At 40.7% G+C, this 116,977-nt stretch overlaps 1 protein-coding gene and 1 long non-coding RNA gene across 7 annotated transcripts; both read right to left on the bottom strand.

Moving 5' to 3' along the window:
• Positions 1-4,272: 4,272 nt before the first annotated feature.
• RC3H1 (ring finger and CCCH-type domains 1) lies at positions 4,273-84,911 on the bottom strand. 6 transcript variants are annotated; one of them, XM_061452097.1, is made up of 25 exons: positions 84,747-84,879; positions 56,120-56,486; positions 47,650-47,770; positions 46,090-46,329; positions 45,500-45,675; positions 44,458-44,658; positions 43,224-43,356; positions 40,879-40,997; positions 38,736-38,848; positions 35,170-35,451; positions 34,608-34,825; positions 32,847-33,223; positions 31,634-31,765; positions 30,901-31,071; positions 29,803-30,013; positions 29,014-29,104; positions 28,761-28,896; positions 26,605-26,775; positions 25,904-26,019; positions 8,834-9,212; positions 6,390-6,605; positions 5,925-6,062; positions 5,447-5,840; positions 5,031-5,095; positions 4,273-4,807 (listed from the first exon to the last, which is right to left on the bottom strand). In XM_061452097.1, the coding sequence occupies exons 2-25, from the start codon at positions 56,348-56,350 to the stop codon at positions 4,634-4,636; spliced, it is 4,605 nt and encodes a 1,534-aa protein (XP_061308081.1). In that variant the 5' UTR covers positions 56,351-56,486; positions 84,747-84,879; the 3' UTR covers positions 4,273-4,633. The 6 variants fall into 6 exon arrangements, with proteins under 6 accessions (XP_061308081.1, XP_061308080.1, XP_061308075.1 ...); XM_061452091.1 differs by lacking the exons at positions 4,273-4,807; positions 5,031-5,095; positions 5,447-5,840; ... (1 more) ...; positions 6,390-6,605; positions 8,834-9,212 and adding an exon at positions 22,302-24,694 and having other exon boundaries at positions 30,901-31,053; positions 84,747-84,911; XM_061452093.1 differs by lacking the exons at positions 4,273-4,807; positions 5,031-5,095; positions 5,447-5,840; ... (1 more) ...; positions 6,390-6,605; positions 8,834-9,212 and adding an exon at positions 22,302-24,694 and having other exon boundaries at positions 26,605-26,748; positions 30,901-31,053; positions 84,747-84,911.
• A 13,427-nt stretch (positions 84,912-98,338) lies between these two features.
• LOC133268648 (uncharacterized) lies at positions 98,339-99,110 on the bottom strand. The gene is made up of 2 exons (XR_009743125.1): positions 98,743-99,110; positions 98,339-98,537 (listed from the first exon to the last, which is right to left on the bottom strand). It is a non-coding gene; the product is annotated as an uncharacterized LOC133268648 (long non-coding RNA).
• Positions 99,111-116,977: the final 17,867 nt, after the last annotated feature.

The following is a 116,977-nucleotide window of genomic DNA, read 5'->3' as shown; positions in this document are numbered from 1 at the left end:
TGAAGGGAACTGATGCAGTTTTCCCCTAAGTCTCTGGTATCTTAAACACTAGATGAAGCTCCCATGAGCTAAGCCCCAGTTGTCTCCAAAGCTGCCCTCGTCCCCCCCTTTCCCCAGTGTCACCCCCCTCTTCCCTGTACAACACTGTGAATATGACACCAGTAGCTCTTTTTAACGTTTCCATTTGAACTGCTCAGAGCATGAAATGCTGTCCTACGCTGTCACACAGTGACGCTGTAGCAGATGAGCTGTGATAAAGAGCCCTGTTCAGCTGAACAATAACCCCCAGACAGGGCGCTGATGGTTGAGCACTTCCTTGCAGAGCAATGGAGGAGCATTATAACAAGAATTAACAATGTTAGGTGGCTTTGCATAGCAATTTGCTAATCAAATTTGTTTTCGTAACAAAGTAAACTGACAATCAATTTCTAAAATATAAAAGCCTCGTAGAGGGAATAGTCAAGTATGTCTTCAACAGAAAGATTTAACTGGGATAACTTTTAATGAAGAGCACAGCATTTGTTTCCTTTTTGTTTTTCTTTTTGAGCAATCACTCTGGAAATGGAGTCACATCCAGCAGCAGAAGATTCACAGGACAGTAACTACCTCTCTCTCGCAGAGTGCTGAGGTTACCACACTACACACTCTATCAGCAAAGCTTTCACTTAAAAGAGATTTGTTTTCCTTACCTCTGTGTTTCAGAAATGCAGGTCTGCTCTGTAAAGTGACTCTGAAAATGGCATCTGGCAGGAGCAGGAGGAAGCCTTTCAGGGTCCATTGTCCCTCTTTGCCACCAGTTCTTTGCTCTGGGGCTGCGACAGTTCAGGGTGGATTCACTACTTCACGTATCCTGTGTAATAGCGAACTGTCCCGCAGGCCAAAGGCTGCTGCCAGAGCTGTGAGACTGCAGGCTCCACTTCCTGCACTGGGGAATTAGGTAATGGTATGGAAGGTAAAGGGAGAATCTGCCTCCCTCCTGCCTCCAGGGGAGCAGGCAGCAGTAAAAAAAGCAATAAAATATAAAACACTTTTATACGTTATTCATTAGTCAGCAGATCTGACTCTGCAAATTTATATATATATATACAAACACATTCAGAGAGCAGATCTCTCATGTGAAAAGGTGCCATTTTTTTTCCTAAACAGAGTCCCTTTCCAAACTAGAACAGCACTTTAAGTAGGTTCCTCTTAAAAAAATAAAAAAAAAATAAAAAAAAAAAAAAAAAAAACAAAAAAAAAACCACCACAAAAAACCCTTTACTGAAGAGATGCACTTTAAATCATAAGATGAGTATGGCTGTTGCTGGCCTTGAGACACAGCTGTACAGGTAGGTGGCTTCTTGTCAGCCAGAGCCTGGGAGGGAGCAATGTTGCCAGACCCCTGGCTGCCACTGGCAGCCCAAAAACTACCGCAGCTCTACCTCCCGCTCCTGCAGCCCTCCCAGCCTGGCACTGCCCCTGCTGACACTACAGACAGAGGAGTTCCCACCGCAGCCACAGGCCTGGTTGCAGCTCAGCCATGCTGTAGCACTAACAGGACCGGCATGCAGCCGCCTGTTAGAACACTTTTGTAATCGGTCAAGAAAAACCCACCCTTGTCTGTAAAAAGTAAACCCCATTTATAACAGGTCAGAAGTTACACCCAGTTACAACACAGCAGAGGGCCCATGCGCCTGCGCTGGGCTGAGCTAAGCTGAATGAGCAAAGCCAGGACAAAGTTGTTACTGGGGTTGTGGGTTCAGTGTTTTGGGTTTTTTTTCCCCCATAACATGGATATGGAGCCCTAGTCAGTTCAGTTTTGCTTGTTTGTCTTTTTAAATCCAAGTTCATGTGCCCCACATCAATTCTGCTCTGAACTGGGTTGCAGAGCAACCATCTGTAAGAAGAATTGTGCCATCACCTTCAACTGTTGACCTATATATCAAGCTTTTTAGGACAAGTGTCCTAACGTTCAAGACTTACTTTCCCAGTTAAGAAATTTCCTGCTGTACTAATTCTCTTATTTTATTTTTTTGGTTGCAATCCTTATTTCAAGAAAAAAAGAAAAGTCAGTGTTCACACTAGTCTGCAGTAGGTTGAAGTGTGAGCCTGCTGTGTGCAACTTGTGGATAGCAGACTGTTCTCCAATGATTTTTACAAGCTGTTCCCAAGCTGGTTATCCACCATTGCTTTCCTTCTCCTCTTCCAGTGGGAGCTGGCAGGCAGAAGCTCTTTGGAGTGGCTGCTGGCTCTATGGCCAGTGGTATCCAGGGATGGCCAGTGCTGCTGGAGGAGGGGCAGGCAAGGGTGGTAAGAGAACCAGAGCTGGGGAAGGGGGGGAAATAAAACAAAGGTAGAGGCGACTGTACAATTGCATTGAAAGCAGTTTAGCAAAAGCGCTCTCGTTGGACAGCTTTAAGAACAATGTGAATGAAAACTTAGCAACTTGGGTAGGAATCTGAAAATTCTATAAATGTATACTTGAAATTCTGTTTGTATTAAAAAAAATTTGCATTTTCTTCTTTCTTTTAACACTGTGTAAAAGAACATTATGCATGTGAGTGGTTTGAGAATTAAATGGTTTAATACTCATATCCTTGTCTGTGTCTTGTAGCTGACTGGTCTGATCTGACACTGATTTTCTCTTTGCTGCCCGCTTCAGATCAGCAGCAGTGGGAGAGCCTGGTCCTTGCTTTAGCCAGTTCTGCACTGCCCTAAGCTTAGCAACCTGGTGGAGGCAGGGCAGTGCCAGGTGACCTCTGTCCTTTATATTTTGAGGTTTATCTCATCACTTCTGCAGGCTCAGCCCTTTTTGGTCTCACCAGGTAAAGGAAGCACTATGCTCTCACTGCAGGCCAAGCGCCTGATTCCTGTTGCAACAAGAAGGCTTTCCCAGCTGCTGGTGGCAGGTGAGGCATTCTGTCATAGGGAGACCCAGCATTGCCTTAGCCCCCTCTCTCACTAGCCTCCACCTCCATGGCCTGGCACACAATGACAGAGGCACAGGAGATTGTACGTCTCTGGACATACACATGAAGTAAGCACAATGAAATAAGCAAGCAGATGGTGGGCTCCAGCAAGAAATACCACAGCGGTGGCCACCAGAATAGGTCAGGGAGAAAAGCAGCTGCTTTCTGAACTCTGTTATTTCCAAACTGCGCCCCCTTTTCTTCCAGGGCCCCAGCATTATATACACAGTTTTCCAAGATCCTACTTCAGACAAGCTTGTCAGCACAAAAAGGGTAAGTGCTTTACAGGTCTCTTTCAAGTGTGGTATAGCCCTGTGATACAACAGAGCAGTTGACTCTTCATGGCCAAACCACACACCACTTGCAGCACAAATATAGATGCTCAGACCTTCCTACTGGGGAACAAGAGGGAGTCCTGCAAAACCCCTTACTGCTTCCAAAACTAGGGACAGAGTGACCAAGCATCTTTTCACACCAGCTCCATCAGACTGGTACGTCTGAGTTAACTCCCTCATTGCTTGGCTTGCTGTGGCGATTGCGGCAGAGAAAAAGCCTTCCTTAAGGCAGATGCTTCACTGGTCCTACAAAATCCGGAGTAAACTGCACGCTGGGGAGTGCCATCTACTGGCGTTTTTACAGCTGTCTGCACGCGCTTCTCTAACGTACTTAAGACAGGACTGTGCTTTCACTGCCCTTTCTGGTTCAAACACTTGTCCTAAATGCTGAAATCTTAGAGGAGAGCTCACCATTCTTCTACATTTTGAAGACAACCCTGTCAGAGGTCCTGCACCTTTCACGGAGCAGAGGTCAGATCACACATGTGGCATGGCAGCAGATCAGGTCACCTCAGCTCTAGGAATAAACTTGCAGGTGAAATAACAGATTTTTCACAGAATTACAGACCTTGGTTACCTTGCCTGGGCTTAGTCAGGGTTCAGACACCCCTACTACAGGTTAGCTTTTACTGTGGAGCTAGTTTAAATCTTCATACTCAAAAAACAGATTCAAAGCTTTGACTACGCAAGGCTTTCACTAGTGACTACGCAGTACTCGGACACGTTGGACATGCCAGAGCTGTTGGCAAGTAGGGCTTTGGTGTTTGGCAGCTCTTCCACCTACCAGCTGCTCCATGCAGAGCTGTGGAAACACCACTGCTGATGTTTCTGGCTCAGCCAGCACATGCCATTCGGCTGCTGCTTTTCCACTGACCTCTGCAGTGTGGGGTTGCTCTGCTGGGTCTGCGGAGAGCAGGAAAAGGGCCCATTTGTTGAAAGAGTTTAAATAAGTCTAGGAAGCGACTTAGTGAAAACTGTCCATTCAGAGATCAGTTTGTTATGTACAGATCTATAGGTTTTTAATGAACCAGGGGATCAGTTACAGTTTGAGGCCTGAAAGGGAGTAGGGTTGGATATAAGAATGACAGCAATGCTGGACTCAGGCTTGGGTGCCACTAAAATACTGGTGTGGGAAAAAAATGCTGTTTCCCTTTGAATGAAGGATGGAGCAGGTGAGCACCCTCCCCTGACACAGCAAGGAGCAGTAACAGCTCACCTGGGTGCAGTCCCTGCAGCTTGCACCAAACAAGTAAGACCAACCACCCTAGGAGCAGCCCTGGATTTTTGGCAGTACCCTACTGCCCCTTTTCCAGAGGCAGAGGAGGGAAAAGCAAGGCCCTGTAAGATCCTTTAGGAGCAAGGATCAGATATTCTGCCCATGAAGATAATAGTGTTGAGGGCAGCTTCCCGGATGAAAAGGAGGAAGGGCCTGTTGGCATTGAAGATTATTCTGTTCATGGGGAAGGAACGGCCAGAGACGGTGACAGCTGTGGCAGCTGATGCCTCACTGCCTTCTTCATTCACCTACCAACCCAAAGAGAAAATGGGATTAAAATACAGGCATTATGCAGTATGTAGAGAGCTCCCCCTCCTTCCCACAGAAGGTGAGTGCCCAGCTTCCACCTCTCCCCACAGCCCCAGATCACTGAAGAATTGAACAGCTTGGGTTCAGAGCTATTTTTCATTTTAACGCTTCGTGTTTTTAAAAACAAGGAGAAAGACACCCACAGGACCAAATGAGGCTTACCTCGAGGAAGGCTTTGTGGAAAGCCTCAGATACATACAAGTCTGTACGGCCCTCTGCAATGATACCTGAAATACAAAATGGAGAAAGTTAAAACTATGTTTTTAGACAGCAGCTCAAGAGAGAACACAATTCCATCCTTCATAGCCTGTGTTCAAGCAGAAGGTATGTCTGCCCTAAACCAAAAACACTCTCCATCATCAACTGCAGTTGACTGCTTAGCTCCCACGTCCTTAGTGCAGAGCAGGGCTGTATGTCCATGATGGGTCTTGACCATAGAGTCCATCACTGAACGCAGCAACACCTAAATGCTTTCCTGTTCTTGTTCCTCACGTGCTGCTGCACTTACTGCCCTGCCACCTGTGGAGGAACAGTTATCCCCCACCTCCACCCTGCACCACCCCATCTCCACATCTGACCTGGGAGTCTGGCATTTTCTGGACTGAAGAGATCTTCCAGCCCCATTTTTCTCAGCTTCTCCTTGACACTGAAGCTGTCCTCAACACGGAAACGAGGGAGGTAGACAGAGAGAGACACCTCTGTCATGGAGTCTATCCAGTCCTGCAGCTTCTCCGATGTCAGGTCTCGCTCCACCTCCACCAATGGTGTCCCAGCATTGGGCAGGACCAGCACCATCGTGATATCATCCCCTTTGTAAGGCAGCTCCAGCACCTGGACTTTGTCCTGGTGGATGGATGCATAGTGGAATTTGAACTCTTGGTACATAATTGGGACTTTGCAGGTCTCACCATTGGCTTTATGAAATAAATCCAGTTTTGTGTTTGGAGCTGGGAACTGTGATTTCCAGTGCCCCTAAAAGGGAGATGGAAGGGTAAAACATCAGCATCACTTTTCCCCCCGGGAAACAGGCTGTTCCCCCAGTTTTGTTAGCCATACCTTAAAATAAATGGTGTTGACCAGGACCAACACGGTGAGATCATCAATACCTCTTTCTGGGATCACTTCTGTAATGCGCTTCTCTGTCTTATTAGCCACCCACTCATTAATGATCTTCCTGGAAAGTTCTGGCTTCTCCTGCAGGAAAAGACCAAGAAAGGTTAAGTAAGTCAAGGGTTTTAAACACCTCTTTGGATCTCTTCTGCAGGAGACAGATTAACCGGGTATGTGTTCAGGGAGGACATTGCTCCCAGTGTAGTGCTGCAGTGTTTAGGAGTGAGGAGTGGGTAAGTGACTGTGGTTAGTCTGTGGGAAGTGACTGGGACAGGAGAAGCTGCATCCCATACTTCCTCCTGCCTTCACACCTAGAGCAGGGCACTTCCTGTAGGCAAAAGATAGGGATGCAGCAAAAGCAGGATGGTGGGAAGGAAACAAACAAGAAAATCCCAAGTGGTTCAAACTCACTTTGAAGTTCAAGGGCCAAAGTTTTGCTCCATAAACTATTTCACTGATGTTCTGGTAAGTCTCATTAAAGACCAAAGATTTCTCCCCAAAGAGGCGGTTGGCTGATACCAGCTCCGAGGATTTGTTGGCTTTCTTGTAAAGCCGGCAGTTCAGCTTGGCAAAGAAGAAGTGGATCTGATCAGATGTCTTTTCTGAAATGGTGTCAAACCGGAAGACCTGGAGGAGCCAAACAGCAACAAGGAATCCGTGAGCAGGCTCTCACATTCACGTAGCTCCTGGGCCCCACAGCAAGTGGCGATGCAACCTTTGCCTGCTGCTCAATAGCCTAAATCATGGAGCCAAGAAATTTGCAGGTCCTCAGAGCTTCACCCTCCCATGATTAACTGGGAACCCAAATCTACGTAAGACCAACGCATCACCAGCCCAAGCCCTAGTTTTGGAGAGTCCAAAATGAAGAATTAAACACTGCTCAGCATGCAGAGGTCCTACTGCTCCTTTTTCTAACTCTGGCTCCCTTGCTCCCCACCCATACTCTGCTTCTGACTGGTCCCAGCTTCTGACTGTCTTTGATCTAGCATCTTTCCCAAGAGAAGACTCTGGCTCTTGCTCAATGAGCTATTGGCAGGGCACCTGCCTGGATCTGCCTCTCTCTCTAGCTCTGTTCCCCATCCACTTTCATTAACCCAGCTGTCCGGGGAAAATGCATCATTTTGTGTGTGCCTATTAAAATGCGGGCATGATTTACCTAGATCCTTCAGGTGGTTGTGCGGAACACACACTAAAGTGTTGGTGATGTTTTGATCTGTGCATTCTGACCCCTGTCAAGGAACAGATCCTAGCTTCACATATGAACCCCCAGGCTTCCCCTGCTGCTGTTAGAATTAACATAGTTTACACACAGTGTTCACAAATCCCGTACCACACCCCAGAGAGCCTCACATGAGATGAGGATTGTGCTCTTGGGGCCTGGAAGCAGCTCTTCAGATCAGTGAAGGTCATAGGGTTTCGCTAAACCCTCCTGTGACAATGCCAAAGGCTGCTTCTTCCCAGGAGGAGCAATTCTCATGGCCTGTTGAGCAACTCTGGTACCTCTTACCTATTTTTGCTGGGAATGGGAATACGCAGAAATTGTTCTGAGGGAAGGTTTCTGCAGCACAATGCATTCTTTCTTATCTGCGCCTAGCTGCCAGCTGGAAGGAGAGTTACGATTTGTCTACTACTATCCAACTCAGGGCTTTAAGGCACAGAAAATCCCACAACATGTTGCTCCACACAAACATCCAGGATCTCTGGCACCATTTCCTATGAGGCAAAGGTAGTATTACTGGCCCTTGTGTAGGGAAAAAGGGGTATCTGCATCCTGGGTGGCTCAGTGAGAGAAGGGTCCCCTTTCAGTGAGAAGGGCTGCCCAGAGGAGAAGGGATAAGTGACGATTTTGGAGATGTGGCTCACTGCTCTGCTCTGCCCAGACCGTGTGGATAACAGCAGGAGACTCCAGCGTTACTTACTCCAGAGGCAGAGAGCAGCAGTGGGAGCAGTTTGATTCTCACCTCCTGTTGCAGGGAGAACAGCGCCTCTGGGCTGTATTCTCCTGTCTGTGGGGAAGGTACGGGCAGTACCAAGCCCCACATGGCAGAAGAATGCACCTGCAAATATCAGGTGAGCAGGTCTGATAGTGAGAAGGGTGCTTGGACAGGCAAGGAGTTAACTGGTCCCACAGAAGAGCCAGAACTTAAATTACCTCATTCCAGAGTTCCCCTCTATGAGTTTAGGAGCCCCTGCCTGGGGAGCTCAGGCCCTTACTGTGCTGCTCTAATACTGCCCCACACAAGGGAACCGAAGCTGTTTAGTCCTGGGCGAGTGCTCAGACTGCTCTTACGCTTACTACAAGGAGGCTTTCAAGAAGTAATTGATGCTGCTGTGCTCCCACAGGGTGGCAGAGCCCTGGAAGCCAGGTGGAATGCAAGTGTCCCATGTGTGTTATTTTTGTCCCAGGGGAGAAAGGAAATGTGAAAAAGAGCCTTTCCCAATGGGACTTGGTATTACAGCTTTTCCCGCTTTTTGAAGAACAGGCCTAGCTACCTGCTCAGCTACATTCTTGCCTGATCTGCAAGAAACAAACTATTCTCATTCCCTTCCCTCATCTCCCAAACGGGCTTCCTTTCCTCCAGACGAAATTAATCTCTCAAACCCAGGCAAGCTATCCTGAATGTGGGATCCACTTACGGAATCCGAGAAAAGAGCTGGGATCTAAGACAATCCAGAGACAAGCAGCCTGTGTACGCGTCCTTCCCAGAGGCTTGTTTAAATAAAGGTCTCCCTTCCCAAGCCAGGAGGCCATGATGACCCAGAGAGCCCTTTGGCAGCAGTCAGCTGCTATCACATTTGCTGTCTTTCAGTCCCTGGTGACAGCTACAGAAAAGAACTGAAGTAATGCCACTGACCTCCATGAGCTGCTGGAGGGTGCTACCACAAGCTCCGAGCTTGGTCATGGCAAAGGCTGTAGAAATGCTGAGGGGTGACATGAAGATGTTTTCCCCATTGTCCTTGGAGTCAGCCAGGTACTTGTAGAAGACAATAGCAAAGCGTGAGTTGGCCTTCGACAGCTCCCAGACCCTGGGGTTAGTAGACTCTGGGAGCTTGCCCTTCCCTGGCTCTTGCCCCTCACCCTCCTGGGGCTTCTTCTCAGGGTTGCGATAGATGCAGATGGGGTTCACTGGGATGTCGCGAGGCTTTGCAGTGCAGATGTCTTCCACAACGTAGTGTTCAGGGGCAGCCAGACCCCAGACACTGAAGAGACACACCACAAAAAGATGCATTGTCCTGGAACCAGAAAGAGAGCACTTATACACGCTTGCCTGCTCAGAAAACCCATCCTGCTGCCACAGGCTGTGGGCCCTGTTTTAACCAACATCAGAGTGACATGAGCCCCACGGTCCTCTTCAATCACCCTTTTGTCCTGCAGCTGCAGGATAAACTGAAGGACAGACAGACACCACCAGCAGGACAAGCGTGCCTCTGAGCACGCGCTGCTTTTAGAATCAATACACTGGAAGTGGTGCTGTCCCAGAGCCCTGGGTGCCCTCTGGTTTAAGCAGCAGGCTCAGCCCTAATAAATTTGCACAAAACTGATTTGAACCCCTCAGTCCTTCCCACCAGCCAGCCAAGGTGGCTACAGTGAAAGGACTCTGTCTGTGCAGCCCTTCCCCAAGCCTGCCCGTGACAGGACCCAGCACATAGCCCCCAGAGCCACCCAGCTACCCTGACCAGATGTGATTATACTTCTGTACAGATCCTACCCATCTTCCATATGGGCAGAGCCCCCAGGTACCCCTGGTCTGCTCCACAGACCAGCCAGCCATAGATAAAATGGTTTTGACTGTTCCCTTCCCCTTTTCCTGGTCTCTTGTTCCCCTTTCACCTGAGGTCCTCTGTTCCCTTCAATTACTCTCTGTGCTTTCAGGCTCACCTCAACTTTACACTGTTTAAGTTACTGACACACGAAATATTACAGCAGAGGAGAGAGGTGATAAGGAAGAGGTCTCTGGAGAAGTTGGCCCCTCCAAGCACCAAGCATCTTTAATCCCTAAAAAGTGTATTTTATAAGCGTGTATGGTGTAGCTGGTGCATCACAGCTGTTCCTGTCCGAAGTTCACAACACCTCAGTGCAAACTGACTGTCCCTGACCTGAGGAGGGTAGGGTAATGTTAATAACCATGTTCCAGAAAAAACAGGCCTCCGAAAAACCTTCCAGAAGGACAGATGGTTTACATTTTCCACCTCTGCTAAAGCAGGGCTCTGCACATCCCATCAGCTTAGCACAAGGCCTCATCAGCTATCGTAGGGCCAATTAAGTGGCACACAAGGTTTCCGGTGCACTGTGGTTTTGAGATGCCCTTCAGATGACACGGCGTTGGGTTTGTTCACATACCCAGTGGAAGGAAGCTCCTGGACCACAGCCACAACAGCTTGGGAAACAACTACTGGAAAGGGCTGGCAGCCAGCCCGGGACTTCTGTGTCATGGAAGACTTTTTCAAAGACATATCTAGCTCGGGTAGGTCTCTGCCTGCTCCCACGTACTCACTGCCACAGCCACTGGGTACTATTTTGTAGTGGTGACCTCCACGTCTGTGGTCTTGCCAGTGCTGGTGGGCCAGCCCCCGGGGGAGGAAAACAGGGGCAGCTCAAGAGCCAATCTGGGATGCAGAAGACCTCTTGGTTCTTTCGCAACCCCCTCCCCTTGGGCTCTTGGGCAATGACTTCATCTCAGCTGAAGTTCCTCCGGAAAAGCAGAAATTACCTCATTTGGCACCAAGACCATATCAAGCCCTGAGGGGCCCTCTCTGGCATACGCTAATGGCATAGCAACAAGTACTGCAGGAAAACATGCAAAACAAGACGTACTTGCTCAGGCCACAACCACTGCTCTTGCTGGTAACAACAGATTATCTTTCAAAAGGTTTACGATAGCTGCAACACCACAAAGGAGGTTGGGGGGAATCCAAAAGGGGAGGGAAATCCACCAAATGCAGAAACAAAAAACAAGACCCAGGGCAGCAGGGCAAGAGAAAGGAAAACTATTCAGACAATTAAAAGTACTCCAGGAAGCTCTGCTCTTCCGAACCTTTCATTCCTACAGGAAAAATCAGCCAGCAACAAGCCAGGCACACTTCTGTGCTCCACAGGCCTAAGGCCAGGACCTCAGCAGCCCTTGCTGCTTCCCAGCAGTCCTCCCTCACCAACATTTAACTCTCCCCGGCCCCCACAGCACTGACATGCCTGCAGCTGGTCCTACCGCAGAAAGGACAACCTCGCTGCAGTCCTGTCCTGTCACTCTGCTAACCTCCAGGGAAAGGCATGTCCGCAAGCATGTGCTGACCTGCCTGTACAAACACAACTGCCTGCTCCTGTTAAGATAGAGGCAGTTCATGGTGTTCACCGGCACACAAAGTGCTGCTAATCTCACATTTAAAACCAAAAGCACAAGGAGTGGAGAGAGCACCTCATCTTTATCCTGTCCTGATTAAATAGGAAAGACTGTTTTGCTTGATAGTAAAGTCCTGACTCCATCAACCTAGAAGAAATACAGGACTCCGCACTAATGCGTTAAATTTATCAGCCACTAAGCCTGACTTGGCCTCTGACGTGTTCCATCTTGTCTCTTACAGGCAAAAGCCCTCACTGTTTCTTAGGCCAGCTGTTTGCTGTAGCAATTGGTTGAAAACACTCCTCCTCCCTCCATTGCTCTTCAACACTCCCTTTTCCCCTGAAGCACTGCCACACACTCCATATGTCAACTGCTTTCATCTTGGAAGGATCCCAAAAATATTATTGCAACATCACTGCCTGAAAGGGGTTACTGGAAAGGAAAAATGTACAAATTAGAAAGGGTTCATTTTTCTGCTTTACCCCTATAAGAGGTGTGGAAATCCAAGAAAGAAGTTGCTGATTCAGCTGAGAAGGGAAGAAGAGAGAAACCCCTCCATCCCACGCTTGGTGTGCAACACAGCTGGGCTCCAGCCAGTATAGGCCATTTCCATCCCATGGGTGCTCACTGCTGCATAAAGAGACAACCAACTGGGCTTGCAGACCCACAGTTCGTCCTCCAGCAACCACCCTACTGAACCTACCAGTGCTACCTGAGGTGGCATGAATGTCCCACAGCACCCATGCAGTGTGCTAAAGAACCCAGCTAATGTTAAGTAGCTCAAACCATTCTGAGATTAACTTCAGCTCTTGAGAATAAAAGCCTTTCCCCCACACCCTCACACCCCAAAACCAGAGTGCAAAGCAAATTAGCAGTGCTTTTCTACAGGTGGGCAAGAGATCAATGATTACTCAGGACAACCTGACCTTATGAATTGCTCTCCAAACCGTGAAGCATTGCTACAGGCTGGGGATGGAAGTCAAGCATGACACTTTAGTGAACTGCGCAGAAGTGAGCCTTTGTGATAACTGGGATGCAAACACCCTCTCAAAATGGCTCCTCAGGCCCAAGCTCAGAGTGAAAAAACACAACTAAAATTCATAGGCTCCTACAACAGGAAAGGAACCCTTACAAGGAATGAACTAACTATGAAAGATTAGTGGAACCTGTTTCTTACCTGCCCTTGTACCTCCAGCCTTCTGCTTTTAGAATGCAAATGCAAATCGTTAAGAGGATAAGCAGTCCTGCTTGAGCCCAAACTAGTCCAAAGCAGTTTCCAAACTGGACTTCTGTGCTCAAGCAGAGCTGAGACGAAAGCAGGGGATGGTGGGAGGGGAGTAGGATGCTGAGGCCAAAGGCTGATGACCAGCTACAGAAGGTTAAACAAAGAACAGAAAAAAAAGCAATGTTTAGTTTGAAAGAAGTTTTAAAGTTCAATCTGACAAGAGAAAGTTTGACCACCTACCCCATGCAAACACCAGATGCTTTCAGTTCTTGCCAACAGAAAATTAACTGGTTTTATCATGAAAAAACCCCACAACTTTAAAGACTTCAAACAATAATGTGATGATCTAAGGTATTTACAAATCTCACTTTGGTATCTCATAGCTCAGTAAAATGTTTCCCTCTGCCCCAAGCCCTGTTACGCCCCATTCCCAAGCAGGGACCAGCTGGGAGAAACTGCCCCACTTCACACAGTCTCAAATACATCCCCTCTTAAATACACTCACCTTTTCACTTACACCACTGTAAAGATGAGGATTAACAGCATCTCCCCTCACCTTCAGCCCACACATAGCAGTCGTAGGGCAGGACTGAGCAACGCATTCCAATCTAGGATGCAGTTGCTCTACAAATTCAATGGCACTGCCTCCTGATCATCAAAACCCAGGAGCTGGCTGACTGAGTGCTAAAGCTGCCCTGTTAACTGGCATCCAGGTCTTGATGGAAAATGCAGCTGCGAACTGGTTTGGGGGAAGTAAAAGACTTCACTATACCATTAAGGGATAGAATTAAATGAGACAGAGATTGTGGAAATGAAAGGATGACATGCTCTGAACCCAACTTTGCTTTCACGGGCTCCTCTCCAGAGCCTGAGGTCAAAGTGCCACTCTTAAAAATTGACTCTGCCCAACATATAATTCGTGCTCTTGTCAGTTTTATAACCAGGAATATATTTATCAAAAGCAAGCACAAAAGCTACACAATCCATTCTGGATGCTGCCCACTACCACACAAATACCTGTTCCTCAGAATTTCTTTCTGCCTAACAGCAGATCAGGCCAGACTTGCAATGCAAGTCAGTGAGTAACCTGCTGGTTACATATTTGTCATCTGCTGCAGGGGGTAAAATGTCCTCAGTAAGAAAGAAAGAACTTATGCACCTGACCTTGTTGCTCCAAGGGGCTGCTGGTTTAATTTTCCAAGGTAACACATATGCTTGCAGGTCCCATGGTCTTCAGGATGAATTAGTGATCATCCACATCCAGCAAAGAGCAGCAGGCATTCAAGTGTGGGTTTCCATTCACTCAATGCTCAGAGGCAGTTTAAAGCAATAAACCCAAGAACAAACACCTTTTGTGTTTTGCGTATCCCACATTGTCTAAGCTAGTGTGAATGAACTCTTACCAGTGTGACAAAGTATGCTGGTACTGCAAACTGCAATCTTGTTTCACTGTAAAAAAAAAAAAAGAGGCCAAACACCTACAACTGTGCATGGAAATACTTTCTTTAATGATGGTGGCCCTATTAACAGTGAGGTTAATTCCAGAATTGACACTAGGGCTGAAGGGATCGATAAGCTGCCCAAGCCATACCCTCTAGGGTAGCTGGGTAAATATATTTTGAATGCAGCACATAAATGGCAAGTTACTGCTGCTTCAGCTCAAAGCAACAACAGCACCATGCCTTAGCAGAACTATACTTAAGGAAGCATCCAGTGAGAAGTGCGTTAACACAAATCATGAACTGCTTTGTTTGCTCTAGTGGAGGGACTGTTTTTCTCCCAAAGCTGCTGTTCACAGACCCCAAGCAGGGATCTGCTGCTCAAAACCATTAAGTGCCAAAACTCTAAGCCCAGCAGCCTGGGATCAAGCATCGTGCCTTGGTTTTAGTTTCTCCCACACTCACAGTCCAGGAGATAGGAAGCTGGAATTCACACTTATGGAGAAGGTTACAGAAACAACTCAAGACATCCCAGCCAGGACAGGGGACCCCTTCACTTTAGGGTGCTTCTGCCTCTTCCAGATGCCTGCAGAGCTGTACGGTACAGCACACCGCTGCTTGCCACCTCCGCAGGAAGATCACAAACTGTGCTATCTGCTTTTTAGGCAAAAGAGCCCAGAACCATTTACAGCAGCAGGGAGACAGAGTATCTTCTCAACATACCTGTACTGTTCTCTGAACTGCGCTTTTTTTAAGAAGCTAGAAAGAAATAGCCCTTAAACATACCTCAGTGGTGACCAGGAACACAAATTTGGTCTGTGCTTTGGGTGCTCACTTATGGCGACACACAGGGAGAAAGACTTAGGCACTCACAGAACAAGATGTGATCAAGAAACCCCATGTTCTGGGCAAGGCTTTTCCAGCTCCCTTCTATTCTGGTATCCAAATCCAAAGAGAAAAAAAATCCAGCAGCTGCCATCCCCCTGACCCCAGTCTCCCCTGCTCTCAAATATACAAAAACCTCCAAGTTTCCCCAAAGCTCTCATGATGCAGAGCAGCCACCCCCCTCTTCCAAAGGGATCCAACACTCTGCAGCACTTCAGATCTCCTTTAAAAGCCAGTCACTGCTGAAATAGAGTTGGTTGGTTGGTTGGTTGCTCCCTCCGCCCCCCCCCCCCCCCAAGTACCTGAGCATCCTCCACCATCAGATTAGTAGGAAAAAGGAAAGGAAACCATCACCAACTGAAACACGCAGTTTTCAGCTGGATTGCCCACTGAATACAATTCCCTTCATAGGAGCTGAACGCTTCAAGTCTCCCAACAAGGTAACACAACTGTGTGGAAGTGTGAGGGGGCCCAACAGTTAGTAGTGATGGGCTTTGGGCCAGCAAAGCACACACTTCAGACTGCATCCATGGTGCCTGGGCTCAAAATTTAATAACCATGCCTAAACTCCCAGGGCAGAAGGCTGTGCTTGGCCTGCACTAGGAGAAAGAACAGCTTTTTAGCAAAGCAGCAACTTACTCTGTATCAGACTATGTTCAGCCAGTCTCAGATTTATAGCCAGCTAATGACTTGTTAAAACCCTCAAAAAGAAGTGAAAGGAGATTAAAAACCACAAAACAGACTGTGGAGCCAACCTTATTCTGACTTCAAGGCAAGTTCCAGAACAGGAAACAAGCACAACATTAGAGGCACTCTGCTTGCTCCTTGCTCTGAAGGTGGTTTTGGTTTTTTTTTGTTTTGTTTTTAAATACGTAGTCTTTCTTTAAGCAATCACAAAAACTGGTATTTTGAGTATTCTTTCTTGTTCACCTTGGGTGAACACATGAAGAAGCCACTCTGTCTACAGGTAGAGTCAGAAGAGAACAGGTAAGACCACCAAATAGACACACGTGATTTCTTTGGTATTTGGCATCTCTTATGCTCCAGCCTGGCAGAGAACAAACACACCTTGACCTGGAGTAAGTCTCACAGAGTCTTACACCTCACACATTTAGAACATACATTCATCCCAAACAGAAAAAAAAAAGAGGTATTCCAAAGTGTTCTCCATTAATTTATCATTTAATATAAATGCTGACAGAAAAGCAGGTAAGACCTTGCAGACACTTCCATCTATTTACAAACCAAATAGTGGATCACCACCTTTCCACACTTTGTTGTTGTTGTTGAATCTGCAACTTAAAGGACCCTTACACACTATGTGGAAGCAAACTGAGGTTGAATCAGCTTTGTGAGAGAGAAAAACAAGGTGAAGAGGGAAAAAGAAACAGTATTTCAATATACGGCTTTTTCTATATAACCACCATGCACACATACCACTTCCTTGTTCTTTAATACAGAAGTGGCACTGTTGGCTCTATAGTTCTAAAAAAGAAATAAAGGAGACAAATACTGACTTTCAGATCTCTGGATTCTCTTGTGTTTTGCCTCCTTCAATTCACTCTATCCCACTTCCGCATAGTATCTAGAAAGTTTAAAAAGTATACTGCAGGAGTAAAGACACAGGGAGTTGGATATAGTGAACTCTTTCTTCTATTTGTTTTGTCATGTCAGAGCTGTTCCAAAAGGTAGTAAAGCATCTAACCTTCCCAGGAGAGAGGTATCAATGCCTTGTGCACCTCTGAACGTCTTCCCCATGACCAGCCCTGTATGTACAAGACTCAAAAATTCCCCTGAACTTGCAAATAATTCAGTTGATGGAACTCTTCTCATACATTCTACTTGAACTCTACTCCCATTAAAAATGTTTTGATAGTTACAAACATATTCACAATACCAACCCAGAGTCAGCTATTCCCATAAAGGCTCAAGATTATTATTATTTTTTTTTTTCTTTAATGGGAAAGAGAGGCAGGAAAGGAAGAAAACAGCTAGAGAAGAAAAGCCAGTAAAGAACCAGTTCAAACAGAAAGAAAGCATGCGTGACACTGTTTAGCACTGATTTATGAGAACAGCAGACAGGGAATTTCACTAATCCAGGATCCTAAATAAATTCAAGAAATAGTTCATAACCTGACTCAACAAATCTCATGGTCTCCTTTATTACCTAGACTATCCTTTTTATTTTTTGTTAAATATACCTCTGCAGGGCACAATCACATACAATCAATACGATTGGAAAATTACATGAGCTCTATCCCAAGCATATATGCAATGTTAAAAAGTTATTTAAAAAAAAAAAAAACAAACCAAAAATAAAATAAACTCCACCCAAAAAGGTGATAATGACTGCAGAATGTCTCGGGAGACCTGTATGGAACTAACAAGATCAAAGAAAACTAGGCTTACAAAAAACAGGAAAAACCCATCATCTATAAAGAAATCCCACAACTGGAAGCAGATGATTTCAAAGAGGGGTGGGAGCTGCTGTGTAGAATATCCCACGACTCTTCCACCCTCCTCACATACATCTTGCCTCAACTCCTCCTCCCCATAGCAACAAATACAATGGGGAAAGAGCTCAAAACTATGCTACCAGTTATAGAAAACAGGGAAAAATAACCAAGCAACAGCACAGTTGCTAAGCTGATTTTAAGAAAAGCTCTTCACATAGAGGCTGCTTACACAGCAAGCAGAGGCCAAACGGGTAATGAGAACTCAAATTTAGAGAAAAATGGTAGTAATTTGATGTGCTAGATTTGCCCACGTAAGAGCAGCTTCCCTTAAGAGAGGCTGCAAATTAAAGGTATCAATTGTAAAGTGTGCAGCAGCTGTAACATGAACAGGTTTTTCTCCTGTCTGACTCAAGTGGCTTCATACATATACAAAATGCTGCTACCAAGTTTCTTTTTAAAAAGCTAGAAATAAAGAGGTCAGTGCACACATCCAGTTGTGGGACCCATCCAATACACAATCTGGTTTGGATGCCAAAGACTTGTGAGTACTGTCTGCCACTGAACTATTAATAAATCTTTTTAACATTACAACAAAGCAAGTAATTACTGAAATACCGCACTCCGCAAGATTTTTTTTGCTTACAGATATATTTTCCCCATATACATGTTGTATGTAATTCCATCATCTCTAATACTTTCTACTTTCAGAGACACTGTTGCACCTGTTCCTTCCATCTTTCCCAAAACTGTATCTTTCAGGTTGAAGTTGTTAATTGTGTTTGCCTAAGAATTTCAGAAATTAGAATAAGTCGTTTTCTGGAATATGAAAACATCCAGTGTGTGGATGGCAGACCAAAGGTACCTGCCTTGCTGGACGAAGCTAGGCACCTAAACATTCCCTAAAATCATAATTAACTTGCTGAAATTGCAAAGATTGCCTGGGAAAGATCAGTTAATTGTTTAGGTTACTAAACTATCAGCATTCAATTTTTATTATGGTCACATACTTCAAGCTTTAAATGACTGGGAGGTTCCTGACAGACAAATCCATATTCCTACACGTTTTACTTATTGGGAAATTTCAAAACTGTACCTTCTTTGCTTACCATAGCATTCAAGGAGTTTCCATGGTATGGTATTACACTTGCCATTAGAAAATAAAATACAGAAAAAATCATTTTAGGTTTGTTCTCCTTTCCCTCTAATCAAGGCTCTACCTGCATCGTAAGAAGTGCCTCAAAGACTGTGACAACACTGAACAGTTATGTTCGTCTTCCTACGCAATAAAGACCACATGTTAACTGTATAAAGGATACTGTGCTGGGATGATGTTCCCTGCAGTCACTTACTTGTATAAGTAACTTGAACTAACTTACTCGAGCCTCTTTCACCCCCTGACATTTCCACAGAAAATAGTGAAGTTGGTAACAGTTGAGTATGGAAAAAGAGAACTCTAAATAAAGTTTTTGGCATTTCAGATTATATCTGAGAACAAGCCAATTTGTGCTATATAATCTGTATGCTGGTATACCACAAGTAACCACCCCCCAACTGTTAGCACCAAGGCTATACCTAGAAAGTGGCTCAGAAGAGCTGCTTCACTTTCCTCATAAATTCAGAACTTACATTTAACTCAAGCAAGGCAGATGTTTTTCAGTTTGCATCTAAATTACCTTTCAGACAACTCAAGAATTTGGTTTTTCTTTTTTTTTCCCATCCAGGGGAACTGACTTACTGTGATCCAAAAATTGAACTGCTAACACTAACTTTTTTGGGTGGTTTTGTATCAGTGCTATCAACATTACAAGGCAGCAACAGAAGTGTGTATTTTGGAAAAGTGAATGATAACAAAATTCAAGTATGAAGCTAACATCACGCCCCAGCCTTGGTCTGTGCTCCTTCTATCTATTCTAGAACTATAGAAACTTCTTCATATGCATGCAGACAAACACGGAACTTGTGCGCTGCTTATACGGGTTCTTTTCCCCCATTTTAGAACAGATGATGAGTTGGCACTCCTGCTGTTTAGCCCCCTGACAATAGCACTGAGTTTCTTGGACCATAGCTAGTTAATCAAAGATATTTTATATTGGGGTTCTTCAGACAACTATCTTGTAAGTCTGCTTCATTACAGCCCAAATTTTTAAATGGAAATGGCAATGGACATGAGGGTTTATGCTTCTCTGACTTACAGATTTCTTTCCAAACCTAAACAGTAACAGTCTGCAAGAGTTCAAGTTAGATCAAGAAAGTGACATGCAAGCAGCTTTCTTGTATTATCAATGAAAAGCCTCACTCCTACCACCTTCTAGTATAGAATTTGCCCCACCTAACTCAATTTCTGCTGTCAAGAGACAATATCATCATACAAGTTTGCTTCTTCCACATCTAATTTAATGTAATGCTACAATTTGACAAGTCTTTTTAGTTCCAATGGGCTTAAAAGTCAGTAACATTTGCAACACAGATTTACCTTTTAGTGTAACTGAAGAAATTTTAAATCAGTATTCAATTTAAACACTTAAAGACAAGGCTTCTTTGATTACATAAGATTCATACATTCCTTCTCCCTCTCTAAATGAGCCATTCTGTCAGTTGAGAGAATGCAAGAGAGACTGAAAACATGTCAGAATACCCTATATACATCTCAGTACATCGCAAATTTTATGACTAAACAGAATGATTTTCCACAATTTAATGCATGGATAAGGCTTGACAATCACTATTTGTAAATTGTTATTAGGATAATACAGTCAACTCACAAACCCCTTACAAAGATTTGACAATCAAAATGGCTACACCAGGGGAAAGAAAAAAAAGCGTAAAGCACAAGTCTTTGGCTCTCCTTTAAAGAAAAACAGCAGTTTACCATGTTTATACAGATCCCCCGTTTGCCTACCAGTAGGGGGAATATCACATTTGTGCATCACTGAGTAATAACACCATTAGAAAAGGCAACTTCACAGAAGTTATTGGCTAAGCGAATTCATTTGAATGCTCTGTTTTGAGGCAGCAAGCTGTCACTGTTACACAACCAGGGAGGGTGAATGGACAAGCCACAGAAGGAAAGGAAGGAGTGCATGGACTAAAGGGAGAGAACAAGGCTCAGAAAAAAACAGAGAAGACCTTGAGAACAAAGGGGTAACAGTGCTGCAAGTTTGAAAGGTGGGTGATCAAAATTAAAAAAAAAGTCCTACTCTGAAATGGGACAGGATACCACAGTATACAAGAGGAACAGAATAAAAAGCACAAATTTCTCCTTTTAAGAGAACTAGGTTGTAGGAAATGAACAGATGTTGACAGAAAAAGGAAAATAACACTACAGAATAAACAATTTCTACACCGCCTGAATCACTGACATACTATAGCTTAACCTAACACTTAAAGCTTCCTGTTCTGGGGGGGGGGGGGGGGGGTTTGCCCATGCTGAGGCTGAAACCCAGGTATCAGTGATGGTTCAAAACTGTCTACTTGCCAGGGAAAATTTAACCTACCTACCAAATGATGAAGTAGTGCCCTAATACCATTAATAATACTGTTTCTTCTCACCCAGGTAGAAGGAACTAAACCACTTTCTAAATGAGACCAATTTTACTGAGATGGACAACTAGGAAAATGGCTATAGACATGCATGTAGCAGGATAGTTATTGCAGAAATTCTCATTACCTGCTCATTTACTGTAACCATCAATGTTTCCATTATACATAGAGCTATCTGTCCCCCCAATTCTACTAGCATGCTTTTCCACAAAGGGTACATTTTAGAGAGAGCTTCCTGAAAAGACATAAAAGCATGCACTGCATTTTGCTGTTTGACTTGTTTAGTCAACTAAACTTCTGCAAAAAAGCATAAAATGGCTAAGAGGAGGATGGGAAAAAACAAAGCCAAAAATCAATACTGTTAGGTATTAAACTTTAACAAGCCAAACTATAATACTGGGCAAACAGGGCATTCACCTGGATACACTGATGACAAGGACACTGTGCACAAAGTACAGAATGGAGAGCTGGATAAAGGGGAAAAAAACAACAGTAAGATCTCTCTTCTAATCCACAGGTTTTAGAAGTATTCACCCTATGTAGGCCAGCAATCTGAATAGCTCTTGCTGCATAAATCCTCTCAGGAGCGGAAGTGGAGAAAAAATTAATCCCTAACCTGGCAAGGAAACTAACTGGCACAGGTAATAAATAAAAGGTGAAAAGTTTTTTGCCCCTGCAGATTTTCTTTCTAGTGTTGAAGACGAATTTGTAGATTCAAACATGTAACTGTCTTCAAAAATTCATTTTACATCAAAAATTACTGCAGTCGAAAATGTACATCCTGGGCTTGTCCTCCTAGATTAGAATACTGCACTAATTATCTGAACTAAAATAAGCTCTCTGTGTTAATAAAGACACAGCAGGAAGAACAGACTAATTAAAAATGAAAAGACTAACCTGATGGTGGTGCTCCACACTAAAGGATGGAAGAGAGCATGGGTGCCTGCGTCATCTGACTTGTAAGCAGGCTGCCAGGGGAACATGTTAATCATCACCATGGCCAGAGCAGAGAAAGGAGAAACAGACCTGATAGGCTTAGAACTGCACCATCCTAGTTCTGCTCAAAGTGGAGCAGTTGCAATGCCTGGCCTCAAGCAGGAGACACGGATGGATGGGGACAAGGTGTAGATGGAACTATTCTAGTACAAAGATAATTTGTTGCCAAAAGTTCAGAGGGGTTAGAAGGAAAAAAAAAAAAAATAGAAAAAGCAAGCTTCAAAACTATTTGGCAATCAAGAGGCCAAGGTTCAACTGAGAGTGAAATAAGCCCGTGTGAAGACATATGGAAAGTGTGGGTGTGTGCGCTGGAAAATGCTTTTATTTTCATTCAGTGCTTCTACCTCCCAGACATTTGATCACAACAGCTGCGCTCATGCGAAAAAATTCTTAAAACATACCCAATATATATACAGATATAACTATGTATATATGTATATATATATATTTACATATAAATTTTTATTTAAATAAAAAAGAAAGCTCGAATCCCAAGCCAATATGTGTATCAAATCCTTGACCAGCCAGGTCTGTAGGGCATAATCAAATTCAATGTGAAATAGTATATAAACGCGGTGCCTTGACTGGGCAAATTAAATAATTGCTACTCAAAAGAGTCTTCTGTTTGGACTCTCCTACTGGTAGGCAATAGTGGGACTGTATCCCCTCCCCTCCCCCCCATTTTGTTTTATTTAACAGTATGATGAATGCAAAGCTTAGCCCAAGGTTGCTATGACCTCAGGAGGAGTTAAGGACAAAAACCTAAAAACGAAGAAAATTTATTAACTCTTGCTTTACCCAACCAAAGCAATGCAGTAATTTATTACATAACCAGTGCTTTCTGATTTAGTAGTTTAATCCAGAAAGAAAAACCAAGAACAGGCCAAGATACAGAGGGAGCAGCACTTGAATCATTCTCCATGGGATTCTTTGAGTACAGGGTCCCAATGCAGTGCATGTTGAAAGATTAAAAAAATGTGCAGCAAAACCAAAATCTCTTGATTTCTTTAACTTTTAAAGAAAACATCTACAAAGGCTTACTGTTTCTCCAACTTAAGCTTACAAAGCATCATCTTGGAGGTAGCACACTAGATCTATTACACGAAGTTCACTTTTCACAACTTCTGACAGGATCTGTGCTGCGCCTTAAGTGGTCATTTTGATGCATTTTTTCCCCTGTGAAGGGGTAATCTAGGAAGGATTCAATGCAGCAGTGGCAGACAAGATGCAGATTGATTCACAGGTGTCAAATTCTAATACACACAGGATTTTTAAGTTAAAAAAAAATCCCCCTCCATTCTATTTGAAGATTGATTTGTGCTCATCATTGATGGCAATGATGCTGATCTCCTCCAGTAAAAGGCCCTCACAACAGCATTACAATTAAATAACTGATGTATCACTGAACAAAAGGGAAAAAAATAATCAGGCTATAGAGAAAATATTTTAATAATAAAATAGCAATAAATAAAAACAACCCAAAGACAAGAGTTCCTGAGAAGGAGGCATACATGAAAGATGGGTTTCAAAAGGCAGAGGTCACTAAGTCTTTCTGCATCAGCTTAATAATATGGACTTCGGGTAAGCTTGTTTTAAAGGCATAAGTGAGAAAAGGGGGTATGTGGGATTTGGAATCCAAACCCAAACAGAATGGCAAACACTGGACCAAATAAGTTCACCAGCTCATCAGCAGTTAACATCCTTCCAACAACCATATAACCTTATGTGCTCTCTACTTCCTGTTTCCTGAGATTCTGCCCTGGTCACAGCTGCACAACCTTCATTGTTGTGAAGACTTTAGTTAGAGAGACTTCAGGCAGAGAGGCTTTAGTTAAGTCTGTCTACCACAAACCCCAGCCAGCCAGCTTCAGAAGTAACAATGCTGTAGTAGACTGGTCTGCATTCTGCTGACCTCTTCAGTCCCAACAAAATAGAAGGCAAGCAACCTTCAAATAAAATGTTAAGACACTTATTTCGTTATCCTGTTTTATTACACATGCTGCGCTGGGACACACAGTAAGGACCACACCTGCTGCACCGCAAAGATTCTGTCACTTATAGTTTAAACCTAAGTAATTTAAGTAAAAGTCTTGCATAAGCTTGTGTTCAGCTCCTAACCACAATAGGAGGAACCGTTTTAAGAATGATGCTTGCTGCACATCTTTTGAAACTGCAATTCACAGCTACTCTCCAACCCTTATTCCTTGTTTATCCTTAAACCACACAAGGAAGCAGCCAGGGTGTTTTAGTTGTTGAGAAATTAAAGGTGATAAGGAATTATGCACTGGTTATGTAATAATACCAAAATAAAAGAAAAAAACCTACTTCATTAAGATCATACAATTAATCAAACAGAGTATATATATAATATCTTTTTTTTTAAGCCCTGGGATTCAAGGCGTCCAAAGTTATTAAAATAAAGTTCATTCACAGAACAAAAACAAATTTAATTTGAATTGCTTGCAGATACTGCTAATTTTCATTTTTTTTTAATTAAAAAATGCGTTAATGTGAACTATGTGCAGGATTTGTTTCTAGTAGTTGTGTTTGTGCACATTGCCTCTGGACCTGCTGCTCTGCTACTGCTGTTGCTCCTGGGTTTCTCCAATCACCCCTATAAAAAACGTGACTGAAGCTATGAACACCCCAGCAAAATAAACTCTGGGGTATGCTGGCCTCACTTCATGGAGCAGATGTGGGTGTAACTCCCGCTCTCTGGGAGTCATGGTTGTCTCCTCCTCCCTCTGGGTCCTCCGACAGGCTGAGAGATGCTGTCTTGTTTGACAGGAGGCCAATGTTCTCTTGTGTCAAAGCTGATCCATTTGGAACATCACTGCTGAAAGAAAGTTGAGGAGAAAGGGGGAGGGAAGGAAGCAATTAATAACATTTTTCATTTAAGTAAAAGGACTCAAAATATTTGTTGCTGCAGCATCAATATGAACAGCATTGTGAACGTATGTAAACATGTGAAGACTTGCTCTCTACAGCAAACAGGTTGTCTGGGATGCTGCAGATAGCAGAAAAGGAAGAACTAAGGTAAGACTAATTTAAAAACAAACAAGACTACATATTTTCAGGGTTCTAGATAATTTATATTTTTCAAATATTTCAGTATATGCCAGAAAGTGCACAGTATCAATCCATACAATGCACGCATTCCAGAATATTTAATTTAGCTGGATTTTTTTTAATGAAAAAAAAAAAGTTGTTTCGATTTTATTACTTTCAGAGTTTCATATGGAAAAATTATTTTATGCTCCGGAGGCCTCAATCTAATGGTGAAGCACAGACCACAAGAACTGGTTATAAGAAGAAAGTGCAGACTTCATAAGCAACTGAGAGGTCCAAGTTTTCTAAATACACTTTCTGAGTAACTATCCAGATTCCAAATTGCTCAGGTGAATTTATGTAAACTCAGAGAAACATCTGAGCTTTTCTCTTTGAAGTATTAGTTTGAATACACACAGATGTTTGCAGCCATCTGAAAATGTTTGTTGTATAGATATCCAGCATTAGCAGCCAACATCTTATTTCAGTGGACTACCAAATGTGAACTGAAATCAATCCCAGTACCTACACAGCTAAAGATTACTGCCTGCAAATAAAAGTGAACTCTGTTTCAAAAGTTACATGCCTTCCTAGACAACATCCAATTAACAAATTGTAGAAAAATGGAATAACTTCCCTTTCATTTCCAACATTTATTTGAAACTAAACCAGCAGATAAAGTTTCTTTTATGGCTGTTTACTTCCTGCTCCTCCCTATAAATCATCCAACATTGACTACATGGACTTCTGGTCTTACCAATGCAGCAATACTTCTGCTGAATTAATTGTCATTGTCTTTCCACTCCCCTACTCATCAGCTGAAATAGCCCTCAGTTCATGCTTACACTATAAAAAAATTGGTTTGTGTAATCTTCTCCTAGTAGATGCTTCCACGTCAGAGCTAGTGTGAGGCAGGGGATGTTATTCATGTACCAGACGGTGACCCTGATTAAGTCCTTCTTCTGATACACAAATGAAAGTTGAAGACCCACATTACCTGAATGTCAGTGCAAGGTCCTCAGCCGGAACCTTGCTTTGCGGTTCTAATTGTCCATTTTCTGTCTGTTTAGTGGTGCCCAGTTTGTTTTTTATATCCAGTGAAGACTGGCTCTCCTTTAAAAAAAGGAAAAAAGAAAAATTCCTTAACATTATGTTAAAAGAAGAGACTTCATCCTTTAGGACCTATAATGAAGACCTGTAAATTGAAGTCACACAACATAACTCACAAAAAGCCATGAGGCAAGAAACAGACTCAGTAAGATAATGCTCTTCTTCTCAGGACACAGTATTTTCCAAAAGGAAGGGACAATTCTTGTAAGCAACAAACAAAGACCACAGACTGTAACAGCACACAGACTTCTGAGCACTAGTCTGCACCTGTAGAAGTTTTCTATGTTAAAACAGTCTAACTCATGGCACAGTGACCTTGGAGACAATTCACAGTTTTTAACACATTTATTGCCACACTTATTTTTAAAATATTCTGTTTTGTTGCCATTTGAAGAGGCTAGATTTAAAATTCCTTGTAAAGAATCATCTAATAACTTCTCAGGAGGTTCTGAAGAATGAAGAGGTGAAGAACGAGGTGGATGGCTCCAGCTGTGGTCATCCAGCCAAGAGCCTTTTCGCCACAGTGAAAGGGCTGCAGTCAGCTACATGTGTCTCCACCTCTTTGCTTCCCACCCCCATGGCACTCACCATGCTCAGCTCACGGGTTCTCTTCCCAATTTCCCTTTCCACCTGGTGTAGCTCCAAGCTCAGCTGTTCACTTGAGATCATCCCAGGCCACTTGGAAGGTGGCGGTGGGGGCTGTGGTTGGCCTGCCAGGGTAGTCGTCTCCCTCTGCAACAGCAGCCTGTTACTAACAGCCTAAATGCATAAAGCCAAGCATATACACAACTGAGCACACAACACACCAAGCACAGGAAGAGCTCTAGGCTGTAATTCTAGATTATTGCTTATTTGCAAAACCAAGGCCTTCTCTTGCCATACTTAACAAGGTCCCACTTGAAATAGCTTCTAACACAAATTTAAACATTTTTTACACAAAGACAAATCTTTTCACTTTTAAACAAGCAGCGTTAAACACCTTTTAGTATAATAAATTTCCAGGGATTTTTCCTATACACAGATCCCTTCTCAAAACTAGGATTACGCAAGAATAAAAGGAATACGCTCACGAGCTATTTGTTGAGCAAAATGTAACAGCAAATAAACAAATCTGCTGTTTTAATTTACAATAGCATATCTGAAATTCTACAGTGGAGCCAGAATTATATTACCAAATAATATAAAAAATCTTGAGAGATGTGGATATCAAATACATAGCTCTCTACTGACCCAAATGAGGAAGGACAGGAAGAGAGGGGGACAGGTACAGTCATTCAGAAGTTGCAAGTTACTAGCAGCCAAGTAAAAGCAGTAGTCATGTTTGCCACTCCAAAAACCTGCCAGTCCCTGGAAATCAACTCTAAGTGTGCAGTCTGCATTTAAAGATACTATCTCCTACCCTGCACAACCAAACATCTGGCTGGTCTTAAGTAGAAATGCTCATTCATTTGAGAAGCAAACAAAATAATCTAGTTCTTCATGTTCTGATTGAATGACTGATCGAATCACTCTGAGTGATTGCTACAACTTTGGAACAGGTAAATCAATAAAGGTGGTGAGGCACTGGAACGGGCTGCCCAGGGAAGTTGTGAACGCTCCATCCCTGGCGGTGTCTAAGGCCAGGCTGGACAGAGACTTGGGTGACACAGTTTAGTGTGAGGTGTCTCTGCCCATGGCAAGGGGGTTGGAACTTGATGATCTTAAGGTCCTTTCCAACCCTAACTATTCTACAATTCTATGATTCTAAGTCTCCTGGATTTCAAATATCTGCTTGCAGCTTTGAACAGAAGGGAAACTGAAAGCTGTTGTCACTCAAAATAACTGATTAGTTCTGACAAATTCAAATTATGATAGAATCAAAGCTCAAAACTCAACTGTGTAGGACTTAACACTGACACAATCGCATTAATAATGAGCAGGAGAGGCGTGCCATTTACAAGTTTTGCAGTTTTCCAATACTCTCTATTATGGCAGACATGCAAGATTTAAAACACTTTCTCCTCTTGTTCCCAAATAAGTGCACAAGAACATAAGTTATGTTTGAAGTAACTGCAAATGCAGTACTATTTGTAACTGCTGCTGCGACTTAAAAAAAAAAAAAGTAACTAAAGCTTTCCTAAAAAAAATTCTTTCCTTATGCTTTAACATTTCTACCTTCTGTTTTTCACAAAACACAAAGATTTCAACTCATTCTTTTTTAAATGCAGACTGCCATCTTTTCTCATGTTACTAGTGACTGTATTTTTTTTAAGAGTGGAGATGTAAAACATTATGCTTAATTTCTCAAGCTAAGTATCTGTATTTTTTGATCTTGTGGTTTGTGCTATTTAGGAAGAAACAGGTACAACACAAAGCCAAACATGAAACAGATGAAGGTCACTGCTTTGTGTACATCAAAATCAGACATTATCAAGGGCAGTAAAGCCAAGAAAAATAGGTATCTGCAGCACAGGTTCGCCTCTGAGTATACAGATGAACAGAGAGGGTCAGTAAGCAGAGAGCATGAAAGCAGTAAATGAGTACAGAGAGTTGATTCAAGTATGGTGTTGATTTGCACATGAAGCGCAGGGATATTTCTGTTGCTAAGCAGAGTGCTTTACACTCTTACCCTAGTTTTGATGCGTGGCATCACAGAATTAAGTATTGTTACTGAATATCATTACAGTCCCAGAAAGATCAACTAATGAAAAGCTTCATCTCTCTCCATACTACCCCTCATCACTCTTCCAACCATTGGTACCAACCTCTAGTCCTCGCATTTGTGTCTGCTGGCTAATCTGGTGGTCTACTTGCTGCAGCTCCATGCGCAGCTGCTGCTCTCTTTCAGCTGAGGGCAACTGTTTCCCATGACCAGCCACATCTGACATGGACAGTCTCTCCCTTTGGGATCAGAAAAGCAAAAATAAGGAGATTTCTAAGAAAAAGCTTCATTCAGCGGGCACAGAAAAAATAAAATAACATTACACAAAGGCAAAAAAAAAACCAAAGCAGTCCTACCTGTCATTGAAACGTCCCTGAGAAGGTATATTTTGATGAGGAGAATATGGAGAGCCTCCCCAGCCACCATGAGTTCCATAAGGACTGTAGTCTGGCAACAAACAGAAATAAAAACACGTTGCATTACTACAAAACTATCCTTTAAGTAGTTCAGCCTACACACAGAACTGAACAGACATTAAAGAATAATCAGAAAGGCCAGGCTGCTAAAAGTGAGGAAGCCTAATGTTTCTTCTTCAATTCACCTCAAGAGAGAGATCATCTTCTGGAGCAAGACATACAGCCACATTACATGTGATTAGAAAATAGATGTGTAGAAAATAAACTATTCCGACTTTATTTGCCTTGCCTAACAGTGCACAAAGCAATGCCTGCATTAAGCTTCAGCAGCAACCACCGATAAAGTAGGAATGCAGTAGAGTACTTTGTTATGATGGTTTTGCATTTTATCTTTGGGAAAGCAGTAAGTTTCTGGATTCTACTGCAACAGACTTAAAATAAACCTCATCTCAGCAGGATCAGCAGAACAAAGTAACTTTTTCCAAAAAGCAAGAAGAAATCACCAACACATACACTAGGTGTGCACAAACCTGCCCTTGCAGCAGGAAGTGACAGCCTTTTTCTTCAGGCTTCTCAGTGTAGCCTTACCTAGAGTTGTTTTTAGTGGCATGACATATATCTCACCTATTTTTCTATGAAACAAGCTTACAGGGGCTGTCTTCAACTTGAATTATACTAGTAGCACTAAAGAAAGCAGCGACAGCAAAATCCAAGTGTAGATCATCATACCTGAAATGATAGATTTGGTGTTAGCTCCCTGAACTGCCATGGCCTGGATGGGACCAGAATTCTGATACATGGCTTTGGAAGTACGAGAAATAGCCCCAAATCTCGACACAGTTGGTCGGTCTCCAAATGGAATAAGGTCATCATCACCAGTCTCTGCTGCTCTTCGTTGCATGTCTAATCGCTGGTCACGCATGCCTTTACTATCTACGTTCTAGACAAGATATGGAAGAGGCAGTCAAACTTAATCAGAAATGAGAAAAATCACAGTGCTTGTACAAATCGGTACACCAGTATAGTAAGTCTCAGCTGTATTTTCTATTTCCTTCATCCTTAAACTAGTCTGCCTATTCTACCAGCCTATTTCTAGCTGTAGAGTGATGCTTAAACGCTAGTAAGAAACCAAATAGTGGTGGTATTTCAGAATCCTATTTATTCTCTTCTACATTCATGAGTCCAGTAATGGCTTTTTTTTTTTTTGCAACACTGGCTTAGCAAAACTGCAGCAGTACAGAATAAGATCACAGCCAGACAACCACAGCTTCAGTGAATGACTGAATAAACACAGAACAGAGCTAGAAATTGCCCTCAAAAAGAATCAGCTTAGTATTATGTTACAACTAGGCTTCCCAAATGCTTCATGCAAGTTTGGGTATTCACGTGGTCACAGATCATAGAGTCTTTCAAGTAAAAACTAGTAAGACCAGTAGAAATAATTACCTTAAAAGGATTTAATAGCACAAGTTACAGCACCTCCCTCTGACAGAAAGCAACAGATGAACATGTTTAATTAACAAGCTGCCAGTAGAAAGTAATTTTGGATTTCAAGTAAGCATAAAGAATCACGGCAAAGTATCTCTTGCTATCCATGGCTTTAGAGTTGTAAACCTGCATCTATATCCAGAATTTTAAAACAGCTACAAAGATGTAGGACTATTTGTACCTTTGAAAACAAAGCACTCTGCACACCTGCAAATGTGCAGTGCACTTTTGAGCTTAAAATACAAGCACTCCGGTCATCCTGGAAAGCAAATGAAAAGAGTCCCTCCAAACCCACAACTGTATCAACTTTGCTTCTGTGTTCCCCCAGTCCCTACATACCGCCATCTCCACACTCCTTGCTGCCACAGCATCTTTGGGTTTTGCGTCTTTGGTTCCAATGTAGGAGCCGATGGTGTCACAGGACCAAGGAGAGTATTGGCTGTAGTCATTTCCTTTGTATTTCCCAGCTACCTTCAGATCTTCATCTAAGTACTGCACAAAAACAAAAATCTGGTTCTGTAAGCGAAGGGAAGAAGCAGTTTCACAGCCACCAGTACTTAGGTCAACAGCAATGAGCTTGAAAAACTACCAGGATTATTTTTTAATCAGTACATCACCATTTGGAATTGGGCCACAGCAAGCATGAAATGCATGAAATTCTGATCACCAGGCTACACTCCCTGTGCTGACTGGTCACTTGGCCAGTATGAGAGTGGTATTTTGAGCTTGGTTAAAAAATAAACCTCCATCAAGCTGTTACTTAACTATAAACATGTCAACAGCAAATGAAGAAGTCCAGTAACTGTGAAGACTACTTCAATTAATAAAGGTTCAAAGCTACTTCTTTTGGTTGCACCAAAGGCAGATAGCACAGGATAAGCAGCAGATCAGAGAAATAACAGCTAGCTGAGAAAATAGAGAACACACCATAAGGGCTTCCCACCCAGAATACAAAATCTCCTCCCCCGGCACTGTACTGTTCTAACTTTGTTGTCTTCACCTACCAACACACAAACGCCAAAGTATTTTCCAAATATGCTAGCAAGTTATATTTTTGTCAAAATATGCTTACCTCCTCTGAATGAAAAGGATGAGGCAAGGTTGGTGATGGTGCAAAAGGAGGTGGAGAAATCACCTTCCTCTCTTCTAGCTGGGCCATGATCTCTTTCCTTCGCCGATGAAGTTCATCCAGGCTAGGATGAGGCTGACGTGAAGAGAGAAATAAATTAAAAACTTGAAATACATTACAAAGTTTGAAGCATTAATGCACAAAACTAGTAATTTAAAAAATATTTTTTATCCAAACAAAATAGGGCAACCAGATACTTCTACAATGAACAGACAGTATCACATACATGTTCCTACGCTAGCCATACACCCCAAAAGCAGAGAACGTTATTTTGCCTGGAACTGATTAGATACTCAACTAACCCAGTGATCCAACTTTAATCCTGTCAAACTTTTAACTCACAGGTAGTTCAACATGAATCTGTGTTCCAACTTGGCAAAGTTTCCATTGAAACATGTTCCAGCATGGCAGGTCCCCATTTCAGTTATATGGGGGGAAAGCGATAGAACTCTCCAGATCATAACCTATTCACAGTTAGTTTACATTAATCATTCATTTTGCAACAGAATCAAACATCCCAAAAAATGTGACAAACTCAAACCTGAAATCTATAAACTATGTAAAAATGCTTCCTGGACTCAGCAATGCAATTCAGAGCCTCCAAAATGAATGACAGCTACGTAAATCCAACTGTTCAGGACTCTATTCCAGCTGATGATTTACCAAGATACTTCTTTTTGTTTGTACACTTCTAGGAAGTCTTAAAGTAGAGAGAATTTAGAAGAGCAGAAGCTTCAGCTCCTTTATCACAGGATGCAAGTTTGAATACTTATTTAGGCACAGAGGAGGTCCAGTCACATATGAGCAGTATAAGAATGCACACAAGACCACTTCCACACACTGTATTTAATCTGCACTACAAAGATGACAGCTTTCTCCAGTCTAATCTCTGTTGGGGAAGTCAGGACCATAGCAGACTTCCTAGGTAATTACAATGCTTTTCTACTTTGAAAACTAAGTTTGCTACTTACTTTGAGCACTAAGTAGCAACCTGCCTTCCAGTTTTTAATTAGCTTTGTCAAACCTACCCCTTCTTAAAGATCAAACTTCTAATTCCTTATAAACCCCACCATCTTACTACAAAAATGTTCAAATTCTCAAGTAGTTCATAGTTTCTCTCTTAAACAACTATGAAATTGTGATATAAACCTCATACCCTGTGGCATGAAGGTCTGATCTGACCTAGATGTGGAGTCACTGGGCAATAACCCTCTGTTTGCTGGTATCTGTCTCTTGATTCAGGTATGTAGGAGGGTACAGCTGCTTGTGGAATTTCAATGGGTACAGGGCTTCCTCGGACAACCTCCTCTCGTTGATATGGCTGGACAGGGGGATATACACGACGACTGTCGTAGTGAGGTGGGTATATGGGTTGTCCCATAGGAGGATACTGCTGCGGCTGTGTGTACTGTGGGCTCACCACACGATCCTGAAGGTAGGGTGGGTAATGGTCTAAATAAGGTGGACCAGGTTCAGGAACTGATGGAGGAGGTCGGACAAAGCGAGACATCGACTGAGTGGGATAGTAAACTCCTGAAAGAAGGCAAGAGGAATACAAAAACAAATCCACAAATGAGATAAAGTGATTATCACAGTTGACCACAAAACAGAATTGTTTCAAATACTCCAGTCTACAAGTATCATGAAGATAAGGGTATAAATTAATTCACATTTGTTGTTTGCCCACTGTCTAACTGGTATTTCTACTAAAAAACTAGCCACAGAAAAGCAAAACATGATACAAAGCTCAAGTGACAGGGTTCAATTACCTAAAAAAGATACCAGCAAGGCATAAAGCTTACACCAGCTAGAGAAAAGGTGGTAAAACCGAGTCTATCGCAGTCCTGCTAGCATGCCAAACAAGTAACTCATTAGAATGTACCTGCAGATTGGCATAAATGCTTTTAGCTAGATAAGACTTAAAAAGCAAACTGAAGTTTAGCCTGTACATCCGCATCCATGCAACTGAAATTCAATTTGTCCCAAAATATCAGAGCCATTGCCTGTGTAGAGGAACGTGGATTAATTACAATTTACCTAAAGATTTGTTCTACCTCTTGAACAGCAGAAAGAAATTTCATACTGTGAATCACTTCAAAGAACTAAGAAGAAAGCTTCTAAGAACACACCCCTTAGTTACATGAAGATTTTAGGAAACTGTCTGGGATCTCTTGATAATTAAAAACAAGCACGAACACATGCACATCATCATCAACACAGGCATCAAGTTTCATAGGCAGCTCAGGTCTTAATTTGCACACAAAAATCAAATGTAAGCTCTCCCCCCACCTTCAAAATACTCTGCAACCTTCTGAAAAACTGTGGTGCTCCCCTGCCCCCCTTCTCTTTTAAGGCTTTTTCTTCTTTTTTTCATTTCTTTCAGTCTTTCATTCCTTATTTTTCCTTCACATTGACTTCACTTTATGTAATTTCTCTCTCCAATCTTACATTGTGTAAGGGTGTGCAACACCCTTCTCCAGTATCACTTATCTCTACCCATCACATACATATGCAGACACTTCTGAAATACACACTTTTCATTAAGGACGTAAGTACTTTTACTCCTCAGGCATAACCCCCTCTGCTGGTTAAACTCAATTTCCATTTTCCCCGAGACAAACTGAATTAAAATTTACCATATTAGACTCCTAATCCAGCCTAGTTAGGAAGAACTGAAAGAAAAGAAGGAGTTGCTACACTGGATGGGTATACACCTCTGTTTTCAACTGCATGGACATCCTCAGTCAAGGCATAAAAAGCCTGCTGATTTCCATTTTATTATGTCATCACCACATTAGTGCCTACAATCCGCATAACAGGTAAGACTCAACTTGAAGGCTTAGAAACACGAGAGAGTGGGAAGAAAGAGTAAAATCAGTATGAAGATGAAAGATAGAGAGCTTGGTCTTAAACTTACCTTGTTGGTAGGGTGCTGGCTCAAATGGTGGGGCAGTTCCCCTAGGATCCTGATAAAACATATCTGCTTGCTGAGTATTATACAACTGAGACCCTCGTGGTACCATTTGCAACTGCTTGGTGACTGACACCGAAGGCAGATCTGTTGGTGCCCGAGCAGGCACAGGATGAGGGTTCACTGGTAAGGCAGAAATAGAGCTCTTGGGAACAGATTCCATCCTAAAAAGTACAAAGATGGCACTGCTTATTAAGGCCTGATATAACACACTGTACTATAAGCCAGTCTATCCTCCACCTGCTGAAGGCTTACATCACCTTCTCTAATTAAAATATAAGCAAACAGTGAAGTAAAACAGTTTCATTTTAGCTTTAATTTTCTACTCTACTTTTTAATCACTTAAAAGCAAACAAAAAAACAAACAAAACAAAAACAAACGAAAACAAAAAAATCACCACAAGACTGAAAGAAAAATCTTGTTCTGTTTCTTTTCTAGAAAATGAGTTTGTTTCTACTGCATATTTACACAGATGACACTTCAAACAACAGTTAGAAAGACCCGTACAAGTCAGGAGGGGATCCAGGGGCACTGCTACTCAGATGGTCCATCTTCCCTGGTTTCAGAGCCGTTTCATAACTGGAGTCAGTCCCTCGAGAAATAAGTTGCGTCACTGTGCTGCCTGTTGATACAATTCCATTTGGCAGAGCAGAAGTTTTCCTATTGGGCAATTCCACTCCCCCTTCCTCTGAGAGGATAGCTCCTGAAGGCAGGCCCACCTCATTTAGCTGGCCGAGGGAGGCACTCAGGGGTCTTCTGGGAACCAAACGCTTGTTCATTTTACGGAATCTTCAGAGAAAAGAAGCCATATATCAAAAATTGAAACAAAAGAATAGAGATCCATTTTCAAATTTTTTTTTTGAACAGACATACTACCAAAAGCTTCAAGTTTTAAGTCAAGTTTCCTAAGGCCTTGTGAGAGCATCTGTTAGACTACAACTTCACTGCTATTTGAACTGTTCCTAGCAGTTTCAATCAGAACAAGGATGGATTTTTAATAGCAAGTACACCAAGAGTTCACAGACACTTCACACAGCAAGGTTACAGTCTTACATCCTGTGCATATATGCATTTCAATTGTACAGAAGAAAACCAAACCCAAACATCACATAATACTACCTACAGTAACAGAAGCTTCAGAATAAGGATCACAGACTATTCAAGTTCATTTTATTCAGATACAAAATTAACAGCGGAAAATTCAAGTGACAGAAGATGAAGATTCCCTTTTGCACCATTTGCCCAACAATAAGCCAAGTGTTCATTGCCACATGGTATCTTTTAAAGCATAGTTTTTAAAATTTATGTTACTTTACCAATACACAGCTTATACCGTTTGCTTCATTTGGTAAGCAACTGCAGAGATAAACACTTCTATGAACACGCTGTAACTACAAAAATCTAACTGCTTCTCATGAAAGGCTGAACAAACATTCCACAAAATCAGCAGACTGACAGTACTGGAGCAACAAAGAGAGCAAATTCCAGAGTCGAATGTCCTCCACTAAACATCCTGCCATTAGTTTAGGTATCAGAACATAAGTGGCAGGGCACATTTGTAGGCCTGAGTGCTCCTGCTGCTTGTATTGCACAGTAAGACGCTGTTTCTTCTACAGGGTTGAAGACAGCACTTCCATTTCTAGCAAAGTGAGATGGTAATACAGACTAGGAAGGTACATATTACTGTAGAAAAAGGGGGCCTTTATACTCTATTACTCCATCTTCAGATAATGTTTGTGTTTGCCCACATGTACAGCATTAACAGCAATGCAACAGAGGCAAAAATTTTTTCATTGTTGTGTGTTTCTGTTGTGGTTATTTTGGTTTTTAGATGTGACTGAGTATGGAGTCAAAGTATAATCTTGCTACATACATTTGAGCTGTTTGTCTTATTAGTTCATTGATTATCTTCTAGCCACCTTAATAACTTTCTCTTGGTTGAATTAATCTTTACCCACATAATCAAACTATAAATTCAAGCTACAAAGTGTTGACAGTGGACATAATTCAGAATGTATTTAAAGGGAGTAAACGAGCTATCACCACAGTAAAAGCACTTAAGTATGGACAGACTACAGCTTTCCTAACATATGCTGCTCAGAAGTTGTTCTGGCATCTCATGTCAGCTGTGCAAGTCAGCTGGACACATGGAGGTGAGTGAAAGTGAACTCCTTAGTCTGAGCTCACAGCTCTACTTTGATATCCTGCTCAACATTCAAATCACTCAAGCAAGTGTGCAAGGCAGCAGAAGGACACTGAGAAGCCACTGCCATGTTCTCTACACCATATACTTCTGGACATCCTCATCCCATTAGGTGTCTTAGAGGCACAGTGTCTTACGGCTCCTGACTCCCTGGAAGGCTTGCACACAACTTGCGAGATGAGGACTGGCCACCCCTGCCCATTCATTCAGCTAGAACAAAACAGTATGATCAAGAGATACAGGTGCATGTGTATAGACACCCTTTCAATCAAAGGTGACAGGAAGAGTTTATGTAGCACCCTCCATGATAAATTACTTAAAAATACTTATATATAAATTTAAAGGGCTGCTCTCTCAATTTTTCCAAAGAATTTTTGTTGCTGTCTCTACACATGCAGGACACAAAACCAATCTAAAAATGTAATGCTTGCTTATGCACACTGGGTCTTTTTCCTTTGCCAAGGGGGGAATGAGCTGCTGTTTAAACAGTCAAAATTATAACTTGATATCCAAGACACTACCACATAGCTCTCCATAACCTTCCTGCAAATGTGAAGCTGTATATAATGAGACACACACAGAGGAACTACTACATAGCAACAGCAATTCATATTATTCATACTAAACATTTTTAAAAAGGAAGAACACTAATGCAGTATCTACTCAAAGAAATTAAGCAAAGATAAAAGGTACAAGGAAGAACTGGAACTCAGAGTTACACAACCACATAATACAAGCCAGTCTGGATTAAAAAAAAAAAAAAGCCTCTTACATCCACAAAGCTGACAAACAGTCCTCCTTGATGCACATGGTTAGTTCAGAGGTACTAATACTGACTCACCACCCTTGTTAACCATCCAAACCAGCAGTACCAGTCTCCATTTTTTAAACACCATGACAAAAGGGGAAAAATCCCAACTGTTTCTGCAGAACACAAGTATCAAAGTCCTATTCTCTGTTAATATGAATAACTGCCTTTGTCATTCTAACACCACATGCTCTGCTCTGTTTTTCTTCCTGTTTTGCTTATGCACTGCATGCTGGCTATACAGTGAACTGCCATATTAATGCTTCAAGCTTTAGACTATGGAGTGGAAAAAGCCTGTATACCATTTCCAAACTTTGGAGTTTTCTTCTGATTATTTTCTTTGAAAGATGCAAATTCTTTTAACCCCAAACCATGTAACAAGTAACACATGCTGCATAAAAGAGATAAATACTATATATTTTAAATCTTAAATAATCCATTTTACTTTAAAAAATAATTAAAATTATCTTCAGAACAGCTGTGGCCTGCTCTTGAATGTAGCTTATTCACTGCAGGTTTTGTATGACCACCATTTTTTAACTCTTCAACAACAGATTTAATCACTGAGGTTACTGCATGTGCAATCTGTCAAGAAGTTTCAAAGAAAAGCTGTTGCCAAAAAAAAACTTGTGATGTGCATTTTTAGCTTTTTGGATAGCCCTAGCAGCACAGAAGAACAAGAGAACTCCTACATCTGGAAAACTGCCAGCAACCTGACTGAATATAAAGGCAAGATGAGAAGTACACACAAATAAGTGACCACGATGGATGCAGTCAAACAGCATGTTTAGTCACACTTAGGAAAAACAGTCCACCTCCAAAATCTCAAATAACACCTGCATAACCGTCAAACTTTCAGAGATGCATTAATGTTGAACAAAGCAAAATATTCTATACTTAAGAACAGTTCAAAAACCTGAGAAGACTGTTAGGAGTTTTTAATTTAATTTCCTGCTAATGTAACAGGCAAGTTATGCTTCCTCTCAACATTCCTAGATATGATAAATAACTCTAAAATGAAGCAAAAACTGGATTGATTTCTACTGTGAGAGGTACACTTACTTTTCTAGCTCCTCCTGTGAATGCGCAAAGGTGCAGCTGGCCCCCCGAGGGCATCCTCCTCTCTGTTTCATGTCTCTGCACATGTATGTCTTGTACTTGCTGTGCTGAGGAGGCTGACAAGGTTAAAGAAACCAGGTGAAATATCCAAATATAAGTGTGCTTCACCAAGAGCTGAATGTATCCTCTTATTAAAGGCACAATGTTTAACTATTGATAATTCCTTAAATTTAAATGTTCCAGAAATACCTATGGTGAAGTAAATGACTGGAGCAGTATTTGTGTCTGGGTCTTCAACAGAACTAACAGATTCAAGAGCAGATACTTTGACAACTAAGTCAGTACGAGGTTTTTAAAACATTTTAATTCAAATTCCTTACAGAAGCTTAATTGGAACACAGCTGTATGTTTCAGGACCCACTTAAGTGGACAAAACCAATATAAGCTGAAAAAAAAAAAACCAAAAACCAAAACACCATGCTTAATCAGAAATTACCAAATATTCATGAAGCTCTGTGGCAGTTTATAAAAAATACAATCTGGTCAGTTGCTTTTCCTTTGATTTTTGTTAGCTCAAGACAGCACTTTTCTGAGTATCTTTATCAGAGAGTTACTCTGAGTATCTCAGAGTTACTTTTCGTTGAATTCCCTTTCACCCCTCCCTTTGGACTAAAAAAAAATAAATCCCTTCACTATCTACAATGATTATTTCCATCAACAGCTGAGGATGCAATCTCACTGATACACAGCTCAACAGGGTATAGGCAGTTTTCTGTACCTCTCTTCAGTTAAGTTTTCCAAGAAACAATGACCTACTGCAATCCTGCTCTCTGCATGAATGCTTATTTGCCAGTCTCTATATAAACTCTGACAGAATGCCAGCGGCAGTCTCAAAGACATTTGAGTCCATAAAGTTTTTGTGGCAGAATTAAATCTGAGGCAGAAATTCCCTATCAGAGTTTTCACCAAGGGAAAAGTCAACTATTGCTTTCTGAAAAACTCAGCCAAAAGATGTAAATCTGTAAGAAGCCATTTGAAAAGTGATTCTTTTCTTTCCTCCCATCTACTGCAGTGAGAAGAGGATTTAGGAAGGGAGTACATAAGCTGCACAGACTTATACTGGCCACTACTGCCAGCCAGCAAAACTCCGTGCAATAGTCAACAGATGGCCCCTTTCCCACTTGGGAGGTTCTGGGGTCCCTTCCAAGTGGCACAGCATGTACCAGGTCTCAGCAACGGTCTGAGCAGAACAAAACCCCTCACTGTTTTTCCCACCCTGATTTCCACTTGTGTATTCCTACTGCTTTCCCTTTTGCTGGTTAACAGTGCTTATTGCACATTCCAGTGAATGCAAAAAGGTAAGCTAGCATAAATAATTCACTATAATTTTGCTGCTTTTTTTTTGGCAGATGTAAACTTTCTACTAGTTGGGCTCCCTGAACTAGCTCTCCAAGAGGAACAGTGCCAAAGCAAGGGAGGGAGTGTTAATATGTGCCAGGCAACAGTCTCAGCAGCAGTTAGCATTGAGATCAACTTAGCTATACAATGAAATGAGATCAAAGGAACATGTGGTAAGATAACTCTGATATAGGCTAATATACATATATGGCATCATTGTTTTGTTTCTGAAACAAAAGAAGCTGTTTCAGAAATTTGGACTACACCTTTATATGAAGTCTTCCCAAATCTTTGTTTTACAGACCATTAAGGTATGAGAAAGTTTAAGAATAATTTCCTTAACACACAGCCATCTGGCTGAAATGTGTCATGTCAAAACAAACCCAAGAAAATTCCCACAGATCATAGTTCTAATGCACCCTGGCTTCTCTTCCCCATCCTCTGGTCAGGAGAGTTGTTTATTCATCCCCCTAAGCTTGCAACTGGATCAGACTATTGTCTTTTCATCCTAGTGAGCTGTGCAAATTAATGCAGCATGTACTGGGGGGTACCTTGTCTCGATTTATTTTTGGTTTTGTTTTCTTCCCCACCCCCCTTTGTTTACTTTTTTGATAATATTCAGCAGTAATGTTTCTAATCAGCTCCTTTGTCAAAACAAATCTCTCCAGATGACATTAGGAAACACCTACTATTGAACACAGCCAGTAATGTTCAGGGGAAAACACTTCCTAAACCATTTAGCTTTTACCTGTTGCTGATCTGTTCCTTTCTTGCTGTGATTCTGAATATAATCAACTAAGCCATGAACCACAGTCCTCACAGCAACCAGTCCATTTTCCAGTTGTTCCCATGTTGGAGGTGGAGCATCTATTGCATTGACAGCAAAGAGAGAACATAAAAAGTCAACAGGATTTTCCAAAACCAGGTACAAAGAGATCAAAAAGATTTTATCAAAAACATGTAATGAGATAAAAAGCATTCAGCACTAATTTAGGGATATGTACCACTTAAATGATAAAGCTACCTGTAGACTCAAGATTGAACCACACCAAATACCAAATGAGGCAGCAAAACTATTATTAGCATGTCAAATTATTTCCTTCCACCAGAACTTTCATACCTCACAAGAACTCCAGAGTAAATGCACTGTACAAACTCCACATTATAATGAAAGGCAAAGAACAACCCCCACAGAAAAAAAAACCAAACACCAACCCCCAAAACCACACACACACACAAAAAAGCAATCTCATAACCAACTGATCAACACCAGCCCAACAAAAATCAAAACAAAAAATCCCACAAAACCCAACAAAATAAACCAGGCTGAAAATCCCTCTTCACATTCAGACTCTTGTAGGTAAAGTCATTCTTGTTCAAATACCACCACTGGCCTAGATCTTGCAAGCACAGTCACTGAAGAACAACAGAAATTGATGCCTCTCACATGAAAAAATGTCACAAGCAAATCTATGAAACAGACCACCATCTAACACACAGCAGTGTGAATAAACTGCAGTCTTAAACTACAGGGGCACTTGTTCTTCTAACCAATTTACTTTTCTAATCGTTAAATCTGTTCCAGCAGATGACACTCCCATCGTGTGCCTACACACTGCTGCAAAAACACAGGACCTCAGAGTGCCTTTCAACATCTTTAGTATAATTACATTCTATTCTCTTTAGAAGGACTAAGTTGTTCCAGAGGAACTTCAGTGTATCTATAGAACAGCAAGGAAGAAACAAAACAGCAAGAGAAACATCAAGATCAGACTTGCCTACTGGAACAGAGTGAGGCTATTAGTGATTCTAATTTATGTATCAGTCTCAGCTAACAAATTTACAGTACACACACAGTTTTAACCTTGACTTGTTAAAGATCTGGGTAGAAAGTACTACATCTCTGTTACCTGTGAAGTACAACTGGTCCTTATTTGAAGGGTAAAAATTTTTTTCTTGTTTAAACAAACAGAAACGAAAAACTACAACTGTTATTCTCCCGAAGCCACAGTTTAAGCCTTCATGCTATTCTGACAGAATTTTTAAAATCAATTATTAATAACAGGTATAAACGAAAATTTCTGCCACAGCACTCCCCATTCCGCCCCTTCCTCTCCATCAGGTGATCCATCCTCACAGTGCTGCTGACTTTTTCAAAATTTCAATTTTTCTCTCCTCTATCAACATCTTAAGTTGGAGACAATGTAATGGGGAAATAAAATCTAAGTCCAGACTTTCACACCTTTTCAGAATTACATATTAACAAGAAAAATACTAAAATCCCTGTGATAACACATCTTTTTTTTACTAGATTCAATTTTTTGCCCAGCTTCTGTCTATTCAAACTATCAAAGTTCTACTTTGGAATCCAAAATAATTTACAGAGAAGATGCCTTATGATTTTAGGCTGTTTCTAAGAGAGCCTTCCAAGCACAATGTTTGAAGGCTAGAGACCTTTGATTAAAAACTAACACACAGAATTCCTGAAACAAAGACAAAAATATTAGATAAGTTAATAGAAACCCTTCATCGGGTAGTGGTTTCTTGAAGGCTTTCCCTGATTTGTAAACAAATTATTTGCTCTGGTAAAGAACTGGAGAGATAAAGTTATCTTGGAGTATAGCAGACAGCTAAGGCTCTGCATTAAGAACAGTGGTTCTATCTATCTTCCTGTTTCTTTTCAAACCTTGTTTCAAACAGCAGCATGCGTACCAAAGAAAGGGGAAAAGGAGGAAGGCAAGACAGGGAACCCCGAGTTAGCATTGCCCAATATCAAGTGTAGACCATGCAACCTCACAGGATTACATGTATTTAACATCCTCATCTATGCTCACCCAGCACTATCAAACAAGGAATTTTTTTTCAGGGGAGTAGCAAAATTATTCCTGTCAAACTTTTGAACCTATTTTAGTTTCAGAACAGTTCAGTTCCTCACACAGATTACTGCCATTCTAAGGCTGATTATGAGTACCACTCAAGAATCTTAAGATCATGAATCAGAGGATGCTTCCTTCAACTTACTGAACAGGTTCCAATCTTGTAAGAGAGTTAAGCTCCTCTCGCTAAGAGGTTTTATAAACCATCTAGACTTACCTGGACTGGGATCGATATTTGCTAGGAGCTCTAAGTGGGGTCGAAGGCGATTCAGGTTAGCTGGATCTCCAGTCCTCTGAAGAGCAATAGTTAATTCCTGAACACTCTGTGCAAATGAGGCTGGGGTCTGCAACTTAAAAAAATTATAATAATTAACTTTCTACAGGCAAATTGATCCTTATGGTTTCTGAAGGCTGCTCCACACGCTCACAAGAGCTGTCTTCCAAAACTGGAGTGAAATGTGTTTCACATAAGCCCATTTCAGTCAGCAATTTCTATTAAATTCCTTCTCTGGTATTAAGGACACACAGTTCTTTGACACTGCAGGTTAAAATACAGCTTTAAATAGACAAAATAAAGGCTGGTATTATTTCTTATGATATAACCTCTGTGTTGTGCTGGCACCCAGAAAAAAAATAAATATTAGAAACCATTTAATTAGATTTCTGAAGAGTCTAGTATCTTCAAACTGATGAGTTTACACCCTGCTTTAAACTGAGTAGAGCAGACAATAATGAGTAAGTTGGATGAAGGACAAAGACAACTAGCAATGTTCCATTTACTAGCATCACACAACTTCAGTATTTAAAATCCTTTAATTCTGCCTAAATCCTTCCAGAGATTTCTGGCAGGACACCTGAAAAGGGAGACAAAGGCATAAATATACAGCAGACCAATCTCAACAAGGTTCCATTTTCCTTACCTAATTTAGGCACTTAGATGTCAGTCTTCTATCTTAAAAGCCTATTTATCCTATGCTCCCTCTAAACAAAAAGACACCTGGGCATTTCCAAAGGCCAAGTAATTTCATTTAAGAAATGTGCTTCTACCTCTCTTTCACACTTCAGGTATAGACAGGGGGCTGAATAATCCTTTATTTTTTTCAGTTTATGCACTACCTTTCTGCCTGGAAACATGAACCATTAATCTCTGCTACTAAATTTGCAGTTATTGGCTGTTCAGGAATGCCATAGCTCAGCTGTGTAGCTAACCTTTATGGCTTCCTATGTGCAGAAAGTGGTAACGTTGAAAGAGGTGGCAGGACAGCAGAAGAAATGAGATTACAAATATATATGCTAGTTACTTCAAAACCTGGTATGGCTGAAATAAGAGGGCAAATTATTAATAGGTAAGGCAAGTACACATGTAGCGTGGATTTACAGATTGTGCCCAAGCATTTACATCTACAACAGCTGCAAACAAGTTAGACTGGGCTGATTTTAGGTGGCTTTACCTTGTCAATGATAGACTGCATGTGGGATTTGTGAGACTGGTCTCCGTATAACAGTGAGGACCACTGATCTGGTGCAATGCGTAAACCTGCTTCCATGGCTATTTGAACTATCTGGGAATCATGTTCCCTTCTCAGAGCTTCGTAAGTCCGAAATTCCTCCTTCAGTTGCATCAGGGAGGAATCCTCATCTCGTTTTGTCACCTAGTGGGAAGAAACAAGCCAAATACAAATACGATTAAGCAGGATAATCCAGAGATTATGTATGCAGAGATTATGTAAAGTCCAAAGCATGGGAAATCTTCAGTCAGCAAGTTCTTTCTCCCGCAAACTAAACCGAACTATGACACTATGCAGTGAATGCTAGTTGCTACTAAAATTCCTTCTTCATAAACCAAAACCTCTATGAAATGGATACCAAACATAATTTACTGAAACCCTGACACTGGTTGAAGTGTCACACTTCCTAAATGACTTGACAGTATCCACACTTTACTTCTCCAGTCAAGGTATTTTGTTTGTATTGCAGAATTTTATTTGAGGGTACAATCAGCAGCAACAAAGCATTTTTCTCCTTGTTTAGCGAAAAGTGCACAACATTTAAACTGAGCATTAAGCAGCTTATATTCTCTTTATACAACTCTGATATCCAAGAACCTCTTATTTCTTTGTTTCTAACTACATCACCACTCAACAGAACCAGGGATTTTCCAGCTTTACACCTCTTCTAGAGAGACAGTTATGTTGACTTACATACAGTGTTGGTTATCTATTATGTGCGTCTATTAAACTTGGACAGTCAAGCTTTACAGTCTGAAGCTGCTATTTCAGCTTACATAGCTATTATAGCTGTACAACAAAGAACTGAATGACAAAGAGCAGCTGTATCTCCAAAGAAGTCCCCATCTGGTATTTAATGATTAATACTTTCTGTAACTACGCATATTTTTAGGTACATTTAATGTTACAGGACAATGAAAATTGAGACTGAAAAACAACAGTTTCCACAGCATTATGAAATCTCCAAGCAGAATCATCTTCATACCTTGAAGCATGAGGCTCTGTAAAGAAGCTGGACAACATGCCCAATGCTAGTTTTAGAAGCCTGAGGAAATCGCGGCTCTAGCCTCTGAACCACAAAGAGAACCAAGACCTTCCGTGATAAAGCAGATCCATCTTCCAGAGCCAGGAGAACTAGCTTTAAAGCCTCCTCTTGCATTGCTGGTGGGGAAGGGGAGATGTAAAGAAAAAGACACAAAGGATAAGAGAAGACCAAGAAAGATTTCTGCACAGTTGTCTCCCTACAAGTGGGACACCAGCTATAAATGAAGGAAGCCATGTCCAGTCTTTTCTAGTAACCTTGTTTTTCCAGAAGGGTCTTATTCGTCAAAGAACAATAAGCAAGAAACTGCTTTCCATTTTATCTTATCACTAGAATAATGCTTCATAAAATACTTGCAAAAGAACTAAAAATACAAGAAAGTCTATGACAGCAGCCCAAGAGATACATCATTAATTCTGAAGGCCTACTATTAAAAAAATTAAGCCACTGACTAATCAAATCACTCAGGAATTTGACACCCATTTATCAATCCTCAATTCTAAATCGCTTCTAGCATAGAAGTAGTTACCTACCTGGTCCAAGGAATTGGCACCCTCTGGCTCTCACTGCAGCCCAGAGGTTGGAAGAGAGCTGCTGAGGATTTTGATGCTGAAGAATGAGCTCTGTGACTGTTCTTTCACCAAGTGACCGTGCTGCACGCATAGCTCTGATTCGCCCTTCTTCCTCCACTAGCTGGCAATGAACTAATGTCACAAGTTTCCTTTGCATGGGACGACTTAGCACACTCTGAGTAGTACTGTTAAGACCCACACCTTGAAACAAAGTGAAGCAGAAAAAGGTAATAATTAACTACCTCATATCTCCTCTTATTGCGCCAGTCTTCAACCATTGTACTGTAGATGCACAAACCTAGTTCTCCTTTAATAAAGTCCACTTTATTAAATGGAACATTAGAGAAGCCATTTCAGAAGTTCATTTTTGTCTTTTTTATTTTACTCAACATTAAAAGCAAACAGTTCCTGGGAGTTGGCTTTCCCACAGGTTTAAGGTTCTGTCATTCACTGATTTGGCTTCCTCAGAAAGTGCAGCCTCCAATGAATTCTTTCCCCATTTTTGGCAGTCCGTCTTGCACCCTTCCATACGGATTTCCCAGGTGTCATCTCAGTCCTTCCCTATATTCATGAGCTTCACAGATGACTGCTTTCTTTGACATTTGTCTGTTTTCACAAGACAGTTTGTTGTCTGTATTTGGTACCTCCACTGCTTTGGCCAAGCCAAACTGAGCATGCATGCGAGTTCAAATTGATCTAGGTGATGATTAATTATGTGCAAAACCTGTGCTTCTCAACCATGCTGGAAGCCACTAAACCAGGTTAAAGAACAAGTGACTCACTAGACATATGGCTGTCATACTGAGTTCATTCAATAGCACAGAGCTCGTTTGTTGGACCATTTCTACTCAGAGTGATACTGCGGTCACGCTGTACTGGTTGGAAAAAGCTTGAGACAGTTTTTTGTAAAAATTCATTTTTGAAAACCTGACACCCATGATGCTCATCTCTACTACTTGGGTTGACAGATCTTCTACGTCCACCATATGCAATATAGATGAAATCCATACTCTTGAACCCAGCACAGTTTTGCTGAATTACAATTACTCATATTGACTCAGCTCTTGCATGGATCTTGAATAAAAAGATTATTACTTATTTCTCTTCTATATCCTATATGCAGTAATTTTCTTGTTTCTGTTTAATCCTCCTCTACAAACAAATTTCATTGCTACAGTTATCTCAAAGCAAAGGAGACCACAAAAAAAATAATGACTTTTACTTACTCTACAGAGGTCAACTCAGTTTACAAAGTTTGTCTCAACTTACTACAGCACAGCCAAATATCTCTGCCTAACACCTCAGCCTTTCCTCAGTATTAATTTTGACATGACACCTTTAAATTCCATGATCCCCATTCCCCTCTGTTGTGAAAACATAATCTTAATGCTTAAGAAATTTGTTTCAATTTATTTTTAAACTAGGTTTATAACCAGTTTACAAACAGACTAATAATTTGGCTAGTTTGTTTTGCATCTTGTTTCCAGCTTTCATTTTCAAATGAAACAATGCAGGAACTACCTCTTGCGCTGCTGAGTGGTTTGAGGTACAGTGCCAGTTCTTCCACACATTTCTTGCCCTCCTCATAATGCTTGGTATCTTCAGCTCCACTACATAAAGTAATTGGCTGCTGCTCAGGAACCTGAAAAGAGATGCATGCACATCTACAATGAATATGTGTAAATGGCAGTCTTATTTACAAACACTTGTTAATATCAAGCATTTTTTGTTTTGTTCCCCATCTGTATTTTTTACATATCAGTAAGCACTGTTTCAGCTTGATCAATGAACAAATTAAAAAAACAAAAAAACCCAAACAAACCAGTGAAAATGAAGACAAAAGAATTTACGTTTAGTAGACTTTTTATGTAGTGGCTGACAGGAACTAGAAGCAGAAGACTCATTCCTCAATAAAAAAACTACACAAGAAACGCTGCATTTCCTTTAACAACAAACTTTGACTGAAGTAACATACATATTGAGGCATCCCCAAAGCCGGCTGGCCAAAACCAACCAACCTAAAAAATAAAAATAAAAATATTCAGACAAAATCAGATGAATCCTGGTTCGACCAAGTTACAGTTACATTCTTTGGTGGTTTTGGTTTTGTTCGCTTTGCACTGATTTGTTTGGTTTTCTGCTTGGTTTGGGTTTGTGTGAGTGTTGATGGGGTTTGGTGGTTTTTTTTGAGTTGTTTATTTTTGGGGTGGGGGGAGGGAAGGGGTTGCTGGCATTTGCTTCTTCATCCAAGCATTCCTCAGAAATCAGGATTTTTCAAAGGGTCATTGGACCACCCTTCCCCACCAGTTACTTTTTTTTTTTCCTTCTCATTAAATTCTTGAAGCTTTAAACAAACTTACTGGGTGCAGTATAGCACTGTACTAATGTTTCTCAACATCACTATTCAGCAAGCAACTCAATAAATGAGAATAGAGAACTGGATGTTCTTAGAAGACTAAACACTGGCACCTTTTGCATATGCTGATGAAGTGCAAACAAATCTCAGACTTCAACTTCTATTTTCAAGTCAATCGCTATCCCACTGCTTACAGGGACCAACCCAGGCCCTCAATCTAAAAGCACAAGCCTTTAATGCTTGAGTTAAAGACAGCTACAAACCCACTAACCTTTACGTGCAACGCAGCCATGTGTAGAGTATTATGATGGCAGCAGCAAATACAAGCAGTGAATATATATAACATTTATACATACACACACATACATACATGGTTGACATCATCAGTGTGGACAGGAGCTTTCCTAACAATATTAATAGAAAGTAAACTTTCAATCGTGATCACACTTGTACAATGTGACACACTTAGACAACTGTGAATGCCTAGTTGCTCATGTGACACACACTGCAAAATAAAATTACTAGCTGCATAACTCTTATTTTTACAGGTGACAAAAAAAACCCAAACCAACACCACAAAAAAAAAAACCCACAAAACCAGTCTCTGAGCATAAGATAATCAGCTACAACTAAGAGAGTTGATACCACTCCAAAACTAACATAACCAAGATAGTCTGTATCAGCCATTGCCCCTTTTACTCCTATTAAAGGTGAACAAAAACCTAGTTTAACCACATCAAGATGGCAAGGTTAGCCTGGATGCTTTTGCAGACTGCAGTTAGCTTGTGAAGTTCTGGGGGTTTCTTAGTTTTGTTTTAATTTGGGGGAGGGAGTGGTGTTTTTTCTGGGTTAGGTTTTGCTGAGTTTTGTTTATCTGTAAGCAAGACTTCAGCAAAAGGAGATTTTGCAACTGTATCTTACAGTGGTCATCCATAACTGTTGCAACTGGACTGGTTTCTTGGGGCTTGGGAAACAAAAATGAACCCCTTCAATATTTGCTTTCATGTTAAAAGAACAGTCTGCCTCCTTTTCAAAGCCACTGCCACTTTAGCAGTCTGCTTCTGTCTGGCAAGTTATACAAGCAGAACTGGCCTACTGATCAAACAACGCACATCTCACGCATTTGTGCTGAGACAGACACTACACAGTCTCTGCTCTATTTACTGCTGTAATTTATTTTGTGCAAATTTCTATTTTCTCCTGCAAGCATTCAATCTGGCATCAGTGACAACCCAAAATACAACTGCAAAGTTGCAACGCTCAGCATATAAAGAGGGCTTTGAGCAGACATGGGACAGGAAGCTGTGCTCAAGCCCTGGATTTTGATCTTGAATTAAGGTAGGTTTAGAACACATTCACAGCAGCAGTTTGGAATGCCATACACAGCACAACTCCACCAGCAAGACACAAGGACTGTCTAAGCAGCTAACAGAAAGCTTCACCCTCCCCCAAGAAAAAGCTGGCAGAGGAAATATTCCAAGAGTTAAGCTATTCAACACCGTCTCTGCATATCACTCCCATTTCTTCTCTTTGCAAGAGAGGCTTCAGTGTAAAAATATGACTTGCACAACAGTACTGTTTGCAAAATGAGCCCAAAAGAGATTAGAGTTTATCTTAAGCTGGAGCAAATGAAGTACTGAACAATAAAACAAGATGCTTATTTTGTGGTTTCAGGAGTCTTCAGGAGAAGAGAATGTATTTTGCCCTACCCACACTTTATCTTCATTCACGTGAAACATCTCATTTGACCTTTTGCTGGTTCAATAGAATATGCACTTCCAAGATTTTTTAAAGTATTTTAAGGTTAGACTGATTAAAAAGCCAACATCTACCAACAGAAAAATGGTAAAGACATGATTCATAAAAGTCACAAGAGATCTGTATTTTAATTTTGGCTCTGTCACTGAATTGCTGAAGGACAACTGAGAAACAATTCAACTCCAAAAACTTTCATTTTCCCTTCCTTCACAAAATATCCTTGTGACCCTATGGTCACTTCTATCTATTTACACCATCACTTCACAGCCTCAAAACAGATGCCCTGCAGAGTGAATTCATTATTTTCATCCTCATTCAATATTCCATTCTCTCAGACACCACACCCTTTTATCACAGTCTTCACTGCAAACGTATTTATAGAACATAGTACCTCCCAAGGGGAGCTAGAACAAGACAAGGAAAATAATCTCAGAAGTTTAATTACTTCAAATTTGTGATGGTTTTGCATACATCTGCCTTGGCATGACTACAAGTATCCTGTCAGTGGAATGCTGCCCATCAGCATGACTGACTACTCGTGGCTGTGGGAAGAGGCAGGTTATGACGGCATGAGGAAGGGGACCGGAAAAGAATACTAAAGCATCATCTCATACCAGGCAGTGATTTTGAATTGGCAATTTAAACATAATTTGATGTAGAATGCCAGCTTGAGTTATCACTAATTGCCATTAGACATTTAATTGCACAGAGTGAGAAAATGTTAAAACAGACCAAACCCCTTTTTGTCTGGCTTGAAAACTGTTCTCCCTAATATTTCCTTCCCACCCACAGATGATTTGCTTCCTGGCAAAACAAAACAAAAACACCAAACCCAAATCCAAAACAAACAAATCAAACCCAAACCAACAAAAAAAACCTACAAACCAACCCTAAAGCCTACTGTCTTCAGTTCCTCAGAAGCCTGCACCAAGAGCAGCTTATTTACATGCAATTCCTCTTTTGTGGCAACTCATTTCACCAAAAGTTACACTAAAAAAAAATTACCAAACATGCTCTCTGCAACTGTAATCTTTCCCTTCTGAAAAGGCTATGAGCTAAGACCAATCCACCCATTATCTCATGAGATACATGATTCCATTGCCTAATGCCTAGAATTTTATTTAGCACATTGTCGTGGTTTAAACCCAGTCAGGTAACTCGTTCACTCACTTCCCCCCACTTCTTTCCCTCCCCCTGCTCCCAGAGGGACGGAGAGGAGAATTGAAAAGAATGCAACTCCCACGGGTTGAGACAAGAATAGTTTAGTAACTAAGGTATAACACAGATCACTACTGCTACCATCAATGATAATAATGATAAAGGAAATAGCAAGGGAAGAGAATACAACACCTCACCACCAGCCGACCGATAACTCGCCCCCCCAGCCCAACCAAGTTCTGACCGATACCTCCTCCAACCCCACAGTCTCCCAGCCCTTCCGGCTCACTCCCAGTTACCTCCTGGGCATGACGTGCGGTGGTATGGAATACCTCTTTGGTCAGTTTGGCTTAGGTGCCCTGTCTCTGTTTCCTCCCGGCTTCCTCTCCTCCCTGGCAGAGCATGAGGCTCACAAAGTCCTTGGCCAAACCAAAACATCGCTATCAGCTCTGTTCCCAGGCCGAAAGTCAAAACACTGCACTGCACCGCACCAGCTACCAAGAAGGAGAAACATGACGGCTACTGCTGAACCCAGGACACACATCCAGCAAAAGACTATAAAATTAAAGCACCGCAGGAATTTTTGCCACTTGTTTGTCACCTGTTTGGAACATGCACGCTGCTGTTTCATGTGTTAAAAAAAAAGAGGAGGGAAGAGGTTAGATGACAGATCCATGATTATGTACCATCAAAACACTGGCCTGCTAAATGTTTAAAATAGTTGTGTATAATGGATGTGGATTACTCAAGTAGTTAAAATTGAAAGCCTAATTCCAATGCAAATTGGCCTGAGGGATTTCTTTATCTAAAAAGTTTAAAAAGCAAGGAAGGTATCCCACAAATGCCTTCCTGCTTTGCGTTCAAGGTCACTGCCCAGAGAAGTCCTGAATGCTCCCTCCCTAGAAGCATTCAAGGCCAGGTTGGTCAGGGCTTTGCACAATCTGATCTAGTGGAAGGTGTCCCTGCCCCTGGCAGGGGGGCTGGAACTAGATGATATGCGCCTCCTTTCCCTCACAATACACTTAGCTCCAGTTCAGGTGCTCAACTATTTCCAGCTCTCCCAGAAATAATAATTTTCATCTTAGGATCCCTCCTCCTCCCTGCCACCATCTAACATGTCTCAACTTACCTAGAGTGGGCTGAATTGCCCAACCACTGCCTTCCAGAATAGGCTCTGTAATCACCACTGATGTGCTCCATACTACAGTGGGGGAACTGGAATTTGGTGTCTTTTGCAACAGTTAATTCCCATATCAAGGGGCAATAAGTTCTGCTTTTGGAAACGGGCAGGGAGAGGGTAAACTGAGAAATAACCTGTAGTTCAAGTAAGAAACCAACCATTAAACCAACCAACCATTAAAGTGACAAAACTGACACAGAGAGAGAACACCATTGTCACAGAAATAGGTTACTGCTTTCCCCAGTGAGTATATGACAAATTTAGAATATTTTCCCCAGAAATACAGTCCTGTTTATTTTACACATTGTGCCTACATGAAAGCCAACCAACAAGACTTGCCCTGGAATCCCACAATTGCTGCCAACCACAGCAGAATAGATTTGTTATTTCAAACTGCCTGGTCTCCTCTGCTGATAGCAAAAAAGCATAGCCCTTATAGATGTGTGAACTTCTAAGAAGCCTCCCCAAAGGGAAAAGAACAAACTGTGTTTCCCCTCTCAGTTAAAAGCTTTAATTGTATTATACTGTATTTCATTCTAATATGAAACCTTTTTATCAGAATATATAATTTAAAAAAACAGTATCACACCTCTCCATGGACTCGGGTTAAAATGCACAAGGTTTTGTTGGAGATCAGGGGACATTAATGACACATACACCTTCCTGAAACTAAATCAAGTGAACAAGAGAGTGGGCTTTGTTCTCTGAAGTTGATGATACTACTCATGCTTGGTACGCTGGCTTGCTACTTCCAGATCATTTTTGTTAATTCAGAAAAAGAGAGTCTACCTTCTTAACAGGATGCTCAAAATTTAACTTAAAGTCCTTTTCTTAAAAGAGTAAAAAAAATAAACCAACCAAAAAAAAAACACAACCACCACCACCACCTTAGGTGAAATTAGAGGAAAACAGTAACTGCTTCCCTTCACAGCAAAGCAGTGTACTTATTTTCTAGTATTCCATAGTCAGTAACAGGTCCCAAAAAGAGAAAGAGAAGAGAAAAGAGGGCGAGTTATACTGGACACTGATTCATTGATATGCTGATTTAAATTAGGAGCTGAGGGAGAGGCGGTGCAAATTTCTCTTAAGGGGAAAGCTTGTCAGTAATAAAAACCCAGCTAAAGTTGATTATCCTTTAGGTAACAGAATGCAGTGAGCAGCATCCATGCAGGAATGAGTAGCAAATGAGGTGGAAGGGAACACTCTCTTTTGGTGGCATTTGCAGCTTTGAGGTGACCATGAAACAAGGTCCTATGAATCGTCATCACCAAAAAAAATTTAAAAAAGTACAAAAATAATGTCATCAGTTCAAATTCAGAACATGGAACGCTCAAGATTAATATACTACTGCCAAAAAGCCACTCTTCCTTCTTCATATCTCACACACATTATGAATGAGGAAACTGACTGACTAACTAGCACAGTCACAATAAAATTCTCAGTTACCTGTAGGAGACAGTGTGTTTTCCATCTCATTCCAGACAATCTGGTTTTTATGGAAATTTTAATTCAGGCAAAGATCAAGTTAAAGATATCACATAGCTTCTCACCACACCACAACCAAACAAATGCAAGAAGAAAAACACATTTATCATAAATGTGGACACCTGGATATAGCTGGAACTATTCTAGAAACTCCAGAGAGGAAGGACGAAGATATAAGGGAGAAAGAAAATGACAGTATTTATTTACAGCACCACCCAAACATTTCACAGTGCTTGGAAGCTCTTCAAAGATGGTGGCATACGTGTATCACAGACATGGAAGCACACAGTCTCATTGCCTTCTCCTGCAGAGCAGGATGAGTCACTTGGCACAGCCAGAAACATAACTCAATTTTAAAACTTCAAAAAGAGCTTCTGTGCCACAAAAGACCGACAACAAATTAGCCATATTACTTGATAAACTAAATGGAAAAAGAAGTGGCAAAAGCACATCCGGATCTCTAGGTCCCACTACCTGCATCGTAACAATCCTTCTTTCCTCCCCAACTTTTAATATTCCTCCACAACATAGCTCCTCCCTTTTCATTAACTATGGATCTCATTAAATTTTCTGCTTCCTTCAACTGTGCTGAGCCCAGACACAGAAGCAGAACAGAATAAAACAGTAATTCCTCTATGATAACCATATTCCATCTACAGCCTTGTTCCTCACCCATAAGTTAGACATGATTGTACCTCCTCTCCCCAAGTCCACAATCCTGTCAAGCCCTGGGAGGCATGGGTCACAGGAAACTACCAGTGATCTAACCATGATAAGCTTACATAAATTTAAGTCGCTGCAACTGAACAGGGTGATCCTGCTTTCCACATCCCTAGCCCATTCCTCAGGCTGCCATTAGTACCAATGCCATTGTTGTACTCATTCCTATCAGATCACCAGTTCAGCTGACCTCACAAGTACCTGTTCCAGCAGAAAGGGGCAACTCTGTCTCATGCAGACTTCCCCCGTTCACCTGTGTGGATTTAGAGTAGCATGTCACATCAGTCAGTGGCATTTCCAGAGCACAGTTTCAAATTAAATATAAAGCAGTATAAAGGCTGCTACCAGAGGGGTCTATCCCACTTCCCTTACATCCGGGTTTGGCTGAGACAGTTAATTTTCTGCCTAGTAGCTGGTGCACCGTTGTGTTTTGACTTCAGTGTGACAGTAATGCTGATAACACACCAATGTTTTAGTTGTTGCGAAGTAGTGCTCACCCTGATCAAAAGCTTCAGCCTCTCATGCTGTGCCAATGAGGAGGGACACAAGAAGCTGGGAGGGAGCAGAGACAGGACACCTGACCAAAACTAGCCAAAGGGGTATTCCACACCGCAGCATGTTATGCTCAGTATATAACCTGAGGGGTTACCCAGAAGGGGCTGACTGCTGCTTGGGAACTGGCTGGGTATCACTCAGAAGGTGGTGAGCAATTGTACTGTGCATCACTTGTCTTTTTGGGGGGGTTTATTCCTCTATTTCCTATTATTATATTTTACTTTATTTCAATTGTTAAAAGGTTCCTACCTGGACCCAAAAATTTTTACCTTTTCTCCAATTCTCCTGCCCATCCCCAGTGAGCAAGCAGCTGTGTGGTATTTACTGCTCGCTGGGGTTAAACTACATCGCCTTCCTCTCCTCTCCTGCTTTTGGAACTTTGGTAGCAAGCTGGTAGGGTGAATGTGGTAAAGCAAGTAACCTACCACAGAAGAATCACTTCCCACCAGATATGCTCACTGATCCAGTTCACCCTTTTGTCAGAGCATGGCTAGATATGTGTTAGAGAAGTGAACACAAACAAACTTATTCTGGTGACAGCTCACAGTTACACTAAATTTAATACAAAATCACAGTCAGCAACCACTAGAATCAAGATATGAACTGTTGTTTGAGGCATCTTCACTACAGCGTGTCAAAAGGTCTAAAACATGCATTTGTCAAAATTCACAAAAAGATGCCTACCCTACATACTATTAACACAGTCATATTTTTTTATTCATGACCTCTTAAAAGAAAGAAGGAAAACACCACAGAAAGATTTAAAAAGGCACTTTTACCTGAGCACCCACTAGCTGCAGCAAGGCTGAGTTCACAGGAAGGAGTTCAATGTCTGTATTGATAGTGGTCTGGTCAAAAGGGCATGCCTTACGGTGGAGCTTGTTGAGGCACATCTTGCAGACAGTGTGGCCACAACCCAAGCTGATAGGCTTTCGGATTGTTTCATCGAAAGTCTGTGTGCAAATTGGGCAGGAGAGAAAATCCGTCCATTGTGGAGCTTGTACAGGCATTGTTTCAGGAGTTAATTGACAAGACAAAAATCTAAAGCACAGATTCCACTGGAATCAAAATGTTTGAAAAAAAGTCTGTTTGTTTTTAAATATCTTCTGTAAGTACAGACAGTCAGCACATAGTGTGAAACATAACCTAAAAGAAAACAAAAACAGAAGTTAGTGTTCTCTACTGGAACAGGCATATGAAAACTTTTGTGCTAGGTAAATACCACTAGTAGAGGTGTAACTAAACGAGGAGTAACTACACGAGGAGGGTAGCCCTGACATTACATAGAGGACTGAGTCATGACAGCTGGTCTCTACCATGTAAAAGTCACTTAAAACCATTTCTGTTGTTATGCAGCTAAAAATATAATAAAATCAAGATAGTTACCTTTCTCACTGAAGACTAATTTAGCTTTTTATTTTAATGGTCCACTTTTTCATTACAAATGAGTCAATTAGCACCAACTACATTTAAATAAAAAGACAATTTTTGAAGGGCTGTTGTGCTTACTCCACTAAAACTTTTTTTTTTTTACAGTATTAATTGCAAACGTTAAATATTTTTGCATAGACAAGGCCTCATACAAAACCTGTATCACAAGCACGTCTTCTTCCAAGTTCAGTGGACTATGGGTTGATACACAATGACTACACAGAAACATCTGAGCTGCCACAGCCTCAAGAAAAAAAATGGACGAATGGCTCAGGGTACAGTCAGACACTGCATGCAATACAGCTCTTGCACATTGCTAAGTAATACTACACACCCGTATTACAGCACCTTCACACAAGCTGATCTGTACAGAGCTGCATGGTACCATGCAAACTTATCCAGTCACATCTCAGCCTGGGAAACTCTGTGCATTACTGGGCATAGTTTAGCATTTATAACTTGCCTCCAGCCTGCCTACCAAGCAGCTCCATCCTTTAAAAGCAGGAAAAAAACTTCTAGAAGTCAATTTGGACTGGAAGAGTGCCGACTGTTTCTCAAGGACCCTTTCCTAACCCCGATTTGTATCATTCATTGCCTACCTAGAGGTTATATTGACAGAGAAGGTAACATCTTTAATGCATTGAGAAATTACAATGAAAGACCTCAACAGAGGGCAACCTGAGAGGTCTTTGTTACTTGGCACTGTCCTGGGTTCAGCAGTAGCAGTCATTTTTCTCCTCCTTGGTAGCTGGTGTAGTGCAGTGTTTTAACTTTCAGCTCGGGAACAGAGCTGATAGCGATGTTTTGGTTTGGCCAAGGACTTTGTGAGCCTCATGCTCTGCCAGGGAGGAGGGGAAGCCAGGAGGAAGCAGAGACAGGACACCTGACCCAAACTGACCAAAGAGGTATTCCATACCACAGCACGTCATGCCCAGGATGTAACTGGGAGTGAGCCGGAAGGGCTGGGAGACTGCAGGGTTGGAGGAGGTATCGGTCGGAGCTTGGTCGGGCTTGGGGGGCGAGTTATCGGTCAGCTGGTGCTGAGGTGTTGTATTCTCTTCCCTTGTTATTTCCTTTATCATTATTATCATTGATGGTAGCAGTAGTGATTTGTGTTATACCTTAGTTATTAAACTGTTCTTATCTCAACCCGTGGGAGTTGCATTCTTTTCGATTCTCCTCTCCGTCCCTCTGGGAGCAGGGGGAGGGCAAGAAAGGGGGGGAAGTGAGCGAATGAATTACCTGACTGGGTTTAAACCATGACAGGCACTTTTGAATCAAAATGCTACAAGGATTGAATATTATTAATTATAAGGGAATGGAAAGTAAGACATCCTTCTGGAACCAAGAAAAATAAGAGTAGACAGATGAAGTGATATGAAAAGAAATTATCAAAAGGAAAACTGCCAATAAAAGAAGTATTTCTGATGTCTGCCTTACTTTCTATCACCAGGAAAGTTAGCAAAAACATAAAGCAGGTCACTGATTTGCTACCAAACAGATTTTCCTAAATCAAGCAGCAAAACAACAACAAATGAACACCCCAACCACCCAGGTATGTTTCTCTTGCCCACACACCACTGACTCAGGTTTTATACAAAGGAGTACGCACTTGCTTGCTAGTATCTGTTCAGATATAGCAGCATATAGCATATATAGTTCTTTTATAAGCAAAGCAGCAACCTTTTATCAAATCTTAGCTTAAAAAAAAAAAACCCTAAAAAAAACCCAAAACAAAAAACAAACCTAAAAAAAAAAAACAAAAAAAAAACCAACCAAACCGCCATCACCACAATTCTAAGCATAGGCAAAGAGAGAAATTTCAGGTTAGAACTTGTGCAATTCAGAATCAAAATATTTTAAAAAAACAACAAAAAAAGTAATGCTAAACCAGCATCTCTGAACAGCCTCAGGATTTTGTGCTAGAATTTAGCGCAATGTCATTCATCATTTTGCCAAGGCAAACAATGAAGAGTTATTAGTTAAACTTTTAGCCACATTTCATCAACAAAATATTAAAGCTTAGTTCTAAAGCTAATGAAAAAAAAATCACTTCTATCTTAAAATGCAGTGTACAATACCACACAGCCACTGTTTATTAGCCCACAAGGAATCAATAAGAAATCAATACCACCCAGACAGGGTGGTACTGAGAAAGAGGCAATGCACGTGGTTAACAAACACCACTGTTACATAACTGGAAGATCTGCCAAGGTTGTTCAGGGTTGCCTGCTCCCCCCCCCCCCCCCCCGCATTACCTCTGTAACAGCAAATCAGTATTTTTCTTTTGTCTTGTCAGCAGACAGCCAAATAATTCCCATTACTACTGTATCATCATAGCCCAAATGAAAACATTTACATTTACAATTGTAAGTTACTTAACTGAACTAATTTCTTACAACACCCAGGAAACATGTTTCCAAGCCTTCCCACCTCTCCGTGCTCCCTTTGTGTATTTTTTACATAAACCTCTGTATCAAGTATTCCAGCTAGAATCATTCTTTGTAAACCAAATCTGTAACAGAAATAACCTTGAAACACCACAAACTGCAAAGAGCAGCTACACAGCTTGATAAATCTAGTGTATGTATTGCTGCGCTACGAAATACCATTTGAGGTTCAAAAATTAAGACCTGAATCATACTGCTTCCTTCCTACCACATCATTATTAAAATGTCTATGAACAATTTCCCAGATTCATCTGCAATTCAGGAATAATTTGAAGCACTGATTATTAACCAACTGTTAAGGAAAAGAACAGTTTCTTACTAACTGAGGAAATTTAAAACCAGAAACTAACATGGAGCTATGCCATCAACACTAAAAAGCAGATATGGGCACAGAGACTCCCCATCACAAGCTCTGGAAAAAAGGAGCTGAACTCAACTTTAACACAAGTTAACTAGTTTAAAAACCCACACCACCACAAAGACAGACACATTGTTCCTACCAGTACCTCTGGCCACTCCAGACAACTGGCATACCCAAATATGTCAAACTTGCTTGCAATCTCAACAGCTGTAAGAGAAGTCTGGAGAGTCGGGGGAGGGAGGGACAGAGTAATTAGCAGCATTGCTGATCCCTTACCAAGGTAGGTCTCAAAAGGCTGGAGAACAATGGAAGTAAAGCTTACACACAAGCACAACTCTCAGAAGGGTCTTAATGAGCCTCAGGCCTTGTACCTAACTACCAGAATAGACTGGCACATAACACACGAATAGAAACCCAACGACTGTGGATATGTGATCACCAGAAAGGCATGTTTCACCAGGGGGTGACAGCTCCCCCTGATCTGTGATAGATCTCTCTCCTACCCCTCATTTCACAAGACCCTGCAGTGCTTGTGGACAACTGCTGTCTAAATACCAGAGGAAGGCCGAAGATAGCACTGACAATAGAAAATACAGCTGGGAGAACCTCAGGAAATCATTTAATTCAGTACAGTCTAACTGCTGGAACAGAAGGCTAACTGGCCTGATCCAGCCAACCTTTTCCCTAGAGGAGAAAAGAATATCTGTTTGAGCAACAAACTCTGCTCTGCTAATAAATCTCCCAGGCAGATCAGCACAGAACTGTGGAATTCCTCTGGTCCCATGCAAGATGGGAATGGCATCACAGGGACTGCTAGTTAAGCTGCATGGATATCAGCTGGCACCAAGCACTGCTGCCACACCTTTCCACATATTTGGTCCAGTTTTCCTGCTGGATCTTCAGACAAGGCAGCAGTCAAGTGCTATGATACAACACGCATCTCTTGCGGGTACAAAGCATACAGACGAGGTATACATTTAAGTAATGAAACTCGGAAAGACGTGTGCCTTTTCACAAGGTTTGTGATTTGCTATGACCTTGGAAATAAGATATCCTCTAGCTTCAGAGACCTACTTTAAACAAGTGAGATTACAAGCACAATAAAATGACGGAAACAAGATAGTTTCATTACCACAGACAGCTACTGGAACCATCATCAGAAAGAGAACACTTCCTCATACAGATAAGGAAAGAAAAGCATATTCACACTTTCAGAGTACAACATTTTTTTTAATGTTTCTCTCCAGCACTATGCCAGAGGTGAGCAAAACACAAAAAATTCAACCATTTAAATAAAACCCCCTTCCCCATAATACTATGGCATTTAGAATCATAAAATAGTTAGGGCTGGAAAGGACCTTAAAATCATGGTCAGCTGTAATGTTTACAATAAGTAAAAAACGACAAGTCAGTTACCTCCCAAATCTGCTTCCTGACAACAGCTACAATTATGCAAGCAGACACTTGATACCTTGGAGGATTTAACACTTGATGTGAAAACACTACCTCTACATTTTCTTTACTGTGAAGACACTATGTTCTTTAGAGGCGTGTACTTTTTTGGACCGCTCACAGAATCATAGAATAGTTAGGGTTGGAAAGGACCTTAAGATCATCTAGTTCCAACCCCCTGCCATGGGCAGGGACACCTCACACTAAACCATATCACCCAAGGCCTTGTTCAACCTGGTCTTGAACACTGCCAGGGATGGAGCATTCATAACCTTCCTGGGCAACCTATTCCAGTACCTCACCACCCTCACAGGAAAGAATTTTTTCCTTATATCCAATCTAAACTTCCCCTGTTTAAGTTTGAACCCGTTACCCCTTGTCCCATCACTGCAGTCCCTAATGAAGAGTCCCTCTCCAGCATCCCTATAGGCCCCCTTCAGAGGTCTCCACGCAGCCTTCTCTTCTCCAGGCTGAACAGCCCCAACTTTCTCAGCCTACCTTTATACAGGAGGTGCTCCAGCCCCCTGATCACCCTCACAGCCATTCTCTGGACTTGTTCCAACAGTTCCATGTCTTTTTTATGTTGAGGACACCAGAACTGCACACAATACTCCAGGTGAAGTCTCATGAGAGCAGAGTAGAGGGGCAGGATCACCTCCTTCGACCTGCTGGTCACGCTCCTTTTGATGCAGCCCAGGATACGGTTGGCTTTCTGGGCTGCAAGCGCACACTGAAACCGCCCCACGTTCATTTTCTCATCAACCAACACCCCCCACGTTCTTCTCCACAGGGCTGCTCTGAATCTCTTCTCTGCCCAACCTGTATCTGTGCCTGGGATTGCTCTGACCCAGGTGCAGGACCTTGCACTTGTCGTGGTTAAACTTCATGAGGTTGGCACTCAATCCCACTGTCTGTATCAGTGACAAAGATGTTGAACAAGACCGGTCCCAACACCGATCCCTGAGGGACACCACTCGTTACTGGTCTCTAGGTGGACATTGAGCCACTGACCACAACACTGTGTGCAGCCATCCAGCCAGTTCTTTATCCACCAAGTGGTCCATCTATCAAATTGATGTCTCTTCAATTTAGGGACAAGGATGTCGTGTGGGATAGTGTCAAATGCTTTGAACAAGTCCAGGTAGATGATGTCAAGTGCTCTACAGAATTGATGGACACATCACTTCCGTAGCTCCATCACAGAAGGCCACCAAATTGGTCAGGCAGGATTTCCCCTTAGTGAAGGCATGCTGGCTGTCACCAAGCACCTTGTTGTTTTTCATGTGCCTTAGCATGCCTTCCAGGAGAATCTGCTCCAAGATTTTGCCAGGCAGAGGGGCGAGACTGACTGGTCTGTAGTTACCTGCATCATCCATTTTCCCCTTCTTGAAAATGGGGGTTATATTTCCCTTTTTCCAGGCATCAGGAACTTAACCCACCCTCTCAATTTGCCAAGTATTTCAGTTAGCTTCCAAACACTTTAAATACATATATATATATATACATGCACACTCTTCTTTGTGCATGACTGAGAAAAACAGATATGCCAAAACCCAAGAAAACAAACAACCTGAAAAGACACATTTAAAGAACTTAAACTGTAAGAGAAGCAGCTGCATTGAAGAATGAAGACGCCCCAAGACACAGACCTTGAATATTACACTGGGACCAGAGACAGACTTATTTTGTTATTTCTGAGTTTGGAAATATAAAATACCTGTATGTAAGTCTCCTCCTGCTTAGCTCTGCATAAGCTGTTTCTATCCACAGCTAGAATCACCTAGGAAGATTTCTCCTCTCTTCTGGCCCTTCCCCCCAAATCCTTGAAATTCCATCCTTCAACCCAGACTGGAAATGTCACACTGTAATCAGACCAGCTACTCATCTCCTTTGGGACCTTGCCAGTGCTTCAAAGAAAGACAGGATCATTCTATAAACTTCTGAGATAACTGCTTAACACTTTATCACATTCCTTACTCTGCCAGACTAAAACAGAGGGGTAATGCACTCTCCTGTCCAAGCTGTGTTATGCCCATGATGGCCAGAGCTTTTCACATGTAGCTAGAAAGCTTTGCAGATTCAACTTTCAAGAACAAGATGTTTTTAAAATGTAGAACATGTTGTACCAACATCCACTGGCATCAAATTTCACACACAATGACATACAGGAAAACTCTTCTGCTTTCAGTTAAAATTCAACCCCTTTAAATTAGTTGCACTCTCTGAGTCCTTCAGTACAAGTACTAAGTATATAGTGACTTCTCTCACAAACATGTTATTTGGATCTAATGTGTACTAGCACAGCTGTATCACGTGCCACTTCGTCATGCACAACTTAACACTGATCTTTCCCAGCAGCAGTGCACAGTAAGTCATGTTACAGTTTAAGGCAGATGACTCAGCACACCTACGGGGCACCCTCTGTTCAGTTTCTGCTGTTTCAGTACATACTGCTCATAGGAGCATTGTCTGCTCCAGTGTTTTTACATTTCTCTCTCCAGCATTTCACTAACCTTTTCTTACCCAGGCAATATTATAATCATCTTGACATTTGAAGATCAAAATTCTGAATAATAGCGTTTTTATTCTCTGCTTTTATTTTAGTCCTGAAGCTGTTGCATTTTTGCTGAGTCTTACTCAGAAACAAAACGAGCAGAACTTCCTGTGGCAGTTAACAGTGAACTTATAAATAAGCCTATTTAGTGCAAAGCTTAACACTGTCACAGCTCCTCACTGCCAAAACAAACTCAGGCTTGCCAACTGATCTACTCATGCAAATATGGCTTTCAGCTAATCTATAATCCAATTAAAAAAAAATACCATGTTTAAAATTCTTCTAAAGACTCTTACTCCTTGGTAGTAACATACATATTTCTGAGGAAAAGTAACCTAGCCAAAGATGTAGTTCTCTCTCCTGGGAGACTTGTTCTATAATATGTTAACGACTTCAAAAACCTGACAGTCAAGATTAAAAATAAACCAACAACCTAAACAAAATTAGTAATAGCAAAACAATTCATAATTAATAAGGATCACCAGATGCTCACAGTACAAACCTAACCAAAACCTGGAAACTGAACACCCACCCCCCCCATACTTGCCTAGTGCCAGACATCACCTATTTTCACTACTGCTTCACAGGACCTATTTAAGCAGTAAATTTTCTACTCCAGAGTGTTCTATGTAATAAAGTGTTTCTGAGAACACATAGGTATCTCTTTTTTCTTTTTCCTGAGGAGGAGTGCAGGAACTAATACTTTTCAAAGGCCTGAATTTCATTTTACAGAAGAGCTGACCTGATACCCCATGGGAAAACCCTGACCACCCAAAAGTAATGGGTTGTTTATAGACATTCAACACTTAGTTTGCAAAAGGCATACTAAAGCCACACACACACACACAGCCAGCCAGAACTCCACGGTTCACAGAACAGGATCAATCATGCTAGTTGTGTTTTCCATACCCAGTTCCACAGAAAAACCTCTGAAAAAAATAGAGAAAGGCCATGCCTGATCAGAGAAGAGTAGGTAGAGGAAAAAGCTGCTTACCACTGCCCAGAGAGCTCCATGAACAACGCATAGAGTAAGCCCAGTGTAGTCCTTCTGATAGATTGAGATTCCCCTCCCTCCCCCCGCCCTGTTTGCTCGCTGAAACTTTGCTCTACACCAGCAACTGACGGCCAGTGCTTCACTTCCTCATTCCTCATCTGCGCATGTCTGCTCACATGAACGCTCCCTCAACACCACTGAACGCTTGCCCAGAAGACAGAGCTCTGTAACAATAGAAATTCCCACCCAACAGCAAATCTTAGAAGTTCGTGTGTAATACATGTTCCCACCCTTCTTCCAAAGACACATAAACACCAGCAGGCTCCAGTGGCAGTTCAGTAAGTCTCTTTTAAAAGAAAAAGGAGAAAATCATGAACACCGTCAAAATTCTGTCCCAAACTCACTGAAGCTCAGTTAAATCAGATTCAAGACTTACTTTCTTTTATCCTCTGTAATTTTTATTTGACTTGTGAAAACAAAGGGAAAAGTTTGCATACTTCCATGCAAAAATATATGGTAGTCTGGAAAGTACGTTAGGAAAATAGGGACAGTTAAGGACAAGATGTTATCCCTCATTTGAAGCTTCCTGGATTTTAACAGGACAAGGGAAACAAACAAAATACCCAACATTAAACAACCAACATCACAACTCTACCAGGGTACCTCTCCAACAGAGGATCTAAAAGCAATGTACAAAGATTTAAGCTTCACAACATCCTGGGAGGCAAGAAATAATATCTTATTACAGAATGGAAAACTGCTGAATTAAATTATTTATCCAGTGTTTCAAGGGGGTGGGGGGAGAGAGAATGAAACCTACTATATCATTTTCTTGACCTCTTATTCTCACTCAACATTCAATCATTGGTTTTACACCATAAAGGTCAGGAATGTTTAAAGACAACACACATGGAGAAGATTAAACCTTCCTACTAACCCCCTCCCCTCCCAGCATACAACCTGCATATGGCTCAAATAGCGTATTTTCAGGGCAGATATACACAACTAACTTCATAATTTCTGGTTGATATTATACATCCCTTACAGCTTATCTAAAAGAAAGGCAAAGTGACCAACTCTTATAGTAAATGGTTTCATGATCTGTTACCTAGGAATGTTTTTTTTCTGCCAATCGTAAGGATTCCCAAGCCCACAGATGATTAAGTCTAGGAAGTTAATAGCAGACAAGCATGTCAAGAACATATTCCTTTCATTCCAAATTAAAAGTTCCTGGATTTGCCAATGCAAGTGACTGCAACAATGATTAAACCACGATGAAAAATCAAGCACAGATCTGATTACTAGAAGAAAGGAAGAAGGCACTTAAAAAATCTGTACCAGTTTTCAGAAGAGAGACTTTAGCTCAACTGGTCAAAAGCTCCAGAGCTATCAATCCTGCCTTCAAGGAGGCAAGCAAATTATTTGCTTTTCCCTGAAGCAGACATATGTCTGAACAGCTGCTTTCTGAACAACCGAATAACCAAAATAATTGCAATAACTACAAGTTTGAAAACTAGAGCTAATAATCAAGCAATTAATAAGCCCCTGAAGAAGTAATTGTATTTTGATATTACTGAGTCTGAGGTCTTTCCAAGTAATTGGTGAAGTTAAAGAGGACAATTCCTTATTCATACCAGAAGACCAGAAAAAACAGGTTAGTGCGCCCAGGAGGACTAAAATCTCCAGTGTCAGTTTTTCAGCATTTTTATACAAGTACCTATATTGCAAACAAAACAAAACAAACAAGAAAAAAGGTTTGCTTGGTCGTGCTTACCCTCGTATCACCCCTGAAACAAGCCATATTACAGGACAAACTTGTAAAACTACTCAGATTCAAGGGTACAGACACATTATTTCTCGATGTCAGCTAGAGAAGTCACTACTCTTCCTTAATCATTCCTTTCTAAGATATTCCAGCTGAACCTTTTGCACAGTTGGTTGAAGCTAGCACTTTAGAAACGTGAGTGGACAGCAATTGCACAACCAATACCTCATCTAATTGAAACAGGCCAACAAATCAGTCACATGAACAGCTCACCTAAAATAAAAAACTAAGCAGTTAGCTTCAAGAATAAAAAGCAGCTGAAAATCGGTAGCATTCTAGAGACTGCAAACACTTCAGCTGCATAGGCACAGGTAAAAGAGTATCAACCTTTGAGTCCTAACTTGCTGAAGCAAAGCTTGTTCTTTTCTACACACCTTTTAGTAACCTGAAGTGTCAAAAAGTATCACAGCAGTAATAAGACTGCCATGTGCTACTGACAATAAAGATCAAAATCATCAAGACCAATATCATTCTTTTCCATGCAGGAACAACCTAGTTACCTGGCTACTACTGTTCAGTAGATGAAAAGTAAATTTAGGCAAGGGGTGGGAAAGACCTTGTTGCCCCTGTGATGCCTTTATCATTTTTCAGACTAAGGTAAGTATACATGAATCATATAGTTAAGACCTAGCACAGTTCAATGAAAGAGAAAGCATAAAAAACCCCAACCTAAAAAAAAAAATATAAAAAAAATAGAAAGTGTTGCCTGCCACCCACTCTCCAATAAGAGCTTCTCTCCCCCAGCTTGATTCAGCAGATATAATTCTGCTTTTGATGTCAGTGACACTACAGCTACACTAACACTATCAATGCAATGTGAAACAATGAGACAGAGAAGAGCAGAATTAAAGTATAGCTGGAGACACTGGCCAAAAACTGTCCAAAAAACCTCTCCCACCTCCAACACAACCTTTAATAGCTCTCTCCTTCTCCACTCCCTAGCTGCCCAGCAAAAAGAAATACTCCCTGAAAAGAAACAAAACATAAAATAATTCTAGAAATTGCCAAAGCTTGTCCTTTTTGAGGGCTTTGTCTGCATGAACACTTTTTTTGTAGTATACTCTGCAAATATTACTGAAACTATTTCTGTGACAGATTTGCAAGGCAAGAATTGAGTAACAGTCTGAACCTCCTCCCTGCCTCCTTCCCATATTTAGACTCCTAAAAACCATGTTTCTATTTGTTTTCAAACTTCCTGGTAGATTTAAAAAATGCAAGTCTCATGTTCAAAATTCCAGGTACAATAGTAAGAAAATGCTGAAACACACTCTAAACACACTAAGATGTCTCCAGCCATCTAAGTGAATATAAATGCTGCTGCCAAGCACTGGAGAAGTATCTATTTCAATGAGTCATTTAAATTGCAAAATGTAAACATGAAATCCCATTTTACAAAGAACTTCACTGGTATTCAGAAAACATACTTTAAATGTCCATTTGAGAACCGTCTCAGACTTTCCTGTTCAGTGTTTCTTTTCTTCTCCTCCCTATAAATTTGACTTAGAGGTGGTTTTTCTTGTCACTTAGTAGATGCTGCCTCCATTTTAAAAGCAGATGTCAAAGAGCTTCATGTTAATAACTGTTTATGTAGCAGTATTTTAATAAAGCTTCAGTTATTTTATTTACCTCCAAAACAATTTATTTTGGAAGACTGCACTTAAATGTTGAAAAGATGTTTTAATAAAAGCACAAAGTCATCCAAAAGCAGAGAGAATACCTACTGATATTTTATACAAAACAACCAATATAGCTGCTCAGATACCTTGTTTTTAATTTGTAAGTTCACTTTAAGCATATTACAATCAAAAGAAAGATTCTCTTATCATATGTTGCATACAAAGCAATCTCTAAGCTACTGTGATGTTACTTCAATAAGCAACGGAGCCCCTAGTATCACCATAGCAAGAGTTCACAATGACAAAGAAATTTTTTCACCCCCTGAGCTTTATTATGATTCTATACTCTCTTATAGCTTTAAAGATTGTGAGACAATTACTAAACTACATCAGCTTGAAGAATCCAGCTCCTCTGCTTCAGGCACCTGTTCAGTCAACCATATAATACCATTTCTAGATTAGCAAGAAACTATGGCATCATTATCTTCTGAGAGAATATGCACATTTGAAAACAGTTGCCAAACACTGTTCTGCTTACCACAACACTGCATGCTTAACAACCAAGAAGTGGAGGCAGGCACACTGAGGACTTGCTAATAGAAGATAATCTAGGGTTTCCTCATTTCTCTCACAGATAAGTGAGATGAGCTGCATTCATCTCTGTCTAGAACAATTGTTAAAAGATTATTGAAAACGCCCAAAAGACCAAATCATAGTCATTGTCTACAAGCATAATACTCCAGACAACATTTAACATCACAGCAAAAGAATCTCACCTCTGCTAAGGCAGTAGATAATAACCTGCATTTCTTACCACAAGCTACATGGGTTAACCATCTTATCCTTGTGAGGACTGAAACATCCAGACCTTTCCAGGATTTCATTCTACCACCAGCGAAGACAGATAACGAAACTACCTATTGGGCATTTTCAGTGCAGTTTCATGCATGGCTTAGAGTGGAGCAAGTCAAAACTGCTTCTCAGAAAGTAATCTTGTGCCAGCTCTGACACGTCATCTACACCAAGGACCTAAGCTTATCAAAACCAAATCCCTTTCCTTCCCACATTAGCTTCTGACAGGCTACAAAAGCTGTTCCAGATCTGTTATATGGTCAAGCAGTCCTGGAAACTTAGGGGGAAAAAGCAGAGGAAGCACAGAAGATGGAAACTTCAAGACAACCTCTTTTAGCATCAACACAGATTCGAGAAGTTTTTGGGTGCAGTTTCATGAGCAACTCATTAAGCACTACCAGGGCAACACAAATTTTTAAGTGTGGCTTCATTAATTGAAGCCACCTCCAAAGTATTTGATAAATTACACATTAAGCAATCCTAACAATAAGGACGACTAGACTTACAGTTTGGAATGATGACAGTAGGTGAAATGGAATAAGGAACTTAAGCAATTAACAACCCATGAAACGGTTCCTTTATACTAAATCTATCCCCAAATTATCTGTTTCAAAAACAAGGCTTCACAGCTAGAATTAACGGACGTTTGACAGTGCAAAACACAAAAATACAATCAAACCCATCCTTTCAGCTCATCATGGCTACAGCACTGAGCAAAGTGCTCTCTAAAGAAGATGAAAGAATGCTGTAACAGTCCATAACTCTCTCCTTCTGCTCCTAGAACCAAGAACTGCAAACAAAGAAGCAATCATGTAAATGCTACAATAGCAGATACAAAAATAGCTTACAGGGACCAAACTAGGCCAGTTAATCCTTCTTTGGTGAGCCCCGTACCAGCTTCACTGGCAATAACAGCAAGAATATCAAGATAAAGAACGTAAGTTTCACAGATTACTATTCTGCTTTTTTCCATGACACACACCCCAATTATTTTTTAATAACATAACCTAATCTATGCTAAAGCTCAGGAGTCATCCAAGGTTAAGAAGCAGCTTGTTGCAGAAATGGCACCGAGCCTGGGAAGTTTCAGCTTTGTTCTAACAGCTGCATAAAAAAAGAAGTTACCTAGTCAACATACTATTCAAGATTTTGTCCAGACCTCTGAGCATAGTTTTGTCATAAAAATCCAAACACTATCCAGCAAGGACAAACCTGTGCTAAATCACCATTCACACAGGGCTTAAAGTCTTTAAATATCAGCAGGAGAGGTCACAGAAGTGCTGCTGAAAAGCAGGTTAATTCAGCTGCTTCTGACTCACAATGTAATTGAGCCTCATTTGCTTTAAATGCTACTAGCACCCGATGATTCAATTTGTAGCACTGCTAAAAAGAGCAGTTCCAAAGGCCTGAAATAGCCTGGGGCAAGGTACTCCTTTTGAATGAGACTTTTCATGTAACCTTCAATTATAAGAGGGGAAAAAGGAAAAAAAAAAAAAAAAAAGAAGGAGAAAGAAAAAACCCCACCAAACTTAAATATTTTGCTGCTTTGGTGTTAGCCTCTCTTACTTTCCGGATTTATAAAAATAGCATATTCGCTTTAGAAGATCATTAAAAATAGTACTCCTGGTTTTAATGAGCGGAAACAAAAGGCTCAAGTGTCAGGGTTTCCATTAAACACCTACTCTTAAGTAACACTGAAGAACTCAGTTTAACCACAAAAATGAAAGCGGCTTTTTGGTTTTTATTATGTTTGTTTGGGTTTTTTTAAGTACTTCTTTCTACATAGCAAACAATGCAAGAGTCTTGTATAAGAGAAAAAATTCAAACCTCCAACATCCCACTGATCCTCCTGTCACTAATGGCTATGAGGTATATTTATTTTTGGCAGAAACCTGAATTCAAATGGGAGAAGAGTATCTTACTTCCTCTTCAAAAGATGTTTTGAATTGTAACTGTAGTTACAGAACATTAGATTTACATAATCTGAAAAATCACCCAAGCAAGAGGACAAACTAATAATCCAGGGAAGTTATCTATTAAAAATCCAACGCCAACCTGATGAATTTTGCTGCTTTGGACTTGTAAGAACAATTTTATTCCAGACATATAATTTTGTCTTTTAGAAAAAAGTTCTCTTATTTACTGCTTACTTTGCATGGAACCTGCACTAAATGAAACAGCCAATGAAGAAAAATTTTCTCATTCCCAGTTTATAATGCTAAATCTTAAAAGATGTATTCACCTCTGAAAACACGTTACAACTATATTACAGCAGCAACTGGAATGATGTAAAATAAAAAATACATACAACACAATCTCACAGACTATTGCCAGAGTTCTATTATTAAAAAAAATTAAATAGTTCTCCATAGCATGCTGAACTAGTCTACCTTTTTAAAAGCAAAGGGTAAACTTCTCTTAATGAAGTTCATTCACAGATTAGACCTCTCTCACGGAAGACTAAGGGCTGAAAGACAGTGCTGGGGGGGGGGGGGAGGAAGACAACAACAGCTGCGCAAACATCTCTGTAATTCATTCGGATGTTTAAACCTCCTTCACGAATTTAATCCTTGATGTAGTCTGATTCGGAGAAAACTCCAGGAACACCAACAGCTTTTATTTGGCACACCACCACAGACTGCTACAAGACTACAAGTGTTTGCATCTTCACAAACCCTGACTGCAATTTTACCTATTCTAGTACCTTCAGAGTAAATCTGACAAAAGTTTCACAATTACTGCACACATGGATTACACTGAAAGCTACTTTATCATTATTGTTATTCCCCTCTTTTAGACTCTCAGAATAGAATGAATGCACTTAGCTCTCAATCACACTTCTATTCCTGCACACCAATCCAGGGTACGTGACAAGCCTTATTCAGGCAGTATTTCCATGACTTGATAATTTAAATTCCCTCTGTCTTGCCTTGTATAAGCCTCTTATTAAACAGCAGGTATCCAAATGTGTGATAAGGCATAGGAAGGGAAAACTAGGCACTGAAACCATCTTTCTACCCGTGCAGTCAACATTACTTTAAACATTACTGTATTTTACCACTCACTGGTTTGGGAATAAAAGCAATGACAATAAGACAAAACTGAATGACAACTCAAAAAAGAAAATTCTCAAAATCTGTTAGCCAAAGCCACCTGTAATAGCATTACTAAATTGTACTGGGAATTATGTTAACATACAAAACCTAACAGGGACAAAGTATTTAAATGTTTTTATTAGCATGCTGTAGTCACTGGATTTTCACAGGCTTACTGTCAATTTTCATTCTGTAATGACAACTCACATACCAGCTTGTCACTTCAACATGACTGATTCTATTCCCACTTCTCAAAAGCTACACTAAGTTCTGCAGTTACATTAATGAATTATCAGATGTGCTTGAAGGAGAGCATTGCTGTCACTTCTCCTTCCTGAAGTATCTCCCAATTACTGTCACATAAACTGGCAAATGAACTGGTCTAAGGTCTTCTTCTTTTCCCTGTCCTGGGGAAGGTGATAGAGGGGAAGGATAACTAACATTTTTACTTTTCAGGTGAAATCATGTATTACTCACAGGAAGACACAGCGGAACGTTCCCCTGTACTCCCCTTCAGATTTTAAATAAAAGAATAAATGCCTGTGATTGTTTTAATACCTAGTGAGTAATACTGACACCACACCCCATTCTCATCACACAGCGCCTAACAACAGCCACACCATTACATCCTCAAACAGCAATGTATGATTTACCTTACCAATAACATTTCTGTGAACACCTTTCTTCCTGGTATGTCCTGAAACAACTTGCATCACACCCAAACTTGAGCTTGACAGAGCTCAAGTTGTTCTGTTCTAAACTGGTCTAGTGAAGCTCAAAACCCACATAAAAATACCTGTGATCATATAATTCCTTCTCAGAAACACACCCAGAGATATCCCCACCCAGTCCTTGTGTGCTATTTTGTTAGAAACATTTGACTGAAGTTCCACTGAGAAAGTAGTGACCAGAAAAGCTAACTACAGATCTCTCTCTGCTGAAGCCACATAAACCTTCAAACTTAAAAAAACCCAAGGGCTGGAAAACTTCATTTCTTTGAACTACACTGCAGAAACTTCAACACTTTATGTAGAATAACCCAAGCGGTTAATTTCCAATACACCTGGCATAGGAATAAATGCTTGGAGAGAAAAAAAAAAAAAAAGAACAAAAAAACCACCACAAAACCCCCCCACCCAAAACAAAAAAACACCACACCACAAAAAAACTGAAAGCAACTTGCCAGGTATTTTATGTCATCTTCTCAGTCTTATTTTCATTCCCTCCTTTTCCCAAATGCTACAGAAATTTGGGAATGAGACAGAACATTGCATATTAAAGTGACTTAGTACAACACAGCTCTTTAGCCTGGCAAGTACCAACTGGGCTGTGCCTTTTTGCTCTCTGATGAAATATTTAGGAGAGCTGTCCACTGCCTTTCACTTTATCATTTTAATAATAAAACCCGGTAATCTAAAAACTAGAACTCTCTTGCACTCCAACTGAACTTTAATGATTATGTTGAGTCACCAGCAAAATGCTAAGCAGTATCACTGAAGGGAATACTGAAAAAGTATGTTTCCCAATGCATTCCGACACAAGACAGCACAAGGTTATGCTTTCTACCTCCAGTTGCCTACTGATATCAGTAGGCAGCCTTTTACTCTTCCAAAAAGCAGAGATGGGAACATTTAGAGGGTTCCCAAACACATTCAACCCTTACTTTGAGCACCTTTTCTGTGCAGTAAATCACAATTATCAATGCAAAACGAATTATTAGTCTCCCTAAAGATCCTGAACACCCCTGTACCCTTTAAGCTTGACAAATGAAGCAGATGATTCTGGAGAGAAAAACAGAGGGAATCATGAAGTAAAGCAGTCTTCAGCACAGGTAAAGGCTCTGTATAAAGTCCAACACAGTAGATAAATGACATTAAAAGGTATCACAGAAGCAGTGCCTTTACATACCAATCACGATTTAATACAGAACACAAACAGAAAAGACTAACAACCAACACAAACATTAGCAAGTCCAGAAGACAACCCTAATGGTTCACACCTTTTCTGTAGCACCTAACAACAGCTAGCCACAAAATAGTACTTTTAAAATAGTCTGGACTATTCCAAGCACTTCGCTTAACTAATTCTCACCTTCCTGAATAACATTTTCTTTCCACTTGTATGTACGAATGTCCTACAAAGAAGTTACAGTGTTCAGGCTTCCATCCTTAAGACCTGATTAAACAAGGAAGACTAAAAATTCACCAACTACAGTTTTTTTTTCAGCACTACTAAGACCTCTCTTTTAATTTATTCTACAGGAGGCCTTTTCATGCAATTAAACAGGAGAGTGACTTATAAACAGGAAGGACAGCCCGAGTCCTAGCCTCTGGTTTAACTTACCCAGTCTATCCCATCAAGCCAGTTTAGCCTAACTTATTTTTATCCTTCTCCTTTCAAATTTACAGCAACAGCCAAAGTAGTCACAAGGGAGTGCTCCAGGAACAATGCTCTTTAACTCCTCACCAGCTCCAGAGGAAGCAGTGACATTTTAATAGCCCCCAGTAAAGTCCAAGAACAAAGAGTCCCATGGCTGCTTCATTATCCAAACAGCCCATGCTGCAAGTCTGAACTGTCAAAGCAATGAAATTAATAGGCAGCATGCCATCTCTGTTACTTGCATTAGCTGAACTGAATACTACCTCATATTAGAACAAATTTAAAAAAAGAAAAAAAACAAACCTTAGAAGAAGAGTAGCTAATGCTAGAGAATGAAACATCATTAAAGAGAACAGGAGAGGTGAAGACATCCATGGATCCAGGGAAAAGCAAAAAAAACAAAACCTGCAAAAAAACCCCAACCCTACAAGAAAAGATAGCATTTTATCAGTCAAAGAAATAAAGACCCTTACGGAAAAGTAATTTCAAGTCTTGAAAGATACATGAAAGAGGGGTATTTTCTTTGTAACTACTTCAGTGATTTGTTAGACTGCCCTGTTCTGATCTATTTTTTGAAACAAAATTCACGTTCTCCATTGTCTTTACAAAACAAGTAAAGACCTTAAGATGCTGCTGAGTAAGAGCTAGGCAATTTTCAGCTTCCAATAATTTTTGAATTTTCATGTCTACCTACACAATACTTACTTAACACAGCTGACCAAGGACAATTGCAGTACTGCAGGAACTCTTGTCAAGATCTTTTGAGTTCTATTAATTGGTTCTGTTGTTTACAACAGAGTACTTTGTCAATTTAGTACATTACATGTAAACACCTGAGCTCCTCAGATATGCCTAAAAACAACCGCCCAAATGCCACTTAAAACAGACTTCCTAAAACAGCTCAAGAAATATTCACGTAACCAAGCCAGAAAATAGATCACACATTACTGTGAAGATTTTTTATCTATAGAGGGTGGAGGCTAAGACTCGCTTCACAGTATGCATACATACCTACTCTTTCTTCTGTATCTCCTATCTGAAGGACAGCATTTTGCTGTTTCCTATCTCCTCAAACCATTCAGTGAACTTAATTGTGGCACAAAACTCAGACTTGATTTCTGTAAAATGAAAGTAATAGAGGAGCCGACAAGGAGAGGTGCCATGCTTGACCTCGTGCTCACCAACAGGGAAGGGCTGGTTGGAAATGTGATACTCCAGGGCAGCCTTGGATGCAGCAATCATGAGATGGTCGAATTTGAGATCCTCAGGACAGTGAAAAGAGCGTGCAGCAAGCTCACAGCGCTGGACTTCAAGGGAGCAGACTTTGGCCTCTTCAGGAACCTGCTTAGTAAGGTTCCATGGGATACAGCCCTAGAGGGCAGGGGGGGCCAAGACTCTTGGTTGATATTCAAGGATCACCTGCTACAAGCTCAGGAGTGTTGCATCCCAACTAGAAGGAAGTGCAGCAGGAGGGACAGGAGACCCCCTTGGATGGATAAGGAGCTCCTGAGGAAAATTCAAATTAAAAAAGAGGCTTATAAGAAGTGGAAGCAAGGACAGGCAGCCTAGGAAGAGTACAGGAATGTTGTCTGGGAAGCTAGGGAACAGGTTATGAAAGCTAAGGCCCAGTTAGAATTAAACCTGGCTAGGGATATTAAGGATAACAGAAAGGGATTCTACAGGTACATAGCAAATAAAAAACTGACTAGGGAGAACATAGGCCCCCTCAGGAAGCTCTCGGGAGAACTGGCTACACGGGATTTGGAGAAGGCTGAGGTTCTTAATGACTTCTTTCCCTCGGTCTTCACTGGCAAAGGCTCTGATCACACCACCCAAGTCTTGGAAGGCAGACACAGGGACTGTCATAATGAAGACCTTAGGCCCACTGTACGAGAGGATCTGGTTCGAGACCATCTTAAAAACCTAAACATACACAAGTACATGGGACGTGATGAAATCCATCCGTGGGTCCACAAGGAGCTGGCAAATGAAGTTGCTAAACCGCTGGCCATCATATTTGAGAAATCATGGCAGTCAGGTGAAGTTCCCGATGACAGGAAAAAGGGAAATATAACCCCCATTTTCAAGAAGGGGAAAATAGATGACCCAGGGAACTACAGACCAGTCAGTCTCACCTCTGTGCCTGGCAAAATCTTGGAGCACATTCTCCTGGAAGGCATGCTAAGGCACATGAAAAACAACAAGGTGCTTGGTGACAGCCAACATGGCTTCACTAAGGGGAAGTCCTGCCTGACCAATTTGGTGGCCTTCTATGATGGTGCTACAGAACTGATGGCCAGGGGTAGAGCAGTTGATGTCATCTACCTGGACTTCTGCACAGCGTTCGACACTGTCCCACACGACATCCTTGTCTCTAAATTGGAGAGACATCAATTTGATGGATGGACCACTCGGTGGATAAAGAACTGGCTGGATGGCTGCACACAAAGAGTTGTGGTCAATAGGTCAATGTCCACCTGGAGACCAGTAACAAGTGGTGTCGGGACAGGTCTTGTTTAACATCTTTGTCGCTGACATGGATAGTGGGATAGACTGCGCCCTCAGCAAGTTTGCCGATGACACCAAGCTGTGTGGTTGATACGCTGGAGGGAAGGAATGCCATCCAGAGGGACCCTGACACACTTGTGAGGTGGGCTGATGCCAACCTCATGAAGTTTAACCATAACAAGTGCAAGGTCCTACACCTGGGTTGGAGCAACAGCAGGCATAGCTACAGGTTGAGCAAAGAAGAGATTCAGAGCAGCCCTGTGGAGAAGGACTTGGAGGTGCTGGTTCATGAGAAAATGAACATGAGCCGGCTGCAGTGTGCGCCTGAAGCCCAGAAAGCCAACCGTATCCTGGGCTGTATCAAAAGGAGTGTGACCAGCAGGTCAAAGGAGGTGATCCTGCCCCTCTACTCTGCTCTTGTGAGACCTCACCTGGAGTATTGTGTGCAGTTCTGGTGTCCTCAACATAAAAAAGACATGGAACTGTTGGAACAAGTCCAGAGAAGGGCCACACGGATCATCAGGAGACTGGAGCACCTCCTGTATGAAGACAGGCTGAGAAAGTTGGGGCTGTTCAGCCTGGAGAAGAGAAGGCTGCGTGGAGACCGCAGAGCAGCCTTCCAGTATCTGAAGGGGGCATACAGGGATGCTGGAGAGGGACTCTTCATTAGGGACTGCAGTGATGGGACAAGGGGTAACGGGTTCAAACTTAAACAGGGGAAGTTTAGATTGGATATAAGGAGGAAATTCTTTCCTGTTAGGGTGGTGAGGCACTGGAATGGGTTGCCCAGGGAGGCTGTGAATGCTCCATCCCTGGCAGTGTTCAAGACCAGGCTGGACAAGGCCTTGGGTGATATGGTTTAGTGTGAGGTATCCCTGCCCATGGCAGGGGGGTTGGAACTAGATGATCTTAAGGTCCTTTCCAACCCTAACTATTCTATGATTCTATTCTAAATATGAATTTTAAATTGTGAAACATCATGAACAGAGGTAACTGATTCATTAGATACATGAGCAGATTTTTCAAGATTTCGTAAGAACAACATTCACTTTTAAAGGCAGGGGAAAATTTTCTGAGTCTCCCAGGGAACATCTTACACTCAGAAACATGAGATTTAATTCTCATTAGGTCTGCATACCAGCCAGAATTATTAGTGGTCTTAAAATAAAGTTTATGCAGCATGACAATTTCAGAGTACCATATAAGCTTACAAAATTCCCTTTCTACTATTTATTTCAAATTTAGTGGCCATTAATTTTAAGGTCTGTCCTGTGGCTCTTGCATCTTAGCACAGAATTAAAAAAAACAAACAAACCAAACCAACAAAAAGCCCCCCAAACCCCACAACAGAACCTAAACCAAAGGGCACAAACCACTTAAGTATTGCTATATTGCAAGTACCAGATTTATCAGATACAGACACTGGATAAGGCAGTCATAACACTTAAATTTGTTTGTACAGTTCCTGACATGAAATAGTACCTGAAGGACTTCCATTCTAAACTGGTAATATGGGGGTGCTGGGAACAGAAAACAAGTTGAAAAAAAATGTGACTTACAAGAAATGTCAGTCAACAGTAAGAGTTTTACTTCACTCACTTTTCAAGGGCTTTTTTTTTTTTTTTTGCACATACACTATGGTAAAACATGAGTTACACTTATTCAAGTAAAACTGCTACAAAAAGTGAAGAGTGCTAAGTCAGTATGAATAATATTTACACTAAAAACAAAGCAGAGAGAAAGTTGAATGCTACTGAACACTGTGAGTGTTCCACAGAAACTGGTTTATAAGCAAGTAGCTAATTAAAACTACCCCCTCAGCATGATTTTCAATTCATTCACTTTGTAATACCTTCCCTGAATTTCACCCCCTTCACCCAGAAGACAGCTCTTAAATCGGAGTTGGAAACCAACACTGCCACAATTTACCAAAAATAATTAGCTGCAGGTCCCTCAAGACCTTCAGTCCATAAGAGACAAGATTCTTGCTACTCTAGTATAAGTCTCCTTTCGAAACAGTAGGGAAGTTGAAAGTTGTAATTGAAAAGCCTTCCAAGTTGCTCACCATTTGGACTGAAGTCTCTGTTAGAAATTAATTTAGGAGGAAGTTCTGAGAAGACCTTTAGAGACAGGTTACAAGCGCTACTGTTCCATCAGCTGATCAACCAGAATTTTATTATAAACAACAGGTTTTGAAACAACCACACCTTAGCCTTCAAAGCTTATACTGAGAGGGTCTATACAGAAGCTTCCTGAAAAATAGTGACATTTGGAATGCCCAGATTTTATGTTAATACTAACTCTGCTTTTAAACAGTAGTTAATAAGATCATTTAAAAAACACCTATTAAACTGGCACAGTAGAGGAAGGAGACAAAACAGACTTCCCTTGTTAAAACAACAAACAAACCTGGAGCTGTCCACAAGATCTAGATTCTCCCAGACCAGCACATTGCAGTTACTTCAGCTAGTCCACACACTATTTGTTCTGTTGTAGCTGAAGCACAATCCTACTACAGAAATCTCAGATTAACAGAAAATGCATTCCCAGATTCCAAAAATTTGTGTGACTGAGAAATAATACATTATGTGAATGATGAGAAAAAAAAGTGGTTTTGCAAGACCTGACGTAAGATACCAGTAGAGAGGGATCTATACAGCAAGAACATGTCACCTGTGGCTATTTTAGCAACTTCAAGGCTGGAATGAATAATTGTCAATAAACCCTCAGCTTTTGCAAAACTGAACTCAAGACTCACCTTAGCATAGCATTACCCATGTGACACAAATACTCTTCTGTGTTCTTTTGTCTCAAATTACATAGCAACCTCTGGCACATGAAGCACATGAAAAAGCGGTTGCTTCCTTCAGATACACTTGCTCTACTTTTCAGCTCCATTTCTTATGCTGCGTAACAGAAAAAACTCAATTCTTTTGTCTGCCAAAATCCTACTCCCTTGCTTCCCCTCTCCTCCTCCCAATTATCTCTCATATGAAGATTTTTCTCCATATTCCTTATTTCTCTTTTTGAACAGTGTAACTAACACTGTACAAAAATGGTAAAGGCACACAATCAAGTGTTTTAAGATTTTCTCTATTAGTCTATATGTGGCAAAAAATACGCAACCCAAACAACCAGCTGAGCGGAAGCTTTCATGCAAAAGTCTGCAAAGGATGTCCAGGTCCTTTTTCTGTGTGAAATAATGCTAAAGTCAGCTCTGGGGCTCCCAACATAAAAAGCATGTGGACTGTTAGAGTGAGTCCAGACAAGGTCCATGATGATTACAGCTGAAGCACATCTCCTATGGAGACAGGCTGAGTTCGGCTTATTCATCCTGGAGAAGAGAAGGCTCTGGGGAGACCTTGTAACAGTCTTCCAAGTACCTAAAGTTGAGGCCTACAAGAAAGCTGAAGAGAGACTTTTTACAAGGGCATGTACTGATAGGACAAGGGGGAATGGCTTTAAACTGAAAGAGGGTAGATTTAGACAATACATTAGGAACAAGTTCTTTAATGTGATGGTGGTGAGACACTGAAACAGGTTGCCTGGAGAAGCGTGGCTGCCCTGTCCCTGGAAGTGTATAAGGCAGGCTGGATAGCGCTTTGAGCAATTCGATGCAGTGGAAGGTGTCCCTGCCCATGGCAGGGAGGTTGGAATTAGATGGTCTTTAATGTCCCTTACAACCCAAACCATTCTATGATTCTACAATTTTTCAAATGGTTGGTGCCATTTGGCTGAGCCACAGCCAAGAGCTACCTTCTCAAATTTAAAAGTAATACCTACTTGTAGTTATTCTGCCAGTCCTACTGCAAACTTTTAAAAGTCTGCTTGCATAAGAATTCTGAATTATGTTGCTGATACATATAAGCCATAGAATCATAGAATAGTTAGGGTTGGAAAGGACCTTAAGATCAAGTTCCAAGCCCCCTGCCATGGGCAGGGACACCTCACACTAAACCATATCACCCAAGGCCTCGTCCAACCTGGTCTTGAACACTGCCAGGGACGGAGCATTCACAACCTCCCTGGGCAACCTATTCCAGTGCCTCACCACCCTAACAGGAAAGAATTTCCTGCTTATATCCAATCTAAACTTCCCCTGTTTAAGTTTTAACCCGTTACCCCTTGTCCTGTCACTGCAGTCCCTAACGAAGAGTCCCTCCCCATCTCTACCTGCTCAAAGTTGCCCTAGACCACATGAGGGTGCCTTCCTTCTCACTGGTTTAGTAAGAAGCCTCAAAAGAGGGGCAGGGACACCCATTACACTTGCATTAAACACACTTCTCTACAAATTCCAAAAGAGCAGCGCACAACTGCCACTGCTTCCGACAACATAAACCTGCAACAAATTATTTCAAAATCTTGCTATTTCTATTACAAAAGTCCCTTCTTTTTCCAGCTGATAGCACATGATGTGTTGCTACCATGCACTAACAGGAAAAGTATTTCCTCAAGCACTTTACCTAGAAAGTCTTTTCTTATCAGAAAAATCTATTTACAATAAGCTGATAGGACTTTTACACCTTCTTGCCCATGACGCATTTCCACAAATAAGTAAAAAAAAACAACTCATTAGAAACCAGTTGGCCCTTTGAAATCTAATACCATTTCAACTTTTGCTGTACTGGTAACCAAGAAAATGAATCTGATGTAAAAGATAACCATCAAGAGACATACTTCTTGAGAAAAACAAGTGGTCAGACTAAGTGATGGGAACTGCACCTAATTCAACATGCACCGTGGAAAATCTTTGTACAGAAAGGAAAGTAACACAACGTAAGTAAATAATCTGTGGTTTTCTTTCTCGGTTATCTTGAGTCCTCCACACACTTCAGAATGCATTACTGTAATATAGCCTACACAGAATCTTCAAGATCAGACTGAAATTTCATCTAATACAGAATGCTTATATAACAACCTTTCACAACAGAAGCATGCTGTATCTTCATTCCTGTATTATAATAGTTTCATATTAATTACCAACTGGAAAAAAAAAGGCAGTAACTTCAAAATACAAATTCCCCTATGACTTATCTCATGTACTTTCAGTCAGATGGTTTTCTGGCCTAACAGCCAGTATTACCTGGCATGCTCCAACAACCAACCATCTGATTTATTGGGTGCAGGAGCCATAAAACCACACAGAGTTTCATCTGCAATATGATCTGTTGAATCCACAGGGAAAAATAGTTTTCAACAATGAGTAGGCTTCACAAAAAAAAAAAAAAAAAAGCTTTATAAACAATCATGTGCTTAAAAGGTACCTTACAGTGGCCACTGTATAGCTATTTTAAGATGCTCAGGATGTTTGAGAGCATAAATGCAGATGGGTTCTTTCTTTCTAGTTCAGCTTTACACTTCATATTGTTTAAAAGCTAGGATTCCACAAGTTCTTTCGAATGAAAGATTTTCTCCCAGCTATTTAGCATGTGAACCATATGATCTCTTGCATGAAGTAAAAAAAAAAAAGAAAAAAATTAAAAAATATTACCCTTCATATTATTATATATTACAGAATAGGAAAGGTCAATTCACTATGCATCATGAAACACTCTTCTACAGCACTAGTTATTGTGAGGTACAGAACTTAAAATATCAGTCTTTGCCATCATTATCAAAGATGACCACTCTCAGCATCACCCAAGACCTCTGAATCACATATAAAGCAATTAAATCAATATTTTAATACACACTCACTGATTCTCAGCTTCTGCAATGCGTAATTCAACAAGATTTATAATGGTTTCCATCCAGATTGCTGGTGATTCACCAGCAACATGGCATAAACTTCCAAAAGCAATCCTGTTAACTTCTTTCATCTACTGTAACATGACCACTTTCATATAGTAATGTATGTGTCCTAAGATGTCCATAAGTATTAAACCCTCACATATTAATGTATGTAACTTCTGGATTCATACATTCATCTGTAAATTGGAACATTAGTTTTCAAAATCATTACCAGAATAATCCCATCACAAATTTCTAAAATACTTTGCTTTAAAGTAAGATAGTTTGAAAACAAAGTTGACAAAAAAAAAAAACAACCCACAACCCACAAACACCAGAAGACATTGAAGTAACTTCCCACTTATCTCAATTAAATTTACTGCTGCTCAGAAGTGACTGACAAGCACACCACTCAAGTCTCTGGTTGTCAAAACAGACTGCTCTGATGGTACCTGCATTTCTAAATTTCCCTCAAAGAAGCCTGTCAAGCTGTCTATTTTGACAGAACCTTTTCCAGGACAGGAAGATAAAGCAATAAGCTATCACGGGGAAAAGAAAAGGTGCCTAACTAATAACATCTGCTATTTATGTTAGTGGAAACTGTCATTCCATATAAACATTGTGTATTAATGGACTGAAGAAAGCCACACTGCTACTGATGAAGCTTAGAAACCATCAATAAGGTATACAATCCTCCAAGGAACACTGGGTTATTTATTCAACTACAAAGCCTCTTATTAACTTCATTGACTTCAAATGCAGAAGAAATGCAGGCATTTATAACTGATACAATTAATGTACTATAAATCCTTATAAACCTGAAGGAGGTAAAAGAAAAAGTTTAGGAACACATTAATTTCTGCTCCATAATATTGCTGTGTTATCTAACAACTCCATAGCTATATAATGCAAATAGTATATAAATACCGAGTTTAACTGCATTTCTTTTCCAAGCAGAGTCATTAGAAGATAGCATTGCTAACCTAGTAACAACGATTAAAACATCTCCAGAACAGTCCAGGTTACTTTGAACCTTCTAATAATTTTTGCATTCCCCCCCCCCCCCCTTCGGCCATTTTCAATATAGGAAAAGCGTAGAGAAAACAGTAGGCTACCACTCGATGGATAGAAGTCATTCATAGTTGGCTACATAAAAACAAAACAAGCTGCTCTGAAGAAAAAAAAACATGCATGTGGAGAAAATTAAATGTTCCTAGGGAATAAAAAACCCCACAACATCAACAACAACAACAAAAAACAAACAAACAAACAAGCAAAAAAAAAAAAAACCAAAAACCAACAAAGAGTTCCCTGTTTTAAAACGGCACAGGTTTCACAATGGCTTCTGAGGACAAAAACTGACACCAGGACATTCTCACCACCAAAGCACATAAAAATGCAGCTACATCAATACCGCACTCCTGGCAAGAAACCTTACCCATCCTCGCCCTCTTAATCCAACAACTAAAACAACTCCATGGCAAAAAACTAGCGAAAGTGGATTTTCTGTTCGGTTTTATCACGGTTTCTCCCCACGCAAAGGGAGGCCGGGGGCCACCTCGCTCTTCCCTCAAGCACCACAGACAAAAGAGCGACAACCCGGGGAGGGTGGGGGAAGTGTCCCCTCTCACCGACCGCGGGAAGAGCGGGGGTGTCTCCGGCCTTATTTCTCCCCCAGTTCTCCCCACTGTTGTGTGTTCATCCTGGCAGAGTGCGACACAGAGATGCGCTTTCTCTTCTTCCTCAGAAAAACAACAGCAGACACAAACCTCACACAAAAGGTGGCTGTCCCTTCTCGCCACAGGCCGGGACGATGCCACCTCTCCCCAGCCCCCAGGCCGGACCCAAGCACTGGGCCCTCCACCTTCCCCCGCACTGAGGACGGCGGCCTTCTCAATTCCCTCTCTCCCCGCCTGCCTACCCGGAGCACTCGGAAATCGAGCCGGGCAGGATCCTGAGGCCTAGCGAGACAGTTGGCGGTACAGGCCCCACGGGCAATTCAGCACGCATCCTTCCATCTCTCTTCTTCAGGAAGACCAGCAGAGCCCTCATACTCCCACAGCGCTCCTGAAACCCACCCCATTGTTCCCCGCACCTCAGTCAATCCGCTCCCCGCAGTGGAGCGCTGCAGCGAAGGGTACAGAAGACAGCGTACTCACCACACGGGCCGGGCTCCCCGCAGCGGCCACCGACCCCCTCAGCTACGACACACAGTGGCGGCCGCAGCGCCCTGTTTCTTCAGCACCCGCAGGCCCCGGGACTCCCCCACCGCCATGACCCGCCACCCCTCCTTCGCCGCCACCGCTGCTGCAGCAGCGGCCATCTTGTGCGTCGGGTGCCTCCTCTCACCGCCTGCCTCCCTCTCTGCACCGCCTTGTCGTTGCTGCCTGTCACCCGCCCCTTCCTGCGCCCTCCTCCCCTGGAAGGCGGGGTAGGACTTCGCAGAAAAAGCCGAGTCACGGCTTCGGCTGTTAGAAGAGCTAGGTAGGGTATCGTGTTGTATGGGTTACCGCAGCAGGTCGGCCGACAGTATTTACTATTTTGTTACCTTCCTTCGCCTTTTGAGCGGATTTTTCTTTCACCTCATCGTCGTTACATTCATGGCGGAAGGAGCCAGGCTATGGAATCAGGGTTGTGGCTCTTCATAGGCTAAGTAGCCTGAGGAGCTCGCTCTGGGTTCGGAGCTTGCCTAAGCCCCCAGCCCGCCATTTTCTCGCCCTTGGTGCCCACGATAGGGAGGGAGCGTTCTCTGTTTTGTACACAGTGTGGTTCCTGTCTTCTTACTACTGTGGTTTATTCATGTCAGCAAAACTTAGGGCTTGGGGTTTGGTTTATTTTGGTTATAGGGGAGGGAAAGACAAATCATTGCTTTTCCCACTTACGTGGATGTGCAGGAAAAGACTTTGTTGCTTTACCCATGAGACCCCCAAGAAAGCACACAGCTCATGCTTGTTGCTGGAGAAGGTCCCCTGTAGTTTTCTTGGCTGCAGAACACAGTTAATCCTTAGCCTCAACCAGCACGGCAGGTAAGATGCACTGGGGCTGCACCGAGCTTTCTTGTATCACACAGTATCTGAATTACAGTTGGGCTGCTGAAGAAATTTTTAAATCATGTTGCAGCAAGTATTGATTATGTTTTTGTAGCATTAGCATGTATTGACTTAAAGTATTATGAGAGCTAATTATTTAACAGCTCATTATTTAGCATTTCAAGGTAGTATCAAATTCCCATTTTATTAGAACATGGACTTGGAGAACATGAGAACAAGGAATTTGTCTGAATTTATTTCCAAACATAAGAACAGAAATGGTTTTCAGTGGTCCTTTCCTATTCCCCAGATACTTTACCATGTGTATGCCTAGCTGGAGGCTCCATTGGGTTAGTGCTTGTGTGAAGTCATTGCGTAGGATGCTGCATCTGGAATCACTGCATTTCTAAACACTTTATGCCACTGTAAAAAGCGTGCAGAGTATTACCAGTTCAACATCTGAACTGCAGAGGACTATGTGACCTTGAGATACAATTAAAACAGTGCAATGTCAGGTCAGAAGCAACCAGGCCAGAGCCAAGGACTTGAGACAGCAAAAGGAAGCTGGGTTGTCACATGCAGACAGAAGCATGGGTACAAATTGCAGAGCTAGATGCCTAGACACAAGGGAAAAGATACACAGGGTGAGATTAATCTTCCACTCTGGTTTCTGATGCTTGGATTATTTGTAAACAGATTTTCATGTTAACTTCACAAGAAGTGTAGTGATAATAGCTAAATGTGTTATTTCTGTCTGTTTTACTAAAGAAATAATCTGTACTATTTAGTTTTTTTCTCCCAAAACAGTTAATGCTTATCAAGGATTGAATAAACGTATTTATGAAAACAGGGTTTTCTTGCTATGTTCACAGGCATTTGGGATTTTATGATCACAGAAGACTAAGATACTTACAAAAATCTTCTTTAATTTAGTGAGAGCCTTACTATGAGTTAAAAAGAAGTGTAAATTGGGAAGATTAACATGGAAGTGTAAATCTTAATCTGTTTTATGGTTGTTTCAAAGAAATTAACAGGAAAGTTTTTAAAGTTTACCAACAGAAATCTAAATCAGTGTTTGTAAGCATCAGGATCCTTACTGCCGTCATTACACAATTAAATATTGGAATGGATGATTTAATCAAGAATGTAATAGCCAGATTTGAAAGTCAGGGATGATCACAGGTTAGTACATTATTTTTATCCATGATATTGGCGTTGTAATACTTCCTATAATGCCCCAATGAAACATTAATCCCACTTGTTCTTAATTACTAGATAAATTATGTAAGAGATTTTGTCCTGAAGCACAATCTTTCATTTAACCAATTGGCAAATTGCAGCATAATTCTTAAAAAAAAAAAAAATCTGAATCTTTATAGTCCTACATAATTAGTCCTCTCTCTTGGAAATGAACCACTAAGCAGTATCTTTGCACATTATTCTAGATCAATTTACATATTGTCTTCATCCTATTACTCTGATTTTAAAATTGTACAAAAAAAGTTTCAATGAGTATTTGCCATCTTCTGCAAATTCCTCTCCTAGACACTAGAAATGTGAGCCTCAATGAAATTATTGGTATCCTGTTCGGATGCAAAGACAGCACTAGGAGCTAAAATGGTAGGTGTTCTTTCCAACCTTTGTTTAAAGTCACAGAAGCTAGAAATGGTCAAGGCCTAAGCACATTGTGTTTACTTCCTAGTTTATGGCAGGTGACTGTACACAGTACACCATTCTGAAGGTTTATTCAGTAATGCTGCAATCTCAAGACTTCTGCCACTTCTTATGCTTGGTTCCTGTATACAGTTTCTATATTGCAGAAAGGCTTTCATCTTCAGGAGCTTATGTTTTCCCTCAGTATTTAATTCTGTCACCAGTATTTACTTGCTAACAAGGATTTTCAGTATTACAATGGAGTTTACCACAATTGCATCGTTTACATTTAAAGAAAAGGGATCTTAAATGACCTGTGGTTCATATTAAGTAGTATTACAAAGATGAATACTCTAAATCTCAAAACCCATTTTAGAAGCCTGTAGATTAGATAGTTTTTTTCTTTAGGAACTGATCTCACTGGATACCTAGAGTATTTTTAATGTCTTTCTCAAGTCATGCAGCATTTCTTCCTGCATGACACCTGTGTTAGCATATGAAACACAAAACAGTACTTATTTTTAGGATTGGTGTTTTCGTATTTCATCTTATTAAAGCTGCTCTAATTTATCTCCACTTGTTCACACTGTTCTTTCTTTTATGTCCTTAAAACCCCACAGGAATTAGATTTGAGTCCACAACATACCATTTCAATTTTCCATTCCTTTATTTCCTCTCCAAAGGGGATAATGTGTATGCGTGGTTCTATGATTTTACATCTGCGACCACCCTAATAATGTTCTTCAGATTATATATTACCTATTACAGAAATAGGTAAAATACCAGTGGAACTGTCAAATGCTGTCATCACATGATTTAATTTCTATATAACTCTTTCCATATAAAACTGTGGTGGCAGAATAGCTGTCTTCATAAAGATTGTTTTTTTATTTTTTTTAAATGCATTGGCAATGTTTCAATTTTCTGTACATGACCTGTAAAGCTGATAATAATGGAAAATTTCTCATTTTGAAACCTGTGATATCAGAATGAGAGGCAAGAATGAAGTACTTTTCCATCTGGCTGCAAGCATGTAAAAAGAGCTGTTTTTTTTCACACAGCCAAGATTCTTACGTATATCCTACAAACCAAAAGATAATAAAAAAGAAAATATTTAGCACTTTTGCATGCTTGACCATAACATTATCAAAACCTTAAATTCCTGCACTTTTATAAAATTCTACTCACAAAACCAGAAGTCTGAAGCATATCCACCCAACATAATAATTGTAAAAAAAAACCAATACAGATTAGAGTATGCTGAATATCATCCGGGGCCATGTAATTCAGATGCTACTTTTAAAGCTAGTTACACATGCTTATTTTAAAATAATAAGAGGTTCATAGCAAAATCTTCTACCATGGAAGGACATGCTTGCTATCTCAACGATAACGTATGAGGTTTAGAATTCCTTTTATACAAGAGAAGTCTGAATGATTTAAAGGAATGTGAGATTTGTAAATGTAAAATTAATATTCCTCCATGAATGCTTCTCTCTCAACCATTCAATTTGCACAAGCAAATAATACTACATAACCACCAAACATTATCAGATTTGTTTAAACACTTTTTGCACTTGTTTGATGCTATTCATAATACATTTGCAGAATATCAGTGCAGTTATTAACATTTGGGTTTTTAGGCTACTTGGAGTGCAAAATATCTATGTAAAGAAATACTCCCTGTAGCTGCAGTTGCTGTGAAAAAAGAAATCATGAGGAAGGTAAGAAACTTCCCTCTGATGATTTCTCATTACATGTTTCATATAATTGTCCCATCTCATTATCCTCTGTGTTCCACTGGCATTTAAGGATGCCATATACTGACTTAGTAGTATGTTCCACAGATTCTCGTGGTACTCTTTTTCTGCTTTTTCGCTTAGATGTAATTGCCTGGTTTCCTTTAATCCCAGAGCTTCCAGTGTTATTCAGCAACAGCTCTCTCTAAGCGTGACAAAAAAAATCTGTAGCATTATAAAGTTCAAGAATTCACAGCTTAACAAGTATGTAGACCACTATGCAGACCAAATCAAAGTCTCTACCATATAGTCGTGGTTCTGGTGCCCTCTGCCGAAATAACCGTTTATTCGGCTTCTGAATCCCCCCCCCCCCCCCCCTCCCCCCGGGAGAGCATTGGGAGAGCCTCTGCGAAGGCTCCCTTTAAGAGATACTTCACCTTTTTCATCTCTTTATCTTGCACTTTAGTTCCTTGATTTATTTACTTTTCTATTCTATCTCAACAAAAAGCAGAAGTATGACCCTTTGTTTGCTTCCCTTCTTCCAGTCATACTCATGTTGAAATACGTTCTTTTATTTTCCTTCATAATGTTGTATCACATTTTACAACAACCTTTTATTGAGCTTAGAAAAGTAACATATGAGTTGAGTTGATAAAGAATTAAGAAAAGTCATAAGAATGTGTATACACACAGGAGCTGCGTGTGTGTTTATAAAACCAAGAATCACCTAAATTAGCAATGTAGTTTTTGTTCCTTTCTGGCAGATTTTCTCATGTACTGTAAAACCGGGGGAAAGTAAAAGACATGTAGGGTGATACAGTCAGCATAGGTTTTCTACTGCAAGTCAGTACCTTTGTTTAGCTGCATGTAAACCACAGCCTTACTTTCACTTTGCAGAGGAAGTTAAAATGTGGAGGTTAAGTAACTTTTCAGGTTCACATAGCAAGCAGTGGCAAGATGAGGAATAAACCCAAGGGTCTGGTCTCCCTTTCCAACCATTAGACTTTATGCACCCTCCACACTTGTGCCAGTTACAGTAATTACATTATGACTAAACTTCTAGCTGAATGATTTCTCTAATCAAAATTTCCCAGGCAGAGTGCTCTTACTGTAAATGAAAAGTGAGACTATCTGTCTTACCTCTCTGTACTCACATCACATTTTTGAAGTAAAAGAAACATGCAGACGATCTCCTGGAGTTATCCTTGCTTGGTATCACACATAAAGACTCAGAGTTTTGTAGTGGTTTGGTTTGAGAACACCTGAATCAACACTTCTGTGGTGCATCTTCCAGCAAATGGTATTACTAATCCCCACAGAAAAATAAAGGACCAACCATAGCTAACCCTAATGTGTGAATAACTGCATAAAGCAAGTCTTGTGGGTTTATGTTCGTATGGATCTGTTGTGGTTTAAAACTAGTCAGGCAGCTCGTTCACTCACTCCCCCCCTTCCTGCCCTCCCCCTACTCCTGGAGGGAATGAGAGGAGAATCGAAAAGAATGCAACTCCCACGGGTTGAGATAAGAACAGTTTAGTAACTAAGGTATAACAAAGATCACTACTGCTACCACCAATAATAATAATGATAAGGGAAATAACAAGAGAAGAGAATACAACACCTCACCACCCGCCGACTGGTAATTCGCCCCCCCCAGCCCGACCAAGCACCGACTGATACCTCATCCCACCCTGCAGTCCTAGCCCTTCCGGGTAACTCTTAGTTATATCCTGGGCATGACGTGCTGTGGTATGGAATACCTCTTTGGTCCGTTTGGGTCAGGTGTCCTGTCTCTGTTTCCTCCCGGCTTTGCCTCCTCCGTGGCAGAGCATGAGGCTCAGAAAGTCCTTGGCCAGATGAAAACATTTGAGCGGTAACTAAAACATCAGTGCTATCAGCACCGTTCCCAGGCCGAAAGTCAAAAAAAAAGCCCTGCACAGCTACTAAGGAGGAGAAAAATGACTGCTACTGCTAAACTCAGGACAGTATCTCAAGTACCTGCTGCTTATACAGATCTCAATTCTATCAGTTTTTAAAAACTAAGTTGTTCAGGTAATTGCAGTCAGATATTTTTACATTTCATCCCTTAGTGCTTTTTGAGAAGAGACCTATAAACAAAAATGTATTTTATAACATGTAACTGAAGCACATGCTTGGTAAGCAGCTTGCAAAAAGACTGTTTTCAGTGGAAACAAAAATATTTGTTTAGGTAGGCTGAGCTTATTTTTGGATCTCATAGCTGTATGATAATTCACTTTATTCTTTTACCAGATTCTGTGTGTCATGTCTACTTTGACAGGCAAATTCTCATACAAAACCCTACCTTTTTGCTAAGAATTTCCTCTTCCACTTTTAAATTTCTTTTCAGCACAGTATTCTTGGTTTCCTTTCTGTCCTGGGTTCAGCAGTAGCAGTCATTTTTCTCCTTCTTAGTAGCTGGAGCAGTGCTGTGGTTTTCACTTTCAGTCTGGGAACAGCACTGATAACACCAATGTTTTTAGTTGTTGCTAAGTCATGTTTAGTCTGACCAAGGACTTTGTGAGTCTCATGCTCTGCCAGGGAGGAGGGGAAGCTGGGAGGAAGCAGACACAGGACACCTGACCCAAACTAGCCAAACAGGTATTCCATACCACAGCACGTCATGCCCAGGATGTAGAACTGGGGGCAGTTACCCGGAAGGGGTAGTTCACTGCTGGGCTTGGGCTGGGTATCGGTTGGCGGGTGGTGAGTGGTTGTATTCTCTTCCCTTATTATTTCCCTTATCATTATTACTGTTGGTGGTAGCAGTAGTGGTTTGTGTTACAGCTTAGTTATTAAACTCTTCTTCTCTCAACCCGTGGGAGTTACATTAGTTTGATTCTCCTCTCCATCCCTCCAGGAGCAGGAGGGGGGAAGGGGGCGAGTGAGCAAACGAGACTGCGTGGCTGACTGAGTTTAAACCACAACACTTTCTCTCATTACTCTACTGGTAAAAAGCTGTTACAATTCCAGCAATTTCAGCAGGAAACACAAAAATTTGCGAAATGTAAATGTACAGCATAATTTGTTCCTGTTATGTATGTTCAGTTGCTTTTGGTGAATTTTCCTCAAGAATTATGTCATTAATCCTAACCTTGAAAGATTCCAACTATTACATTTATTTTTTAACTCAGGTTAAAAAGAACATGGGTTTTGTAAGAAGAAGTTGCTATCTTTTCATTTTTAACAAAATAACATTTTTTTTTCAAATTTGGTGATTTGTTGGTTGAAAGTTATAATAATGTCCTGGTTTCAGCACTAGCAGTCATTTTTTTTCGCCTTCTTAGTAGCTGATGCAGTGCTGTGTTTTTTGACTTTCAGCCTGGGAACAGCGCTGATAACACCGAAGTTTTAGTTTGTGGTATTCCATACCACAGCACATCACGCTCGGGATGTAATGGAGTTACCCAGAAGGGCTGGTTCACTGCTGGGGGCTGGGTATTATCGGTCGGTGGGTGGTGAGGTGTTGTATTCTCTTCCCTTGTTATTTCCTTTATCATTATTATTATTATTGCTGGTAGCAGTAGTGATTTGTGTTATACCTTAGTTACTAAACTGTTCTTATCTCAACCTGTGGGAGTTACATTCTTTCAGTTCTCCTTCCCATCCCTCCAGGAGTGGGGGGAAGAAAAGCGGGGTGGGGAGTAGACTGCATTGTTCTGATTTACGGCCTGGGCTTAAACCATGACAAATAATCAGACGTGCCATGTGATGCTGCCTATTCCTAGATCAGATCTAAGTTTCTCAGAAGAAGGCTGCTTCCTTGGTACCTATTCACTCCCAAGAAGAAGGGATGCTCCTTTTCTACTGACTCTACTGAGCTGAGCTCCACAGTTTAGCTATGCCATTTGAAGCCTGGCACTTTGTTCAGATGTTACAGGGCAGGGCCAAGAAGGCCACAAACAGCTCAGTCACTCTTTTTCAAGACAGAGGATGAGCACAATGCCTTTGTGTGCTTGCAGTCCTGTATGTAATCAAATGTAGTTATAATTAGCTGAAAGAAAGTAAAAAAAATATCTTGTTATGAGAAATTTTTAAGTGAAAGGAAATCATATTCCCATCAGGAACCTAACAATTAGAGAAGTCTTCTGCTGAGCCTAGTGAGAGACAGGGACATTGTTTCTCATCACATGCAGAGGACATGTTGACAGGTAGCAAAGGATTTTCTATGTTCATGGTGTTATGCAGATGTCTACAGCTGTGTCTTGCAAACTACAGATCACAGCTCTGAAACGCATGTAGCTACAGAAGGGTTGCTGCTGGTTTTTAACATTTACAATCTCAGCAGAAAGGATCTTGCACTTGTAATAAAAATTATAGAGCTACACGTTTAAATGAGTCCTTCTGTATGAAGTTTCCAAATAGTTCTCAACTGCTGAATTGTGTCTTAATTCACAAAATTGTTATAATGTTCTATTATTCAAGCTATCTCATTCCCTTCTATTGCTTCTCTAGATGAATATTTTAGTAAAGTTACATAAATCCTCTTTTATTAGTAATTCCTTATAGGTATTTATAGTTCTGTTATTATGATATCTCAAGTCTATGAGTTATTGATGTTCTAAGGAGTAGCTGCATTGCAAAATGAATCATGCAAAAGTAACAAGGAAATTAAGCCCTAAATTTGTAAATCTGCAACATACAAAAAGATCATGCCAATTCTCATTAAAATATAGCGCTAATATGCAAGAGTAACCAACAACTGTTTGATTTGTATGAAAAGAATATTGGTAGTTTTTTACATCTCAGTAGACACAATCTCACTTTTAATTAATATTTATTTTTATGGTTATACGCTATCTCATTAAAATATCAAAATACTTTATAGCTGTTCAATAGGAATCCAGGACTAAATTCCATTCCGTCTCAGATATAAGTGACCATGGGTAGTGTAGATCTCAACTGATTCTCTCTGAAATAGAATAATACTGTTTTTTGAGGCAGCTAAAGGTGAAAGAATTTGGAAATTCGGTCTGTAGCTGTAACTTCACACAAAGGCCACATTTTCATATTAAAACTCTAGAAACAACATTTTCTGTGTTTTGTCCCACTTCATACTGCTGACACTAAGCTACTGCTTTAGTTGCAACCATCATCAGATTTTTGTCCATTTGTTCTGTCAGAAATGACTTATAAACTCATTGTGACCCTCCAAATACAGGAAACTAACAATCAGATTATAAAATAGATTATCTATATTCTCATCTTGATTGTGAACAGTGTGTTTATTTAAGGCTGTGTCACCATTAATTAGAATATTTGAAATGTGCTGAACATCTTTAATACATCGAACTTAACTTCTCCACAGTTTGTATCTAGAAAGTCTTAATAAGTATTCAAAAAGTGAAATGCTTCCTGTAAAGTTCAAGTATTGATTAGTTACCGTTTGAAGGGAATTTGACTCCATTTTACCTCTAGCATACAATGTTTGGCACCAGCCCCATGATTTTAAGAGTATCGAACCTCCCTAGGGAAAAGTCAGTGCATGATTCCTAAGTATTTCCTTCCGATGCTCTTTGTTCTAAAGCTGTAAGAAGTCACTTGCTTTTCTGAGTTCTAAAGCTTACTCCAGCACTAAGATCAATATATTAGGTTAGTGTGCTCAAACATACTGTAAAGACCTGAGGCAAGATCCTCCCCCTGCATTAGTGCCTAAGCTATACTTTCTTCCTATTATTTATGGGGATAGGCTTAATTACCTCCTAAAAAGGAATTCTACTTCAAGCCTGTTTTCAGGCCTCCCCAGACAAACTCGATAGTTTCCTGACTTCTGATAAAGATGAGTCTCTGGTAGTGGCAGAAGGATGGGTTGTGGGAGATGCCGGTTCACAGCACAGGCTGAATGACCTTGGCTTTCCATTGTCCTTCAGAGAAAGTTAAATGAAATTCCCTCTGTCAAGACAAATATTTATGTGTGAGCTCTGTAGAGGTCAGGTTGTGGAAATTAATGCACATGGACTTATTGCTCCAATTAAGTGTGCAAGTGGATTCCTTTTATCACCATCTGTCCAGCAATATTATGCTTCAGCTCCTGTAGTGGATAACGCAGAAGAGGCCTGACATTGATTTTTATTTATTTTTTCCTTGGTGGATTTTAAAAGAATGTGGAGACAGTGTTCTCACGGGAGAATGGATAATTGGTACATAAACTCTGAATAATCCTGACAGATACAGCAAGGCTGTGAGAGGCCCAAGGAAGCTTAAGCAAGCAAGATAAGAAGAAGCTAGAATTCACTGATGTAATGAGAACTATGGACTGTTGGCAAGCTTTCGAGGTCAAGTTCCCACACCTGTGCTTAACCAATTATATGCTAGTTGCAAAGGGTTTTCAAGACATGTATCCAATCATAATATGCCAAATCACTGTAAGTGCATGTAAGAAATAGTATTTAAGGGGTTAAGGCTTTGTAATAAATGGCTTTTGTCTGATCATATTGATCTCTGACTGAGTCCATGTATTTTCTGCGGCAAAAGAACTATTTTTTTCTCAGTGTATGGATGTTCTACATCTTCAGGATTTTTATTACACCTCAGGATATTAAGGATATGAGGATTTAAGTATACTAAAAAAACAAAGTCTCATTAAGTGTTTTAACTTGAGAGTTGAGTGGCAAAAACTTTTTATTTCCATAATCAAACATACGGGCTGGTAGGTATATTCACTTTTCTTGTACACATATAGACTGCTTTCTTAACAGAATATTTTTTTTAGGCTGTACATTCATGTCTTTGACTCTTGAGATGTCCAACTGAACTTCTTTCGGTCACTGAGTATGACTCCAGGCCAAATTGTCCAGACTTACAGTAGTTCTTTATGTTCTCCACAGAAATCTAATTGAGAGGAGGTGGCCAAAACTGAGAGCTCTTCTTCACCAAAAACTTTTTTGAGCTTACTGGAATAGAAGAATTATTTTGCTGCTTTTGTGTTTGACAGTCATCGTCCACATTTCAGTGAAACAGCCACATTTTTTTGCAACACCAAATCACTGTTGACTCATTTTCTATTTGTGAATTGCTATGAACCAAGGCTTCTTTCTGTAAAGTAACTGCCAGTTTGTCTGCAGCTTACATTTTTGCTGTTATTCCCAGCTATACATACATATTCGCCTTGTTGAAATACATCCTATTTACTTCAGATCTTTGTTTCAGCTCCTCACAACTTGTTCTGTTCTAATTACATCTTCCAAAATGCTTGCATCTCTAATCTGAACAAGATAACCTCCACAAATATGATACAAATATTCTCTATCCTATTGCATCACAGAAGCCATTCAGGACTTGGAATGTGTAAGCATCTGGAGATCTCGCTTGCTACAGACTTCTTTTGTGAATCACTTGACACTGCTTCTGAGAGCCATTCCCTAACCATTTTGTGTAAGCTTCATGTAGCCAATGGTCTTCTAGCCTTCTTATGAGAGTATTAGATGAGACATCATCAGAAGCCTTGCCTAAGTCAAGATTCAATTATTTGTTTTTGAGATGTTATGGTTGGCTATTACTAATCTTATCATCCAAGGGTTCAATTTGCTTAATAATTTGTTCAGTATTCTGCCTGACATGAAGTAAAGCTGACTGGCCTCTGATTACCATCCTTCTTTCATCAGGGTGGGCACCGTTTCCTCTTTCCTGGTGTCATGGAACCTCAGCTATCTTTTCTGAGTTCTTGATGGCAATTCCGAAAAATTTTGAGATTGCTTAGCCATTTTACTAAATATGTTGGCTGAAACTTACCTGGCACATGACTTCTGTAAGCATCATGCTTCAGTAGATTAGTTCCTTAAATCGTGTGTTTTATGTGTCTAATGTTATCCATGTAAGCTGTCTGATTACAGATGACGTTTTTGAGAAGAACAACGGGAAAAAAAATAATCACAAACCATCCAACAGTTTTGGTCTTCCTTACATGATTTGTTCTCTCACCCACCTGAGAGCAAGTCAGTTCTTCCTTGGTAATCTTTCACATAAGCTTTTTGTTGTTATATTCTATGACTCTGATAGTTTTAGCTCATTTTGTACATTAACCTTTCTGGCTTTCTTCTACATATTACAACAGTCACTTTGTTGTCAGTTTTAGTAATTTAACCTAGATTCTGCTTTTTCCCAAAGGTGCAAGCCATTGAAATGGTTTAGCAGACTCCTCTCCGAGGCCTTTATGTTGATGTTACAGGAAATGGCAAGCTTTCCAGAGTGTACTTTTCCTTGGATTTGCTACAGTGGGATTTGGCATTCCGACAGTGAGTTTACTGAAACTTATTTTCTTCAAGTCTGTTGATTTTCCTTCCTTCCCATTTGAAGAGTCATTAAGTTAACTTAACAACCACTGTCACCCATACTGTCTCCCAAATTCCTTTTGGAGCAAAATTATTGCTCTTTGATGTCTCATTATTACCAGTTCCTGTTCTTTGGATGATTTAATTCAAACTAAAACACTATGCACTTGATCTTTTTCATTTGTGGGTTGTTAATGGGCCTTTGCTCTTAATATTTGCCATTATCCAAGTATTTTCACTACCTCTGTACCGAGGCTTCCTGAACAAATTCTACATTTCCATAACAATAACCAGTTATGACAATTTATTCATAATTTTGGTTATGAATACAATGACTTTTAGTTCCTCCTGTTTATTACCCATATTATTAAATAAGCTTGCAGCATATGAGTACAATACCAGGGGAACTTTTTTCTTATTATTCCTCTATTGTAATGTTCAGTAAAATCATTCTCCTCCCCCTTTGAATTTTTCTTCTTTCCCCACGCTTTTGTGGTTTATGTGAACCCTGTTGTGTGATAAGAATAATCTGAAGATAATTTGTTTTACACTAGCTGCAGACAACTAGGGAAGATATGTAAAAGTAACAGCAGGAAAGCAAGAGGGAGGGCTGGTGTAACATACAACTGGGCAAACAATCCTGCTTTTCTTTTCTCTGGGAAATGCTCTCCTTTGTCTGCTTGCGTTGCCAGCCTTGAGGCTGGTTTGTTACAGCATTACATGCAAAAAGACCACGTAAGAAATAAACCACCTCTCTGCCTGTCTGCATATTAAGGATTTGTTTTTCTTCACAGCATACAAACAAACATTAAGGAGAAAGAAAAACTTGGACTCATAAACCTTCAGTAGCTGTGCTCTTGCAGTGCATCAGAAAGATCTCCAAAATCAGACTTCAGTGTTATTGCTGCTACAAGTAACTGTGTTTCAACCTTACCCCGAGGTTTCCCAGCAGCGTACCTCTGCAGCAGGCAGCGGTGACGGGAGAGGGAGGCTAAAAGCACTGCGGCTAGCGCCTTTCCTTTCCACACCTGTGTCATTCAGACATGAGCTGTGGGAGCAGACCCACTATCCTGCTGTTACCGTGAGGAGCACGGCATTCCCAGCTCTCGACGCCACTGACAGAAGAACGTACAAACAGCGCCCACACGGGGAATCCCAGGGAAACTGGACACAGCCTTTCACACAACAAAGTTACGTTAAGGCTGTGGTCTGACATTCCTTAAGGTTTTGCTAATCCACATCTGAAATGGAAAGAATAGAGACAAGCTGTATAAATTTTGTGGTTAAGTGTAATTTGTTTCACACACAAGACAAAGAAAAAAGAAAGAAAAACCAACAGGACAACCTTTCATTATTTAAATGTACTTATCAACGTTGTTTATGTTTAAGTGTTTCAACATACACTTATATTTACTATTTAAATATTAAACATTTGTTTAACCATACCAAAACACTGTTGATAAGCCAACACAAGCGACTGCTTAGTGAGGCTGGGTTATGAGAAGAAAAGGCAAAACGTTTTTTAAGAGTGCCATGATTTGTCGGTCACTTCCATTGCTCTTCAGTGTGGTCAAGAAGTTTGACACTTTTCGGCGCCAGCCTTTCTGCGAAACCGATCGCCTGTAAAGGGCAGAATCTCCTGAAGGCGGCACTCGCACGAAACCACGCTGAACTTAAGACAAACTTGGACCCTCGGCGGCCAAACCGAGCACCCTCAGCACGGCGGCAGTCCCGGCGCAGGTCGGTCCCCGAGGCCGCCCAAGGCGGGGCAGCTCGCTCACCGCGTTCCTCTCGGCCACCAGAACCCGCCATGAGGAACAGCAGATCCGAAACGGGTGCCGGGAGCAGCTAACGGCCGATCGCTCCCCGCGCTCCACCCGGCCGCCCTCGGTGCCGGCGCTAGCGCCGTGTCAGTGGTGGGAGGGGAGAGGTGCGCGCAGGCGCCCCCGCCCGCTCCGCCATCCACCCGCCGCCGGAATGTGGACGGCGCTGGCCCAGCCCTGAGGCGGCTGCGCGGCCCGCCGAGACGTTCTCGCCTGGCTTGCCCCTCTGCTGCGCAGAGAGCTGGTGGTTGAGCCAGGCAGCGGCCGGACCGGAGACAGAGCGGGGAGAAAGGCTCGGCTGCCATCGGTGAGAGGGGAGGATGTTGCCGCGGGCCTCCCTCGCTAGGGCGAGGCGAGGGGGTGGGGGTCTCGTGAGGGTGGAAGCGGGAAACGTCGTCGCTCCCTCAGGAGAACAGGCGGGGGAAGAAGGGTGCCTGCGCGCCCCGCGTCACAGGGTGACAGTGCCCAGTGACCTGAGGTGGCTTCCTCCTCCGGCGGGCCCTGCCGGCACGGCCGCCGCCTCCGGGCAGGCTGTGCGGCCCCGGGAGCCGTCGGCTGCTGACTCCGGCCCCCGTTAAGGCGGCGGAGGAAGGAGGGGGCACGAGGTGCGTGGCTGTTCGGGGGGTGGTGCTGCTTCGTCGTGTTTTCTTGGGTTTGTGTTGGGGGGCTGATGTTACCTGTGCGTGGCTGGGCGCTGGGGTAATGCTGCTTCGGGAGGAATGAAGCTGGAGCAAAGTGGAGGATTTAAAAAATCAAATTGTTTTCGTGGTGAGGGAAGGGAGAAGGTGGTGGAAGTGTCTACCTTCCTTCCTCCTCCTTGGGAAAAGTGAAGTCACTTCCCAAGAGCCAAAACTAGCAAACTACTGTCCTAGTCCGTGTCTGCATGGCTCAAATGCATCTGCGTCTTCTTGTTGTGTTATTTCTTCTTTTTCCTTAACCCTCTTTAACAGTTAGGCCCTTCCCAACCTTGACCTGGTGTAAAAATCCTTGTCTTTAGAGTGCTTCAAAACCTGGTGAAAGTGTCTGAAGTAGGTATGGCGCTCTGAATAAAATGGACTTGGCAGCTCTGCTCATTTTAAGTTTCTGAAGTGTGGCATGTACTTTGCTCTTGCTGTCACTCTTTCAAAACTGTGTTATTAAAATAGTTTTTCATAGTATTGTAAATCAGTTTAGCACATTTCGTAGCTGTATGCATCCATTCTTTTGTGAGAGGAAAGAAAAAAGATTTAAAATGTCAGTTTTTCTTCAAAATGGAAACAAATCTAGCAACAAGTAAGAAGTAGCTGGCTTAAAAAAGTGTTGCTTTTCCCTTTTATTGTTAAGCTGTAGCCTCACAACCATGTTGGTGACTTTTACAACCTTGCAGGAGAGGAACTGTCCTTTCTGTTTCCAGAGAAATTTTGGTGATAATACATGCAACAGCTTCTTATCCCTTTAAATTCAAGAAAGGTACTATGATTTTATTTGGTCAAATCTCTGTGATACAGGCCAAAATCCTGAGTGCCCATCAAACTCAAGCCTGTCACTCAAGCTCCAGATCTTATGAAGGTTTACTGGGGGCATAAGATTAGTCCTGCAAGTTATGCTTGTGTCTAGGTTTTAGGTAGGATAGTAACTAGTAGCATTTGTGTGGGTTAGATGGTATTAATGGCACCAATTAAGGGGTTAGTTTGCAGTTTAAACTTGAAGAGACTCCAAATATAGTTACATATGGTAAGCACAAATTGACTCCAGAGTTGGAAGAGTGGAAGCTGAATTGGAGCATTATTGAAAGTACTCCGCAATGTTTTCTTTAAGATAGTTACAATGAAATATATTGCTTGGTTAAAAATAGCATTCAGTCCTTTAAGATTTGATTAGCAGATTAGAATTTGGTAATGTTAGTAAGGGGGTTGCAAAAAGATTGAGGGCATAATGTGGTTTTCTGTGGAAGCCAGGTTCTTGATGCATACTCCCAAGACAATCTGAGTTGTGGCTGCTCCTTCCCTTGTGTTGTCAATGGGACTTCCACAGCCAAAAAGTAAGTAAAGAACTTACCTGGTCAAAATGTAGTACTTTTTTTTTTCCTGTTGTTTCTTTTTCTTTTTTTTTTGCTTTTTTTTTGCTTCCCCCTCTTTCCATCTCCCTTCCATCCCCCCCCCCCCTCCCCCAATTACTTTTTAGAACAGCTTCCTGAACCAGCTCACTTGCCTGGCCATATGGATCTTGTCTTAATCCAGAGGAGGAAGAAGCGTGCTGGTAGGGAGGAAGGCTAACAGCAGTTCTGGTACAATCACATGTGGTGGGTGATGCATTTATTGGGGGTCATGGTTTTATAGTAAGTTAGCATAAGAAGGCACTACTGCTAAAAGAGGCTACCCTGTGGTCTTGATTGGCTTATGCCACTTGTGAAGGTAGCAAATCATAGTAATGATAGCAGGAACTCTTCTTTTTTCCGCTCAGTACTGGCTTACAATGATTATGAAGCCATGGTATCATTTGTAATGGCTTTAAACTGAAAGAGGACAGATTTGTATTAGATATAAGGAAGAAACTATGAGAGTGGTGAGGCACTGAACAGGTTGCCCAGAAAAGTTGTGGATGGTCCATCCCTGGAAGTGTTTAGGGCCAGGTTGGATGGGGCTTGGAGCAACCTGATCTAGTGGCTCTATGACCTTTAAGGCCTCTCCAAACCCAAACTATTTTATGATTCATTTTACTTTCAGCAACGTTAAATTGACTGCTGCCTTGTAAGAGCTTCCTCTCTCTCTCTTTTAATTCCGTGTGTCCATAGAAGCAGCTGTGGTTTTCTTCTGCATATCCTTTCTTTGTAAACTTTTTGTTGATCCATTAATTTCAAGGAGCGGGCTGGGCTTTGTTAGGTAGGGACTTTTGTAAATTTAATCAGCTTTAATTTTAAAATAATCAGCTGTATATTGTTATCACCTTTGCTGTAATTGAAAGGTTATTTCAAACTTGACTGACCTTAGTAATTACATACCTTCTGATTTACAGTCTAGATTAATTTGTCATTGGATTATACCCATTTTATGTACCCAGTGGACTGATGCGTGAGCACTTTTGATCTTGGTATCAAGCATAGCAGCACTCTAAAACAAATGGGTGCAGAAAAGTGTCAAAGTGCAATACTGAATGTTTGTTTCCTGTTTTGACCACTACCTATACTAATCTTTCCTGTAATGGCTCTTGGTTTCTTCCCATGAAGTTTAATCTTGATTTACCTAACTGAAAATTAAAATGCACATTTTGAGTATTAACACTGAACTTCATAGAAGTGTCCATTTAATGGAGATGAAGATGTTTTCAGGTATACTTTCATGAGATGCTTTCTGAAATTCATACCTTTGACAGTTTGTTCTGGGTTTGATCTTACTCTGTTATACTGGTACAGCTATTAAAGGAGCCGTTATTGTATGCCAGATTGCTGAAGGGAATCTTTTTGTCTTTGATAGAGTCTTGGTTCACAAGCAAAGCTGACATACTTGAGAAGATTGCTTTTTTTCACCTTTTTCTGTATTCTTAAATTCAAAACCACACAAACCCAATGTGTAAATTATTAGAAAATACCTTGGTGTCTTCTAAGGTGTATCTTGATTTTGATACCAGAAGTGTTCCAAGAGTGGACTTCGTGAAGCTGAAAGAGAAAAAATAGTTTGTTGGGTGTGACTGTTTATAAACAGTACATAGATAAATAATTTAAAAAAAGGTTTCCAAAACCTGCTTAGTTAAATAGATTACTCTGAAAGATGAGTAAGGTTCTTGTGAAAAACCTCTGCAGTATTGTTTCCTTGGTGGAATGTTTCTTCTCTTTGGAAAGAATAGCATGGACAAAGATGATTCTACTGATGTTAAGTGGACAGAGGAAAAAATAGGTTTTGCCACAAAGCAAGGTGCATTAAAGTGCTATATGTTCCTACTGTCATCATCCCTGAAACATGAATCAGGATATCAAAGAAGGCATGTTTTTTTGTTTTGTTTTTTTTTTGTTTTGTTTTTTTTTGTTTGTCAAGTAAGCTTAAAAGTGCAAAGTCATTTTGATGCTGAAAACCTATGTTTCCTGGTTGTAGGGGAAGCATAGTGGTATGAAAGGAAGTTGTTCTAAGGGCAGTAGGTAAGAGATGTTAACATTTTTGTATACCACATTGGATTCATGCTTCCTGTATGTACAGGACAACTGATATTTTTAAATACATAATTAGAAGTAATAAACTTGATGCAAAAATTGCTGAATGAAAGTTTATGAAATAGAATCCTAGGCAGTTGAAGTAATACATTAGTGAAATAGCATCATTTAGGTTGGAAGAGACTTCTGGAGGTCATCTAATCCATCTCCCTGCTTAAATTAAAGTAAGAGCAATTTCTTAAAGGTTGTTCCGGCCCTTAAAAACTTTCTGGGTAACCTGTTTCTTTGTTTGATTACTCTCATAATGATACCCCCCAATAAAAACCCCACCCAATCTCCTTAAGCGAAGTGAACTTGGCTTTCCAACTTGTCTGTTGCTTCTTGTCCTGTCACATCCGGAAGAGTCCAGTTCTGTCTTTTCTGCACCCTTCCAATTAGATAATTGTAGACAGCAGTATGGATTCCTCTGAGCTTTTTTCTTTTTTTTTTTCTTTTTTTTTTTTTTCCCCAGGCTGTGCAAACTCAGTTCTGTCACCCTCTCATTGTACATCATGTGCTCCTGCCACCTGGCCAGCTCAGTGGTCTCCTCTGGACTTGTTCCAGTGTGTCAATGTCTGTTGTGTACCAGGAAGCCCAAAACTGGACGCAGTGCTCCAAGTGGTCTCACAGGTGCTGAATAGAGGGGATGGATTACTTCCCTGGGCCAGCTGGCTAGACTCCTGCTAAATAGCCCAGGGTGTGCTTGGCCTCCTTTGCTGTGAGGGTACACTGCCATCTCATTTTCAGCCTTTTACCTGCTGGGATCTCCAGGTACTTTTCTGCAAAGGTCACTTTTTATCTGGTTAGTGTCCAGCCTGTCTTGTCACACAGGGGTATTCTGTTGTGGATACAGGACTTGGCACTTGCCTTTGAACTTCATGAGGTTTCTTTCTATGCATTTCTCCAACCTGTTCAGGTCCCTCTCTGAAGGAGCCCTGCCCTTCAGAGCATTGACTACTTTGCCCAGTTTGGTATCATTGTCAAACTTGCTGAGGACACATTCTGTCCTATCACCCAAGTTGTTAATAAAGACGTCAGATAGTGCTGGTTTCAGTGATAATTCCCAACAGATAGGACTGTAACCACTTGTAACCAGACTTGCTATTGCCACTTGCTGTTCTTTCATCCCAGCAGTCTAGTCAATTTCCCAAACATCTTACTGTTCACTTCCCCAGGGCCAGTCTTGCCTGCTGGCTGTAAGAATGCTATGGGAGACTTGTTAATGGCCTACTGTATTCAGTGCTCTTCCATCATCTGCTAAGCCAGTTGTCTCATTGCAGTAAGCTATTGTATTCATCAGGCATCATTTGCCCTTGGTAAACATATGCTAGCTATTTCCCATGACCTTCTTGTCCCTCTTGTATGTAGGAATAGCTCCGTAATCCTTCATGGACTTAGGTTAGGCTGGCTGATATGTAGCAGCCTGGATCCTCCCCCTCTCTTCTTGAAGTTGTCTGTGATGTTTGCCTTTTTTCCAGTCATAAAGAACCTCCGCCAATCTCTTGGCCTTTAAAAAGTGGTAGTGTGGTATCTCGGTGACATGGGCCATCTGCCTCAGAACTCTCAAATGTATTTTTTCTGGTCCCACTGACTTCTGTGCTTCTGAGCTCAAGCTTCCTCTTTCAGAGGTAATTTACCCCAGCAGACTCTGCTACTAGGGTCAGGTGTCCAGGAGGCTTGGGGATGGACCTTACCAGTGAAAACTGGAGCAAAGGAGGTATCAGATCAACCTTTTCGTGTACATGGTTATCAGATCCCCTGTTCCACTGAGCAAGAGAGATTGCTTCCTTTGCCTTCCTTTTGCTGTTGATGCAGGTGTCTGTCCTTTGCTGCCCTTTATCCCTTATTGGTTTTATCTCCAGCTGGATGTTGGTTTCTCCTAATGCCATCCTTGCATGCACAGCCTGTATCTTTTCCCTGAATCTGCCTTCTGTGTGCTTCTGAAGCAGATATCAAAACTGTTTCATTTTCATTTTACCTTTTCATATCTAGAAATGTGTAAATCTTTGAAAAGAAATTTTTGAAGTCTTGGTTAGTAAATGATTCTAATCTGAGCATAAAATGTTTGATTGAAAGGTATCAGTTCTTCCTAAGCAAGCAGTAAGCATCAAACTCTTGTGATGAGGGAGTAAGTCCTGTCTGTAATGTACAGTGCAACTTGTACTGTGGTGTCAAGGAGACAAAACAATAAGAAAAATGACCCACACCTCTTATACGTATATATTAATTTCCCCATAACTGAAGTTATTAGGTAGAAATTTGTAACTTCAGTGTATGCCATTCCTCTTTTCATGCATTGTAGATGAAAAAGAGATTTTGGTATTTAGCAGCAGGATGGTTGTATAAATATTTAATGTAATACAGTCTGTACATAAGCTCTTCCAAGTGGAATTAATATTATGTTTTCCTGTCAATGCATAAATCCATTTTAGAAATCATTGGAATAAACCAAAATGTTGGAAACTGAGCCATTTTAAATGGGTAGTGGGCGATCAATTATTACATGCATTCTTCCAGCCTCTCAGGAGTTTTGTGTCTCTGTTATTCCAGAAAAGGGAGAGAGTTCTTGAGTTATAGTCTGTGCAAACAGTTTAGAAACAAAGTTCTTAGCTGGTTTAAACCCTCTGCATGTGCTTGGTGTTGCTTCAGTATGTTAACTGGTGTGTGTTGTGTTTTGTGCTGATGTTCTTTTGTTGATTTAGCAGTACCAAGATGACACCTTGGTTTTGGACTCAGGTATGTCAGTCACTGGTGTAGCTTTTCTGTCTGAACAGGTCTTTGGGTGTCTGTTTAGAGCAGCAACATTTTTTTTAGCATGGTTGGGAATTCTGAGTTGGTTCCCAATGTAGTAGAAAGGTATTCACAGTTCTGTGAAAAACAGTGCTCAATAATTAGAGTAGTTAATGGTAAAATAGCTGTCTGACCATTTGTCTCTCGAATTGTTGGTGTTACTGAGAATACTACATTATATGATTTAGACTGAGCCATCTGAAATGCATGTGGCAGAAAAAGGATGTATTTTCTTTTCCATTCTGTGAACCATTTGTTTGTTTTGTTCCACTGGTGTGTGCTTTCATTATTTCCTGTTATTTGGAAGAGAACTCTCGCAAGTAACTTCTTGGTGGCAGTGCTGCATAAGCAATAACTGTTCCTGGTCCTAGCTGCTTGGTTTTTGTCTGTGGTCTGTGTATTATTGTGCTAACATAGGTGCTTGTGTAGTCAAGTGTTGAACTGGCTGAAGAAATGCTCTGATCTTCCTTTCCCTGCGTTTAGTTGTTTGTCACTTAAGCCGTCTAGTGCTTTTCAGTGTGTTGCTGCCCACATACTTGTGCAAACTTAGCAGAGAAGGAAGGTGGGAAGAGTTGCAGCTTTGTTAGGCAGTTCTTTACCACCTCCAACTTCAAGACATTACTGGAATATCTGTAGTTTGCAAGTATCAAAATTTTCATCTTGAATTTAAGTGTTTGTGGGCATTGGAGTGCATAACAGCAGTGGAGTTGGAGAGCATTTTGTGTGTGCCAGCAGTTTGTTTTGGAGTAAAACTTGAATTGGAACTCAGATCAAGTGATCCAATGAAGACCAGCCCTTGGAAATATGAGTCCTTCCTGTTCATGAAGACAGTTTGTGTTTGCCCATAGAGGTAAATTTATGTCATAAAAAGGTATTTTTATTCCTGTTACACTTCATCCTAATTGTTACTAATTAGTGTTGGCAGTATAAGTTTCTAAGAAATTGGGAACTGCTGGCTAGAATTCTTCTTGGAGGTAAGTTAAACAATTTTGAGGAAACAAGGGTAAGGAGTGAAAGTGACTAAGGACACAGAAGTCTAAATGATTTTTATGTGGTTATGAATGCTAATTCTTGGTGTTTATTGCTGTAGGGATGTATAAAAAGTGTGAGAGGACAGGGGAAAGAGTTGATCAAAATGTCCCTGTAAATACTTTGTTAAGCCCCAAAAGAGTTAACGTGCAGGTGAACGTTCCCCATAGTTGTTATGACTGCTTATTTGCCTTTGACCCTTACAGCTTCCCTTTTCTAATTCTTCTTCTCTTTCATCATATTGAGACATCAGAAAGTCAGACTGACCAAAAAAGGGCCAGAGGGAAGAGTAGTTTAGTATCTACTTTTCAATAATAACCAGAGAAATCAAAAGGTATAACAATACAAATACAAGTGATCCTCATTCCAGCAGACCCTTCCAGTTTCTGTTCCTGGCCTGTGTGATTCTGCTCTTTGTACTTTCTAGTAGTAAGTGAGCAACTCGGGTCTTACTGTGAGGCATGGAAAAGTAGTTCTGTTATTTGTTACATTTTCCAGAAAATTCACAAGAGATGCCATAAAAAGATCACATTCTTACACTGTGCAGATGTACAGCTAATGTCATCTGTTTTGATGGGGGTTCTGAACAGCCATCGTCTGATTTTGCACAGTTAGGGCTTGGGTGCTTTGTTGCACTTACCGAAGACAGCTTTTGACTTGGGTGTTGGTGAAATACTGGTGCTCTTCTAGACTGCACTCTGTGTTTGAATTCCTTGTATTGTAAATGCTTTACTTATATCCATGGCTTTGTCACCAGTGGTGCCGACTTTGCCCATTCTAACACTTTGGCTGTGAGGTTGTCATGCTTTTGTTAATTGCAGTCTCTCAACTGTGTGTTTGTCATTTTGGTAGCTTGCCCTGTGTTTAGGGTGTTTAGGGACCTCATAATTCAACTTTCTCCCTCAGTGGAGACCAAGGTAATGTGCTGAAAATACTGTTGTGAAAAGGGTGTGCTGATATAATGACTTAATAGAACATGCCTGACCTTTCACACTTCTTCATATTTTTGTGAATTTTATAATTATAGAGTAGCAGCTGGTAGCTTCCTTCCTTTGTTTCAGAAGTAAAAATGTTTTGTGGAAGTATTTAGTATGTAAATACTCATAGTTACCTTTCATATCTGCATTTAATGCATTGATAGTACAGCATGCTCATATTTGGGAAGCTGTCTTAAAGTTTAAGAGACCATCTGTGATTTAAAAAAAAAAAAGAAAAAAGGTATAGAATTGCAGGTACAGCTTTTTGACTGTTTTATACAAGCAGGTGAATTTGATATAACACTTAAAATTCAAGCTACTCTGGGTAGACTGTCTCAACAGACAAATACTGGTTTTCTTTGTGGTTGGATGAGAAAATTCAATTAAGGGAACTAATGTCCTAGCTTTTTGCAGGCTTTTTCAGTTATGCTTGGTGATGACATAAGCAACTCTATTATTTTAGTTACCTATTCCCCAGCAAGTGCATATTCTGTGATTTGTTTGTTTTTTTTTTCTAATTGACTGCTCTAGATTAGCTTGAGGCTTGCACCAGAAATACCCAATGACAGGAATTCAATTTAATAAATGAGATGCATAAGATCTAGATAATGGTGATCTGGGAAAAAGGCTAAGTTTATTAACTGCGCCCCCCCCCCCCCCCCCCCCCCCCCCCATTTTTCTTTAAGACCAGTGATAGTTTCATTATAAGAAGGGTCTAAAAAGTCTCTTTGTCATGATGTTTTTAACATAGAATTGTCCTTTAAAACAATTTACTAAACAGATTTAATTGCTAGAAGAGGCAAAAAACCCCAGAAACTTTCTTTGGCAGCCCCAGATTAATTTATCTATTGAAAAACTTTCTTTCTTGTAATCATTGCTTAAGTTTGGCTTTTTATGAGGCTTTTCTTTAATACGTTACAATGTACTTGTCAGCTGTTTCAAGGAAGTAAATGTAAGTGTATAAAGTATGTGGAAATATTTAACAAGAAGCTTGGTATTGTTTCATATTATAAAGGAAATGTTTGTCTTCCTAATACTGGGTGTACTAAATTGCACATTTTTGATACAAAACCAGTAGAAGTCCAGATAGCTGCCAAAGCAAAACTCATAGTCCTTGCTATTTTTGAAAATCTGTAACTGAATAATAAAAAGAGGTATGGTGTGGTTATTAATGTACAATTGCCTTTGGTAGCTGCTAGAATGAAAAATATAAGATTAAGAGAGGTATCTAAAGAAAATGAGATTAGAAGAGAGCATGAAATAGTGTCTATGCCACAGTGCAGTGCTGGACTGACTACAGTTTAAGAGTTTTTGAGAAACAGCAATCTCAATGTATGTGGTTGGTTGTATAATGGTAGCTTCCGTGGTTAAGAATGAAACGTGATTTGAAGTTAAATCTGCAAAACCTAATATTCTGAAAGATGTATGTTGCAAATCTCAAGATAACAGTTGTCATAACTTAAAATTCTGGCTTTGAGGAGCAAGGATTTTACTAACTCTGCAGGTAGTCGGTGGCAGGCAATGAATCAAAATTTCTTGAGTGTTTCACTGGTGTTGGAAGTGACATTTTTAAAGGCACTTGTTTGGCAGGGGGAAAGATTGGCACCCAGGATCACTATGGCATTGTATCATACTGCTGTTCCATATGGTCTCTTTTTGCTTTACATCATGTAATTCTTACTGGAAATAATAGCTTGTGGAGAAAATACCTGGTAAAAATATTTAATATTTTTTAATGGAGAGAGGTTGTTCCCTTGGCTAAATTACACTAACACTATTATTTTTACTAGTAAGGAATAAAATAATCTGAAACAGTTATGTTAGCAGTAGCAGCTATGCTACTGTTTTGCTCTGGAATATAGGTCATGACTGTTTTGAGCAAGTGGCCATACAGTTCAGTAAATCACCTGGTGTTTGGTTTCAGTTTGAATGCTGCCTTCAAGCATCATGTAGCAGTGAAAAAAAAAAAAAAGCCAAAGGAAACCCAAATTTGTGAAACTGCAACTATGAAAAATTGTATACTCTTTGTTGCTGCTTCATATTTTCCAAAGTTAAAAATGAATTACTGGCTCAAGAATCTGAGGTGTGATGGTATACTAGAGTTGCTTTATTTACATTGTTTGCCTTATCCTTGAGGATACAAATACAATTTTTTAATTTTAATTTTATTTTTAATTTTATTTTTTAATTTTTATTTTTAAATTTTATTTTTTAAATTTAAATTAAATTTTAATTTTTAATTTTTAAATTTTAATTTTTAATTTTTAACTCTACTTTGTCTAGGGTATAGTTTGTCCTACACAGCTCCGATTTGCTCAAGCTGTACCTTATGTTCTTTTGCTTATCTGGACTGATACTTCATCAGGTGTTCCTGGTACTTCTTCCACCCAGTATGTAAATTTTAGGGGTTCAGTGAGTTTGGAAGATGAATTTACTTTTCATCTTCCTTCATGCCTTTGACTTGCAGTGATGATCTCTGCTCAAGAGGAAAGATGGTGCTTCTCTGGGCTGTAAATCTCAGCTGCTTCCTTGCCTTAGTCATGCTCCAACCACATTAAGTACCAACCAATTAGGTACCAACCATTGCCCTAGAAGGGTTCTTCACTCTGATGATCTTAAAGTAAACCCAGTATTTTTCCCGGAGTGACTCAAACTATGAATCTTTGTAATGTTTAAGTGGTTCAGTGACTTATGTGTAATCCAGAGATTCAAGTCAGGAAGGCTTTATCTCTCCTTTATAATAAATGTTTCGGTATTTGTAATGAGATGTGTTTAAAAAGTGCTAATTAGAATTTATTTGAGAAGACGTGGATATAGTATGTTTTTGAAGAAAACCAGACATTTTCTTGTTTATGTAGTTTTCTTGATTCTGTTTTCCTTACACTGTTATTCCTTGGTTATAAGATTGACGTGTAAAAACAGCCTGCAAAACCTCTGTATCTAGGCACCCAGTATGACAATTAAAAACAGTTTGCTGTCATGAACAGACTAATTATTTGCTGTTGCCTACATAGTAGAGGATTGCTTTCAGAGAGGCAGTGTTGCCAAAATAAGCTGTGTGGTTACTTTCTGGTTGTGTGTGTATGGAGCAGTGGTGTTTGGCTTTTTGTTTGTTTTGAGGTCGATTTGAGGTTTGTTGGAAAGACTTTTGCTCTTACCATTGTTGTCCTGGAAATCAGAATAAGTTTTATATACGTGTATGTACGTGTATTGAAACACTGGGGATCAGTAGTCTTTTCTCTGCATTAGGTTGACTTTAATCTTGGGAAACAGCCAAGTAAATGCTTGCTTATTTTTTGTTTTTCCTGTATGTGCTTTACATAGTCTCACTGCTAGAGATGAGACAGTAGGAAACAGTTTATGACTAATAAAATAGTAGTTAGTGTGAATGTAGAGGCGTAGCTTCTTATATAAAGATTACCTGAAGAGAAATTGAGATGAAGGATAAAATTATAGTGCTACTGTTGTCATAAAATCAATTTGTTTAAATCTCATTAACATCTAGGATTTTCTTCTGCATTCAGTCAATAGAGAAAAGGGTTTTAGGGAAGAGCTGTATTGCATCAACATACTATATAATAAGGAATTTTGTGTGGTTGTATAGTCTTTCAGTGACAAAAATCGAAAAGGTAAAACTGTGTATGTTTGAAGCATTAATTAGCTTTCTGGGGAAGGTATGCCTCATTAATGTTAACAAGCCCGTAAGGGTGAGAACTTTGTATGCATCATTAAAGTTAGCAAGCTCACAGGGTAAGAGCTCTAGGAACACATAGTTTTGACGCATTTCTTGAAAGTAAGCTGTTGTGGTCGAGACATTCAGTTATATATGTGTGTCAGTGTCTGTCCACTTGCCTGTTCCCTCAGTCGCAAGTTAGAACTTAACTACATTGCTTCAGTAAGCCAGAAATCTGAGTTGCCTAGAATCTGTGATTTCAAGTTCAGCTAGCTTAATGCTCTTTTTGCTGTCATGCATTTTATTGTGTAGCTGAAAAAGAAATGACCATGCTTTTTGGTGTACATTTGTACATAAGACATTTGTTAGCAGAAGATGAACCTCTGCGTAGCTTCCTCCTCAGAAAGGTCCCAGAGATTCTCTTGAGGAACCTTAGTTCTGAAAATAGGTAGGATTTATGTCCCAGTATCTTATTTGGGCTTTGAGATCATCAGGGGAACGATAGGGCTTTGAAAGCCTGTCTTTAATACAAGACCTGATTTTGTTTGGTAAAAGAAATTATGAATTAGCCTGTTCTTGATTGCAGCCTTGAAAGAAGGCAGAAAGCTTCTTTTTAAAATACGTTTCTTGCTGATTAGTGAAAATAGATCAACCTTTATCTTGCTTGCTTGTTGTCTTTTCATTGCTTTACATTTTATCAATTTTTTTTGTGTGTTTTTGTTTTGTTTGTTTTTTTTTTTTTGTTAGCTATAATGCTGAAACAGATGAGTATCTCCTCCTCCCACCCTCCCCAACAGCGAAGTTGAGCTTGAGTTTGAAATTATTTGCTGGACAGAAACTGAAAGTAAAACCCCAAAATGTCTGGTATCTGTTTCATTGGCATTTACTTTGGGGACCAGCCTGATGAGGAAGGTTTTGAATCAGGTCTGCAAAGTAGCTCCCTTTTGGAAAGTCAGTAGCTCTACGTTGATTCTTATTCTCCTGTGATAGTGACTATGTGTTGCCAGCGGTGCCCTGTCCTGAGCTACTCTGCGCAGAAATCCCATGTCACTACCTAGGTATTTGTCTTTCTGTATGTGATATGCTTTTGCAAGTCTGTATTCAGTATGAAATACATGCAAGCGTTAGGGAGGAAAGGAATTATAAGCATTTCTGTCCTGTGTCCCTTACTTTGATTTGGTGCTGAATCCATCTGGATCTTCCAGGATTGCTGCTGTTCAGCTTCTCTTTTTCTTCAGCCACTTAGGCTACTTAATAAAGGGAGCTACTACAGTGAACCTCTGATGCCTTTCTGGCATGAAATGGGGAAGCTGCTAGGTTTGGGCCTCTTATAGTTTAGTACTATGCAGATGTGAAGCAAGTTCCGGTGTTTGGCCCCAAAACACCTATGTTCCAGGTAGTATGGCTTAGCTGTTATACAGGACTTTGTATATTTCAGCAAAACACTGAAAATTAGAAGTACAGCAGAGAGATTAAGTGCCTTGACCAAAACTACGCAATAATATTCACAGGGAAAAGCAACAACTTTTCGTCAGTCATTGTAGTATCCCCACAGCTTGAGATACTTTCCTGGACTAAGATCCACCACCACCTCCTTTTAAAACTAGGTTTGATTGATTACTTTGTATTTCTAAAATCCTTTGGTCTGAAAACACTGTCATAAAACCTTTTCTAAAATTGTTACTCTTAAAATTTTAATCCTCTTATCACACCAGGTTTTATTTAGCTGAGTTTAGAAAAATTTCCTCCTATGTATTAGTTGCTGGGTTTCTGATCCCCCCCCCCCCAAATGTGTGTGGTATTGTTCGTTAAATCATGGAGGAAGAATTATCTTCTCTATAGTAAAAAGCATGACTGTTCAAGTTACTTCTGCAGAAATTACTTCCTTGCAGTAGTAGCACATACTTCCCAGTATTTCTTACTGTGCAGAGAACTTTCAAAGCACATTTTGTTGTCATCTTTCTGAAGATACTTTTGGAAGAACAGCTATGACTTGGCTCTCTGGTGGTTTGGGAAGTTACCATCTGGTCTTAGGCTTCAATTATTGTAGCAATATTGGCAGAACAGAAGGTGTGTTCACACCTTGGCCGCACTTGTTCATTAGGAAATAAGATGCAGTAGCAATTACACTAAAGCTGCTGGGCCTCATGCAAAAAGTAGCTGAGGTATATTATGTTTGTTGACTTTTCTGGTCCTGTCAGCCCCTTGCTGCTGGATACTGATCTCACAGTAATTTTAAACTGACAAAGCAAATGCTAAACTTGGTCAGTATTCTGAGATAGCATTCAGCTTCTGGATTGTCTGCTGCTAACTTCAGTGCTTAACTGATTGCAGACGTGATTGCAGACTACAACTGCCTATATGTTCTTGACTAATACAGTCAAGAATAAATTATTACTTTCATAACTTTTTCAGCTTTTTATCAGGAATGACAATAAAAAACCCAACAAATCATGAGACTTATTTATTAGTACAGTAGTAAGGGTCTGCTTTTAGATTTTGTATGTCTGATAGGTGATGCTGTCCTTTGTTCTCTACTGATTGTAGGAAAAGGAGTTCAAGTGTATAACTCAATAATGAGTAAAAAAGGAGTAAGTCCTCAGTAGGACTAATGGTATTGACAGAAGGGAAATGACATAACCATCTACTGACTGGAGGTGGCTGGAAAGTCCAGAATGCATGTGTCTGTTCTTGTTCCTAAAGAGTAAAAAAAACCCCTTCAGATGTTCTACTCCTTTTCTTCCCCAAATAACCTTAATGCATGATTCTTTCAGAGAGGTTTTTAATTCCTTTACTGCTTTTCCTCAGAAGTGCTTAGCTGAAGATTATATTTTGTGCCTTTATAACATTAAAATAGAAACTTTTCCCAAGTAGCTTACTACTAACGATAGTATAAATCTTGATGAGATTAATGAGACTCGCAGTTACATTCCTAAACTCTGACATGAATTTTACTCAAGTAGTTTAATTTGAAAATTACTTGATCATGATTTTTTGTACTTAGTTTGTCTCTGGCATTAAAATCTATTTTTGGTAAAAGTCTGATCATAAAATACTGTGTATAAAGCTTTTGCTTTCTAAATAGCTTGTCACTAGATGGGGGAGGAAATGGATAGTTTGTTCACTCTGGGATTTTCATTTTTAGTCCACACATTTTCCATGAATATATTGCTATTAATTTGTCAGATGGCAAATTCTATCGCATGGACATCCAGGGGTTGTCTTAGCAGCTGACCTGAGCAGTTTGTAGACTTGTTCTTGTAACTGTATGTGAACTAAATGGTGTAGAACTGCATTCTCCTGGTTGAGGCATTTATTTCCTGAATGACTGACCTGTTTGTGTTCATGTTCTGCTACTAAACTGAAACTAATGTGGCTTTTGGACTGAAATGGGGTAGAGGGCATTCACATGAATAGCACCAATGGCAGGTTGGAGTAGGCTATAATGAAAGGCTGAAATTAGGGGTTCTGGAGTGGTAATTCAGCTAACATAGTTGTGTGTGGGGAAAAAAGTATGTGTCTGCACTGGATGTGGTAGTTTATGCTGATTGTAAAGGCAAGCTTGGAGTACACTCTTACAGAAATTAAAGGCCTTGCAACTCAAATGTAATTGCAAGAATGTGTATGGTGTGCTTTTAAATACGTGATCTGAATAAGAAGCTCCTTGCAGTCATCTAATGTTTATAATGTTTCCTTTGTCTTTCAGATTAAAATTTAGGAAGAATGAATTTTCTTAAGTTACCTTTTGCCACATAGGGAAGAAAAAATACTTTGTGCATCAGTATGCTTTTCTAGCTGCATTATCATAAATTTCTCTGGCTTTAGACATGCTACATTTTCCCTCGTTTTATTATTGAAACATTGCTACAAAAAACTTTTCCTAGTTAACGGTGTGCCTGTGAGTTTGTACTTCGCTGCAGAAAGAACTCATAATCTAATATTAGCAGTTTGCATTTGTCTTTTGACTATTAATATAATAGAACCATTTTATATTGGAGTTACTGTGTTATTCTCCCATAAATAAGAATAAAAAATAAACTTGGATAGAATAAACCACTAAGGATTGTCAAAATAGGGTAACTTGGGATCCCTCCTTTCTGCAAACATGTTAGAAGTAGTGGTGGGGCTTCGTTTTTGTCATATTCTATAAGTCCAGCAATAGTGGGTATAGGCTGGGAGAGACGTTTTGGGTAGACTAGATACTTGCTCGTAATGTGACTGCCCATCATCCTCTGCTGTGTTCTCCAATGGTGGTGTAACTGCAGAGCTAATGATACTCAGGGTATGCAGTATTTGGGAATCATAATTTTATGTCTTCTGACTGCCTTCAAAGAGTTCTGTAATAGTGGCCATTCACTTTTATGTTGAGGACTTACTTTGAAACTCTCATTCTGAGCTAGATTTGCTGTTTATTGCAAGTAGTACACAAGCTCTTCAGAAACATTTTTACATGACAACTGTTAAAAAATACATGGAGTTAATAAACTGTTTACAACCTGCGTAGTCTGGAGATATGAAAGGCAAAGAGTGCTAAATGGCTAATCTGAATTTGTAATCACTCTGTGAATGCTATAGCTGTTGTTCAGTGCTATTTTATAATGTGAATCTTCTAAGAAGTTTTTAATGCTATACAAGTCAGTTATCCCAAAAATTTGAGTTATTCTGGGATTTCTGTGAATAATACCCTCACTGGTTGAGGGATAAAACTGTGTCTAAGTTCGGGAGAGGGAAAATCTTCTTGTAGCGTTGCCTGTATCAATAGTTATTACAAGCCTAGTTTTTGAAAGACCAAAATCGTGCTGACTGTAGTTTCAAAAGGGATAGACTGCTTTCAATACAAGAATATTTTATAGTTCTCACAGTTTTTTCTTTTTGGTCCAGAGTTGCTAAACTGCCTTTTGTGACTAGCATGTGAAATAATACCATTCAGAATGGTGAAGAATATGCATGTCTGTTTTAAATTCTGTTTTTGTGGTTCTCTGTAGCTAGACCTAAATTTGCATTCTTTTAATGATCACTTGGTGAAACTGTAGTTGAGAAGCAAGCATGGCACAGTTCTGCAGCATTGTATTGCTGTGAAGGACAATGTGAAGCTAAACCTGTGTTTGTTCACCAGTGAAAACAGACATTTGGTTGAACTACCCGTTGGGCACTTCCCAGCATCGGAAAGGTGACAGACAGTAGCAGTTTGTTTCCCCCCTGTGCTATATGTGAAGTGGGGAAGTGA

This window comes from Pezoporus flaviventris, unplaced genomic scaffold (genome assembly GCF_033815535.1).
Source record: "Pezoporus flaviventris isolate CSIRO_AGI_PZ_B2104156 unplaced genomic scaffold, CSIRO_AGI_Pfla_v1 ptg000013l, whole genome shotgun sequence".
NCBI classification, from domain to species: Eukaryota; Metazoa; Chordata; class Aves; order Psittaciformes; family Psittacidae; genus Pezoporus; species Pezoporus flaviventris.
Note: the sequence above shows the minus strand (reverse complement) of the source record. Positions and strands in the feature narration are given on the sequence as shown.

Excerpts from the sequence above, each read along its gene's own strand:
- RC3H1 (XM_061452097.1), bottom strand. The coding sequence starts at position 56,350 with ATGCCTGTACAAGCTCCACAATGGACGGATTTTCTCTCCTGCCCAATT. Across the intron at positions 34,826-35,169 it reads CCTGGATCCCCTCCTGACTT|GATGGAATCTGTTCCCAAGA; the intron begins GTACGGGTCTTT and ends TGTACTTTTTAG. Across the intron at positions 31,766-32,846 it reads TCAGACCTTCATGCCACAGG|CCTCATCCTAGCCTGGATGA; the intron begins GTATGAGGTTTA and ends TCTTCACGTCAG.